This window comes from Onychomys torridus, chromosome 3, assembly GCF_903995425.1.
Source record: "Onychomys torridus chromosome 3, mOncTor1.1, whole genome shotgun sequence".
NCBI lineage: Eukaryota > Metazoa > Chordata > Mammalia > Rodentia > Cricetidae > Onychomys > Onychomys torridus.
In genome coordinates, this window is record NC_050445.1 from 107,433,366 (window position 1) to 107,574,738 (window position 141,373).

General features: G+C 47.8%; 5 protein-coding genes across 7 annotated transcripts; 3 read left to right on the forward strand and 2 right to left on the reverse strand.

The window, feature by feature from the left end:
- Nucleotides 1–54,222: 54,222 nt before the first annotated feature.
- Lsm3 (LSM3 homolog, U6 small nuclear RNA and mRNA degradation associated) lies at nt 54,223–62,858 on the reverse strand. The gene is made up of 4 exons (XM_036182245.1): nt 62,761–62,858; nt 60,166–60,276; nt 57,504–57,599; nt 54,223–54,562 (listed from the first exon to the last, which is right to left on the reverse strand). The coding sequence occupies exons 1-4, from the start codon at nt 62,779–62,781 to the stop codon at nt 54,482–54,484; spliced, it is 309 nt and encodes a 102-aa protein (XP_036038138.1). The 5' UTR covers nt 62,782–62,858; the 3' UTR covers nt 54,223–54,481.
- Nucleotides 62,859–62,934: 76 nt separating this feature from the next.
- On the forward strand, nt 62,935–87,801 carry Xpc (XPC complex subunit, DNA damage recognition and repair factor). 3 transcript variants are annotated; one of them, XM_036180407.1, is made up of 16 exons: nt 62,935–63,125; nt 67,217–67,418; nt 69,519–69,628; nt 70,462–70,582; nt 72,203–72,287; nt 72,910–73,067; nt 73,511–73,631; nt 75,005–75,094; nt 75,920–76,780; nt 78,787–78,947; nt 81,028–81,109; nt 84,258–84,392; nt 84,470–84,639; nt 85,110–85,203; nt 86,044–86,133; nt 86,867–87,801. In XM_036180407.1, exons 1-16 carry the CDS (start codon nt 63,029–63,031, stop codon nt 87,080–87,082), a joined length of 2,793 nt encoding a protein of 930 aa, XP_036036300.1. In that variant the 5' UTR covers nt 62,935–63,028; the 3' UTR covers nt 87,083–87,801. The 3 variants fall into 3 exon arrangements, with proteins under 3 accessions (XP_036036300.1, XP_036036301.1, XP_036036302.1); XM_036180408.1 differs by lacking the exon at nt 84,258–84,392; XM_036180409.1 differs by lacking the exons at nt 86,044–86,133; nt 86,867–87,801 and having other exon boundaries at nt 84,470–84,664; nt 85,110–85,170.
- Nucleotides 87,802–88,317: 516 nt separating this feature from the next.
- Nucleotides 88,318–106,112, reverse strand: Tmem43 (transmembrane protein 43). Its single transcript, XM_036180410.1, has 12 exons — nt 105,893–106,112; nt 102,281–102,430; nt 101,296–101,430; nt 100,807–100,901; nt 99,961–100,010; nt 99,627–99,696; nt 98,357–98,427; nt 97,034–97,155; nt 96,749–96,823; nt 94,684–94,785; nt 91,915–92,032; nt 88,318–90,526 (listed from the first exon to the last, which is right to left on the reverse strand). Exons 1-12 carry the CDS (start codon nt 105,902–105,904, stop codon nt 90,324–90,326), a joined length of 1,203 nt encoding a protein of 400 aa, XP_036036303.1. The 5' UTR covers nt 105,905–106,112; the 3' UTR covers nt 88,318–90,323.
- A 139-nt stretch (nt 106,113–106,251) lies between these two features.
- Chchd4 (coiled-coil-helix-coiled-coil-helix domain containing 4) lies at nt 106,252–115,490 on the forward strand. Its single transcript, XM_036180411.1, has 3 exons — nt 106,252–106,484; nt 111,691–111,789; nt 114,209–115,490. Exons 1-3 carry the CDS (start codon nt 106,463–106,465, stop codon nt 114,502–114,504), a joined length of 417 nt encoding a protein of 138 aa, XP_036036304.1. The 5' UTR covers nt 106,252–106,462; the 3' UTR covers nt 114,505–115,490.
- Nucleotides 115,491–134,778: 19,288 nt separating this feature from the next.
- Nucleotides 134,779–136,057, forward strand: LOC118580098 (sperm motility kinase X-like). The gene is made up of 2 exons (XM_036181896.1): nt 134,779–135,898; nt 136,008–136,057. Exons 1-2 carry the CDS (start codon nt 134,779–134,781, stop codon nt 136,055–136,057), a joined length of 1,170 nt encoding a protein of 389 aa, XP_036037789.1.
- The last annotated feature ends 5,316 nt before the right edge of the window (nt 136,058–141,373 follow it).

Below are 141,373 nucleotides of genomic sequence, written 5' to 3' on the forward strand. Positions count from 1 at the left end.
CTTCATATTTGAAGTTTAAGCTAAATGTCTTTCAACTTAACCTTCTAATGGGCTTGTGGCTTTGAGAGACTCTGAAAGCCTACCAATATGATTTGGTGGGCCCTGGTGACTCCTTCTAAGACCCTTCACCTCTTTCAGAAGCCATTGTTCCAAGAGCCAGCCTCCTACCCTCTTTCTACCCACTCATCTTCTAGTAGGAAGAAGGTCCCTAGGGCAGTTCTCTGGGCACTGAAGTGGGGTCCTGGATGGTTTGCAGGAGGCAGGCTGGTGTTGCAGAGTCCTGCTTCAGTCTCATGGAGCTCCCTGGGGATACTGAGCAACACCGCCATCTAGTGACCGAAAAGCAAGGCACTGAGAGGATCGTCCCAGAGAATGAAGTTTCTAAACTTGGAACGCTTGGAAACAAGACAGAGAATCAAATACTGGAAACTAACCAGGTCCTAAACATGCATCTCAGAAGCAGTTTTAGTGTCCACTCGGGGTAGATTGGTAGGGAAATCGTGGAAGGCCACTGCGTGGAGTGGGGTGCTCTGTTGCCCAGGAGGTTTCAATATGCCATACGTATTGATCACCACATGCGTTATTGATCAGGAAGATGTTCCACTGAATAGGAAAGATAGTTGCTAACCACACCCCGGGAAGCTTATGCAGCCTATGAGCTCAAGTCCATTTCTGCACACGATAGAGAACATATCCTTTGTGCCAGCTCCCACAGTAGTCAGCACAGTCCACACACAAAGCTAGGAACACACAAACCACTCCACCTGGGTCTCCAACCCCCGACTTTACACCGGAGCATTGCCGGTACTGCCAACTATGTCTCTATGAAGCCCCTCAGGTCTGTCCTCTAACTCTCTCTTTTGGCCAAATCAGCATTGCATCTGACCCAGGCAGGACTTGTTGGGCTCCCAAAGGATTAAGGCAATTGTAGCTGGTCACAGTTCTATGAGGGCTTCATTACTGGAATAAACCAGCTATCTCTTTGTGGTCCTCAGGAGGGCACTGATGGCCATCCCTCCCCACTACTCTCCGCCTCTGCTCTTTGAGCTCCTGAGAGTTACATAAACCCACTGGGCTCTTTCCTACCGGGTTCTCCCACCCTGGAAAATAATCCATGCCTGCTGGTTTTTACTCCAACCTTAGGGCTCTGTGGGTAACACAAGACTTTGCCTTGGTGTTTTTTCATTTGTTTGGACACCAAACATTATTTTGACATAATTGAAAGGATTGAATCAGATTTTTCTCATTTAGAAAGAAATGAAAGAATCGGGCATAATAGCACATACATGTAATTCAGCACTTAGGGGGTTGGGGCAGAAGGATCAGGAGTTCAAGGCCAATGTTGGCTACATAGAAAATTAGAGGCCAGCCTGGGCTGCATTGGGATCCTGCCTCTAAAACTATGGCCAATAATGACATACCAAATCAAAATAGAGCATCAAATGTGGAAGATACAAACTGTTCCAGGGAGTTCTAAACCTCTGACAGTGAGACACTATACTCTCATTTACCAAGTTCACTCAAGAACAGCAGAGTTGATTTACAACACCATACATACACACACCTCATAATGTTTTAAGTAAGTTTGCCATTTTATGTTGAGCCGAATTCATAGCTGTGCACAGCCACATATGGCCCATGAGCTGCAGGTTGAACATGCCTGCCCAAGAAGACCATAGGCCAGTGGTGAGTTCAAAGACGGAAGGAGGTATCTGTGAACTGGAAAGCTAGGAAAGACCGGCCTGGCACTGGGGAGAGGCATCAAAGGAAGGAAACCAATAAAAATGGGAGAAAAAAAACACTCTAGAAATGAAATGTGAATAAAGGCAAGGCCAGGGGCAGTGAGGAGAGCTGGGATTTGGAGGTTTTGTTCACCCTACACCCAGAATTCTAAGAGTAGCACCACATTTCCCCCTTAGGGCCCCTCCTTCCCACATTCTCAGAGCCTGTCCTGCCAAGGGGGCTGATGCTCCATGTTGGTGTGTGAACGGAGAATCACAGCATTTCCTGAGAATTCGCCCACTTTCTCTACCATCTCAAAGGGCATGTTTGTGAGAATAAAACAGGGTCAAAGATGGAGGGAGTCACCCTCGTCCTGACAGTCTTTTAGCCGCATGTGCGGCTGATTTTCTATAGACTATTTAGATCTGTGAACCAATGAGTTCACTCCTTTGGGGAGGCTGGGCTACTTCCTCAGTGTCTGCCACTTTAACCCAAAGGCCCCTGGCTTGCCCACTAGTCCGGCTGGAACAGAGACTTGCTAGAGAAGGCCGTGAAGGAGGTTAAAGAAGGAGACAGAGACAACAGCTATTATGGCCAGGTTGTTTGCAGCTAAACTTTTATCCCAGTGAATTGAGGCATCCAGTGTGGGAATTGCAGAGGTTTGAATCTTTGAGCCAAGTCAAAAATCTGAAAGCACCATAGGCCTTCTCCTCTCACTACCCACAAGCCACAATCTCTCTCCATCAAGCCAAAAATCCTCTGAAAGGAGACCCAGGGACAGAAATGGCCCCAAGCAGCCCTGCTCTTGTTCCCAGGGCTTTGGAAGGAAAGTGTCAGAGTCTTCCCAGATCTCGTCGGCAAAGCCAAGAATCCACAAGATGACCAGCCAGGGCTGACTCGGGTGATGAGGCCTCAGGGCTGGAGGGGTCATTGGATTTGTTTTCCACGGCTATTGCCTTGCTTCTGTTCGGGTTGAATGCTTTGGTCCCTGGCAGAGGGGTGCTATGGAGGCAGCAGAGAGGCAGATGGCTGTTTCCAGCCCCGCTCTGGTCCCAACTAAGAGCTGCCCAACAGATGATATGAAGGACAACCAAGAACCTAGAGGTAGTACCTGTGTTGTGTGTACCAACTCAGTGCCTGCTTAGGGTTTTAAAAGAGGCCCTGTTTTCCATTTACAAATCAGATCCCAGGCCCTTGTTGGGAGCAAGCAAAGCAGGAGTACACAGGCCTGAGATCAGTGAGCATGGATCCCTGACTAGTGTCTTTTGGGTGTCTCCCACCCTCCTGCAGCCTTTGCTCATGGCCTAACTTGGGTGTGTCTCCCTCTGCATCCTCTGGACTAAGACCAGCCACAGGCCACTTCTTGCTTTGGAGAGCATCAGGCACAGGTGAAATTAAATCAGAAGATACAGAAAGATGTTTGTTGCTGTCTACCATCCTTCAGGGTCAAAACTATCAGAGGCCTGTAGAGACTGCTCTTAACCTGCTGAAGGGTATGTACTGTACACACATGCACACTCACACACACTGGCAGCTAACATCATCATTGGTGGCACCTTTTCTCCTAAGGTCAGGATCTGGAAACAGTGGTCCATTATCAACTTTTCTAGTGAGATTGCACAGTGGAGGCTGGTCCTTTCATGGGGTGAGATGTAAAAATAGAAAGATTGGAAAGGAAACATTCTGCCATTACTTCAGATATAATATCATGTATGGAAAAATCCCTCATAATCTACAGGATATGAGTATTAATCTTCATAAAAACCCATTACATTTCAACACCCAGAATCATCAAATACAGGGAATAAACCTAATGAAGTCAGTACAGGACCTCAGTGACGGAAACTACAGAGCACCAAGGAGAAAGAAATGGACAAAAGAAACCAAGGTTCTTTGTTCATTGATTAGTCAACTTAATGTTAATTGACTTGCCTGAACAAACCCAACCCAAAGCCCTGGAAGCATTTACAAGAAAGCCGGTCTGCTGACTGCAAGTTTTATGTGGCCGTTTGAAGGACCTTCGAGACACAAGATGATTCCAAAAGAAAACAATGCCCAGAGGACTTTGCCTACCCAACATCACCAGTTTTTATAAGTCCATGGTACTAAAAGCACAGGCAGAGTCAAATGGACTTGTAGACCAGAACAGGAGCCCAGAAACCAACCCATATATAGTCAGTCCTCTGGTTAACAGTGAAGGCAAGAGGGATGCTCCCTGTAATGGTATTTAAGGAGTATAATCCACATGGAGGGAAAATAATCATAGCAAAAATGAACGCTAATTTAAGATAGGTCATAGACTTGAGGTAAAAAATGAAACTCTTCCAGAAAAACAAAAACAAAAACCCTCTGTCTTCTTGACCTTGGTGTAGACACACATTTCTTTAATTAAAAAATATTATAATTAAATGTGCATGTGTGTGATATGTGTAGGTAAGGATGCCATAGCACATGTGCGAAGGTTGGATGACTCTCAAGAGTTGATTCTTTCCTTCCACTTTTTCAGTAGTTCTGGGGATCAAACTCAGGTTGCCAGGCTTGAGTAACAAGAGCCTTTAGGTCTGAACCAGCACCATGGCCCAACAAAGATTAGTCAAAACAGGTTGAGAGAAAATATTATACTACTTCTGTGAGAGATGACTCAGATCTGGCCAGGGATGTGGCTCAGTGGGTGGAATACCTGTTTAGCATACAGGGTGTCCTAGGTTTGAGCCCTAGCACCACAAAAACCAGGTAAGGTGCACACCTTTGATCCTAGCACTTGGGAAGTGGAAAGCACTAGGGTCAGAAGTTCAAGGTTATCCTCGGCTACAAGGTGAGTTCTAGGCCAACCTGGACTACATGAGACAGATAGATCACATAAATATATAAAGAATTTGCATAAATTAATAAGAAAAACATATACTTCCAAATTTTAAAAACAAGCAAAGGGCCACAATTAGGCACTACATTACAAAGCAAATGCACACGGCTAATAACCATACAGCATCATTCACCACCACAGAAATACAGTCACAGTATGCCACCATCCCTCTTCCCATGGAAGGGCAGGTGCAGGTATACTGCCATCAGTGGTGACTTGTGGCTGTCATTCAGCTTGGTTTGCCAAGGCCCACTTGGTGGCTGGCTGGGGAAGAGCTTAGAGGTCTACTCTAGTCGATCTTACTCAGCTGGGCTTCCCGAAGCTTTGACCTGCGTGCATCTCAGCTCCACTCACCACATTCTTTATTCCATTGCATCTCCACAGGGGTTGTTATCCCTCATAAACATCGCAAAACTTAAACCCCCATGTCAGTAGCTGCTGTGGGGAAACAAGCCTGCCCATGCAGGTGACAGGTCTGGAGCACAGAAACCGTGGGTGCTGCTGGGTAAGCCATTGCCTAAAATGGTAGAAGGGTGTTTGACAACATCTCCTCAGCCATCAGCATGTTCCCTCTGGGGAGTAGGGGCCGGTGGTGCCTAGTGTCATCAACTTGACACAGTCTAGAACCACCAGGGAGAAGAGCCTCAGAGATTATCTTGATTACATCAACTGATGTGGGAAGACCCACCCACTGTGGACACCAATCCCTGGCTTTGGAATCCTGAACTGAGAGAGAGTGGAGAAAAGGAGCTGAGCACAGGTGTGCCTGCATCCTCTCTTCCTTTGATGGAGCACAGGAGTGTAACAGGGCCCCAGACCTTAGTAGGTCCCAGACCTTAGCACAGTTGACTCCATGATGGAAGAAGTGCCATTCCAATTGTAAAATTTAGCACATCGACAGCGCCACCTGCCAAAACTAAAACGAAGGCCTAATACATCAAAGTCCATATATGGTGATATTTTATTTGTACTGAAATGTGATTTTATTTGTATGTTAATAAATAAAGTTGCCTGAGGGTCAGAGCTAATAGCAAGCCGTAGCAGAAGCTGGGCGGTGGTGGCGCACACCTTTAATCCCGATCACATGACAGACAGATCTCTGTGTGTTCAAGGATACAGCCAGCATGGAGACACACGCCTTTAATCTCAATACCAACCATAGAAGACCTGGAGGTCTGTATAGACAGGCAGTGAGGAGAAGGTCATGTGGTTGGGTTTACAACCAATGAGAAGGCAGAACAGAAAGTCAATAAAAAGACAGATACACAGGAAGTAAGGCCTCTTTCTGAGGGGAAGGAGGACAGCGGCAGTGAAGGGTAAGAAAGGTTTTTTAGTATCAGCTCTTAGCTACTGCTCTGATCTCTTGGGCTTTTAACTCTACATTTGGCTCTGTGTTTCTTATTTAATAAGACTGTTATAGCTACATCCATATAATTCTGGGAAAGTCTCAAAATGTACTAACCTTGCTTTTTAGCTTCTCTAGTTCTGCTTCTGGCTAACTGTTCTTGTTAACTGAAGTATGCCAACCTGGAACATGTGTTGTCATCCGCCCCCCCCTCGAACCCCCCAGTCAGGGTTTCTCTGTGTAGCTTTGTGCCTTTTCTGGAACTCACTCAGTAGCCCAGGCTGGCCTTGAACTCACAAAGATCCGCCTGCCTCTGCCTCCCGAGTGCTTGGATTAAAGGCGTGTGCCACCACTGCCTGGCTCAGAACATGTTTTTTGTGCTTAAAAGCTCACCCTGGGAAAGGCTCAGTGCTACAGCGGATCCTGAACACCAGTGTGGTTGCCAGCCAGCTAATAAAGACTTTCTATTGGCTTAAACCCATGTCCAAGCACTCTTCTCTGGTGAATACACCATAACAGTGGAGGAGCTAGTACACGTTCCTGTGTCCATGACTTCCTTGCCAGGATGGACTGTAACCTGGAACTGTGAGTTGGGAGCTGAAATAAACTCTTTGTCCCCTAGGTTGGTTTGTCATGGTGTTTTATCACAGCAATAGAAATGAAATGAAGATGGGGTACAGGTCTGTTTTGTTTTGTTTTTTCATAAAAACTTTCTACAGTAGCCTGAACCAGCAACCCAGTAGATGCCTATCAACAGGAGGGCATAAATCCCAGGGGCAAATTCATGCAAGGCAACTAGTGCCACATGATAAATTAAAGAAAAAAGGAGGTGCTGCTCAGGATCCCATATGTTGTTTGGGGGTTTTACTCTTTTGGGGGACCCATCTCCCCCAGCTTCCAAATATAACACACACACACACACACACACACACACACACACACACACACACAGGCTTATTCTTACTTATAAAAGCCTGGCCTTAGCTTGGCTTCTTTCTTGCCAGCTTTCCTTAACTTGAATTATCTCATCGACCTTTTGCTTTTGGGCTTTTCCCATTCTTACTTCTGTAAATCTAAGTCTTACTCCATGGCTTGCTGTGTAGCTGGGTGGCTGGCCTCTGGAGTCCTCCTCCTTCTCTTTATCTTTCTTTTTTGGCTACTCCTTCCTTCTCCCAGATTTCTCCTTTTATGTCTTCTCTCTGCCACCTAGCCGCACCTATCCTTTCTCCTGCCTCACCACTGGCCATTCAGTTCTTTATTAGACCATCAGGTGTTTTAGACAGGCACAGTAACACAGCTTCACAGAGTTAAACAAATGCAACGTAAACAAAAATAATACACTTAAAATTAATATTCTACAACACCCATAGACTCATCTCCTGGGCAATAGGCTCCAAAGAGGACACAAGGCATAGGCTGCACCCTGCACAGGTCCCTGCCCTTCAAAACCAGACATGCTAATCTCTGAAAGAAGTCAGAATGGAGAAACTAAGGCTTGGGGCTAGAAGTATCCAGGATCTTGACTGATCTAGACCACGGCTGTGAGTATATATATTTGCAGAAATCAACAAAATCATTGTGAGAAACTGTACTTCAATGACTCTTACTCCTTGATTGTCTTAAAAAAAGGAAGAAAAGTGAAGAAAATAGATGTCCTAAGCCTTCATAATGACCATATACATTAGAACTCAGTGTGTACAGGCCACTGCTTTGCATAAATTAGTCCATTCACTCACTCCACATGCCCAGGAACACACAGGCAATTCACAGTCCTCCCAGCATGCATCACAGTAATACAGAGACGCTTGAGCATGCAGACACACAGGGATGTATGCAAACACACACACACACACACACACACACACACATATACATAGTATATATACATAGATATACATACAAAGAAACAAACTCTCTCTCTCTCTCTCTCTCTCTCTCACACACACACACACACACACACACACACACACACACACACAATCTCCAAAACACAGTCAAGGGTTAAGCCTCAGGAAGACTAAGCACCTTGGGCATAGCTCTGGAGTCCTGTTGCCTGAACCCTGTCCTTAGCTGTCTGGTGTTGGTCTTTGTCAACTTGACACACACCTAGACACACCTAGAAAGAGGGAACCTCAACTGAGGAGTTGCCTCTGTCACATTCACTGTGGCATGTCTGTTGGGCATTTTCTTAATTGTTGATTGATGTGGAAGGACCCACCCACTGTAGGAGGTGGTGTCACTCCTAGGCTGGCATCATTGGCCTACACCAGAAAGGTAGCTGAGGATCTGGAGAGATGGTTCAGCACTTAAGACCACTTACTGCTCTTGCAGGGGACTACAGGGTTTCCTGTAACTCCAGCCCTCTTCTGGCCTTGACGTGCACACATGACATACACTCAACACACACACACACACACACACACACGCACACACGCACGCACGCACGCACGCACGCACGCACAACTAAGATCTCTGAAAAAAAATTAGAAAGACCAGCATCATTGAGGTGATCTTCTAGGAGTATTTCCTCAGGATCAGCACATAGAATCTGTGGTTCAAGGGAGCTGAGACTGTATATCAAGCTGGCAGCAGAATTTGGCAAATAATATGTAAGAGTCTCCCACATGGTGCTAGTTTCGAAGGTTGTGGGGAGCAGCTAGGGCTTGGCACTCTGTGACAAGAGTCACCAGAGAGAGGCTGGGAGGCCATTGGTGAAGGTGCAACCTCAGTTGAAGTGGAGATCCCAGGATATTAGAGATGTTAGAATAGTGGGATGAGCATCAGAGACAGTAACAGGTGTGGAATAGAGCCAGCCTGAGCCTGTTGGAGGAGCTGTATGTGCTGTGAAAGGCAGAGCTGGAGAAGAAGAGCTGCCAAAGCCCTTTGGAACCCAGAAGATCATGAGTGAGTCTCAGATGCTGGACAATGAGCTATAAGATTTGATTTATGTGGTTCAATGTTGGTTTTGCTTTGATTTGATTGTCAATTCCCTGATCATTCCTTTGTGGAATAAGAAAGTATGTAACTTATTTTTTATTTTATAGGAACCCACAGTTAACAACCACAGTTAAAGAGACTTTGGAATTTGTAAGAGATCTTGGACTTTAAAGTGTTGAAAATTTTAAAGACTGTGGAATTTAAAAGTAGAACTGTTGTTTTGTTTGTTTGTTTGGCTGTTGAGTTGTTTGTTTGTTTGTTTTTTGAGACAGGGTCTTACTATGTACTCCAGGCTGTCTTGGACTTGTAATGTGGACCACTGACCTCAAATTCACAAAGATTCACCTGCATCTGCCTCCCAAGTGCTAGGATTAAAAGCATGCACCATTCATGGCCAGTCTAAACTGTGTTTTATATTGTGATATTAACATGAGATCTTGGGGTCAAGAAATTAAAAGGGTATGGCTAAAGGAGTAAGTGTTTGTGTGTCAAAGTTGTCATGTGGTAGAATATCTTAGTTTTTGTCAACTTGACACAGAAGAGATACTCTCTATTAAGGTATTATTACCTCTATCAGATTGGTCTGTGAGCACATTTTCTTGATTGTTGATTAATGTGTGGTACCACCCCTGGACAGATGTGCCTGGACTGTATAAGAAAGCCAGTTGAATGTAAGCCTGAGAGTTACCAGTAAGCAAGCCAGTAAGTAGTGTTCCTCTATGGTCTCTGCTTCAGTTCCTGCCTTTAGATTCCTTCCCTCTCCCCCCACCTTTTCAAGACAAGACTCTTCTGCATATCCCTGACTGTCCTGGAACTCACCCTGTAGACTGGCCTCAAACTCAGAGATCCACCTGTCTCTGCCTCCCCGACCACTGGGATTAAAAGTGTGTGCCACCACTTCCAGCATCCAGGGTCCTTTTTGCAGGTGAATCTTTGTGAGTTTGAGGTCAGTGGTCCACATTACAAGTCCAAGACATCCTGGAGTACATAGTAAGACTTGTATGACCAGGGAAGGGGAAGGAGTTGATAAAATAAACCCTTTCCTCCCCAAGTTGCTTTAGGTCACGGTGTTTTATCATAGCAATAGAGAGAAACAAATAGCATTTGGGACAGGAGTGATACTGTCCCACATCACAGAGAAGTGATTGACTATCCACAAGGCAATGAGCACAGGGCCGGTTGCTCCTGGATACTCTGAACTCAAAGACTAGCCCTAACAGCTGGAGGACACACTGAGGATGGAGGAGCACCGGGGATGTGGAAGAAGCAGGCAAACAAATGACACCACCCCGCGCGTGGGACAGGGTGAGGACAGGGCAGATGCCGGTGTAAATATTTACACTGGTCATTGCAGTTTGCAAATTCCTCTCGAGCCAGTGATGGCATTTACTCCTTTCTGAAGCCAGGAAGGTGGAGGCGGCCAATCCTGCTAACTCCACCTACCAGCAAAACAAGACTGCACTGGGGGTCTGGAGGACATCAAGGATAGTGCACAGCTCTATCCTTTCCTTTTGGAAAACAAGGGAAGTAGAGGTCTCTTTCAGGGGATTGACAGGTTTGGAGCTCTGAGAAACTTGGGGTCATCAAGCTGGAAGAAGGAACAACTGGTTGAGGAATCTGTGGCACAGAGATGGCAAGTGAGTGGTCCTGGGTCACACAGTAATTCAGCAATGGGACTAGAACCTGCTCAGGTTTGACTTTTTAACCCCACACACTGCAGGCCGATGATGCAGCAATGCAAAAGGAAGGGAGAGAGAGAGAGAGTGAGAGAGAGAAGCCAAGACCAGACTGGCTTCTTCTCAAGTTCTTCAAAGACCAGTCTCCCTTTGGACTCAAACTCTGGATGCGGTTTTCATGGGAACAGAACTAGCCTTAGGGTATCCCAAAGACACAAGCCAGCACCAACCCAAGATGGCTTTCAGCTTTGTGAGGAACAGCAGCTCAGCTGGAGGGACCTGCTTAGTGTCACCCTCAGGACACAGGGTAACAAGATGGTTCTCAACGGTCTAGGGCCCAGACCAGTTCCCACTGGAAACAAAAGATAAGAAGGTCACAGGTCTCCAGGATGGGTTGCCCAGCAAATATCCATCCCCAGAAGAGGCCATGGCGGACCACCGTGTAGGATCCAGGATGCCCCTGCCTTCCTGCATACCAACTGAGGCACAGTCAGTGTGCGGTTGGGCCTGTCCTCAGTTGAAATGAACTTGGTGCTACCCTTTTGCCTTCTGTAATGATGGGTGGCTATCAACCTTACTAAGTCCTGAGCCTCTGGCCACATGGAAGGAAGGTCTTATATCAGACCCTAAGCTCAAGTCCAGTGACCACGGAAACACTGTGTGTCACACCCAGCCCCAAGGGTCCTTCCACAGCCCTCTGTCTTCCCTCGAAGGCTCAGTACCACACCTCATGCTTTCTGAAGCTTCGCTTTGCAAACACCTCTGAGTCTCCCTGTGACTGATGATCTTCACTGATCACGTTTAGGGCCTGCCTCCCTCCACACCCCCATTCCCAAGAGCACACCCGCTTCTGACCTGGTCGGTAGCTTCATCCATTCTGGAGTGAGCTGTGTAACAGCACAGCTCCCCAGCAGGGGTGTCCAGGGCCCTCTGGGGTTCTCCTCAGCGCTAGCAGAGAGGACCAGGGGCTGGAACCATTCATGGTCCTCAGCAGCCAAAGGATGCCAAGAACTTTGCTATGCCCTTGCATGTGTCCTGGTCAGGAAGATAAAGCCACTGCTCAGCTCAGCCGTCTGACCCATGCCCTGCAGGGACAGGTGTGGACAAGGACTGAGCATGGGACGGGACGGGGGTGGGTGGGGGGGCACTGGAGGTTTTGAGAGGACTAAGTGTCCTTCAAGCCAGCATTCCAGCACCCTGGCTACGGAGTGCCTCTGCCTTATCTCAGCCTCTGTCCCTAGTCCCCCACTGCCTCTCCTTCCTCTTTCTCCTTCTGTACCTATCTAACTTTATTATTTAACTTTTTTTTTACTCAGTTTTTTTACTCAGTTCAGCTGCCCTCCACCTCCGCCTGGCAAGCATGCAGTGACAGAGTCTTTGGGTTCCACCCATCTTCCCTTCAAAGAAGCCCCAGAAATGAGGGAGATAGGACCCACCCAGGAATCCTGAACTTGAAAAAATTAGAAATGGCCACAGAGGGAATTTGATACAGATTAACATTTAAGGAATAATTTACATACCATACAACTTGGGCATCCTACGGTGTGGCTCAATGGCTTTGACATTGGAGTCTGTGCCCTTGGCCAGTGTCTCCTACATCCTTAGAAAGTCCCTCTCTTCCCTGACCTATCAGTTCCCACCTCCCTAGAAGTAGCCACCCATTGGAGTCTGTTGCCACAGCGGGCTGCAGCCATTAAAGAGCTTATGGGAGTGGTGTTGTCCTTTGACTGTGACCCATGATGCTCAGCACAGTCCTAGGAGGTTCATCCATATCATTGTGTATATGGGTCTCTTATTGGGAGTAGTGTTTTGGTCTGCTCCAGCAAATTTGGTTTGTGGTTAGGGCTTTGTGTGTGTGTGTGTGTGTGTGTGTGTGTGTGTGTGTGTGTGTGTGTCCTGTGGACAGCCATCTTCTTACTATGCCTTCACACACTCTTCTTCAGTGTGTGTGTGTGTGTGTGTGTGTGTGTGTGTACAGAGGATGGGGGAACAAGAGTGCACCCACTTTCCTGGAGTTTTATAAGAACACAAATCCTGTTGGATTAACGCTCCATCTTCATGACCCATATAACCTTAATCACTTCCACAGAGTCCTCATCTCCAAACTGAGATGCAGTGCGGTTAGCATGTCTGCATGTGACTTCTAGGAGGGACTTGAACATTCAGCCCAGAACAGGTTGTTGGCTTTGGCTCCCCTTGTTGTGGGGTGAGCAGCTTTCCAGTGTAGGGGTTGGTTACATGGGTGTGCTTGCCTATGGTCTTTCTCACCTGTTGATGGGCTTTGAGGTTGTTTCCCACTGGGGCTACTGTGAACAAACCAGGATTTGGGTTAGCCAACAGAGAATACTCTAGTGCACTGACAGCAAGTTCCAGCAGCCTTCTGGAATAGCTTGATCCAGGGGCTCTGAGTCTTGGCACCCTCCACACCATTTTTTCTACTGATGGCATTCATCTTGCTGTTCGAATAAGCTCATTCCCAGGCTGCACCTCTTTACATAGCTCGGCTTTTCTGTCTCTCTTGGGAGCAAATGTAGAGACAGTTCTGTACCATGCCCCAAGCTCTGGGTGGGGGAGTAGTGAGTGTCCTCCTGACACTCACAGCACCATGGAACCTGGGACAGGTGGACACAGATCTGCACAGAACTGTCTACAGGCCTGGATTTTGAATACAGTGAGGGGTTCTGCAGAGTGGATGGAGCCATGTTGTGACCATCCTGCAGGCTCCCAGGTTCCATTCCTCTTTCTCCAGAGTCTCAATTTTACAGCCAGATGAAGTTTTCCAGACAGTCAATGTCCATGCGGGCTGTTTGTTTGCTTCTAATCAGGAGCTTGTTTATGAAACACGGCTTTGGAAAGCATTCCTTATTCAAATAGACGTTCAAGTCCTGCAGGAGAATTCCATGTTCTTGAGGTTGAGGACTTGGTGTTCCACACCAGTGTTATTCCCTCCTTAAGGACTTTCTGCTCAGTCACTGGGCTAGCGAGATGGGTTATTTATTGGCCAGATTAAATGTGTTCTTTGGCCATAAAACTGGTACTAGTGTCCTGGGTGAGACAGATTTCCACAGACAGTGTCTCTGTGGAAAGAGCTCTGATGATCATGTACTCCTATACCATCTGAGGGTGAGAGGTTCTGGGTAGGTGTGGATTTTCTGTCCCAAACGTTTGTGAGATGAGGGCCTTCATGCCTGGTACACACCAGCAATTGGACCAGACTCTGGGGGCACAGCTCCAAGCGAGACAAACCTGGCTGTAACTCTGGTGGAGCTCAGGGTTGGTTCATCCCACAAGCTTTTGCATGTTATCTATGGTATGATTCACGATGTGTGCCACGAAGAGGATATATCTGGGTGACCCAGCCTAGAGAAGGATACAATGATATGGGGGCTGAAGACATGTAGAAGGTGGACATAATATCACAGAAGGAAAGAAAGGCACACCCAGGGTAGGGTGGGGTGGACAGTACATGCAAAGGCGGTGAGTTGGGGACAGTTGAGCAACCAAGAGAAACAGGTGTGGGTGGAGCAGGGTGAAAGGCCAAGTCACACTAGGTCCTGTGTGATTATGGTATCTGTAGTTTATTCTAAAAGCTGTGGGCGCCACCCATGGGAGGTGTGAGCAGGAGGCTGGCCTTGCTGCCTCTCTGGGTCCTTGTTCCAGTCTACCCTCAGCCTATCTCTTCCTCTGACCCTGCCCACAGCCCTGATCACCTCTTATCATTCCTCTCCCAGCCTCAGAACCTGCTAGTGACCTTTCACTTCAGACACCAAATCGAAATCCTTTGCAGGGCTTGAAGTGTTGGTAATTGGTCAAGGCGTGGAAGAACGAGTAAGTGTGTGGGAGGTCACTGGAAACTATTATTGTCTTTCACTGTCGGGCCATAAGCTGATTTACGAAACAACTTTTCAGAACACTTAGCAGAGGTGCGAGCCAGGAACACTGCATGGCGGCTGTCACCATCACCACTGATTGTCTTCATTAAGCCAGGGTTACTGTGCCGAGTCATTTCCACACTGTATTGGCTCTCACCACTGTTATGAACCACAACAGCCCAAAGTTTAGTCACTTAGAGCCGCGAGTGCCAGCTCACAATTCTGTGGACAGCAGTGTAGGCTGGCCTCATCTGGGTGGTTCTGCTGTTGACTGCTCTCTCCAGCGTGTTTGTGGTAACCAACATGCTGCAAGCCAGCTTCTGGGGATGGCCTGAAGTTAAGAGAGCATGTTTTTCAGGGTACCAGGCCTCTTCTTCATCATCATATTTGTTGTTTGTCTATGATATACAGGGACTGCCCATGACTCACACAAATCAATTTGTCTCATGCTTCCCAAAGTCCTAGGAGGGACTGCTGTCCTTAGCACTCAGTACCCATGGGAGGCTCAGGATCTCCACAGGTATTAAATCTGTGGCTGCTCAAGCCCTTGTATAAAATTCAGGGTACAATCTACACATTGTTCCTCCAGTAGAGTCAGTGTGCTGGGTAATGATGTTTCCATCAACCATGCCCCACCTGTGACCATTGTCACATTCAATCATGTTACCTAGTGATCTTGCCATCTACATAAGGTCAAACCATGACACTCACACAACAGAATTGTCTACCAGAACATCCTAAATGTATCCTTGATATTAGAGTGGCTGCACTTTAAGCCAGTAATGCAGTGTGAATGAGGTATGGTGCTGTGACCCTGCATTGCTAGGGAACAATGTGTGTGTGTGTGTGTGTGTGTGTGTGTGTGTGGCTATACATGTCTAGTACTCTTTTTTTTTTTTAAGAGGAGTAAGTACTCTTAACTGCTGAGCCTCCCTCCAGCCCTTGAATTTTTTTAAAATTTATTTATTTATTATGTATACAGCATGTATGACTGCAGGCCAGAAGAAGGCACCCGATCTCATTACAGATGGTTGTGAGCCACCATGTGGTTGCTGGGAATTGAACTCAGGACCTCTGGAAGAGCAGTCGGTGCTCTTAACCTCTGAGCCATCTCTCCAGCCCCACATGTCTAGTACTTAAGCAACATTTTTTTTTCTAGTTGAGAAAGGAGTTCACCCTGTAACCCAGGTTTACCTCAAACTCATACCATAGCCTAGGCTGGTCTCAAACTTGCATGGCTACCCTCCTGCCTCAGTTTCTAGAATGCTGGGATTACCAGTTAGAGCCTGCCATGCTGAGCCTGATGCACTTTCTACAGAACATGTTTGCTTTTCATTTGGTGACTCTACAGGTGCAGACAGGGTGGGCTGGGTGTGTAGATTGACAGTTCTCCCATGGTGAGTCAGGATTTGAAAATTCATGAGAGGCCTTGGGGTGTAGTTCAGTGGTCAACTGCTTGTCTGGCATGCACGAGGCCCCAGGCTTAATCTCAGCAACATGACAACATCAAAGACATCTATGGTGGGGGGACTGCTGTTCTCATTTTGGTTTGCCCCACAATTAGGACAACATCTGGTGTCCTGTTCATATTCTCTCTCTCTCTCTCTCTCTCTCTCTCTCTCTCTCTCTCTCTGTTTTTTTTGAGACATCTCTGTGTAGCTCTGCACCTTTCCTTGAACTCGCTCTGTTGACCAGGCTGGCCTCAAACTCACAGAGATCCACCTGCCTCTGCCTCCAGGGTGCTGGGATCAAAGGTGTGTGCCATCACCACCTGGCTTTAACTGTGTAGCCCAGGCTGGCCTCGAACTCATGATCCTCCTGCCTCTGCCTTCTTCAGCAAATCCTATCAGCATGTGCCACCACAACTGGCCCGTTCATATTCTCTTTCCAAATATGAGCAGACAGAGGCCTGAGTGGAGCACTACTGGCCCAAAGTCACACAAAGTGGGACTAAACTCAGGTCCCCTTTTGCTCCCCATGGTGGCCTGGGACACCTTCATTACAGAGGCTGATAAAAGAATAAACAAATGATTGGGGTGTACACATTTTGTCTTCCTTGAGGTGCCACCAACCAAACCTAGTCCCAGAGTATGGCCCCAAGAGCACTTTGTGACCACTTAGCACATCGGGAGAAGTCTGACCAGGAGCCAAAGGCACAGTATGTAGTCCTTGGTTGATGCATAATCTCGGCTGAGTCAGTGAAGGGAGACCCTGGCTTTCTTCATCTAAAATACTGGGCAGTGAATCCCTACCTGCATCCCTGGCCCAAGTCAAAGGTCAGATTCACCAGAAACTTGAAACAGGGTTCTCTACTAAGCTCACCAAGCCCACTGGCTGTGTAATAATCTGGGCCCCATGTTAGGCGAACCCCAACCTCCCTTCCATCTGTACTTCCTGAACCCCTCCTTGTAATGGCACCTATGTGTCTAAGCTTTATCTGTTGGTCTGTTGGCCAGACAACACAGCTCAGGATAAGAAGAGTTTGAGAACATTGCCAAATTGAAGCCACGCAAGAAACAAAGCAAGAACAGGAACACTGGTGCAGTGCTAGTGGCATGTAAGGTAGACTGGCTACTTTGGAAGGCATGGTTGTTTCTTAGGAGGTTAACCACCCTCATCTTACGGCCTGACCTTTCTCTCCTTAAATGTTTATTCAAGAGAAAACAAGTCTAGCCACGTGTGATGGTGGTACATGCCTGCCGCCCCAGCACTCTGGACCTTGGAGGCTTAGATTAAGAATTCGGTGTTATCTTGAGCTACCTGGCAAGTACAAGACCAGCCTGGCATACACGAGACCCTGTCTTAAAAAGAGAGAAAGAGAGAGAGAGAGAGAGCTGACATCAAACACATTAGACTTGTAGTGACTTTATTTTCAAAATCCCAGAACCCCAAACAACTCAAGCATCTCTCAGCGGGTGAAAGTAAGAGGAACGGCTGGCACACGCTGCATGGAATTGCAGTCAGCAAGAAAAATGAATGAGCCCCATATCCATGGCGTGAGTGAATCCCACAGTGGTTAGACACTTGCAGAATATGACATTTTGGTCAATGACTAACCACGTATATGACAATGGTTTATTCAATCCCTGTGTGCTGCATGGAAAATGCCAGAAGAAGAAACAGCATACTCTTTGGTTCTATTTACATAAAATTCTAAAACATGCAAACTAAAGAGGGATAGGGCTTGGGAGTGCTGAGGTGGAGCAGGGAGGGACAGACCACACGGAGTGTGAGGAACCTGCTGGGGGTGATGGCCACATCTGTCATCATTTGTGGCAGTACCTTAATAAAACACGTCTCCAAGGGGGAGATCAGCGGGCTGGTGAACGAGCCCAAGAGAGTCTGTAGAGAAATGTTGGTTTAACGCTATTTAAAACATCTCAGCTCAGAGAAGAAGAGAAGCTTCCAGATTCCATGCATGAAACCAGCATAACTTGGGCACCAAAACTCTGGCAGGAACATTGCTTTTGTGAGCACGAGGCTCTGTATGCAGCACACACAGGGTTTTTACTAAGTCAACAGCCTGTAGCTGACCTAGATTCCCAGCAGCTGCTGTCTCCTCCTACTTTACAGTGGATGCTCCTGCACAGTTCTTTGGCTAAGTTCAAGACTGACCTGGGCTTCAGAGCAAGACCCTGCCTTAAAATAAGATTGAACAAATAAAAGGGGAGGGGCCTCATTGGTAAAACACTTGCCTAGCCGACTTGACACACTGGGTTAGATCTCTAGCTCATTTGGTCGGGGAGGGCAGGGAGTTTACTGGGGAGATGGCTCAGCAGTTAAAGTACACAGCTCAGCAGTTAAAATATTTGCCATGCACGCAAGAGGACCCACGTAAATATCAGATGGCCCTCTTCAAATTTCAGCCTTGGGGATGGGCTCCCTGGAGCAAACTGGCCAGTGAAACAATCATATCAGCAAGCTCTGATTTAATTGAGAGATTCTACCTCAAAGAATAAGGTGGAAGAGTGATCGAGGAAAATTCCCAACGTCCACTTTGGGGCTCCACATCCATGAGCACATATATGTGAACACACACATTGTATATCACACATACACATGAAAAGAAGAAAATGGGAGAAGGCTGTTGCTTCCATTTTTAAAATTACTATTGTTTGAGACAGGGTCTCACTGTGTAGACCTGGCTCGCCTGAAACTCTCTATGTAGACCAGATTGGGATTAAAGGTGTGCACCACTATACCATGCCTTCCCTCCTGCCTTTAAAATGAAGGTTTACTTTTTATTATACAAATGCCCTTTTGTGCCTTGTAGAGTGACTGTCTTGTCTAAGTATGCAGTTCTTATTGCTCTCTCATGATTTATACCTAAGCCTGATAGCATTCTATAACAGGGGAGGTTTTTCCCCAAAATCTACCTACTGAAAGAAATTTCAGATCACTCAGGTTAAGTGAAGCGGCTATAGAAACCGTTCTGGATACTGACCAATTTCTTAGGAATTTAGTTAAAATTTGACTTTCAAAATTCTGCAATCACATCCTCAGACATCACTTTCCATTGTTGAAGCTTTATAAGAAACCAGTGAGAGAAGATAATTACTCATAACAGTAAATAACAAACAGCTTGGCGAGCCTGGGCAAGTGCTGGGTGAGGTGTCGTCACATGCCTGGCATCCCAGCACTTGAGAGGTGGCGGCAGACAGATCAGTTTGAGGTCATTCTTGACTATATGGTAAGTGTGAGGACAGCCTGGGCTGCGTGGGACTCTGCTTGAAAAAAAAAAAAATGTAAGTTCAGTTGTGAAGATACCCACGGGCACATTTTTATTTTTAATTTTTTGAGACAGGGTTTCTCTGTGTAGCCTTGGCTGTCCTGGAACTCACTCTGTAAATCAGACTGGCCTCGAACTCACAGAGATCTGCCTGCCTCTGCCTCCCGAGTTTGGGATTAAAGGCGTGCGTCACTGCCTCGAGCTCCACAGACACATTTCCAAGACGTCTTGGGTGCATCTGGATCTGGACAGAAGATCACAGGGCATGAATGGGAATTGACAGACTAGTTGTAGTGAGCACTTAGAACATAAATAAGGAAACAAAATGGAGTGCTCCACAAGATGGCGGCTCCTGCTCAGCGTCCTGACATCAGGACACTCTGAAGGCAGAAGCAAGTACTTGGGCATAACCAACAATGCCCTGGGATCAGGCAGCCTACACCAATCATGATCAGGGACCGAAAAGTCTGCAAGGACAAGACAAATCTCAGCACACAGGGGCTATACACTCTAGCAACAAGGAACCCTTCCAGTGACCACATCTCCCACCAGGATCTCCTGCTGCTGACCTGGCTCTGACCTTCACGGCCATTGCACATGGCACCCTGGCTAAGCACAACTGAGACCATGACCAGTTCGCCTCCTTTACTCTCAGAAAACATCTTGCTGCAGATGTTCATTGTCCCTCCTCCACCAGCAGGTGTGGATGTGGTTAGTGGTTTGCTGTGCACTGGGCAATCAGACCTGCAGCCCACTTCATGCCGTTTCAATCCACTAATGAAAAGTGAATTCTACATCCAGAGCTAGATTGTTGGGTTGTTAGATTCATTTGCTGTGAGTTTCATCCCTTTTCTATGTGCAAACAATAAGCCATGCATTCAAAAAAGACCCCTGGTGGTCTGCCTCCCTGTGACACGGAAGTTATGCTCAAGTTGCTAGTCATCCTATCTACCCCGAAAGATGTGGGGAAAATGAGTCAAACCAAGTGGTGGGGAAAAATAAAATGCAGACAATACCACAGACCTGAGAACATTATTTCTTTTTTTCTTTAAAAAAAAAAAAAGGAAGGGGAGGGAGTTGAAGCTGGAGAGATGGTTTAGTGGTTAGGAACACTTGCTGCTCTTGCAGAAGATCCAGTTGTGATTTCCAGTATCACATTAGGCTGCTCACAACTTCCTGTAACTCCAGTTCTGAGGGATCTGATGCCCTCTTCTGGCCTCTTCCGGCACAACATGCATGCTATGCACACACAAGCAAACAGGCACACACACACACACACACACACACACACACACACACACACACATCCAAACATTACTAACATTAAAATGGGGGGGGGAGTTCTGGGGCTGAGCAGATAGCTCAGTAAAATGCTCCCAAAGACCTGAGTTTGCCTTCCCCTACCCAATAGGCACGGTGGCATACATGTGTAGTTGGAAAGGTGGAAACAGACAAATCCCTAGGGCTCAGTGGCCAGCCAGCAGAGCCTACTTAGCAGGTTCCAGGCCAAGGACAGACTCTGTCTCAGAAGAAGAAAAGTAGAGGCCATCTGAAGAGTAACAACTGATGGTTGACCCCTGTTCCACATGAGGGAACACACATGCACATATATGTACCTCACACACATACACATACCCACACACAGGAACATGTATACACACACACACATACACACACACACACACACACACACACACACACACACACACACACTCAGGGCTGGGGAGGGGAGACAAGCCTCCCCTGGAGCATGGAGAGTACTGGTGGGTAACCTTCTGGTCGTCTTCTCAGAGAGGTCTGGGTGCAGTCTGGGCAGCACCCTTGGCTGGCACATTCACTTCAGGGCATTCTAGCTTTAATATGTTTGGCTTTGCCATTAGTTCTGGGGGCGGGAAAGCCATGGTTTCAGCAGACGAGCATTCTGGAATTCCAGTAGCAGCAGCATTAAGGGAAACTCCCTGAGTAGTAGCAAGTAAGCAGAGTCTCTCTTGGGCCTTGTGTCCATCCGTCACTTGTCAGTGTCTCTGAAGCTTCCAGGAAAATACTGTCAGTGATGTGCTGGGTATGGGAGTAACAGTCTTGCTTTTCTGTGGCTGTGATAAAATATGCTGACAGAGGCAACTGAAGTGAGAAAGGGTTTATTCTAGCTCACAGTCCACCATGGCAAGGGAGTCAAGGTGTTGGGGACTTCAAGCCGCTGATCACATTGCATCCGTAACCAGGAAGCAGAGAGCCACAAATGCGTCCAGCAGCTCAGCTCACTTTCTTCCAGTCGCCCTCAATGGGTGGATCTCCCGCCACTATCAGCTCAATCAAAATGATCCACCATAGGCATACCCAGAGGCCCATCACCCAAGTGACTCCACATTCCGTCAAGCTGACAATTACCAGCAACCATCAGGAACAGCTAAAGCCACACCTAGAAATATTTGCCCATCATTGGTTTGCCTATCTCAGAGTGTCAACGGCCCTCATAAACACTCTGCCCTCTCTGAATGGACCAGCTTTCCCAGGCTGCCCCCACCTTTGCAGCATCGTTGGCCTTTAATTGACACTGGCCATGAGTCCAGCAGGAATCGAAAGCAAGTAATGATTCCCAGTAACTATCTATTTTAGCATCCTGCCTCTCAACTAAGCCATTTTTGTAAACATTCAGATTTCCTCTGTGCTTCTCTAGAGAGGCTATTTTCCACTGTAGACAAAACTATAAGAGTTGCAGATCCTAGATAGTCCCAGCCCTACCCCCACCCTCATCCAAGAAAGAAGATTCATGATCTGAGATTGGTTTGCTTATAACGCTTTGGCTTGTAGAAGTAGAAGATAGACCAGGTACAGCAGTGCAGCTGTCCCTTAAATATCACTGCTGAGGGCTAGAGAGATGCTCATGGGTTAAAAGCACTGGCTACTCTTGCAGGGGATCCAAGTCCAGTTCCCAGCACCCATGCTGGGTGGCTCACAACTGCCTGTAATTTCCAAGCCAGGAGATCCTACGCCCTCTTCTGGCCTCACAGGCACCTGCTCTCACGTGCACATATCCATACATAGACATATAATTAAAAATTAATAGTAATAAATCCCTAAAGATATAATCATTGAACATACAATGTTTTCTCAAAAGCCTGAGTGAGTATTTACAAAATTTTCAAACTGCGTAGGTGTACTCCAGCTATCCCTGTCTGTGCTTGCTCTCGTAAACGCCTAAGTGAGATCACCGTGAAGTTGTGAATAGCAGACAGATGCACATGCAGACACCACTCAAGGTGGATTCCTTCACAAGCTGTGGACAAACAAAGCTTTCCTGCCAGAACTTCCATCCCATAAACACACAGATCTACAAGACACAGGATCCTTTCTCCCCAGTCACCACAATGCCTTACCATCACTTTCTGGCCAGATATCCATGACTGATATAATACAACCTGGCTGAGACAGAAAAAAACTGGTCCCTCCATTTTCTCAAGATACGTTCAGACTGGGACCAGACTGGACCAGCTGTTGGTGTGTTTGTTAGCATTAGACTTTCAAAGTTTTGGGGGTCACCTTTGTGTGTGTGTGTGTGTGTGTGTGTGTGTGTGTGTGTGTGTCCTCAGAGACCACTTGTTCAATCCTTTGGAGCTGAAGTTACAGACATCTGTGAACCACCCAGCATGGGTGTTGGGATTTGAAATCATGAAAGAACAACAAGCTCCTTTTATTATTGAGCCGTGTCTCCAGCCTCTCAAAACCTTCTTGCAGTGTTTTATAAAACAGCTTCTTTCAACGGGGTATGGTGGTGTGAACCTTTGATCCCAGCTTTGGGGAGGTAGAGGCAGATGGATCTCTAGAAGAAACTAGCCTGATCTACACAGCAAGTCCCAGGCCAGCCAGGGCTATACATGAGACCTGGTGCTGGGACTGGAGAGATGGCTTAGTAGTTAGGAGTGTGTGTTATGCTTGCAGAGGACTCAAGGTCAGTTCCCAGCAGGCACTGTAGTTCCAGGGTATGTGACATCCTCTTCCGGCCTTCCCTGGCACTGCACTCACGCAACTCCCCCATCCCATAAACAAATCATTAAAAATAAAATGTCAGAGTAAAAGCACCAACAGACTGCATGAAACAGTTGTGTTTCCCAAAAGGGTATTCACATCTTCCTCTCAAGATTTTATGGAATTGTAAGCTTGAGTGTCCTAAATGCCTAGTTGAAGAGGAAAACCCCTGAAGACCAGACATTGGTGGTTCCTGTAATGCACATACCCTTCCTTGTATGTCCTTGGATTCAACATGTGTGTCTGGCCATCCTCTTTCTAATGCAAACAATGGCATGACAAATTAAAGGAACTGGGTCTGTTATTGTTTTGGTACCCACACTGGCCTTGAACTTACTCTGTAGCTAGGCATAATGTTGAATCTTCATCCTTTTGCATCCTGATCCTTCTGCCTCTGCCTCCCAAGTGCTGGGACTACAGCATGTTCCTGGCCTGGTTCATCTAATCTTTTTTTTTTTTTAATTTATTTACTTATTATTATGTATACAGCATGTCTGACTGCAGGCCAGAAGAGGGTGCCAGATCTCATTAGAGATGGTTGTGAGCCACCATGTGGTTGCTGGGAATTGAACTCAGGACCTCTAGGAAGAGCAGTCAGTGCTCTTAACCTCTGAGCCATCTCTCCAGCCCCCCCCCCCTTTTTTTTTTTTGAGCTGAGGCTCAAACCCTGGGCCTTGTGCTTGCTAGGCAAGAGCTCTACCACTGAGCTAAATCCCCAACCCCTAATTTTTTTTTTTTAATGAACTTTCTTTGCATACACAGTTGATACTGTCAGTTGAAGAGCAAGAGCCAGCCCAAGTCACACTGGTGATGGGCAGAGCTAGGATTTGAACACTTGTGCCCAGCATCTGGGTCCCACGCTTGTTCCCTCGTGGTCCTACCATCCTTCAACCTTGGCCATGAAGAACCTATTCCTCCATATCAGCTCTGTCTAATCCAGACCCTTGTAAAGCCAAGAGTTAGTCTCGAACTATTCTCTTCTGGCAGCCTCTCTGTAAGAACAGAAGCCAGTTTGTTCTGGGAACATTGCTTCTGGGGAGCAGGGGAGCCAGGGAGCTAGAGAGCCAAGGAGCTAGCTGGAGCAGGAGAAGCTGGAGAGGGTAGCAGTGCTGGCCTGGCCTTTCCAAACAGCATCTTGTCCAAATGGGCCCCATCCCAGGAGCATGGTTCAGAAACTCAGCATCTATGCACAGCCAGCCCTGGCCTGCCTCGTGGCTGTCATCCTGGTTGAGTCACTGGCCACCCACAACATCTTACCCTCCATTGATTCCTGATCCTGGAGTCCGCCCTGTCTCTATCACAGCTCCTCTTGCTCCAGTTCTGTCCTGAACCAAGCATGGTGACCAGCGGCTGTTTAATCATCCCCCGAAGCCAGTGAGGAAGGTGCGGTGTGGTCCAGTTCACAGATGTGACTCAGAGGATGGTATTTACAGAGCATCTCACAGTGAGTAGCTGGCCAAGCATAAGTACAGATCCCCTTCCTTCCATCATACTGGATCCCATGGACCCCCCATCAATGACTCCAGAGAGCTCAGCCCCTTTGGTTTTGGTCTGATTCATTATATCTTCTTCTTCTTCTTCTTTTTTTTTAATTTTTCTTTATTTATGTGCACTTGTGTTTTGCCTGCACGTATGTCTGTATGAGGGTGTTGGGCACCCTGGAAGTGGAGTTACAGACAGTTGTGAGCTGCCATGTGGGTGCTGGGAATTGAACCTGGATCCTTTGGAAGAACAGCCAGTGCTCCTAACAGCTGAGCCATCCCTCCAGCCCCTCCTTATCTCTTCTTTTACCCACTCCCACATCTCTCCCTCTATTCATTATCCACTCACTCTGTAGTTCAGGAATGTTGGAAAACAATGTAACCCAGGCTGGCCTTGAACCATGGCAATCTTCCTGCCTCAGGCTCCCAGATATTAGAATTGGAGACTTGGTTCATTATTACTGACTTTCTTTCTTTTTTTTTTTTTTAATGTATGTGTAAAAATGTTTTGCCCGCATGTAAGTGTGTGCATCACCTGCACATCTGGTACCCAGGAAGGCCAGAAGAGGTCAACCAATTCCCTAGGATTAGAGTTAAAGATAGTTATGAGCAGCCTCATGGGTGCTGGCAATTAAACCTAGGTCCTTTGCAAGAGCACAAAGTGTTCTTAACCACTGAGCCATCCCTCCAGCAGCCCCTCCCATTTCCCTCAGTTTTTTTTTTTTTTTTTTTTTTTTTTTTTTTTTTTTTTTTGAGCTGAGGCTCAAACCCAGGGCCTTGTGCTTGCTAGGCAAGTGCTCTACCACTGAGCTAAATTCCCAACCCCTCCCTCATATTCTTAAGAGGAGTTTCATATGGGAAACTCAGGTGACAAGGGGGGGGAGAGAGAGAGAGAGAGAGAGAGAGAGAGAGAGAGAGAGAGGGAGAGAGAGCGTGTTTGTGTGTGTGTGTGTGTGTGTGTGTGTGTGTCCCCGTCCATCTGTCCATTTTCTGTATTTGTGACAACATACCTAATGCTGGCTATTTTATAAGCTCACAGTTCTGGAGGCTGAAAATCCAAGACCCAACAGCTACGCCTCTGGTGTCACAATATGGTGGCATTTTGGCTTAGAAAACAGAGAGATCTCGGGGTGAGACAGCAGTCAGAGGGCAAGGAGCAATCAAGTTTGTCCTGGGGCTGAAGCCTACCTGCCTGGAGCTTGCTGGGATGGGATCAGTGGTTCCGCCATCTAAAGATAGATGCATTTGACTTCAAACCTCAATTACTCTTCATGCCTCCGTCGAAAACTGAGAGGACAGTACCCGTGTCGGAAGCCTGACGTGAGCGTGAAGGACCTCTACAGCACTCGCCTTTACTGTCGTGTCCTGGCATCATGATTGTATTTGCTGTTTAACAGATCACGAACCCCAGGGGGCAGGGCCCTTGTTTAACAGCATGCAGCAGTAACACTACATTAATGCTTATGAAAGTAAATTTGACGTACATTCTGACCCCCTCACTCTGGTGAGCTGCTCAGATAGCTGCTGTGTCATCCCAACTCTTTGTGACCCTGCCCTCACCGTTTCTTTACATAACACCAGTGGTTTCCCGCCTACCAAAATAGACTAATTCAATTATTCTGTATTTATCAGTTAGAACCAATGGAATGAAAATAAGCTGCCATAGCACAAAACCCCCAGATGTTTGGGGTTAGTTTTCTAACACAGTGTTCAACTATTCTACTTATTTAATGTTTTTCTTAAGAAACAAAACAAAACCAGTCTGCCCTGGGATTTGGAAACAGGATCCGATTCTCTTGGAGCCTCCTGCTCCCTGCTGGGAGTGGCGTGGGCATGTGGGACAGACAGGTAATGGGAAACAGCTGCTCGGCCCATGTTGGCTCGCAAGCCCCAAATTGGTGATGAGGTGCCACAGACAAAGGGCAGGCAGTGATGGTTTGTTAAACTCTTATCACCAGGCCAATGGAGTGAAGCAGAGGCTGCCCTCTTGGGCAGCCTCTGGCATTAGAAGCAGTGAGTACATACCCAAAGATATGAGCCGGGTAGGCTCAGCCCGCTCTCCAGCCCTCTGATGCTAGGAGAACATCCCCAGTAGGCATTGATGCTCTGGACAGCTTACACCAATGTCTTGTCCTGCAGTGACCTGGTCGCTCTCCTCTGTGATACTGTCATGACCCCAGACAGCAGGCACAGTCAACTTCAGAAGACACCATTTAGATAGGGAACCAAGAGAGTTTCTTACAAAGGGCCAGGAAAAAAGAAAAGACTTGAGGCTTAACAGAGAAGGTGGGTTTTAGTATAAGTGCTCATGGTGCTCTTGTGGTGTGAAAGCAGCCACAGATAACATGTACATGGCTGGACACATCCATTTACAGAAACACTGGGGCTGGATAGGGTCCATGACATGTATTTTTGTTGGCTTCTGGCTTCTCCACTGGCCCTTCTCCTCAAACTCCCTCAGTGTGAAACCGAAACTCCTGAGTGCAGACAGGTTGACTTGTAGGGCTGACCTTGCTGCCTCTTTACCCTTGTTTAGGACTCCCCAGCCCCATGCCTAGTTCATTCCTTCCCCAAGCCCTGTGCACAGGCTGCTTCCTAAGTACAGCAGACCCCTTGTCCCTACCTCCCTTTTCAGACAGTTCATACATTCCCACTCTTTGGGGCTGAGCACAAATGCCATTTCCTCAGAAAGACCATTCCTGCAACAGCTGAGAACTCGTGACCATGCCCCCTGTCTCTGGTCAGGAGTTACCATGGCACCCAGTCTTATTTTCTGCCTGGCACTTACCACTGTAGGGAAAGATCTCCTGTGGTTTTGTTTATAATCTTTACCTCCATCAGCTCCAGGAGGACAGCAGACTGTCTCTGGTGCCTCTGGTTCATAGAGTTGGAGTACAGGAAGGATGTGAGAGTGACCAGCTGTCTCCCTTGGCTTCTCAGTCATGTTGCTGATAGAGATGTCTTTTAATACTGAGGACCCTGATCTTAGCCCATTTCTACACCGAGTGCTCTTAGAGTAACATTAAGACTCCTACCATCGCCCCAGAGATGCTGCAAAAAGGACCCTCTGCCTCCTGCCCCCAGACCATCTCTCCCATCCTGAAGAGGAGTTTGCCTGTACATCTACTGGTGTGACCCCAAAGGACACCACTTGGCAATGGATGTGTTTTTGCATTGATAACAGACAATGGGTGATGTTCCAGGAATTCTCTTCAAACAAAAGAATGAGGTCAGAGACACCTGACTCATGAGTGTCTGGGAAGGTGTCCAGTTTCCTCATCTCACCTCACCCAGGTCAGGCTCTCTCGTGTGACATAGTCAGGGTAGAAATAGAGAACTTGATTGTTGCGCATCGATGTCAAAGACCAACCAGGCTGGAGCTGCACCAACTGTGAGAATCGCAGGGCTGGGAGCTTCTACTGTGCTTTCTGACCTGGCTGAAATTCCTGCAGACAAAGGAGGGGAGAGATGACCCAGGGCTGTCAGTGGTCTAAGTCATGGACTCCTTGTATACTGTGTATCATCTATTGCTTTCTCCGTGATTGAAAAGCCACTTACCATCCTACAGCAGAGGCGACAATTCACATGAGTCTGAGATGCATACTCTTGAGCTATAGAAAGAAGATTTACAAGTGGCTACATTTTGTCTTCATGGCAAAGAAGGCTCAGGAATTGATATCCAGGTGGCTAAAAGCAACACCACACTTCTAAATGACATGACATAAAGTGTGTGTTTGAGATTGCAAGAGAATCCATTTCCCCCCATGGGCATTAACAAAAATATTTTAATTCTATGTGGGAGGGAACACGGGTCATCAGAATTTCTTTCTTTCTTTTTCTTTTCTCTTTTCTTCTTCTTCTTCTTCTTCTTCTTCTTCTTCTTCTTCTTCTTCTTCTTCTTCTTCTTCTTCTTCTTCTTCCTCTTCTTCTCCTCTTCCTCCTCCTCCTCCCCCTCCTCCTCCTCCTCCTCCTTCTTCTTCTCCTCCTCCTCCTCCTCCTCCTCCTCCTCCTCCTCCTCCTCCTCCTCCTCCTCCTCCTCCTCCTCCTTCTTCTTTGAACTGGACTATTATAAAATGTTAACTGCTGAGCCAGGTATGATGGTGCCCACCTTTAATCCTAGCACTTGAGAGGCCAAGGCAGGCAGATCTCTGTGTGAGGTAGATCACGTAGTGAGTTCCAGGACAGCCAGGACTACATAGTGAGACCCTGTCTCAAAAACAAAGCAAAACAAACAAAATCTCCAAACAACAGCAATAAGCTAACTGCTGCTCTGCTGTGCAGTGTTAACAGCAAGTACGGCACATGCACCCCATATCTGGTCATTTTTTTTTTCCTCTTTGAGACAGAGTTTTGCTGTGTAGCTCAGGCTAGCCTTGACTGCAGGGAACTCCTGCCTCTACCTCCCAAGTGCTGAGATTATAGGAGTGTTCCATCAAACCCAGAAATTTGGTCATGTTTAAAGTCAGGCCGAGGAACAAGACATCACACCCTCTCAGACTCATAAAAGAGGATGTTTTGGTACCAGTGTCTTCTCATCCTGGTTGATCTTGACTTGTTTTGCTTTAGCACCTCCTTCTGCTGTTAACTCTTGCCTCTCTGAATTTCTCCATCTTTTGATTATCTTTGGATTCAATTATTCTCTGAATTTCTCCATCTTTTGATTATCTTTGGATTCGATTATTCCCTGACACTCACATGCCTGCACCCCCTCTAAGGCAGTGGTTCTCAACCTTCCTAACACTTCCTCACATTGTGGTGACCCCCAACCACATAATTATTTTCATTGCTACTTCATAACTGTAATTTTGCTACTGTTATGAATTGCAATGTAAATATCTGTTTTCTCATGGTCTTAGGCGACCCCTGTGAAAGGGTCACTTGCTTTCTTTTGCTATTTCCTGAGATCTAACTGATGTTCAAGCAGCGATCAACTCTGACCTTTGACCCTTGGCCCTCTCAAGTAGGGAGCAAACAGCAGTGCCAGGTTACAGTGGCATTGGAGAGATTGGGAACATTATCTCTTCTCTGGGCATATGCGACTTCTTCTACATCCTCTCAGACATCACTCACTGCCTTTCCCGGAGTACTTCCAAGGACAGGAAACTCCCAACTTCTTGGGAACTGTCCTTTCTGTTTTTTTTTTTTTTTTTTTCCTGACAACTTTATCAGAAAGCACAAGTTGTCAACAAGCCTGAGAGCCCTGAAGTCTATTTCCTGCAGAGTGCTGATTTGTGGCGTAAACTCCAAGGCAGCTGTCACCATGCCCTCTCCCCTGTCACTTGCTGAGAGCAGTGCCTCAGCCCTCGACAGAAATTAATCTCTCCCACTTTTCACCACCATAGCTCCTTGTGCTTTTCCAGCCTCTGGTCATTCATGCTCAACAGATAACTGATAGCCATAGCCATGGAACATGGGCAGCTTTCCAGAGTGGCCAGATATAGCCCATTATCACCACACCTACAGTGCATGGGCTCATTGAGAAGTTACTGGACACTTTATCAATGAGGGAGGCAGGCCTAGGGACACTGGTGCTGGGCTTTGTGTGAAGGAATGGAGGTGAAGATGACGTCTCCTGAGATAGCACCGACTGCTTATCTGACAAGCGTCAGTTAGTCAAGCGTCAATGCATGGTCATCCCAGGTGGAGACAAACTATGAATCCCTAGCCTGAAAGATGGTAAAGGATTTATAAGTGGGGAAGAGACCCATGAGAGGTTCAGACTGGACCAAGGTCATGTAGGGAGATCATGGCAGAGTTCATGTAGGGAGACCGTGGCAGAGGCTCTCATGGAGCTTCCTATGGTGTCTCTTTAGCAAGAGAAAGGCCCCATGCCCTTTGCAAGCTGCACTGAGCTTTATGAGGAAAGAAAGGGTGTTTGGGGTTTGTCCTGTTTGACAAAGTCTAGCATCATGTGAGAAGGGAGTCTCAATTGAGGGATTGCCCAAATCAGATTGGCCCATAGGCATGTCTATGGGGAGTTGTCTTGATTCAGTTGATGTACAGTGGCACAGCCCACTGTGGGCGGCACCATTCCTAAGTGGCTGGTCCTGTGTTGTATAAGAAAGCTAGCTGAGCATGAACTAGTGAGCAACAATAAGCAGCATTCCTCCATGGTTTCTGCTTCAAGTTACTGCTTGAGTTCCTGCCATGACTTCCAGCAATGATGGACTGTGATTTGGAAGTACAAGCTAAATAGGAACTCTTGCTTCCTCTAAGTCAGGTGTCTTTTTGTTTGTTTGTTTGTTTGTTTGGGTTTTTTTGGTCAGAGCATTTTATCACAGCATATAGTGATATTTTATTTGTATTGAAATGTGATTTTATTTGTATGTTAATAAAGTTGCCTTGAGGTCAGAGCAAGCCAGAGCAGAAAACCTTACCCTTCACTGCTTCTGTTGGTTTTTTTTTTTTTTTTTTCTTCCAGAGTTAAAAACCACGAGGTCAGAGCAAGAGCAGAAATGTAAGATTGTGTGTTTACTTGGTTGGGTCTGAGCGTCTATGGGCCTGGCGGGTGAGAGAGATTTGTCCTGACTGTGAACCAGGCAGGAAAACTCTAACTACAACAGCAACAGAATGAAACCAGGACAGGGTCTTCACTGATTTGCACAAAAGCACATGAAGCAGCCAGGAAGGATGCAGCAAAACCCCAGTTCAAATCTCCAACCACTGGGTGGAATCGTGAACATACTCCCCAAGGTCCATGTGGATGTGAACACAGACTTCATTCATAAGTTTTCATTGAGCACACCCTCATTGATTTCTTCAGCAGGACTTGTTTCAGACTTAGGAACCCCAGAGGACTTACAGTTAGTTCAACTTTTATGGAACTCTTGTTCTGAATGGGGAGGTAGAGAATGAAAAAGTGACTAGATATATCAGATGAGGGATAGATGCCAGGGTGTTCTGAGGATCCAGGATTGCCCAGGATAAAAGGGCTCAAGAGAGGTGTTGTGAACCAGCTACCTGCCGAAGCTATCTTCAGGAAGTACCACAGGCAGGAAACGCTGCCGTGAAAAGGCCCAAGGGTGCAGAGAGCTTGGTATGTATCGAGAGACCTTCTCAGAAGCCAGCGGAGCTGGAGCTGAGGAGAAATTCTGGAAGAGAGGTGGAGGAGGGGAGGGAAAAGGGGTCCAGGATGGTTATACAGGGTCCTGTGCATCCTTGCTGGGGCCTTGGATTTGCTCAGCATACATGAGGGAAACCGCTAGTGTTTCCTGGGTAGAACTTGAGGTGAACTGTGGTGTCTTTTGCCCACAGATGAAGAGAGAGAGAGAAGTGAGGTGATCTGTGGAGAATTGATTGACCTTTTGAAAGGTCACATGGGCTGTGAGGTTGAGATAAGGAGGGAATTGGCAGAAGCAGACTACAGCCTGCCATGCTGATGGACCAGATATGGGGAGACAAAGGACATTAAGAGTTTTGCCAGAGCTTGTGAACAGAGTTCTCATTTGCTGAGCCAGGGAAAATGGCAGATGGTGGGACGAGAGAGAATCAGAACTTTGGTTTGTGTGATAGCTGGAATATGGAACGTCCCCTCTGGACCATGTATTGAAGGCTTGGCCTCCAGTCTGTGGTGCTGCTGGATGTGGTGGGGAAACTTTAGGATATAGGGCCTGGTTGAAAGAAGGTGGGTCATTGGGGAAGTATCCTTGGAGGAGCTCCTGGGACCCTGGCCCCTTCCTGTCTCTTTTAGCTTTCCAGGAGCCATGCTGTGATCATACAGCTCTTGCTGTGATTTTCTGACTTGTCATAGGCCTGGAGCAGCAACACCAACACATCACAATTCAAAACCCCAGAGACTGTGCAACTTCCTCTTAAGTTGTCTCAGATGTGCGGGCCACAGCAGCCCTTGGGACAGGTTGAACCAGACGGATCTGTGATGCTCCAAGGCAAAAGGTTCAGATGTGGGAGAGATGCTGGTCTGGGAGTAGTCAGACAACAGGAAGTGCCCAGACTTTCTATACCAAAGAGAATGCCCTCCCCATGAGGGGAATGAGTGTGTCAGATGTCAGAGGAGTGGACAAGACTGAGCCTGGAGGCCCCCAGTATTCAGAGATCCAGGCAGTTAGGAGACTCTAATGAAGGGGACAGGCATGCTCAGTGAGGGCCGACCAGTCCAGGAGAGTCATCGTTGGAAAGGCAGACAGTGCTTCAGAAAGGAGGAAGCTGAGAGCTGACAGAACAAGAAACAGCTGGAATCCTGGAGGACATAGCTACCTCCCCGCTTAGCATTCACAAGGCCCCAGTTGAATCTACAGTGCGGTTTAACTTAAAAAGGAAGGAAAAGGAAAGGAGGAATCAGTGAAGAAAGATATCAGTATGATTGAGTCACTTGGGATCACTTGCTGGCCGTTAGGGGAAGCTTTGGCGGTGTGGTAGGTGGGAAAGCCCATGAGACCAGGAAGAGAGCAGGGAGAGGAGGGGAGCAGAGCAGTTCTTTTAAGACTTTTGCCATTAAAGGATCAAAAACCAATCACAAAAACCATAAGGAACAAGCTAGGATTATAAAAAGAAGGCGGCTCCTAGTCCCTGGAAATGCTCCTCCACCCCCATCAGACACTCAAGAGCTGGCCTGAGCTCTGCATGAGCTTGGCAGGGTCCACACCTCCTGCCTTTCAACACCTCCACCCATTGGCCCCAGACACCTTTAGAGCCTGTTTCAACGTTTCTCTGTAGCCTCATTGGCAGAAGGATAATCAGTACACACCAGGAATACACCCAGCAAATGCTGGAGTAGAGAGCCTGCCCTCTGGGGCACAAGGAGGGAGGTGAGAGAAAGATGAAGTCAGGAATCCAGGGAACTACAGACTACAGGAGGAGACATCAGCTGTTTCCCAGAGTGCAGCCCCACAAATGCCCACCCACTATGATTCAAATGGATGGAGATCCCTCAGAGGAAGGGAGGTGAGCGAGACACATCCTGGGCTCCTCAAGAAGTAGACTTCTAGCCGGGGATTTCATTGCATAGTTTATCTTATGCCAAGACATATTTGTAGATGAATGGGGCTCAGATAAAGAAGAGAAGGAACAGAGAAAACGTGTGTGAACACACCAGTTACCTCAGTGAGCTGCAGGAGCCAGTATGGAACACCCTAGTATTCCTCTTGAGGTTGGCACCGGGAGCTGCTGTTGGGATAGGTGTTCACCTGGCACTTTTAGACTGCCATGCTTATTGGAAAAGTAGGTCCCAGCAGCCAGGTGAGGCTGTCTGGCAAGGAGTTACTGGCAGACAGGGTGGGCTGGCTTGCATAGAAATGGTGAGAGAGACCTACCTAGGAGGTATGGGAGGGACACTGGAGACCCCGTGTTAGTTCCTTCCTGCTACCGATTCTTCTAGAAGGTGGCTGCTCACACTTACTATAAAGAAGATAAGCATACTTCTGGAGTGCTGAGGTGGTGGTGCACACTTGTGATCTCAGGATTTAGGAAGCCGAGGCGGAAGATTCGAGGGTGTAAGGCCTGCCTTGGCTATGTGAGACCTAGCCTCAAAACAGGAGTGTTCCTGGACCTGGCTGCTACCCACTGCTGTGTTGGATCTGAGTGCTCGGGCGATTCCGGGTGTTCACTGCTGAACTTCCGTTCCTCATGCTGCTGCTCTGGAGGAATGGCCAGCCTTTGTCTGTGCAGACCTGAGCTCCCAGTCACTACTCTCTGATCGAATGACAGTTATTTTGTTGTTCATAGTTGTCACCACTGGCCAGAGAAACATCTAGATGAGCCCTACCGTGGCCCTTGAGTTGTGAGCGTGCTCTTTTCTGACTCTGTCATCCCACACCAGCTGATTTCCTCATGACGTTAAGATTCCATTGTCTCCACTGATATGTCAGCATAACAGGCCTAGTTTAACAAGCTTGGGCTTAGGTTCTGTATCCATCCCCCCACCCCCAAACACACACACACCAGGAGCTGTGCAGGGACATGGAGACTACACCTCAGAGCCTAAGGTTCCAGGAACTCCTGCCGTGAGTGATGACAGGCCCTCCTCTTTCTCTCTCCTTGCTTCCTCACAGTCCCAGCACCAGCTGTGAAGTGCATACCACATCTTCAACTTTATTAGAACTGGAAAGCTAAAAGGTCATGAGAATGCTTAATCAAGCACAACCGAAAGATGAAAACTATAGAATCTTAACACTGGAACTGAATTCTCGAAGCTGCCAACCACTCACATCCCTGGTGCAGGAGCCCACTGTACAGGGGAGGAAATCCACTGGTCAGAGAACCCTGGTTTTCTGCTCTGACCCACTGTCGATTTCCTCCAGGGACAGGCTCACTATTGAGCTTTCTCAAGGCTGATGCTGAGTCAGCTTCCCAGATGCCTTTCCTTAAAAACAGTGAAAGGCAACCACATGAGCTGCTTCTATAGCGCCAGCAGAAGATGCCTGGAGCAAGCTATAGACAGACCAAACTTCTCAGGGAGAAAAGTGCCCGATTGACCCACACCGAGGGATGAAGGCTCATCCTGAGGATATGGAAACCCATCTGCATTCTCAGGGCTCCAGAAGGCTCAATGAATATTCTCACTTCTGGCTGACCTTGTGGCCCTCCATAAACAGGAAGTGAAAATGAAGGTAGAGTTGTAAAATATCTGGCTAAGAATTAAAGGCATGTCCCAGCATGTATATAGTTCACTTGCAAACACTGGGGATTTATTTTTTTATTTTTTGGTTCCAGGCAGTGTTTAAGTGTGCGTTAATACCATTGGCTGTGGGATGGAGAGATAGCTCAGTGGTTAAAAGCACTGACTGCTCCTGTAGAGGACCCGAGTTTGTAACTCCAGTTCTAGGGGCTCTGATAGCCTCTTCTGACCTCTATGGACACTGTATGTATGTGGTGCACAGACATACATGCATGCAAACATCCACACACACACAAAATTAGATTAACAAAAACTCCAATCACTGGCTGCCTGCCAGGCTAACAGAATGAGTTCCTCAGAGGCTATACATATCAAAGAACACTATGTGCACAAGATTAATTCAGAAAAGGGGACCAACAAAAGAAATAGAATGGTCACAGCAGGCAGCAACAAGCAACCCTGGTGAGGATGGGTGGATATGATTTTCAGAGTTAAATCTTAAAAAAAATTCAACCAGTCATGGTGGCACAACCCTTTAACCCCAGCATCTGGGAGGCAGAGACAGGTGGATCTCTGTGAGTTTCAGGCCAGCCTGGTCTATATAATGAGTTCCAAGCCAATCAGAGCTACATAGAGAGACCTGTACACACACACACACACACACACACACACACACACACACACAAGTGTTTTTAACAAAAAAAAAAAAAAAAAATAGGAGTCTGCAAGGAAGCAAAATACAGCATACACAGAGGAGACATTAATAGTAATGGCCCATGTGGAGCCAAATGAGATAGTGCAGCCCTTTCTAGCATTTGGAGGACTGAGACTGGAAGATCAATGGTTTGAGATTTGAAAATGGTGAGGGTGGTCTACACAGCAAGATGCATCTTAAAAAAATGCAAGTAGGGGAGCTGAAGAGATGGCTCAGGGGTTGAGATATACTGCTCTTGCAGAGGACCAGAATTTGTTCCCCAGCACCCACGTTTGACAGCTCACATACACGGTAACTCCAGTTCTCAGGATCCAGTGTCCTCTTCTGGCCTCTGTGGACATCTGCATTTGTGCACATGTCCACACAGAGACATGCACACATATATACATAATTAAAAATTAAAATAGGTCTTTTTTCCCCATTTTTTTTTTTTGAGGCAGGGTTTCTTTGTGTAACAGCCCTAGCTATCCTGGAACTTGCTTTGTAGACAGATCTGTCTGTCTCTGCCTCTTGAGTGCTGGGATCAAAGGCATATTCTACCATGCCAGGCTAAAATGTGTGTGTGTGTGTGTTTGCTTTTTTTTTTTTAAAGTTGTGAGGAAAGCAAGACATCTCAGCTTAGTAAACAAGACTGTAAGTCAGCTTACATTCAAATGCTGAGGGTGGTATTTCTACAAGGCAGGGATTAGGTGATGAACCAAAGCTAGGTTCAGACATCACAAGGAAACTGCACACTAGTATCTTTATGGGTAAAAATGTAATAACATCTTCCAGAAATTGTTCATGAAGGGATCATAACCAGGGAGGATTTCCTTAGGAATACAAGGATAGTTCAATACACAAAAGTTAGTCAATATAATAGACATGTAAACAGATGAGGTAAACCCTGGTTAGTCTGTATTTTATAGCATTATTGTTAAATCATCTCCACACTTCGATCCACTCACAATTTCCTCCCTGACTCTGGTAATTTCCTTGTCCCTATACTCTGAACTGCCCTATATTACTATAGTCACATCCATTTCAATTAATATTTGAAGATAGATTTAAATTGAACTTTAAAAAACTAAAACTGTGATCATCTCAATTTCTGAGAAAAAGAACTTGACAAAGCATACTCCCTGATAGTAAAAACAAAGCCACTTGACAGACTAGTAAGAAAAGGGAAAGTCTTCAAACGTGATGTGTCATGCATAAGAACAGTCCAGAGTTAGCATGCCATGCAGTGGTGAGAAACTGATCTAAGGTCATGACCCAAGGGTGTTTGCCTTCATTACGTCTATTCAGCATTGTACCACAAATTCCGCCCTGGGAAGTTAGGCAAGAAAAAGAAATTAAGAAGCACCCAAAAGTGGTAGTATTTTCCAAAGTGGTCAAGTACAGTCCCTATCATTGACCTGTTTTTGCAGAAGCAGACAAATGGATCCTAAAATTCCTCTGGAATTACAAGAGACCCTGAGTAGCAAAAGCTTTGTTGAAAAGGATGAGTGAAGCTGGAGGGCTGGCATGTCCAAATATCAAAACTGAATGCAATATTACAGGAATTACAATAGAATGTGACTGGCGTAAGGGCGGGTGCATATGAAAGAGACCAGCAACAAATCCAGACAAGACTTCTGTTTTCTTTAAAGATTGTGTTAATTTTTATTGATATGTATGAACATTTCTCTGTATGTACCACATGCATGCCTGGTGTCTGTGGAGGTAGAAGAAGGTATTGGATCCCTGGAGTTGGAGTTACAGGTGGTTGTGAGCCACTATGTGGGTGCTGGAGATGAACCCAGGTCCTCTGCTCTTAACCATGGAGCCAACTCTCCCACCCAAGTCAGGACTTTTGCACTGAAAGGGAGCAGTCTGTAATAGGCAGTGGGGTGAATCCACGTGAAAGAACGAAGTTGGATCCATGCAGTATTAGGGACTGCACTCAACAGGCACTAGATACCTCAGCCTGAGGGCTGAACTGAAAATCTCACACAACTAAACAAAGGTGCCATCCTGGGTTTGGCCATAGTTTCTGATACCACAACAAAGTGCAGACCGTGAAAAAAAAAATGTAGGCAAGCTGGACTTCATCATTAAAACGTTTATGCATAAAAAAAAAAAAAAAAGGCCAAAGGTACAGAACTAAAACAAAACGGAAAACCAACTCCAACAAATGCGCCAAGAATAAGCTGGGTGTGGTGAATGACTTCAGTCCAAGCACTTGGGAGGTGGAAAGCAGAGGATCAGGAATTCAAGATCCTTTCAGGCTACCCAGGGAGTCCAGAGCCAGCCTTCAATACTTGAGATACTGTCTCAAGAGAACAATGGCATGGTGGTACATGCCTGTAATCCCAGCACTTCGGAGGTGGAGGCAGGAGAATCAGAAGTTATTTCTCAGTTGCATAGCATGTTTGAGACTAACCTAGAGGCTACAAGAGACTTCTGTCTAAAAAAACAAAAACAAAACAAAACAACAAAACAAAAAACAAAGAGTGGGGGGGGGGGTGGGGCCGACTAGAGAGATGGCTCAGTGGTTAAGAGTCCTCTTGTAGAGGACCTGAGATCTGAGTTCCGTTCCCAGGACCCTTGTAGTTGACACTGCTTGTGACTTCATCTCTAGTGGCCCATCAGTCTAGAGCCAGTCAGGGAAAGAGCTGCTGGCTGAGCTGCAGGAGGTCCTGTCAGTGCAGCTACTTTGCCATTAGGGGCAGAAAACCTGCCTCAGGGGTGTCGGCAACAGTGTGAATCCAGTGAGGAAGGAGCAAGGTACCTGGGCACCCTGAAGTGAGAACACGATTTTTCTTTTCGAGACTTTCTCTGTGAAGCTTTGCCCCTTTCCTGGAACTCACTCTGTAGCCCAGGCTGGCCTCGAACTCACAGAGATCCGCCTGCCTCCCGAGTGCTGGGCTTAAAAGTGTGCACCACCACCACCCAGCACGATTTTTCTTTTTAAGCTGGAGGGTCGGAGTGAGGGGTAGTGAATAGTGCACGCCTTGAATCCTAGCACTTGAGAGGCAGGTGGATCTCTATGAGTTCCAGACCAGCTTGGTCAATATAGTGAATTTCAGGACAGTGAGAGCTCCATAGTGAGACTCTGTCTCGATAGATAGATAGATAGATAGATAGATAGATAGATAGATAGATAGATGGTAGGGGAGAGAGAGAGAGAGAGAGAGAGAGAGAGAGAGAGAGAGAGAGAGATTGATTTTGTTGTTGTTGTTTTTGAATGTTAATGAAAAAGTCCTGGTTAAAATAACCTGCTCATCTCTATATACCTGCTCTTGGCTTTAATTCTCATTAAAGCTATGCCTTCCTCAGTGCCCAGAAGACTGAGGCAGGGCAGGAGGAACACACACACACACACACACACACACACACACACACACACACACACACACACACAGCCCTTCATCTTCTCAATGAAACCCCCAGCATCTTGCGACCTGTCTTTGTCCAGGCTATGACCTGCCCTCTCCTCTCTGCTGTGTGCCAATCCACACTGGGCTGCCTGCTCAGACCTGCCCAGGGCTGTGAGAACGAGCCTCACTGCATCACTGCAGCCTCACCACATCACTGGAAAGCTTCTCTCTAAGCCAGACAGCACTGTATTTGCTCCCCAATGTTCCCCATGAGTGGATCATGACATAAAGCTCTTGAAGCATGTGATGCCAGGGGTGTGTGTGTGTGTGTGTGTGTGTGTGTGTGTGTGTGTAATTTATCATCCCTTTTTTCATACACCGCGACAGTGGCATTCTGTGAGATCAAATTTGTTGTCAAGAGCTCATGGTAGGCAAGATTCAAACTTGAGGCTACACCTCAGCTGTGTTCCTCTCACACACCCACCTCTGCTCCCCTCCCTACTCAAAGATGCCTTGTGGGAAAGTAGCCACAGCTGGGCCTTCTCTTTGCCAGCGGATGGGGAAGTTCACTTGGGAGGAACCAGAGTCACCTGCTTCACAGTTATCTCTTCAGTACAATAAACTTCAGAATCAGTTTGCCTAGTACAGTAAAACTGGGTCGTTAGGCACTTTATTGCCTGGCTATCTCTCCAATAGCTCTTTGCCAGCCTTAGTAGGGAGGGGCTGCCGATAAGAACAGTGAACCCAGGGCTCGGAAACACAGAGTTCCAAGCCTGGGTTGGCCATTAACTATGGACAACTTCAGGTCCTCACCTGCCATCTCCGAGTGTCACTCACCACATCTTGGGATGTAGAATCTGAGTAGAGTGGCATTTCCCAACTTATTTTCCATAGGCATATATTTCTTTAGAAAATGTTTTAAAAAGTGACTCCCTACAGGTGGTGGTGGTGGTGGTGGCCGCGGCGGCGGCGGCGGCGTGCACCTTTAATCCCAGCACTCCGGAGGCAGAGGCAGGCGGATCTTTGTGAGTTCAAGGCCAGCCTGGTCTACCGAGCGAGATCCAGGAAAGGCTCAAAGCTACACAGAGAAACCCTGTCTCCAAAACCAAAAAACAAACAAACAAAAAAGTGACTCCCTCCTACACCCACCAATGCAGTGAACACGGGTTCCTCATTGTTGGCCTTGGATCCTTAGTTTCTGTGGGCATAACTCAAGCAGGAAGTCACAGCACACTGCAGTTCCCACACTTCCATGACAAAGGAAACTTGATGGTTATTGTGTCTTGGGAAATGTTTCTAAAATAGGCTTTGGGGAACATTGGGTTCAGGATCTATGGGTCCTTATCAACTTGGAAGTTCCTTCTTTCATGTGTGTATATGTATGCATGGTGTGTGTGTGTGTGTGTGTGTGTGTGTGTGTGTGTGTGTCCTCAGAGGCCAGAAGAGGGCATTAGATCACCTGGAACTCGAATTGCAGGTCGTTATGAGGTTCTGGGAATCAAACTTGGGTCCTCTGAAAGAGCAATAAGTGTTCTTAACCATTGAGCCATCTTTCTAGCCTATGAGAAATTTTCATTCACAATATGCTGGCTTTTATTGTTGTTGTTTGTTCATATTTATTTTCTTTTAGTTTATGTGCATGAGTGTTTGTATGCAGGTGTGTATGGGTATCATGTACATTCAAGAACAGAAGAAAGTCTTGGGCCCCCTGGAACTGATATTACAGACAGTTGTGAGCCTCCACATGGGTGCTGGGAACTGAACCTGGATCCTCTGCAAGAACAGCCAGTGCTGTTAACCACCAAGCCATCGCTCCAACTCCGAGAGAGTATTGCTTTGACTGTGACAGTCAAACAGTACATCCAGGATTCTGAGCAATAGAGTAGTCACGCTCAATAAAGTTTAGATGGAGTTCAGTTGCAATTTACAGATGGCCTCTTGCTGGAAAGGAGAGTCTGACAAGACAGCTTCAGTCAACGAGCCAGTCAGTGAACCTGAGCCATCCTGGGTAGTCCTGCACTGCAACAGGCCTGCCCTGGCCTGGTTGTGCAGTGTGTGGGCTGGCTGTGACTCCCCCCACCCCTTCTAAAGAACTCTGTAGGTTTCCTGTCTGGAAGCACCAAAGTGCTAATAGCCTGTAACCAAGTGCCTCAGACACTGTGTTACAATGTCAGAAAGGCCCTGAACTCAGGGAGAAGCAGACACAGAAAACTGATGCTTGTTGGTGTGGTGCATACTGTCCCTGGGAAAGGCAAAGAGCAAAGTGAACTAACAGTCATCTCCTGCATGTGCCAGGAAAACGAATTCCTCAGTGACTCTCATGACTAATCATAAAAAAATGTGATTGACGTCCATGCAGGGCACCTTCTGCATTGTCTTATTTTGGTGACTATTAGAAATGCCCACAGACAAAGAATTAATAAATTAATTCACCTCTCTTTCTCTCTCTCTCTCTCTCTCTCTCTCTCTCTCTCTCTCTCTCTCTCTCCAGGATCTTACTCTATAGCCCAGGCTAGCCTCATACTCATGGCAACCTCCTGTCTCAGCAACCTCCTGAGTGCTGGGATTACAGATGTTACTACACCCAGCTCACCGTCCCCAGCATCTACCACTGTGCTCACCCTCTTGGGGTTTCTCACTCTGGGTTCATCCATTGCTCATCTGTGGTGGAGCCTCCTGTGGCTGAAAGCTATAGCCAGAGTTCCTTGCAGATTCTGGAGTCATTGGTACACACAGCCCTGCCTAATTAGAGATGTTTGCTCAGATACATAGAGGGTACCCTTCTGCTGTGGTCTGAGTTTCTACCGAAAACTCACTCATGGTAACAGTTACTAGCCGCCATAAGAGGATTGAGAACCAGGACCTTTAAAAAGTGAGGGGCTGATGATGAGTGGGTTAGTTCTCACAGGGTGGTGGGCCTGTTAGAGGTGGATTTTCTTGCTCTTCCATCTCAGGCACACTCCCTGTCAGTCCACCTTGTGATAATGCAGCAAGAAGCCCCTTGCCAGATTCTGCCTCCATGATCTGGAATTTTCCAGTTTGGAACCTGGAGATAAAGTTCTGGTTTATAAATTACCTGGTCTGTGGCATTCTGTAATACAACAGAAACTGGACTGAAACATCTCTGTGCTCCTCAGTCCAGTTCGTGAGTTGAATCCCAAAGTCTGTGAATTTCCAGCCACCCAAGTCCTTTGTCCTCATGCAGAATGGTGCGTCTTTCTGTAGAGTGTGTGGCATCAAGAGATCAGGATCTCTGAGCCAAGGTTGAAGGATCTTACCTACTTACACTTTGTAGCATCTCCTGCCAGCTTACTCCTTCAAGGTCTCAGGTCGGGGAAACTCAGTAGAAGGCAGGTCTTCCTGTTGGCCATCCTCCTGGCTCACATGGAAAACACTGGCATTCCATACCACCAGAAAAAGCAGCTGTGGGGAGCCATCTGTGAGCAGTACTTCCAGCAAAAATGCTGTGCTCTTCTCTCCCCCTGCTCAGCTCTGTGGCCATTAAAAAAAAAAATGGAGTTATGGCATTTTTTTCCTCTAGAATAACAAAACTTTGTTAATGTGTCTCTTATTCACACACCCACTGCCACACATTCCTGTAAAGACTGTCCTTCAGATGCCCACAGAGAATGCATTTTCAACTCTTAACATAATTAGCTGGCTTCCAGAAGGAGGGAGAGAAGCATTTATGGGCATAGATAAATCATATCCTTGGCCGAGTACCCTCTTCGACTTTCTAGCGGGGAAACTCAGGGCAATCTCAGGACATGGCTCCTTGTGCAGTCTCAGACACCCCGGTACAGAGAACCGAAGGTCACCCAGCAAGTCCAAGGCAAGGCATGCACTAAACCCCAGGCATCTCAGACCTCCCAGTGCGGTAATTGATCTTCCAAGACAAACATTTGTCTTGCTAACTTGTGGTCCTTTCTTTGGAGGCTGACGATCATAACAAGGGTGGGGGCTGGTAATGAGTGTAGCGATTAATTGGCAGAGAAAGCTTTCAAACTTCCAGTGAGGGACAGGATCAATGAGCTGCAGAGAAATAAAACATCTTTTAAAGAAATGTCCTGTTCCCTGACGTCGTTTCAATTCCTCATGCTCAGTGTCTTCAGGAGGTGTTTTTTGAAGTGGGTTTTTGTTTTGTTACTTTGTTTTTCTTTGTTGTTTTCCTGACAAGGTTATTTGATCGCAGCTCCAACTTAGATTAGTTCTTGAGTTGAACTTGACCTCTGCCCACTGAAGCAGAGCAGCCCCTGGTTTATCTAAAGGAAGTGGGACGTAGAGGCTATGGAATAATGAGGAAGACAATCAGAAAGGGCTGAGATCCGGCACATTCTGTCTCTCTGCCGGAAGGGTAGGTGGAGGATGCAGGCTGAGGTTGTGAGACACTGGTGGGTGTGGAAGCTCTGAAGAGCAACCTGGAACCGGAGCAGTCTAGTCTTTGGGGTCCCACATCACTTGCAGTGCAGAGAACTGGGGAGCTTCCCAGTTCAACTGTGTATTTGCTGTGTGACATAGGCCAGGGAGGCAGCTATTGTAAGTTCTAGTTTTTCTCAGCCAAACTCCTGCTAACCTGGCAAGCTCCTTAGGGGCCAGACACTGGGTTCTCAGTGGCCAACAGATAACAGGTGCTCAGTAGTTACCAGCTCATCAAATAAACACAATTCAATGTTGTCAGCAGGGTTGTAGGATCAGGGAGAGAATTATACAAGAAAGGAAGAACTAAAGCTGAGGCCCAAGCCAGGCCTGGTGACATGTGCCTACATGTACTTGGAGGCTGAGGCAGGATGATCAAGTGAGTTCAGAAGTCAGGTCTGGGCAGCATCCCTGTGGCTCCCCAGAAGCACTCACGTCCTGGATTCCTCACTTCATCATCAGACCAGGAAGGAGTCTGTTGGACCTGGAGCTGTTTGTCTGCAGATGGGGAAGCACGTTCTTCATTCATCCGTTTCGCATGTACCCACGAGGCGCCTGCGGTCTGAAGGACACATCAGACAGAAACATTCTCCACACTTAGGAAGTTTACATTCTGGCAGGAGGAGACCCTAAACAAGGAGACAGATATATATAAACAGGAATGGTTTACAACACAGAGTGCTGGGAGAATACAAAAATAGGTGATGTGGGCTGACAACATGGCTCAGTGGTAAAGGTGCTTGCCGCCAAGCCTGAGGACCTGGCCTTGATCCCTGGAACACACATGGTAGAAAGAGAAGACTGACTTCTGTGAGTTGTATACACACACACACACACACACACACACACACACACACACACACACAGAGAGAGAGAGAGAGAGAGAGAGAGAGAGAGAGAGAGAGAGAGAGAGAGAGAGAGAAATTCATGTGAAAAGAAAACAGGTGATGAGGCCTGGGAGTGGGGTGCTGGTTTAGCTGAGTGACCAGGTAGGACCTCTCTGTGGAGGTGACACAGAGTAGGGACCCGAACGGTTGCAAACAGAGCCAGACAAAAGTTGAAAGCTAGCACACGGAGCCTCTGTTTCTCCAAGGTCTGTCTTTGGTATTTGTTCTCTTTTGTTTTGCCAAGGAGAAGAGAATGCATGTTGATATAATTACAAACTCATAGAACAAGGTGATGGTTCTTCTCAATTGTCAACTCAACATCTAGAATCACCTGGGAAGCAGGTCTCTAGGCATGCTGCAAGAGATTATCTTGATTAGGTTCATCCAAGTGGGAAGACCTGCCCACTGTGGGTGACACTATTCCCTGGTCTGAGATCCTAGGCTGTATAAAATGGAGAAAGTGAACTGCTTCCTGATTGTGGATATGGTGTGACCAGCTGCCTCCTGCTGCTGTGACTTCCCTGGAGTGATGGACTGGAACCTGATACTGGAAGCCAGAATCAACCAGAGCAATGGGGAAAGTAAGCCAGGCATCTCCTCGTCTAGAATCACCAGGGGTTTGTGTTTTGCCTTATTCTTGTTCCTCTCTCTCATGTACATTATGCGTGGTATATGTACACCCCTTTTCTCAGAACCCCATAAGTACATAGTGCAAACATACTGCCCTGCCCCCATACTTCACTGTGTGCCTCCTGGGAATAAGAACCTTCCCTCTCATAACCACGGTCCATATCTAATCTCCACTCTATGCCCACCTTTTGTCACTTGCCTCAACAATAGCTTTTTAAAGTTACACCCTTTTCCAGGTCCAGCATCGCACAGCACATTCACCCCTCTCATGTGAAGCCTTCTCGCTTGGGCTTGACTAGCGGTTCCTGAGGGTTCAGCTGAGATTATGCCCTTTTTGCAAGGAAGACCACCAAAGTGACATGGCCTTTCAGTGTGAGGTGGTAGGAGTCGCATGGTGATAACTTTGTGTGGTTAGGGAGGACTCTCCCTGGCTGATCACTATGAACTCGATGTTTCCTTCTGGTAATGACTATGCCATTTATTGGGAGAAGAGGTGGCATTTTTACCGTACACATATTTGGGCCCTAATTCACTTTACCATTCATGGACAATTGCCTTTATCTTTGCTTCTCCTTACCACTTGTAGGTCAGCTTTCTGTCCTGTGACAAAATATCTGAGAAGAAAGGTTAATTTTAGCTCATGGCTTCAGAAGTAATGATCCATGGCCACTTGGCCCCATTGCTATCATAAGATATGATCTCAAGGAAGAAGCATGCGGCACAGACCACCTGTTTGCCTCATGGTGGAAGAAAAGCAGAGGGATGGGCCAGATCCCGACATCATGCCCTCGATTTACTAGGTTCTTTCCATTGGGCCTTGCCTCCTGAAGGTCCCATGACTGCCCAGTGGGACCACAGTCTGAGGACCAAGCCTTCACACACACTGGTTTTGGGGGCTCTAAAGCTCACTGAATCAAATCTGCACTGTAGAAACTGGTGTTTTACTTTGGGAAGATGCTTTTCTTCCAGTCACACTTATTTCTATAATCATCACATAACTAGAAAATCACAGACTTATACCTTATTAATAGTTTATATCACTACAATCAGATTCATCTAAAATCAGATCAATGAGAACGCTTTAAACTAGCTTCTGGGGCTGGAAAGATGGCTCAGCAGTTAAGAGTACTGGCTGCTTTTTTAGAGGACCAGGGTTTGGTTCCCAGCACCCCCATGGCAGCTCACAAACATCTGTAACTCCAGTTCCAGGGTGCCCAAATGTCCTCTTCTGGCCTCTGTGGATACTGTACCTACAAATGCATACACACATATATGCATAATTAAAAATAAAATAAAAATTTAATTGGTTTCTGTGTCTCTACAACATCACCCTTATTCTTAAAGTATTGCCTTGCTCTGTGTGTGCATGGGTACAGGTACACGTGTGGGTGGATATGGAGAGGCCAGAGGACAGCCTCAGGTGGTATCCTCAGGCACCACCTGCCCACCTGTTTTTGAGGCATTCTCTCACAGGCCAGTAACTCTCTAAACAGGTTATTGTGGCTCACCAGTGAGCCCTAGGAATCCACCTGTCACTAGGATTACAAGCTCATGCCACCATGCCCAACTTTTAGAGTGGGTATGGAGGACCAAATTTTTTTGTTTTTGTTTTTGTTTTTTGAGACAGGGTTTCTCCATGTAGTTTTGGTGCCTGTCCTGGATCTCACTCTGAAGAACAGGCTGACCTCGAACTCACAAAGATCCTCCTGCCTCTGCCTCCCGAGTGCTGGGATTAAATGCGTGTGCCACCAACACCTGGCTAGGAGGACCAAATTTAGTTTTAGCGCTTGCAGGGGTGCACACTTTACTTACTGAGCTACACCCCAGGCCCGTTTCCCTGCAATCTGACACAGTAAGATGTCTCAGAATCCACTGGTTCTTTCTGTGCCTCAGCCTTGGCCTGAGCCTTTTTCTGATCCTTTCTGTGTGCAAAGATAATTAAGATGCGAGACCCAGGCAGGTCAGGCTTTGCTCCCAGTTTTTCATGGTTCTGAGACTCTCTGGACAGGCCTGGAGGCTTCTTGATTCCTAGCACGTGTGAGTCACTGAGGACTGTTGGAGTGCAGCTTCTGATCTGACAGGTCATGTTTACGAGCTGGGATGGCACTGGGGAATCTGCACTCTGAGAAGGTTAGGGGAATTCTGACACTCCTGTTCCCCAAGACATCCTGGGCACCAAGAATGGAAGCCAGCACTTCTCAGAACCTGGTGTGCATGTCACCCCATGGCTTGTCCATACGCATACTCCTGGCCCTATACCCAAAGTTGCTCATTTGGTAACTTTGGAATAGGGAAAACTTGATTTGCTATTGTTCCAAGGGCCTTATGCGTGCTAGTTCTCTACCACCTAGTCAATAATGTGTGTTTCTAACACATCTCCAGGTACTGCTGCTGCTGCTGACCTGGGATTGCATTTTGAGAAACATTCATTCAGGACGTTAGTGGCTACATATTAGATGTCTTAGGGGGAGATGTTTTACTTGGTTTGTGTTTAAACATCAACCCAGAAGGCTCCAGAAACTATGATCTAGTTGGTGTAGGATATTCTGGCCATTAAGAGTTTTATGAGCCTGGCAAGTGGTGCTGTTGCTCAGCATGACTGAAGATGATTTTAGAAGGAGATGGATCCCGTGGAAAGGGCTTTACGAGGGACTGAACCTGGTCTTTGGGAAGCCAGTGCATTTGGAGAGGAGAGTGAACAAGGCAGGTGGGGTAGGAGAGGTGGGTGAGGTGGGTCATGAATCTGGATGTCACCAGTGAGATGGGGAGCCTGGGGGTAGCTTGTGAGCTGGAGCACTTGACTGGAGTGTCTACACTGCAGTCAATCCAAGGCCACTCTTGTTTCCACCTACCAATCTTAGCACTTCTCTCCAAAGGTTTGTGGATGTGATGAAAGATGAAAGAGCTCCACAGCCTTCCTCTCGTATTTTGAGTATTGTTCGTGGATATGAAACCTTTGAGAAAGAAGCCTAGGCAGAATAATACAGTACTGTGTTATGAAGCAGGGACTTGGCAGGTAGGAGACATCTTCAGTCATTCACCACAGTATGAATGTTTGCTGTGACCAAACTGTGCAGTAAGATGGCATATTTTCCTTATGTTTGTGTGTGTGTGTGTGAGTGTGTGTGTGTGTGTGTGTGTGTGTGTGTGAGCGTGTGTGCGTGTGTGTGTGTGTGTGTGTGTGTGTGTGTGTGTGTGTGTGTGTGTGTGTTACATTCACATGAGTACGGGGGTGCATGCCACTACAGCACATAGAATAAAGTTTGGAACAACCATTTGCTTTAATAGAACGATTCCTTACATGAGGTTCTGCATTTGGCACACCTATAAAGCAGGGCATCTGGGCTCTAAGACATGATTGTTTGTCATGCAGCATGGCAGAAACATCAGCCCAGGGAGAAAAGCCACTGGCTTGAGGCCTCCTGCAATGGCCGTTCCAACACAGTGACAATAACCTGAAAGTTTTGCTCCTCAGCTGTCCTCCACAGGGCACCGGGCAATCGAGTGTGCTTGAACTAAACATGAGTCTTGCCACACCATTCTATTCATATCTATTTTGATTCTGGCAGTTGCTAACTTTTCTTCCAGGAAAAGGTGGGGGTGGGGATTCTTGTTGGTGAGACTCTACTGTTCCGAGCTTGTGAGGCTGAGCAGAGGCAGGTATGAGCAGCTCCTGGGTAACTTTCAGCAACACTCCCAGGCCCTGATAGTTGGCAGAGGCCTGGCACCAGCTCTGTGAGGATGACCTGCCCTTTCCCTTGGTTATTTGAGCTCTGGGTTTTTGCTGGGCCAGAGCTGACGGTGATGTCATCGTCTTGTGATGCTGTTGGGTGACCTTGTTCATGAAGCTGCTTCTGCTCTTTTGTCTCACACCTGAGAGCTGAGCTGAGCAAACCATTGTTATGAACCAAGGAGTGAAGAATGGGAAACCCAGCAAAGGAAAACCCCACCCACCCACCCACCCACCCACCCACCCACTCATTCAATCCCTAAACCCTAAGCACAACTACCTTTGATCCAACCTAGATTCTAGTAGTTCTCAGCCTGGAAAAGCCATAAAGGAAGAAGAACAGAAGATATCAATGAGGGCTGGAGTGCAGTTCAATGGCAGAGTACTTGGTTAGCTCCTATCTTATGGAGAAAGAAATAGGATCAGAGTGACTGAGTCTAGTGTTCGGCTAGTTGCAAAAGCAAGGCTTCTTGACTCCTCTGTGCCCTTACCTTGTAACACATAAATGATGGCTCTCAAGTACCTTTCAATCTCTCCAAACTTGTTGAATCAATAACAGAGTACTCTCAGGCTGGGAGGACACAGCCCAAATGAGGACACAAAGGCTGAGAGCAGGAACAAGGATCTGCTCAATGCGGTGGCAGAGTGTGGCGTTGAACTCTGACAAAAGTTCAGTTCAACCACCCGGCTACATTCAGGACCAGTGTGCTGGTGAAACCCATCTTGCCTAGATTGTGTGTGTTCTTGTGGATGGTTCCAGCTCAGCATTGCAGGAGCCAGTGTTGGGATATTTTGCCTGAAAACTGTCTCCTGGGGCCTGTGGTGCATGGGATGTTGTCTGCCCTGTGCTTCTGGAAGTGTGGTTGGAGTTTCACATACTGTTTGGATTTAAGAAAAATAAATGGCAATGTTTGCAGTCTATTACAGCAAATAAGACAGTTGGAGCTGAATAGGTAAGAGTGTAGCACCCCCTGGTGTCGAAACATGCTCTGTGCACTTGGCTGGTCCTGGGGAACTTAGAGCTGGATAGGAGCGACAGAAGTGGTAGGCTATGGGACAGGAAGACAAGAAACCAGGAAGAGACTCACCAAAATCCACAGAGCACGTTGGTAACAGAGCAAAGACTGGTGAGTTTGCTGCCCACCTCTGCTTGCTCCATAGGCATTGTTCATTTACTCCATAGTGAGCATGGATGGAAGCCCAGGTCATGTCAGCCTGAACTGCAACTGCTCACTCAGAATCCATCTTCCAAAGGGGAACAGGAGGTGAGATGGTGGCACGTGATCTGAAGGGACCACAGTCCTCTACTGACTTCAGGGGCTGCTCAGCTGTGTGAACAGCTATGCTGGAGCTGAGCCACAGGGTGCCCTGATTCCATTTCAGAATTCCATTAATTGGGTGCCATGACCTAGGCAGGTCTCTTTTTCACTCCCGAGGTCTTTGTATTCCCCTGTGTGGTGAGAGTACTGAGTGACAGGAGGCTTTCTCACTCCACCTCAGAGTGCTCAACCTCAGAGTTCTCCATTGGATTGGCTTCTGCTGACCTTTAGCCAGGAAAAAACCCATTCTCACTGCTCTGCCAAACCCTACAGAGCTTACACGCCTCCAAGACAGACCCCCAGAGGATGCTCTGTCTTCTCCCACCTCATCCCCTCCCTCCCTTCATAGCACTTCCCTTAGGCCTTTAGGTGGTCCTGTTGGTCCTCTGACAGATCTGGCAAATGGTAGACATTTCCTTTCCTGTTGTGGAGTATGTGTCCATGTGTGTCCGTGTGTGTCCGTGTGTGTCCGTGTCCGTGTGTGTGTGTGTATGCTTGGGGAGGCCAGAGATTGAAATTTTATCATTCTCCACCTTATTTTTGAGACAAGGTCTGCCACTGAACCCGGGGCTTACTGATTCAGCAAGACTAGCTGGCCAGCAAGCTCTGGGGACCTTCCCAGGGCTGCCTTTGCAGGCATGCGCCACCATCCTTTTCACATGGGTGCTGGTATCTGACCTTGGATCCTCATGTGCACTTGGGAAGTGCTGAGCCACTTTCTCAGCCCTTGCAAAGTAAGTTTTAATTGAATGAATCAACTTATTTCAAAGCAGGATTCTCCTGAAAACTGCCCAGGGAGACAAAAGTGGAGAGCAGACAGACTAAGGCAGATAAAGGAGTGACCTCAGCCCACTGTGACTCAGTGCTGCTTCCAACCTGGGGACGATGTCTGACCTGTGAAATTCCAGGGTTGTCCTGAGCTGCTCATGCAGCTGCTTTTCAGTCCTTACAACCAACATTAGGGTACTCCAGCTGCCCGGCTGGCAACGTGGCACAGCCATGCATTGAAGCTCAGTTATCTGACTCCACAACACTGTAAGATCCTCTATGGGAACCTTCTAAACCCATGAAGGACAACTGTGGGTGCCTCTCAACACCTCACCCTGGATCTCCATGGCAGAGTAAGTGGGTGGGAAGAACAACAAGAAAAGAATCCCTCAGGGGTAATCAATATCAGAAACCACAGTGGGGCATGCTGTGTCCACACCCATGAAACTTAAGCATCAGCCAAGAAAATAAGAATCGACATGCTCTGTGAGCGGAGTAACAGGCCTACAGGAGTTGAAAACACGGGGCCTTGTAGTCCTCATTCTTGGTGTTTTCCATGTAAACTGATGCCTGGCTGGGTGCCTGCAGCTGGCGCCTGCTGGTAGTCCCAGGCACGTGGGAGCTGAAGATGGCTGAGGGGTGAAAGGGAAGTAAGCCTTGCTGAGCTGTGGAGACCCCAGTATTGGGGGATGGTGTGCACAGCTTGTCTCTCCAAAGTACCAGTGGCCCTTTCTTCTCTGTCTGCAGTACCAGTCACATAGCACTGCTGGCCTGGTGTCATTTAATCTTCCCCCATTCAACATTGCTGGAGGACAAGTAGTTGGCCAGGCCTCAAGCCCGGGGTTATGAATACAAGCAGTAACTTGTCTGGTGGGACTGTGTTCAACTCTTAAGTATCCTATCCTTCCCAGAGCAGAGGAAGCCAATACCCACCCCCAGCTTAGCAACCCCACCCAGTGCTACAGCAGGACTCTACAGGCACTCCACCCAACCCCCACATGGGGTCCCGCTGCTGCCATGGGCCCAGTCCTTTACTGAACAAGCCTAAGCTCTGCCCACCTCCATTCCCTGAGAGGTTCCAGGGCTCCAATGAGCTTCCACAGCAATAGCTTAACACCATGGTGCCTGAGGTGTGTTTAAGAAATCTGTCACTACTAATAAAGTACCCAATTATTTTTCAGTAACTCACAACTAAGCGTTGTCTACAAAAACGGGCCTTCTTTGCCTCTAGCAATGTCATCCTTTTGGTTTCCAATGACAGCTCTATATTTTCTTTCTTTGTGAGAAGCAATCACCACTCTTAACAAAATGACCAACCCAGGAATGGAAGTGTGGCCTCTGCTGTGCCCACATATTTGACAAGAAGCAAATTCCATGAGGATGCTGTTCATATCTGGGTGGTTCAGGAAGCAGGGCTGGACTATAAAACCTTAATGCCACCTCTCAATCCATTACTCTGTAAAGGTTCTCACCTCCCCGAACAGCAGCACCATCAGGGAACCAAGAACTCAAATACCCGAGCCTGTGGAGGACAGTACAAATCGTTAACTATGACAGACACTGTTAGAGAAGCAAGCACGGGATATCCAGCTCTCTGGCCTTAAGTCTAAGGCATAGTTGTTAGCTCTTTGCCATTCAGCTGTACTACTGCAGATCAGTAGAGGTAGCTCTGGTATGGGCCAGAGTGGTGGGGCTCTGCTTGAGTTGTCAAGGTAGAGGACTGAGTCCCAGATCTAAAGGGGCTGCCAACCTCACACTGCCTCTCATTCCTCAACTCGGTAGTGCAGGCAGTTACTCTATAGTTAGTTCTTGCCGTTATCTCAGCAGCTAGATGGAATGATGGTTGTGTTGGGTGTGGAGTCAATCAAACTTTAGCATTCCCAGGTTTCAGAAACGTGTAAAATGCATCTTCACAGCCTAAAGTTCTAGTGCAGTCTATCAGGGAACTGGCAAGCAGAGAACGGATGTAACACACACAACCCTGCATGCCTGAGGCAGAACAAGAGGCCAGGAGGGCAGACATACCACAGCTGCAGTGGACACTGGACACACTGGTTTACTACCTACAGCTGGGGCCTCCGCCATCTACCCACATGTTCAGCTGATGTCAGATGAAGTCTCCCACTGCCAAAAACCAGCACCAGGGTGACCTGAGGGCTTCAGTTTGCTCCTTTTAAGGCTGCAGGGCTTGAGAGGACTATAACAGAGTGACTGCCCAAGGCATATTGCTCAGCAAATTACTTATGGCCAGTGCTGCCAGCATTTGGTTAAGCTGTCTACTCCAGAAGGGGGATTCCAAGGAACAACCACTTAACACAGCCCCAATCCCAAGTCCTGTGTTTCCCAGTGAACAGGACACCACCTAGCACAGCTAAGGCCTAAGGACAGTGTGGGAGTGGTGGGAGTCGGGGTGTCGTCAGGAGGGTTCTGCCCTGCCTACTCACTGAAAATCAAACTGCCATCGGCTCAGCCACACTTGTTTTTCTCTTCTCTAACTTGTAGAGACAGGTACAATAAATAATGGAAACAAAGCTTCTTCAACATGACTTTGGCTCAGAGCACATGAGCAAACTGCATTTGACAGGAGATTAACAGACTCGCTGAGCACATTTTCAGACATGTCCTCCACAGTGCAGACTGTCTACCTTTCTTTTTGTGGTGCTGGAGACTAAGGCCCTAATGCATACAGGACAGGTAGCCAACCCCTGAGAACCACAGCCCCAGCTCAACTGTCTACATTTCACAACAGGGCAACTACTTAGTGGAAAGTGTTGGTTCTAAGTGTTCTTGTGATTCCACGTGAAAAGGGGCTGGCTGAAGCCAGAATGGAGGTAGCTTTGCTTTCAGCCTCATTCTGCTCAGACTCTTCCCTGTCACTGGCAGCCTGTGAACCATGAGTGGAAGGTAATTTCACAGAAGTCATACTTGGTGTCCTCCTGGCAGACTTGAGGTTACTCACCACCTCCCCTCTGGCCTGGTTCTCACTGGGTGCTCATCTGAGCTCTTGGGGCCCCTGAGACAGGAGAGACCATGACCTCCCTGCCCTGGACCTGCTGGTACAGCTCTTCCTCAGATGACAGGAGGGAACAGAATGGCCACTCTCCTTCCTCACACTCAGCTTGGTGCCCTAGACATGGGAGAGAACACTGCACATACCAAGTAAAAGCTTGAGAATCCACAAGACACATTAAAAAAAAATAAAAAAGGGACATCAACTTTAATTTAAAGAAAAACCACCAGAAAGTAACTGCAAGAACAATAGGCAAACCAGCTCCCGCACAGAGCAAGGTGGTTACCCTGGCAGGAGGCTGGAGAAAAAGAACATGACATCTAGCTGGAGGGACCCTTGGGTCATTTCTGACCATCAGAATGCACGTGAGCTTCCTTCTCTCTGAGTGCTCTGGACATCCAAGAGGCAGTCTCCACTTCTTACCCAGGACCACCTTCCATCTCAGCCGACTCTCAGTGGAGGGGCGACCAGGACAACACCGTCTCCTCGGACGAAGAGCATGGGGATGTTCCGCTTTGTTGACTGGAAGAGAGCACGCCGGAAAGCATAGTAAGGTCCAACAGTCTGAGCACTCCTGTTCCCTGCATGACTGCAGCAGACACCACTGCTGCACTCAGACCCACGCTCCTCTTCCATGCACTGCTACAAGGTATTTCCAAGGTTCCTTTGTATCCAGACCTGGACACAAGGTTTTGGTGTTATTTTTTTGAGATGTGGTCTCACTGTATGGCCCATGTTAGTCTGAAACTTCTAATCCCCACACTTTAGCCTTGAGTGCTGGGATTATTACTTTTTTAAAAAAGATTTATTTTACGTGTGTGGGTGTGTAAGTGCCCTCTTCTGGCATCTTCAGGCTCCTGTATGTACATGACACACATGAACTCACACAGATGGACACATACACATAACACTTAGTAAATAGATAAATAAATGTAAAATAAAAACAAGTAGACATCGTGGCTCATGACTGTTAATACTAGGATGGAGAAGGGTGAGGCAGGCAGGTCACCAAGGTCTCAAGTACAACTCCACTACACGGTCAAGTTCTAAGACAGCCTGTGTTACAGAGAAAGACTGTATCAAAAAAAGTACTAAAAGGGAAAAGGGGAAGAAGCAGATGCTCTCGGCCTCTAAGGCATCTCTCCAGCCCAGGTGCTGAAAGTGCAGGAGGATGCCACTATGTCTGGTTCAAATTGCTTTGGGCAGAGGGGGAGCCGGGGACTGAACTCTCGCACATACTTAGTTGTTTTTTTTTTTTTTTTTCAAGACAAGGTTTCTCTGTGTAGCTCTGGCTGTCCTGGAACTCAATTTGTAGACCAGGCTGGCCTCAAACTCAGAGCTCTGCCTGCCTCTGCCTCCTGGGTGCTGGGATTAAAGGCGTGCGCCACTACACCTGGCTACTCCTGCGCATTCTAAGCAAATGCTTTACTACTGAGTTACATCCTCAGCTACAACTGGATTTTAGCCATGGGTTTCAAGGGTACTTCTTCTGAATGCCAATGGGCAGTCATTGTTTTACCAATGAATGGACCCTGAACACTGAGATCTCAAGAGCAGGAAGGCAGAAGTCTATGCCCCCAGCTTAGCACCCGAAAGAAAGCCATTGTGTCAAGACTCCAGTGTGCCCAGCCATCACACCTGCTTCTACATACTCCTGGTAAGCACACATGGGGAATGCAAGGCTTCAGCTTGGTGATCAATCAGGCTTTGGGCAGTCAGCAAACATGGCACAACCTGGAGTTAACATTATGCCTTGGCAAATGTTAGGCAGAACTTGGAAACAGCCAAAAGACTTCCCAAACCTACAGACTCTGGGGACAAAGGCTGGAAAAAGCCAAACGTTAGTAAGTGCTGTAGTGTAACAGATGCATTCAGCAGGGAAGGTACAAGGATGAGATCAGGCAAGAACTGGTTAGTTATCAGGCAGACAAAAAGAAGCAATGCCAGGTGCTTTTAAGCCCAACTATGTAAGACCAAAAAAATTAAAATAAATAAATAAATAAATAAAAACAACCAAAAACCCAAAAAACTAAAGACAGACAAGGCCTGGTAAAACTTCAGTTAAAAAACTTTGTTCTGAGGCAGATCATGCAGCCTGCTGAAGCCCAGGGGAGGGTTCATCAGGGTGGTCTGAGAGAGACACTGTCTCCTCAGTTTTCAGCAGGTCTGTAATTACATGAGGACTGGTGCTTCAGGATGAGGAGCAAGGAGGTTCTGCTACAAAGAGCACAGTATCACCATGAGAGGCCAGGCAGTGAGGCACACTGTGGGCTGCTCGGTGACAGAAAGTGGTAAACATGATGGCTAGCAGGAAAGTGGGCTGGAGCCAAATAACAGAACGTTAGCAAAAGCAATACTCTGTGGTGGATGAGAACCAAAGACAGGGCTAACTGCTTTCTGCTTTCCTATTGGCCAGTTGGTATCAATCCAGTCACTCAGGAGTTAATTATGTACACTGTGGGGAAAAGCTCAGGGAATCTCAGTGGTCTGTGGTCCTTCCTGTTTTGGGAATGTTACTATTCATTAGTTATGTCAACTGAGAGAGGGCAAAACATACAATGGGCCAAGGGGAGGCTGCTGTTTGGTTTCCCATTTCAAAGGTAATGAGATAATACAAGACAGCAAGGCACCGTTCTCCACTGCTGCATGAAATGACTGTAGATACTATCCACAACATCACAGTCTGTCTTGCCTGTGTCTGTAGTAAACATACACATGACACACTACAGTAACTATTGTAGGGGATGAAGAGATGACTCAATAGTTAGTTTAGAGGACTGGCTGCTCTTCCAGAGAACCCAGGCTCAATTCCCAGCACTCGCAAGGTGGCTCACAACCGTTTGTAACTCCAGTTCCAAGGGATCTGATGCCCTCTTCTGGCCTCCTCAGACCCCAGCATGCACACAGCACACAGATATAGATGCAGACAACTATATACATATACAAAATCACTCCTCCCAGGGTTTCTCTGTGTAGTCCTGGCTGTCCTAGAATTTGCTCTGTAGACCAGGCTGTCCTCGAACTCACAGAAATCTGCCTGCCTCTCCCTCCCAAGTGTTGACATTAAAGGTGTGCGCTACCACCACCTGGCATCATAAAATAATTTTAAAAAACAAAGAAAAGAAACTATTTTATTCAAGGGCTGGGTATGGTGGCACAAGGTTTTAATCCCAGTACTCTGAGGCAAGGCTCAGACCAACTCAGTTGACTGGAAAGGACACTCTGCAATGTGCTCCAGGTTCCCAGCTTTGTGAGCTGTCACCCATCTTGGGGTGAGCTTTGGTGATAAAGCTGTCTTTAAAATCAGTTTTTAAAAAAAGGGTGGGTGACTCCAAAATCCTTGCATTTAATTACTACACTGTATCAATAGTCCCTAAGTAGGTGCCAAAGCATAGTAAGGTTCCCACAAATGTGTTGCTACATGAGGTCTGACTCTGTCAGAGAGAAGAGCTGCAGGACTTACTTTATATATCTCTTCATAGGTCTCTTCATCAATCTCTATCGTTGTCACAGTTTCTTCTACGTCGCCCAGGATCATATTTAAATGCTGATCATAAGCCTGGAGTGGGAGGGTGAGATGTGAGAAACAAGGAACAGGGCTCCAAAGATGCGAGTGGATTATAAGCAGCATGTTCAATACTTACACCCCAAACTTTTACACGCAAGTAGTAAACACGTCCTCTGTGCTAGTCTATTGTGTCTTCACAAGCCTTTCTCAGTGACAATACCGCTTATGATCAAAAATGAATTTACTCAAAAGAATCTGAAATTACTTCTTAAGTACTTACTTTACTTGTTACCCAAGGAAGTCCCACCATTCACAACAGTTCATTATGAAAAACAGCAAATTTTTGTTTTTCAGACTTCTTTCAAGGACAGTTAGCAACATAAGGTCCTGTCACTGTGTGATGGCACCTGGTTCTCAAGCAAGGACAATGTCATTTGACCCTCACAAAAATGACACAGGTAGAGCAAAACCTGGTCCACTTTTGTGGACATACAAACAGATGCCAGAGGCTGACACTGAATACCTTCCTCAGTTGCTCTCCACTTTATGTATTCTCACTTGATCACAGAGCTTGCTGACTTGTCTCACTAACCAGCTTGCTCAGGGATCCTATCTTTCCTCCAGAGGCTGGGGTTACAGGGAAGCCACCACACCCACCTGGTGTTTCCACGGGTGTTGAGGACCACACTTTACCCAGTGACCATCTCTCCCACCTCCACTTTGCTCATTTATAACTGTCCACAGCTTAACATACGTTGGCCTCAGTTGGATGTCAGGAAGGACTGAGACCAAGTATTCAGTGCAACCTCCAAAGTTCATTCCTTTTACTAAATGGGAAACCTCCTGGGGCCTGCTCAGAACCCACTCATGTGTTCTTCTAACAAAGTGCTAAGTGGTTTGCCTGCTCATATCAAGATAAAAATAGCATAACAGCCACATTGGGAAGGAACTGCTTGGCAGCTACACAAATGAGCAAAATATTCAGCTCGAGAGCAGGAAGCAAACAGAAAGGTGGGCCACTTGGTAGAGGTTAAGAGCTGAAGATGCCTCCAAGTTAAAGGTCTAGACTTGGGTGTCATTGCATGTGCCAAGGGCCCATGCAATTTAGCTCCACCCCACTTCTCTTGACAAACAGACACTGCTGTTTCTGAAGGCTAGCTTGTAGATTAGTGACCCGATTTCCTCCCCAGTTCCAGAGGTTCTTTGTCCTCAGGTTTCAAGGAAGGAACTATCACAGTTTCTGAGAGTGAGACTGAAGTACAACTGCCTAGTGGCTCCGTCACTGACAAGACGGCCTATTTCTAAGCCTGAACTAAGAAGACTTGTTCAATTCCATGTCGCAAACCAACAGCCCTAAGGAAAGTAACAAGTTAAGAAGAGACAAAACCTTAAGTACACAGTGATGTCACTTAACAGGACCAATTCCACAGAAACTGTAAGTGTGCACTGCATAAGCAATAGTATATAAATAAAGTGCTTAATGCAGATTTCCAGCTGGGGGAAAAAAAAAGAAAAATGTGATTCCTGCTTTATATAGAATCCTGTGCAGTAACCAGCTGTGTAATCATCCCCCCCCACCCCCAAAAAAAAGCACATGGAAAAGGTACTAGAAATATGTATATAAAGCCTCCCCTGCCTTTCTCGACAGGGTTTCACTGTGTAGCCCAGACTGGCTTCAAACACATGCTCTTCCTGCCTCAGTCATCTAAGTACTGGACTCACAGGCACATGCCACCACACCTAAGTAGGGTCCCCTTTAAACACAGACAGTACACACACACACGTAGAAAAGATCTGGAAGACTAAGTATCCAACGTTGAACAGTGGTCATCCATAGTGAATGGGATTTCACTTTTAATTCTACAGATTTCTACGCTGTTTAACACTTTCTGTAGTGCTCAGGCTTTGCCACATGCTAGGCAATCACTCTTACCAGTGAACTATATCTGTAACTTGTTATAATATTTTTTTTCATAACAAAGCGGTTTTAGATGTCAATAACTAAAAAAGATAAATAACACTTTGTCCAATAACCTTTAAGAATAGAGGACAAAGCCAAGAATGGTAGTGCACATCTATAATCCCAGCTCTAGGGAGGTGGAGGCAGGAGGATCTCGAGTTTAAAGCTAGCTGGCCTGCATGGCAAGACCTTGTATAAAACAAAGAGGACAAATAAGTTTATTCATAAGTAAGCAGAAGATAAAATTGAAGGAGATAAAATGTTCTATAGGGTTGGAGAGATGCTCAGGTTAAGAGCACTGACTATTCTTGAGAGGATCCAAGTTTGGCTCTCATATCACCCACATCATGTCTGTAACTGAGCTTCAGGGGATCTGATGTCCAGTTCTGGTCTCTGTAAGCATGGGTGTACACACACACACACACACACACACACACACACACACACACACACACACATTCTCTCATAAACATTCTGGTTAAGGGAAAATATTTTAAAAATGAGTAAAGGATATTCATATTGTCTAAGATTTTCCAACTCCCAAAAGAAACTGCAAAATTCAAAACAGCATGTTTATGCTACAGTTCTTAAATCTGAAAGGAGATAGGAAGGGATGACAGGGGAACATCTGGTTTTAAGACAATTTAACAGACTTACATGTAACCTGCCTCGAAGCTCTCGGTCGTTTCTCATCTTCACATAAATTCGCTCATCCAAACTGAGCCTGATGAGATCCAGGGGCTCCTCTACGGTATTGGTAGTCTGTTGCTGATGAAAGAAGCAGACTTAAGCAATGGACTATCAGAGGCAGCATGGTGTTTCAATCACTGTTAAGGAGTGCAACCAAGAGCAAGTCACTTAACCTGTCTATATGCCTTAGTCTAATTTGCCAAGTGCAGAAAACAGTGTCTCCCTAATACTCTTATCAGGCTTAAATGACATATGAAAGCTTAGAATTGTGCCTTGATGCTATGTAAAAGAGGGCTAAGACATGACTGAACGTCCACAAAGTCCAAGATGTTAGAGTACCACTCAGGAACCTTAGCTTTGTATTTTATACAATTTAATCATTTGAAAAAAGACACCTGCCACACCTATTTACACATACTAATTAAAAGATCTGACAGTCTGAAGTTAGTACAGGGCAGGTTGAGTTTAGGGTGCTAACTAGCTAGCAAGATGAACCTATCTAGCGAGCAGAATAGGGCAGAGGCTGAAAGAACTGACTTGGAGTCAGCCACCCGTGTTCAACTCCAGGTTCTGACCTGGCTCTTCTGAACTGGGATTAAAAATCATGTCATCTCTTGTTTTAGACTTCTCATTTGCAAACTGGGGAGGCAACATCTTTCCCTTGGAGATCTTATGAGGACTGCAGGGTCTATCTAAGTAAAAAGGAAATACCAATGATTACTATCATTACTGTTTTTTTGTTTTTGTTTTTGTTTTTTTGTTTGTTTTTAAAGAGACATGCCCATGACAGCCTTTGACATGCAGCAAACTTCCTGTATCATTCTCCCAAATGTTGGGATTATAGGTGTGAGCCACTTCTGGATCTTTTAAGTGTGTGTGTGTGTGTGTGTGTGTGTGTGTGTGTGTGTGTGTGTGTTATGGCATTTAAGTGGAGGTCAGAAAACAACTTTTCTAAAGTTCTCTCCTTCCTCTGTGGGTTCCAGGGATTGAACTCAGGTTGTCAGGCTTGCAAACTGCAAGCGCTTTTACCTGCTACCTTACCAGGCCCACTTCCAGCACCTATAATTCTCATATTTAATATAATATCTTGCTTGCTTCAAGATTTAAGAATGCCCTTTTTCTTGGTCAGTCAGAATTACTCTTCAAGAACTGTTGGGACAGGTTTCAAAGGTTAGAGCTAGGGTGACTTGGAGTCAGCTACATGGAAGAGATGGTTCTAGCCATCGAGAGTTGGTAAAAATATTCAATAGGCTTCTCCAGTGAGTACCTGGAGTCAGTCAAAGTTGACTGAAAATTGTTGGCGGTGTAGACATAAGAATGACAGGAAACAATACCCCACTCCTCACTCCCTTGACCTTCCCACTTTAGTTCTGCTAGCAGGCTTTTGTTAAGAAACAGACAACCAACCACTGGATTACGATACACAAGTCACACCCCCCTCAGTGAAGCACATCCTAGTATGGAGAAGGGCATATAAACACATAGCTGTAAAACAATGAAAACATCCCCATGACAGCTCTCTTCAGTCTAGGACACCCACTGTCAATTGTTTTCACCCTGTAGCTCTAAATACTGACTTTTCAAAGAAGCTTCCCCTGAACACGGGGTTTATTCCCTCAAATAAATACCTGTCTAGTGCTTCCAGCACTGTCCTAAATCTAAGGAAAGAAAATAAAAAAAACCTTTTTGAAGGTTTATTTTTAGCTTACATGTGAGCGTTTTGCCTGTATGTATGTGCACCACATGCACATAGTGCTCTGTAGCAGAGGCCAGAAGGGGGCACTGGATCCTCTGCAACTGGAGTTAAGATGCATTGTGGATGCTGGTAAGCCATCATGTGGGTGTTGGTACCCAAACAGGTTCTACAGAAGCAACAAATGCTCTTAACCCCTATACCATCTCTCTAGCCTCCCCAAATCCCTATTAAGGAACTTACATTCTAGTTGTGGAAAAACACATTAAATAAAGAAACGCGTATTTAAAATAACATGCTCTGAAAACAAACAGTAGGGTAGTCCGTGTGTGTGTGTGTGTGTGTGTGTGTGTGTGTGTGTGTGTGTGTGTAACTCCACAGATACCTAAGGAACAGGAAAGAGCAGGTGAAGAGGCCTCTAGGCCCTTCTGTTATTCTGTGTACCCGATCTTGGCTTGTTTTCTCCATACTACATCTCTTACCAGTTTCTCTACCTCGTATAACTGCACTTTTTATCTGACCTCCCTCATAACACACTCAAAGCGAGCCACTGCCTGTGCACCAGGTATTTACACGTATTACTAAGCTGGTGTCCACTACTACATCACTCTTCCTGTCGGGCATCGACAGCCGTCTGCATTTTACAGATAAAAGCCGACGACGACGAGCGTGATGGGTTCGAGCGAGATGGGAGCGAGGCGGGTCGAGAAAACTCTGGGCCTGCGGAAGTTTTAGGAGCTGGCGCAGCTACGGAAGGCCGTGGTTACCCGGAGAAAAGAAACGGGCCACTGCTCGGTGAGCGTGGAAAAAAGCGAACGGGGCCGGGAAGCGCAAGCGTTCCCTCTACGAGCGCCTCAGGACAAACTTACCTGATCTACGTCGTCCGCCATGTTTCAAACGCTGCGCCCTTTCCACCTCTCGCGAGAACAGACTCTTAGAAACACAAGGCTGGAAGTAAACCTATATTATTTTTGTCCCTTTGCGCCCCTGTAGTTTACATGGGGGCGGGGCTTCCTCGGAGGGCGTGGTCCAACTCTGGCCAGGGGGCGCGGCCAGGCATGGCCCGCCTCGGGGCGGAGTGACACAGAGACAAGCTGTGGCCCAAGGCGGTAGTCAGGAGTGACGCTCCGGGGCAGCATGGCTCGAAAGCACCCTGCAAGCAGGAGGCGGCGGGGGCGCGGCCCGAAAGCCAAGGACAACAAAGCAGCAGCCCAGCTTGAGCAGAGCGAGGCAGGTGAGAGCCGAGTCTGCGGTGTGCTAGGCGATGGTGGCAGAGGCTGGAGCGGGCGGTCAGGCGGATCTGCGTCTGCGGCGAGGTCTCCACGGCCGGATGCGCGGCGTCCGGAGGGCCTCCACCGTCAGCCCTGACCCCCCCGTAACCCCTAGGGCCAAGTCCAGCCTCTTGGCAGGAGTTGAAGGCCGACCAGGAGAAAGTTTCGCAGTTGCCTGATGTCTCAGGGAGACACCAAAACTAGGACAGAGGGAGACCTTGTAGTGCGAGATCTCTCTCCAAGTCCTGTAACTCCCGCTCCAGGTTTGGGATGCGCTTCTTACCTTGATCTTAGCAAAAGCTCCAGTTTCTCCTTTAAACACCCTTTCCCCACTTGTCCCATCTTAATAAATTACCCCTTCACCCACCTGTTAAAACACGCCTTTTCTTTTTTCTTTCTTTCTTTTTTTTTTTTTTAAGACTTATTTATTATGTATACAGTGTTCTGCCTGCGTGCCAGAAGAGGGCACCAAATCTCATAGGTAGTTGTGAACCACCATGTGGTTGCTGGGAATTGAACTCAGGACCTCTGGAGTTCTCTTAACCTCTGAGCCATCTCGCCAGCCCCTAAAACACACCTTTTCTTTCTTTCTTTCTTTTTTTTTTTTTTAATGTGGAGCTGAGGATCGAACCCAGGGCCTTGTGCTTGCTAGGCAAGCGCTCTACTACTGAGCTAAATCCCCAACCCAACACACCTTTTCTTAACTGCCAGTTAGTCAGCAATTCCAGTTCAGCTTCAGAGTCATGGAAATCTGTGCCTAATTCTCTTGATATTCTGCCCATGTCGTCTTTTAGTTGAGTGAGTGAAGTTGCCTCTCTTCTGACTTCCTCTCTGCATCAGATCTCCATCCGGCAGCCAGATGATGTAGAACAACCACAAAACCTCATATACCTCTGTCTTCTTACTTAAAGCCTTCTTAGACTTATGCCCTCCATGCATAGCATCTACCTCACTTAGCATGTCTCCTTTCCAGATATTCTTATTCTGACTTCCTCCCGTTTATTTTAAACAGCAGCCTGGCCTGGAGTTCTGGATCTTCCCGTCTCATCCTCTTGATCACAAGAATTACAGATGCCACCATGCCTGGCTCTTAGTGACCACCTTTCTGTTTATTTATCTGGAAGCTTTGCCTTTGGTATTTCTTTGGCTTAGAATGTTCATGGCTGTTGCTGGGGCTAATTTCTTCTCCCTTGAGGTCTAAGATACTCCATGATCATCTTAAAGTAGTCATCCCTAGGTACCCTCTACCACCGAATCACACTTACTGTCCTGTCAGCCTCATTCTACAGTGATCTTCATTTCTGATCGCTTGAGTAAGATGTAAGGGTCATAAAAACAAGGCTCATTTCCCTCCATTTCCCATTCCGTTCTTCCTCTTGTTTTCATCCCTGAAAAAAAGAACATTTTACTATTTTTTTATTTTATGCTTATTTATGTGTGTTTGCCTGCCTGCACGTCTGTGCAGCATGTGTGGGCCATGTCTGCAGAGGCTAGATAGATGAGGGTTGGATCTCCCAGAACTGTAGTTACAAAAAGTTGTGAGCTGTCATTTGGGTGTTGGGAATTGAACCTGGGTTCTCTTGGAGGGGCAGCAAGTGCTCTTAACTGCTGGGCCATCTTTTGTCCTGCAGAAACATTTTTAAATATGCAAAATGCATGCTGCTAGAGAAGGGAATGCTTGACCTTCTAAAATAACTAGATGGAAAACTTGACTAGTTTAGTGCCCCTCACACCCACCCTGCGGCTCCTGCTACACTGGAATCGGATTGTGTGCAGATTATAAAGTCATTGTCTACTAGGAAATAGTAATAGTTCCTAAACTTCAGAGGAGTTAGCTTACTTCACACATATTCATTTACTCCTGGAAGACATTTTTTGAGTGTCTTTTGTGTGCTGGTGTATGCCAGTTAGGTAGTTTCTGCACAACAGATTTGAAGAGCACCGCTGTGCATGCAAATGAAGATGAGGCTCAGCTCCTTTTGATAGTTGGGAATAAAGAACATCATCGCTCACCATGTTGCCGAGCAGGCTCCTCTTCACGTCTGTTTTCCTCCCCTGGCACCCCCCCCCCCTCCATGTTAGTATCTACATTGGGGAATTTCATTAGTTTCTCTATTTGTTCAGTGATTTCCAGCCACTGCTCTAAGTACTGGGAGTATACTAGTAAATGAAGCAGGCGAGGTTCCCGCTATTAGGACCCTGATATTCTTTGGGGAGGCAAATAAGGTCAACATAACAAGATTTAAAAAGAGAGAAAGAAAAAAAAGCAAATTTGCATGGTGATGAGTAAGTACAGTTGCTCTAACTGCCACAAGTTTAGGGAAGAGGCAGGATTAGTGTCCAGGTACTGTAGCAGTTACTGTGTGATTTTTGAGCTCTTCTTAGGAAGTTCGGTGGTGAGTGCAAGGGGAAGGGGGGGGCTGGGAGGGGTCCCTGTGCAAAGAAAACAGGATGCTTAAAGACTCTTGGCTAGACACAGTATGAAGTGAGTAGTGGAAATTGAGGTCACCGAAAGGGCAGGGACCTCAGTCTGAAGATCAAGCTAAGGAATTTGAATTCATCCTAAGTGCCTTGGGGAGTTCTGAGAAAGTGCGCGCACATGCCCTTAAGTCCCAGTAGCTGGATGAGGAAGCCACAGTGGTGATTCTTGAACTGCTGAAATGACATTGAGCTCAAGAACACCTGAGTAGGTATGCTAGATAGCTCTTAATTTTTGGAAACTATTCTGGAGATGTGTTGAGAGGCTTCCCTACTCCCCTGCATCCTGCAAAAAATAAACAGCAAAGATTACCAAGAAGCCACCTGTTTCTGTCATCTGGAGTTTACCACTGCAGAGTGCTGGTCCATTTCCTTGCCGTCTGTGACTTTTCACACTCAGCCAAAACAACAGTTCATGCTAAACACATATTATGTCATTTTTCTTCTGTCTGAAAAATTATTTAATTAAACCAGGCATGACGGTGCTCCTTTAATCCAGCACTCAGGAGGCAGAGACAGGCAGATCTCTGTGAGCTTGAGGCCAGCCTGGTCTTCAGAGTGAGATCCAGGACAGCCAGGGCTATATATCGAGACCCTGCCTTAGCAACAACAACAAGTTATATTTCATAGGGTGATTTAATCATGTCATGGGAGGATATTCAGGGTGTTTTGGTTTGGTTTGGTTGGTTTATTTTTTGAGACAGGGTCTTGCTTTGTAGCCCAGGCTAGCCTATGACTTTTGTAGTCATCCTTCCTCGTTCTAGTGCTTGGATCACAGGTAAAACTACCCTGCTCCCCTGGACATTCGGAGTTGGGGGAGATTTGATACTGTAAATGTGCTGGCTAGTTTTATGTCAGATTGACACAAGCTAAATTCATCAGAGAGGAGGGAACCTCCATTAGATCCAGTTGTAGGCAGACCTGTAAGGCATTTCTTTAATTAGTGATTGATGTGAGAGGGCCCAGCCCATTGTGGGTGGTGCCACCCCTGGGCCAGCAGTCCTTCCATAAGAAAGCAGGCTGATCAAGCCATGGGGAGCAAGCCCGTAAGTAGCACACCTTCCCCCTCCCCCCATGGCCTCTGCATCGGCTCCTGCCTTCAGGTATGTGCTTTTCTAGAATATGGCAGAAACAGAATAGCAAAAATAAGGTGCAAAGAGGTTTGTGAACTGCAAGTGTCTCTCACCTGAGAGCAGTCGATTCTAGTAGGTCTTGGCAGGTGGTCGGTGAGCAAGGTGTCGTGAGTGGATTTGAGTATTTTCCCTTACATTTCCTTTGAGATTGGAATTTAGAGTTTTAGTCATAGGGTGGTTTCTGTTTTAGAAGTAGAATAAGAGTCTTCTGGTAGTGTAGCTTGGTGGTAGCACCTCCCTACCGTACATGGGGCTCTGCCTTTGCTCTGTGGTTTTTATTGTGACCATAGAGAAAGCTTCAGGTGAAAGGCTGAGCGTTGTGTGCTGTCTAGACACAGGATGGGTGACAGAGATGTGGTTGTGGGGACCCTTGCCTGTAAGTCACACTGCCTCCACCTTCCCGACTGACTCCCCGTCACCTCTTGCTCTGTGCTGTTGCCTAGATGACTTTGAAGATGAGAACCAGAAACCCCCAAAGGAGTGCTTACCCTCCAGAGTGTCCCACGGGAAGAGGAAGAGAGGCGGCAGTGATGCAGGAGACCCCACAGATGGTGCAGCAAAAAAGAAAGTAGCCAAAGCCTCTGCCAAATCTAAGCATCTGAAGGCTCCGAAGGAGGAAGCTCTCAGCGATGGGGACGATTTCAGGTGAGCTGACCAATGTGACATCTGTGACAGATGTTCCCCTCGGAGAATCGAGGATAATGGCAGTCATGGGGGATGTGGGAAGACGGAGGGTCTTTAAGCATTTCTAGATAGAGACAGGCCAGCAGGAGCTAGAGACCTCAGCGTTTTCTGATGAGTTCATTGGCAGCTCACAGATAGTGATTTATTCCTGGTTACACAGCTAGCTAGTAGCTCGCACACTCAAGAGCAGAATCCCAGGTTCCTGATTTTTGGTCCAGTGTGCTTTCAACTTCACAGATACTCAACAGAGAGGCAAGAGACTTCCTGCCACCCCAGTGTTTGGCACTGGCAGCTGCTGCCCAGCTGGACTTTGAACTTTCGCTGGGCACATTCTTGTCCCCTGCTGCCCTTCTCAGTTTTATTTATTTATTTTCCCTAGTTTGGGGGCTCAAACCCAAGCCCTCACTGAGCTCCACCTCCAGGCCCTCCCCCATGTGCACTCTTGTTGCCCTTCCACCTGGAGCCCTTCTGCCCTTCCGACGCTTGTCTGAAGCCATCAGCTCTAGTTTTCACAAGGCTTGGTCTTTTCTGCTCCCGTGTCCCGCTGCTGCTGAAGAGTGTGCTGTGTGTGCCAGATGACAGTAACTTACGACAATGCAGTGTACTCAGGTTCGCTACCCTCGAGGGTGACCACACCTCTCTCGTCTCGGCTAGAACTGTGAGCTTCATTTGTGTTCACAGGGCCTGTGGCATCTAGGCCTGGGCCTGTAGTTTGCCAGATGCTGAATGCCTTTAGTAGATGAGTATTCTTATTTCAGTATGAGGGACAGTGAACATGAATGAGCCAGCCTAAGCAAGCTGGAGGGTGGATGAATAGAGGAAAATTGGTAAGGGTTCGAAATAAATCCAGCCGGCTGTCTGTGATGGGAGAATAGTCCAGCAGAGGGCAGTGCTGGGTCAGGGGAAAGAGCCAGGGGAAGCAGGCACTTTCTCCACCATGGTTCATAGGCTTCCTGGTTACCCCCCTCAGTTGTTGAATTCCATGTCTGGGGATATCCACCCAAAGACAGGTCAAGAGCTGCCGAGGAAGACTCTGGATCCCCTTTCCTCTCACCGGAGGGTTGACTGGTTCAGCCTGTAGTTTAGAACTTTAGTAGTTTGCTACCTTTTCTTGTTGTGGCAACAAAATTACCCCCCCCCCCCCTGTCAAATAGTAGAAAACAAAACCAAAAATGTTACTGGAGCTCAAGACAGAGACCATTTTAAATGTCTATGCTAAAATCTTGACTGTTTCCTCTTGATACCAAGTATCATAATGTTTATATGAGCCAAAAGTAACCCAGAACTGTAGCCGGGATTGATATATGCATTTGCAGAAATATGTCAGCATTCTGGCAACTGTTTACCTGGCACGCACTGTCTAGCCAGCTGCTTCTCTGTATGGTTTCCCTACTAGCAGCTGCCTAGCCGGGTCCTGGTTGTGGTCCATGGGTGACCACACCGTACTTGTCCTGTTGGAGTTGTGCCAGCCTCCGTGTCCTTGGGCTACATTTCTCCCTAACGGGAGAAAAGCATTCTCTGAGTTGTTCACAGGTGGCTGGGCTGATGTGAAACTCTTCTGGCCTCTAGCTATGTGCATGTGTGCACAGTTACCTTGGCTTTCTGAGACTCCTACGACTATGTGGCTTCTTTCATTTTGCCCTCACCATTTCAAAAGGCACAGCATTTTCTTTCCTACGTGGATTGTGAGTTAATAAGTTCGGGTTTGTTTTAAGAACCAAAGGTAAGCCGGGCGGTGGTGGCGCACACCTTTAATCCCAGCACTCCGGGAGGCAGAGGCAGGCGGATCTCTGTGAGTTCGAGGCCATCCTGGTCTATAGAGTGAGTTCCAGGAAAGGCACAAAGCTACACAGAGAAGCCACAGGTCTGGCTTTGTAGCAGGGTAGCCTTATACTTGAGCTCTTCCCACTTTTTGTCTTTAGATGTTGAGAGCCGGCTGTCTGTCATCTTCATGGGTATGATGGCAGCAGTCAACAGGAGAAGAAATCTTGTGGGTTCTGCTTAGCCCGAGTGTGACACTAGAGTATGTGAGCCTCCTGCATCTTTTTGCTCTGTACACAGGGACTCTCCAGGTGACTGCAAGAAGGCAAAGAAACATCCAAAGACAGAGGTGGTGGACAAAGGCAGTGATGAAGATGAGGACAGTGGGGATGACTGGGAGGAGGTGGAAGGTAATGTGTCTGTCTTGTTTTCCAAACCCTTTGATTCTCTGTTTGCCCCGCCACATGCTGCAGTCTTGTTATTTTTCTTTGAAACAAAGACAAGAAATACAGTTGCAGTGGGGACCTCTTTTAAGTGACAGAATCCCATTGGTTCCGGAGAAGCTTGTATGTGTTTCTCCTCCAGTGACTTTGGTGAGGAAACTGTAAACAGGCAGTGCTGGGGGACCTGCAGAGTCCTGACTGCAGCCCAGCACTCTCCCACATAGCGGTGTGAGCACGTTCTCTGCTTGTCTGAGGCGGGTTCCTCGCTCGCAGCATTCTGTAAACTATGGGACTGTGAACCCCGTCAGGCTGCAGGTGCAGTAGACCTGAGCCCCAAGTCCACACCATGAGAGTGGTAGCTAATGTTCATTCCTGATTCCTTCTGTGGGGCATGCCCACCCCCTCAGTGTTTTATTTTGACAAGGTTCAAATCTACCAAGAAATGAGAGTAGTCTGTATTCCTGGTCCTTTATATTTAATGTGTCTTTCTCTCTGTAGCTACTTGAAAATGAGTTTTAGCAGTCCAACAGCATTCTTTTCCTAAGAAAATAGCACTGTCTTATCTGGCAGAGCCACCTCATCACACCCAAAAATGTGAAAAACAACCTTCAGTTATTTACTTTAATTTATGTGTATAAGTATTTTGCCTGTATATATGTCTGTGTACCATGCACCTGCTGCCTGTGGAGGCCAGAAGAGAGTATTGAATCTTGTCTTCTACAGTCAGTGTTCTAAACCACTGAGCCATCTCTCTAGCCCCAATCATTATTATTATTAACTTTTAAAATTACTGTTGATAGAACTTACCGAGCCTATGCTGGACGTGGGAGAAGATTCTACCACCTCACAGTCTGTCCTGCCTGTGAAGGCTGTGGAAATAGAAATTGAAACACCAGAGCAGGCGAAGGCACGAAAGAGAAGGTAGGCGGGGCCCTGCTTCTGTGCTCCTGTCCTGGAAATAGGCAGCAGATACATGGAGAAAAGCCTTTGTATGTCAAGAGTGGTCTAAAGCCCCAGGGGAGAGCCTGGGTTTGCCTGTAGAACTGAAGGGAGACACCTAGTGTCCTGTCTGGGTGGGAGATAGAGGTGTGTGCCAAGGACTGAGCACTTTGTTCATCTCTTAGTTTACCTGCACCTTAGAGCAGGATTATAAATGAGAGGCCCAGAGAGCTTAAGTGACAATCCAGGAGCCGCTTCGCCAGTGAGTGGAGGACCCAAGACCTGAATCCTCTTATTGGCTGACATGGCACTCTGCACCTTAGAGCAGGATTATAAATGAGAGGCCCAGAGAGCTTAAGTGACAATCCAGGAGCCGCTTCGCCAGTGAGTGGAGGACCCAAGACCTGAATCCTCTTATTGGCTGACATGGCACTCATACTTTCCCTCCCACGTATCACTGCAAGACTTGAGATGGTTCCCACTGTAGAAGGAGCACCCACCCTTCCTAGGGTGCCAGTTCCTCTGTAGCCTCTGATGACCTAGGAAAATGGAGCGCACAAGCTAGCTAATGAGGTCCACTCTGATGGAGTAGACCTCATGTTATTAGGTAGGGAGGAGGGGGGGCATTGTGTCTTTCAGGAAGTGCAAGGTTTTCCTGCAGGTTGATGGGCCATGGGTGAAAGATTTTGCAGAACATGTAAATGCCTTCTTTAATTTAGTATCAGCGTGGTGGTTTGAGGAGGAAGTCAGGATTCTGGAAGAAGGGAACTTGAGGCTGGTGGGTGAGGCATAGAATGCTGGGAGGGCTGCACGGTGTCTAAGAGTGGGTTTGCAGATGGGAAATGCTGTGTTCAGGGGCTGCACAGTGTCTAAGAGTGGGTTTATAGATGGGAAATGCTGTGTCCAGGGGCTGCACTGTGTCCTGTGAGCAATTTGCAGGTGGGAAGTGTTGCATCCAGCATGGCTCCAGGGACAGACCAGACTGGGGCAAAGACAGACATGTAGACAGTAAGCTGTTCAGGTGGTCTAGGATCTTGGACAGAGAAACCTCAATCCTCCAGAAGCTCAGTGTGTTTATTATGTAGAGGTGAACAGGGAGACAGGGCTATTACATAGAGATAAACAAGGAGGCAGGGTTTATAGTGTACAGCTGGATTAAGGGAGCAGGTTTAGGTCATCTCAGTAGGAGATGTCTCTGTAGAGGAGCAGTCTTCAGGCTATAAACATGGTAGGAAGCTAGGTGGACATTTCCTGCATACACTATTAACATCCAAAGGAAGACGGATGTTATATAATACCCTGAGGAAGGTAAAGCCTTTGCCATTTCTTTGAGTCTCATGGGCAAGGGGTGGCTTTGCCATTTTCCCATGAGTCCAAGGCTCTGGGACCCTTGACATGGCCATGCCCATATCAACAACACACATTCACTCAGGACAGCACTCACTTAGGGCTTCCTCTTCTCCCCATAGAGAAGGAGCAGATGGTGGCCACTTGCTGATTTGACTGAGTGGGACAGTATAGGAAACGGGGCAAGTGACTCCCATGCCACGGTGAGGAGTTGTGGTTTCCTGTTTCATTCTTGGGTCTCTCTCTGTGTTTCAGTGAGAAGATAAAGATGGAGCTTGAGACGTACCTCCGGAGGATGATGAAGCGCTTCAATAAAGAAGTTCAGGAGAACATGCACAAGGTGATGGCGGGGAGAGCTAGGAAGAGCGGGCCCAGAGGTGACAGGCCCGCATGAAGTTAGGTGCCATCCTGGAGGCCGGGCTTACAGGTGGATAAGTGGAGCTCCTTTCACCTTGGTGTGGAGAAGAAAGATGTGCTGAGGGAAGGAGGTGGGAGAGAGTGGACAGACTGCCTTGGTGTCATTGCAGTAGGTTGGTGAAGGGCGCAGTTGAGGCTGGAGGGCAAGAGTTAAGGTGGGGTGCCTAGCAGTGGAGGGTGGCTTCAGATGATCAGGATGAGTGGAAAAGAGTCAGAGAGATTCTTGCCTGGTCTCCACTCGGTGCTCTGAGCCTGTGTCTCCGACACTTTCCCTGCTGACCTCACAGGAACAGATCCAGGTAGTTGACGCTGCACCTGAAAATCCTGTAGTGTGTCTGTAAAAGGGATTGCTGCTGACAGGAAAGGTTATTATTTTGAACTGATGAATTCTTTGAGGGAGTGAGAAGAGAGTGAGACACAAAGCCTTGGCATATGACTGATGCAGCCTTTGTACTTGCATAGCCAAGGTTTCCTGTCCACCAAACATAATATCCCTGCTGTCTTCAGCTCTCCCTCCATGCTGGCTTCTTCCTCCCCCTCCACAGGTTCACCTGCTGTGCCTGCTGGCCAGTGGCTTCTATCAAAACAGCATCTGCCGCCAGCCAGATCTGCTGGCCATTGGCCTCTCCATCATCCCTACTCGCTTTACCAAGGTGCCACTTCAAAACAGGGACATCTGCTTCCTTTCAAACTTGGTGAAGTGGTAAGGCCATCTTCTGTCCTCCAGAGCTGGGATATAGGGTTGGGTTTCTCTTGGGCTGGTTTAGGCCAGTTCTGTAGTGGTCAGTTGACATCAGGAAGGGGCATGGCATTGAGGAGAGGAAGCATTGGGATGATCCTGGCCCTAGAAGAGAGCCTGGGCTGACAGGAGTCCCATGTGCACTGCATACTTAGTCTAGTTCTAAGACAAAGGAATGCAGGAAACAGGGTGCTTCCCTCAGGTGGGCAGTCTGGAAAGGGTGCCCAAGGAGGTGGCAGCTGAGTTGGGTCTTCAGTGATGGTCAGCGTTAGCTAGCTGGGCTGAGAAGAGCCAATGCAGGTAGGTGAATCTAAGAGTCACTTGCTGTTGGTTTTATTGGCTGTAAAAGACCAGAACTTCTCCTTCACCTTGACCACTATGTATAGGAGTACCTGGTCTCTCCCCAGGTTCATTGGAACTTTCACGGTCAATGCAGACCTTTCAGCCAGTGAGCAGGACAGCCTGCAGACAACGTTGGAGAGGAGAATCGCCATTTACTCTGCAAGGGATGATGAGGAGTTGGTCCATGTAAGTGGTTCCTCTAGTGGTACTGCTCATTAACAGGAATGAAATATGTTGTCATCTTTGGAGGATGCCTGATACCTGCACAGAGACCGGACTTTGCATTTGCATGTCTGGCCAAATGCCTGGCTTCTTTAGACTTCCTGAGCTTTGGCTCTGAAGAATGTAATATGTCAGGTACTGTCAAAGTCATTATCTTCTCTCATCAGCTCATTAGAGCTGTGGGGAAGGAGAAGCAGGGCTTGCCTCAAGTGAAAAAGCCTGTGTGGGGACGACACTCAGCTAGTGGCAGGTGTTACTTCATTTCAGCCCTTTCTAAGGAACTAAGAAGCTACCTCTGGTGCAGTGCCACCAACCAGACTACAGACTACAGCCTTTTCCTGTTCCAGGACAACATGCTGCACTGAGTTGTTGAGTCCCTTAATTTCTTCTAGATTGTGATGGTTTCCTGGTTTTTCTCTGTCCTTGGTGAGCGTCACAATTTTGCAAGGGGATGCCAGGGATCAGAGCCAGGGACTTGAGGGTGGCAAGCATGCTCTACCGTTGAGCTGCTTCCCTTGGCTCTTGCTTAGTTCAGACAGGGTCTCTTAGGTAGCTCAAGCTAGCCCAGAATCATGACTTCTGCCTTGGCCTCCTGGGTGCTGGGATTAGGGATGTGCCACCACATCTGACTGCTGCTTTACTTGTTGCTTTCTAAACATCCAGATAAAGGAAGTCACAGGTAACAGCTTTTCCATGGTCACATGGCTTCTGAGATGGCCTACCTTCCTATGTTTGCTCTTCACCTCTGGCTTTCTCTCCAGGGTGTTGTAGTAACTGATGAGAGTGGTCAGGAGCTAGTGTGGGGGCCTGGGGGAGACCTTGCTGCAATATGTTATTGCTATCACCATGAGGCTTATCCCTAAGGGAGCAGTTCTCATCTTCACAGGTCAGTAACTCAGAGCTGTGGCCTCCAGGTAAAAGGTTCAGTGTGGGGAGTGGAAAATGGAAAGCAGATGTGTGACCTGGCGACATCTGTATTTCCACGTTTTCTTCCCTGACTATTTCATTTTATTTTCTTTTAATCACACACAAAATACTTGTTGACTACAAGGCCAATCAAAGGATAGGTAAGCGGGAAGAGACTCTTGACAACCTGTAGCTAGTGGTAAGTGTTATTAACTAAGCAGATAGTCTTTACATTTATGTGTCATCCTTCTTAGGAACACATGGTGACTTTCCCCATGAGTTGAGTCTCTGCAGTGTCATTTACAGCAGTGTCTGGAGGGCTGGTGTCCTGCGCTGGGGTGGATTCCACCCTCTCCTGTCTAAGTAGCAGCGTACATTGGGTTAGCTTCCTCATACTGTCCAGCTAAATATATCCCCTCTTGTCATCGTAGATATTTCTTCTGATTCTTCGGGCTCTGCAGCTCCTCACCCGACTGGTGTTGTCTCTACAGCCCATTCCACTGAAGTCATCTGTGACAAAGGTGAAGTCCTTGGGACTCTAGAGAAAAGGAATTGCCACCAGAGAAGAGTGAGGAAATTGCACATTTAAAAGAAAATTGGCCACTATCATTTTTTATTATATTTATCTTACATTTGTGTGTGTATATATCATGATAGCTGTGGAGATCAGAGGACAGCTTGCAGAAGCTGGCTTTTTTCTTCTGTCTGCCATGTTGAGTCCCAGGGATTGAACTCAGGTTGTCAAAGCAGGTGCCTTTCCTCACTGAACTATTTTGCCAGGCTAACAATGTCATATTTCTAAGAGTTGGTGTTCTTGAAGACTGGGCTCCTCTGAGCCTGCTTCGCACATACCCTGTGTTAAAGGAGATGGACACACAAGTGGGTGTTTAGCACCCTGAGCCTGGTGTGCACTGAGTCATCTGAGAGAGGGCTGGTTTCCAAGTGGTTGTTTCTAGCCTGTGAGCCAAGTAGAGAGTCATGAAGTTAGCATGGTGGAGGGCTGATGGGTAAAGGACCCTGCGTTTTTAACTATGTGAGGAAGGATGTCAGTGCTGCCCAACTGGGCTGTCATGTCACCTGGTGCCTGCAATAATTGACGTTGATTATCATAAGTTAGCTAAACTATGGAACAAATAAGACAGAACAGCAAAATTAATATATCTTTCCCTTCTCTCTTCCCGCTCTGCTTTTTGAGAGAAAGTTTCATATGGCTCAGCTTTGCCTTAGATTCACTGGAGTTGAGGATGACCTTGAACTTCTGATTATCCTGCCTCCACCTCCCAAGTATTGAAATTACAGTCATACAGCATGACACCCAAGAGTACCAAAATTTCTTACTGTTTCAGGGGAAGAAGTCTTCCACGGGGACATCCTTAGAGAGTCCTGGAGGCTCTTCAGATCCTTCCAGTAATGTTCCAGAAAGCCGCAAGAGGCCCAAGACCAGCAAAAGAATCAAAGAAGAGGAAGACTCTTCTGAGTGCAGTGAAAAGGCAGATGCCCGAGGGAAGAGAAGCAAGGCCACTGCGGGCAGTGGGCAGCGGAGAAAGCCCTCCTGCAGTGAGGGAGAGGAAGCCAAGCAGAAAACCCAGAGCCATGCACGCGCCCGCCAGCGGCGGGTGGCTGCCAAGGTGTCTTACAAAGAGGAGAGTGGGAGCGATGAGTCAGGCAGTGGCTCTGACTTTGAACTTTCCAGTGGAGAAGGCTGGAATTCCTCTGATGAGGATTGTGAGCCCAGCCCTCGAAAGCAGAAGAGGACTCCAGATCCTCAGAGGACAAAGACCAGGTCTAAGAGTGCCACCAAGACTCAGTGTGAGCCACCAAGCTTTCCAGCAGCATCTTCTAGGTCTTCAGGCAGTAAGAGAGGCAGGAAGGTTTCTAGTGGTGGTGAAGAAAGAGGAGATAGGAAAGCTGCTGGTGTAGACCAGTGGTTGGAAGTGTTCTGTGAGTCGCAGGCAAAGTGGGTGTGTGTGGACTTAGTGCATGGTGTGGTGGGCCAGCCTTTGACCTGTTACAAATATGCCACCAAACCCATGACCTATGTCGTAGGCATTGACAATGATGGCTGGGTCCGGGATGTCACTCAGAGGTATGACCCAGTCTGGATGACCACAACCCGCAAGTGCCGGGTTGACGCTGAGTGGTGGGCTGAGACCTTGAGACCCTATCAGAGCCCGCTTACAGAGAGGGAGAAGAAGGAAGACCAGGAGGTAAGATGCTGACCACCCAGGCTCAACACTGGGCAGCAATTAAACTGTCCTTTTCTGCTCACGACTATGCCCAGTGGTATGTTGATATTTTAGTGTGGCTTAATTATGTATTTCTGAAGATACTTATTCTCGCCATAGAAATGATGCTTTTCTATGTGTTTGACTATATTTAATTATCACACCAACATTTGGCTTACACATCCCCATCATAGTCTATCCTTGAGGGCAGGAACTCAAGCAGGCATAGAGACAGGAACCATGGAGGAAGCTGCTCACTGACTTGCTCTCCACTCACACTGTGATGTTGCTGCCACAGTCTTATTGGTGAAAGGCTTCAAGAGCCAAGTAATCAAGTGGCTAGGTTTTGAACTCAGGGCTGTGTGAAGTCTGCATTCTTTAGTTATTACCCTTAGTATTTTGGAGCTTGAAGGTACTTTACAAGCTCTGTGATCCCACCAAGGGAGAAAGGATAACTCATCTGTGTGTGGCCACCTCTCTTCCACGTGCATGGACAGCTCAAATACACCTCACACCTGTAGAACATGTCTCCTGGGAAGGGAGGGACTTAGAACACAGAACTCTCTTTAAGAAGTCAGGCAAAGTAGATTCTTCCAGAAGCAGGGATTTTTACAATGTAACACAGCTGTGTCAAGAATGAACCCTGGCAGCAAGGAACAGGTCCAAGGTGCTTGTGTACAGCAGCCCTGTGTTGGGTGGAACTCTGCATGAGAACTTGCCTACTTTGGCCAGAGGTTGCTTTGCATCCCCTCAGGATAGGAAAGGCGTGGGGTTGTGTAGCATCGCCCTAGGAGTATGCTGCAGCCCTGTGGAGTTGCCTGTTTGGTGCCGACAGGCTCGATGGGAATCCTGCAGGTAGCTAGCGCTGTACCCAACTGAAGCATCAGGATGCCCAGTCAGCAGACTCTCTACCTTAGTTGCTCTGTGGTTGGTCTAGTTTGCTTTCTGTTGCTATGATAAAACACTGACCAAAACCAATGTAGGGGAGAAAGGGTTTCTTTGGCTTACATGCTCCCTTATCACAGTCCACCCTTGAGGGCAGGAACTTAAGCAGGAACAGAGACAGGAATCGTGGAGGAAGCTGCTTACTGACTTGCTCCATGCTCACATTCAGCTAGCTTTGTACCTTCCAGGACCACCTGCTCAGGGGTGGCACTTCCCACAGTGGGCTGGGCCTCCTCCATCAATCAGCAATCAAAAAAATGTCCCATAGACATGCCCATAGGCCAATCTGATAGAGGCAGTTCCTCAATTGAGATCCCTCTTCCCAGATATGTCTAGGTTTGTGTCAAGTTGACAAACACAAACAAATAAAAACAAACAAACAAACAAACAAAAAAAAAAAACAACCAACAAACCAAAAACAACTTCACATGGGCTGCAGCATACTCCTAGGGTGATGCTACACAACCCCATGCCTTTCCTATCCTGAGGGAATGCAAAGCAACCTCTGGCCAGGCTGTAGGAGTTCCATGGTATTTTGAAGGGATGCCAAGAGAGAGCTTAAGCCAGTTTGAGAAATAGCATTTGATTCATAGCAGTGGGATTTCCTACTAATAACCAGAATTCTTAGTGAAGTACAAGACTTGTGTGGATCCTAGAAAAGCTGCAGGGTAGTTGCTGTAAACCTGTTGAGCCTGCTTTTGCTATAAGGTGACAGTATCACTGAGGTCAGGCCTTACGGTAGAGAAATTGGCATCTTCTCCCATGAAGACATGTAGCGGAGTGGGCTAAGGCTCAGGGTATCTAAAGATCAGAGGCAGGTGCCTTTCTGATGCTGGTGCACACACATCCCAGCTACTAGTGCTTCCTGGCTTTGGGTTGACCCTTGGTGTACCTCAAGGCCACAGTGACTGGCAATGTCACCAAGTCACTAATAGGTCTGGACTCCACAGTTTGTTGTCAGAACACGTTCATGTATAGCAGCCCACTCATACTCCCTTCCTCGTCTAGGTGCATGCTCACCACTCTCTGTCCGGCCTTTGCAGTTTCAGGCGAAGCACCTGGACGAGCCTTTGCCCACCTCCATCGGGACATATAAGAACCACCCTCTATATGCCTTGAAGCGCCACCTCTTGAAATTCCAGGCCATCTACCCTGAGACAGCTGCCGTCCTTGGATACTGCCGTGGAGAAGCTGTCTACTCCAGGTGTGTGAAGCATCCTCCTTGTCCTCCTGGTGGCCTAGGACTAGCACCTGGTGCATAGGCACCTCTGTTAACAGTATTCTCAGCAGAGTGGAGCCACAGTATGTGTGTACTGTGAAGAAGAGATCAAAACATGTATAAAACACCAAGAGCAAAAAGCTACAGGGAAAATTATGTAAACATGGGACAGTTGAAATATAAGACCATAAGAAGTGTTCCTTTTACCTAATGCACATGAAAGCCGAGAAAGGAAGTTGTCGAGGGTACACTCACAGGTGTGCCAAACCCTGTCTGTAATAAACAAGTTGGGAAATGGATACTGGCGGTGGCCACCCAACAGTAAGTGTGCCTGGAGTTGCTGAACTGTGTCATCAAGAGTGGCTGAAATGTGCTCTGTGTATGCTCATGCACTGTGGGCAAAAGAAGTCACCAAAAAAGTACTATAAATAAAAAACAAATGTACGATGTTTACAGAGGGAAAACAGAAGAAAGCTGATAGCATTTAGAGCTGAGAGAGAAACCAGACACAGAGATTTTGAGCAGTATCTGTAGAAAACAGGTAAAAGAAGGGATTTTTAAAAACATGGATGTGTAAGGACCAAGGCCTAAGGGCTGCTTTAAATAAATAGGGAGCGAGAGGGACAGAAAAGAACTGTCGAGTCCCAGCGTAAGGGTGAGTGTAGGAACAGGTCCTGCTTTGAACCCTGGTGGGGAGTCCCACCAGACCCTTACCCTTGAGTCACCTTGCTGGCCTCTCCGTCCTTAAAACTGAGTGTACCCCCTGCCTGAGAGGCCACGTTTTGCTTACTCATGTGAGTGGATGCTCAGGCCCCTCCTTTTGGCTGTTGGGAGAGCTGCTGCTGTGTGTGTTAGTTGAGTTCATGCTTTGCATACTACAGAAAATTTGGGGGCTGTGGCTGAACTGTTCCTCAGTGGCCACACCTTTTACCTTCCCCCTAGCCGTGCACAATGGTGCCAGTCACTGTCCTCACCAGAAGTTACAATAGCCTTTCCAGTGGTTGGGAGCTGCAGTTCATTCTGAGAGTGCCGTGTACACTTGCTGGCTGTGTTTCCTAGGAGTATCCATGGGATGCCTACCCATCAGTCTCTCTGCCTGCTGCCTTGTTTGTTCCTGTCTGAAGTCCTGTGAGCGGTCAAAGATGATCTGGCTCCAGCCGGAGTGCAGGGTGGAGCCTCTGTCCTAATAGAGAAGTGCTACCTCAGCAGCAGCCATGTGAGGCAGAGGATGAGCTGCTTATCCTGGCTGATGGACAAGGCTGCTGAGGCTTAGGCAGATGTAAAGGGACTGGTGCAGGTCTGCTAGCTTTCAGTTGAGTCCCCGTGCTGGGCTGGGCTGCATGGTGTGTGTCTGCAGGTTTGTAAACAGCAGTAGAGAGCATGTGAACAAAGCTCAGGCTGACCACAGACCCGATGCCCTGCTTGTAGGAGCCCCATTCTCAACAGGCTAGGGGTGCAAGCTGAAGAGGTGCTGGGCATGTCTGTTGAAGGCCTGTGGTACGGCTCTGAGCTCGGGGACGGTGAACCAGAGCACCTCCGCCCTAAGCACAGGCCCTGAGTCTTTTGTTGCTTGTGTGTGCGTCTTCCTCCACCACAGTCTGTTTGCTTCTTCAGGTGTTTCCCAAAGTCCTCTTCTGAGTTTACCACACAGTCACATGGCCCCATGTGGTTGAGCAGTGGTCGGACTCAGCAGTTACTCCTTGGGGAGTGTGGCCACTTGCTCGTTCTGGCTTTCACATCATCCCACAGGCCACAGAGAAAGCTCAAAACCTAGGCTCTTCATGACAGTCCTGGGAAAGGGCAGCCAACGCTAGGTACAAAGCCTCGGGAAGAAAGCTCTAGCTGGGTAAGGGTCGCAGCTGGGCACAGGCAGTCTGAGGGTGAGGCTGTTTGCACTGTGTGGTGCAGGAAGGACCAAGAGCAGGGCCTGCTCCAGGTGTGAGGGAAAGCCTGGGAGGAGAATTAGCAGGGCTGTGCCCACATCAGCTACATACAAGCTCGGATGCGGCCCGGCGGTCCTGCATCCTTACAGTGTGCACTGAGTGTGTCCTTTGTCTCTCCTTAGGGATTGTGTGCATACTCTGCACTCCAGGGACACATGGCTGAAGCAGGCAAGAGTGGTACGGCTTGGAGAAGTGCCCTACAAGGTAACAGTGAGCCGCCCACAGGACCAGGAGAGAGCTTGCTGGCAGCCAGAAATAGCCTTTTCTTTGAGCAGAGTTTGAGGAGCTAAGCATTTAAATTATGTATTAGTAAGGCATGTATAGGAAACAGGCTTTCCAAGTAAGAACTGTAGGCCAGAAAGTAGCCCAGAGACTCATGCTGTGAGCTTGAAGGCCAGCAGGTTAGAGCTGGGTTCATGGGTTATTCTGAGGTCCAAGCCCTGCTTCATGGAGAGACCTACTAGCTGGTTGCCCTGCATGTCAGTTTACCAAGCATTTTGCTTATATGTGATCTGTTGCATTCCAGTGACCTTAGGGAATCATGTGTGATTTGTTGCATTCCAGTGACCCTAGGGATCACATGTGATCTGATACATTCCAGCGACCCTTAGGGATCAATACTGCAATGTCAATTTTACAGATGAGAAAATCGGAGTTCGGACAGGCTATGACTTGCCAGTGGACCTTGCAATTAGTAACACCCTGGGCTCAGCAGGACTCACAGGCCTGCTCTTAGCACTTGTCTCTGGCTCTGTGACAGCTTTAGGTCAGTTTCCTGTGAGGGCATGAACTCATGAGGGTTACAGACATTTCTCCAGACATTGGCTCAATCACAATAGCAGAGCACAGTGGTCATTAAATGCCCATTTACAGATGACAGCAGAGCCCTGGTGGAGCTGTAAGTGTGGAGCTGTTGGTGGTGGGCCCTCAGCTTGGTGGGAAGAGGTGGCAGGTTTCAGTAGTGGCTGCGGCCAGCAGTGGCTTAAGTGCCTGCTGGACCCAGAGGCCTGCTGGGATCTCTTTCAACCTTCCCCTCCCAGACTAGTGCTGTCCAGTGAATTACAGTAAAGTCACATATTTACAATTTTTAGTAGTCAAAGCCGGCTGTGGTGGCCCATGACTTTAACCCCAGCACCTGGGAGGCAGAGGCAGGCAGGTCTCTATGAGTTTGAGGCCAGCCTGCTCTACAAAGTGAGTTCCAGGACAGCCAGGGCTGTTACATAGAGAAAACCTGTCTAAAAAAACAACCCCCCTCAATTTTTAGTAGCCATATGAAAACCACAAAAAACATTTAAATATATTCAAAGTAGCATTTCAGTATGTTATTAGCATGTCAAAAGTATGTTATAATGTCAAAATATCTGAGATATTTAAATTTCATATAGTCCTTTGTAATTCTGTGTGTCACTTTCAGTATCTCAGTTCAGACTGGTCCCATCATTAGTCATCTAACAGATAGTAATTTCTAGAATGACCCCAGATTTCTCCCTTTGTTCTGACCTCCATTATCCTGGCTCCTGCCTCAGAGTCTCTTTCTTGAGTAGCAGTCAAGTCTCCTTCCTAGATCAAATGCATTGCCTGTGTTACAGTTCTGTGGGTCTCTGGAACACAGTGCCCTGTGTGGGCAAACCTGCCTAGCTGCCCATCATTTCAGTCAGTGGCCTCACGTGGTGCATGATTGATGTTGGGGTCCTAAATGTCCGCTTTCCAGCTGTGTTCTATCAGCTTTTCTTGTTCCATTTCTCTCAACTTTGCTGTGGCCTGCTCCTGTTGTACCCAGCATTCCTTACACCTCCCATACTGCCTGAGCTCTGTCAGCAAGCATTGCTTCTTCCCCATCTGTGCCCATGAGTGCTGTCATGGCATGTAAGAGATGCTCAGTGACCTCACTGAACACTGCTGGATGAACAGTGACCTAGTTTGTTTTCTAATGTTGTGGTAAATACCATGACAAAAAGCAGGTTGCAGGAGGGAAGGGCTTATTTGACCTACACTTCCATATCACAACCTATCATCAAGGGAATTCAAGGCAGGAACCGCGGAGGAACTCTGCTTGCTCAGCCAGCTTTCTTACATAGCCCAGACCCACCTGCCTGGGTATGGTGCCACACGCAGTAGGCTGGGCCCTCTCACGTCAGTCATCAATCCAGACAATCTCTTTCAGATGGCCGAAGGCAAGTCTGATGAAGGTAATTCTAAAGTTGAGGGCCCTCTTCCTAGATGACTTTAGGTTGTGTCAAGTTCAAGTAAAAACCTAACCAGAACAAACAGCTACTTTAGGAGACTGGCAGAACCATAAGTCCACGGGGGTGGCTGAGAGCTTATGCCTAGAGAATTAGACTTACACATGGGTGGACAAGACGTAGCCCAGACCATACCAAGCCTAGCCCCTTTGGTGCTTTGGTGGGCTCTTCATCTAAAGAGTGGTTTTCTCAAAGGTTTGTTTTTGTTTTTGTTTTTCTCCCTCCTGAGACAGGGTTTCTCTGTGTAGCCTTGGATGTCTTGGAGCTCTCTCTGTAGACAAGGCTGACCTCGAACTCAGAGATCCACTTGCCTCTGCCTCCTGAGTGCTGGGATTAAAGGCATGGGCTACCACTGCCTGGCTGCTTTTCTCAAAAGTTTTCAAAAGGAAAAGAGTTAAAGGATGAGGGAGGCCCATGTAACCCTGACCGGCAAAGCTCGCTCACCCGACCCTGCACTAGAACAGTCTGTGCACCAGGCCCAGGCACCAAGCCGTAGCCCATTGCCTGTGCTGCCCTTGTCTGTGTTACACAGCTTCAGTTTACAATTCCTCTCCTTTCACCCCTTAGCTCCCTAGGAAGAGTCTAGCCTTGGCTGCTAGGCATTTGTTGTGCACTGGAGGTCTGCAGAGAGATGGGGAGTTGTCTGAGTTACATTGTCACCTGTAAGTCAGTCACTTCATCTCTAACCCACTTTTCATTGTAATGGAGGACAGGATGGAAAAGCCTTTGTGTGGCTTTAGGCATATCACTTGCGCCTGTGTTGCACATCTGGAAAACTGAGAGAATAGTGAGTGGGCTGTACCCCTTGAGCTCATTGAGATTAGTAATCTGAAGCACCGAGGTCAGGCATGATGGCACACCTGTAATCCCAGATTCAGTCTGAGGCAGGAGGATCGGGAGTTGGAGACCAGCCTGAGCTGCAGAATGAAGTTCTGTTTCAGCCTCCCCTCCCTAAAGGAAAGAGTCAGCACTGAGAACATGTAGTGGCCTGCAGGAGCTGGCTAGTGAAGGCCCACTAGTGTCAGATTTACAGCACCCAGTGCCTGGTGTGGCCTGAGTACCCAGAGCAGGAAGCCTTTCTTACAACCTGGCCATTTCCTCTGGAGTAGATGGTGAAAGGTTTCTCCAACCGTGCCCGGAAAGCCCGGCTTTCGGAGCCCCAGCTGCATGACTACAATGACTTGGCTCTCTATGGCCGCTGGCAGACAGAGGAGTATCAGCCCCCTGTGGCTGTAGATGGGAAGGTAAGGACAGCTCTGGGGGTCAGAGTCAGCTCCCCTGTTTTCCATCCAGCTACTCCCTGGCATGCCCATCTCTGCAGGTACCTCGGAATGAGTTTGGGAACGTGTATCTCTTCCTGCCCAGCATGATGCCTATCGGTTGTGTCCAGATGCACCTGCCCAACCTGCACCGTGTGGCCCGCAAGCTGGGCATCGACTGTGTACAAGCCATCACTGGCTTCGATTTCCATGGAGGCTACTGCCATCCAGTGTGCGTGAGGGGCCTTCGGTGGCAGGTGGGGAGGCCGAGGCTGGTGGGCTTCTTTTCCAGATTTGACTCTGGGTTTAAAGTCAGCTGTGCCCCTGATCAGTCCCAGGTTCTAACAAGAAGCCGCGGACCCAGTGCAATGAGTGTCCTGGTTCTTCTAGGCTGAAGCACTGCCCCCTAGTGCTGGTCACAGGCTGGGGACTAAACCATGATCAGTGCCCTTGGTTCCTGAGCACTCCTGTGTGAAGTGGGGATTCTTACTCTAGCACTCAGGCAGGGCCTGTGGAGGAAGAGGCACGGGTTCCCACAAGCCTGTCTCCTGCATGAGTGGCATCTGTCACTGGCTTGCCAGGAATGCCCATCAGGGCCCCAAGTACTCAGAAAAGGCCACTGGCTTCTGAACAAGGAAGGATGAGGGGTGGAGTAGGTGACCAGCTAGCTCAGGGAGCTCATCTGTGTTACTGTCCCCACAGAACTGACGGCTACATTGTCTGTGAGGAATTCAGAGACGTGCTGCTGACTGCTTGGGAGAATGAACAGGCCATCATTGAAAAGAAGGAGAAGGAGGTGAGTAGTGGCAGTGGGGCCTTGGAGCAACAAGTTCAGCTGGGGGCTCTGCCCAGGCCACTCCTGCATCATGGAAGACTGGGGAAGTCCATGTGCTAGCCCTTCCGGTGCTCTGACGTGATGGAGGGTATCCTGGTGGTGAGTGCTGGGTGAAACAACTCCCTTCCACACTCCATGTCCACTGTCCGGTCACCTGCTTGCCTGCATGCAAGCTCAGGAACTGCTGACTTGGAAAGCCCAGGTCCTAGACTGATTGCTGCCTTCCAGTCAGTGATGGTTCTGAAAGACTTGGTTACTCGTGGCTTTTACATATGTCACTTACTAAATCTGACTTGTGGTTTAGAAGCAAGGCTTGGTGTGATAGGAGACCCTATCTGTTTTCTTTTTCCAGTGTGTGTGTGTGTGTGTGTGTGTGTGTGTGTGTGTGTGTGTGTGTGTGTGTTATGCATATGTGTATATTCATGCTTGTGGGGTGGGGGAACTGATGCATGTGGAGGCCCAAGGTTAATATCTGGAATCTCCATTCTACCCCCTTATTCGTTGAGGAAGTTAGCTCACTGATAACTAGCCAGCTTGCTCTGGGGATCCTGTCTGCACCCTCTGAGGCTCTATTACAGGCAGGCCTGCCACCCACACAGAGCTTTATGTGAGTTCTCAGGGCCCAGACTCTGGTCCTTACACTTGTGCAGCAAAGCGCTTTAACCAGTGGGCGTGTCCTCAGGCAGGAAGACTCTCCCCACCTGAACTGCATAGACAGATGTCAGAACACCAGGCTCTCTGCCTTATGTCTCTCCGATGATGCCATGGCTGCACCTTTCTTCCCTTTATTTCTGCCTGCAGAAAAAGGAGAAGCGGGCGCTGGGGAACTGGAAGCTGCTGGTCAGAGGATTGCTCATCAGAGAGAGGCTGCAGCTCCGATACGGGGCCAAGGTCAGTGTGGGGCCTTCGTACACAAAACAAGCCTGGTTGCCACTCAGTCCCTGGCCAGATTCTAGGACATCAGTAGAGTGGTTCTATATTAGGAGCCTGCCCGTTGGCCTCAGCTAGCTGCTCCTGCCCTGTCCTGTGTCACTCCTGACCTGGACATCTACACTGGGTCTAGTTGGCTGCAAAGTTCCATGTAGGCAGTTCAGGTGTGTTGGGCCCTCTGTGTCTGCACCTCTTGGCTTCCAGGATTCACTTGAATCCTGTCAGGGACCCCTACATCAGGCTTGTTCTCACCGGCTCCTGGCTACCCATACAGTCTTCCTTTCCATCTAGGACCCCTCCCCCCAGCTAACCTAGCCAGCTTCACCTCAGATCCTCCAGGGGTACCACCCCAGTGCTGAAGATTGGTCCTAAGCACTAAGCAGTTGAAATACCATGCATGTGTGTCCCAGTGAAGCGACATGTACAGCGGTAGCTGTTTGTCCCTGGACTTGACTGAGCCGCTGCCTTGGCACCCTCTTTCCACCGGCAGTTCTCACTTAGGTGCCTGCTTGACTGAGCTCCTCGCCTGGGGAAGGCCAGTAAGGCAGCCTGGGCTCTCCCAGCACCGCCCAGAACCCTTGTCTTCCAAGGGGCCCAGTCCCAAGACTCGGTTCTTCTGGGAACTTTGCTGCCCTTTAAAGTCAATTCTCTGCAGCTAGTCATTAACTGTGGCTCCTCCACTGTCTTCTCCCAGAGCGAGGCAGTAGCTCCCCATGCAGATGCAGGAGGCGGACTCTCTTCTGACGAAGAGGAAGGGACCAGCTCACAAGCAGAAACAGCCAGAGTCCTGGCTGCCTCCTGGCCACAAAACCGGGAGGCTAAAGAAGGACAGAAGCCCGAGTACCCTAAGATGACCCGGAAGAGGCGGGCCGCTGAGACTTCACATCTCTTCCCATTTGAGAAGCTGTGAAGCGAGTGTCCACCAGGCCAGGTGGCAGTTCTTGTCTGGGGACCACAGGCCAAATGGAAGTTGTGCTGCAGTTCGGTCTGACCCATGGGGTCATGCTGGAGCTACCCAGAACCCACTCTGGGGTTTGGAACACTTTCCTGGGAGATACCTTCTGGTTCATTTCCCATCTTTGGAAATGTGAGGTTTTTTTTAGAGGTTTTATATATTGCCTGAGCTGGTTTCAAATTCAAAATCCCCTGCCTTAAAATGAGGGCGTATGCCACCATGCCTTGTCTGGTTTTTCCTTTTTAAATAGAAATCCCTGGGAAATTCTGGGTATTGGAGCATTGAGGACACACCCTTCTTTAGTGCTGTGCACACCTGGGATGCTCTCCTCTCCTGCAGGCCCGGGGCATTTGCTTTTCAGACCTTCCTTTGCCTGAGTCAGGTTTTCAACACTGCCCAGTGCTCTTTTGTCAGAGACCCAGGCCATCTCTTGTCAAGGCACTTTTGAGATTGATTTTACAGTTGGCAGAAGACTAGAACAAAGAGCTAAATCAAGAAAGGGTAAACAAATTGAGAATTATGAAAATGTTAGTAAAAGATTAGTTAGACTTTTATTCAGTTCTGGATACATTTACTCTGTACTGATACATTTACTTAGCTGCTATATGCCAGCTACTCAGGAGAAAGCCCTTTTATAAAATCTTGACAGGAAATAAAGCATTCACCTAAAAGCACTTGGCTGCACGTTTTCTTTCAGGTCTTAAACCAGCTAAGAGGGTCCAGGTAATAGAGACTTTGTGTGCACTGAGATTTGGAGGAAGCTCAAGATTGTTTTCATAGAGGCCAGGAACCCCTTACACACCAAGGAAGCTTTTTGTGTGTGACTATATTCGATATTACTTGATCTTTGTGTCTTTAAAATGTTGAGTCATTCTTACCAAGGCAAACAAACAAAACACTTGGGGTATGACTCATATTGGACACTCTGGTAGAGAAACAAACTAGGGTCACCATGGAAACCATATTCGCACACTTCCTGCACCAGAGCCTGACAGGCTTCCTAAACACGATTTCATTTTGGGGGTTTTAGTTAGGCATGGCCATGTCTCTGGAGATGTAACCGATTCTGGCAGGTGTCAGCTATGAGAAGGCATGATGGGAATAACATGTTAGGTTTGGAAAGTTTGCCTGCTAGGTAACAGCATGGCAGTGCCTCAGACAAGAAGGAAACAATGAAGAGGTGCAGTGCATTAGGTACTTAGGCATCAGCTCATTTATTAATTACAGCCATGTGTGGTGACAGGCTCTGTTCCCATTTTACATATGCAACCGACTGGCCCAACACCATGAGCTAATAAGACAGACTTGATCTGTGTGACACTCAAAGCCAGTGCTCTCAGCAGTGCATCATACTTCTAGCACATTCTCAAGGTTTGTAAAGCATGAGTCATTCACTTTGAATAGAGCCAAGACAAAGTAGGCTCAAAGGCGAGGAACATTAAGCTGCCCTTTTGGAAAGAATTGAAACCACTTACAGCAACAGAGAGCTGAGTTGGTTGAAAAGAGTCTGATGGCTGATTTCCCTAAAAAATGCAACAACCCCACCCTCCCCACCAAAAAAGCCCAACAAGATCCTATACCAAAAGATAATAGAAATTTATTTTGAATTTTAATACAAAGAATACAAACCCCAGTTTCTCAAAGACATCAAATTATTTTTCCATAACTTTTTCTTGAGAACACTTAAGCTGGCAGGTAAAACTCATATAAAAAAAAGTTATGCAGACTGAATCCTGAGGATTGTGTATGTGGCTATCACTAATTGTACCATGTTTTCCCAAACCATCTTTTGGAGTTTAGAAGAGATTGTACCAGCATGCACTGAGCAGTAGTGACTGTTCCATCCTAAATCCAGTAAGCCATCTCTGGCTGCACTTTTACCAAGGACCCCAGCTGAAAGCACAGATACCACAGTACGTGAAAGGTACTGTTACATATCACTAGGGTCAGGGGTTCTGAAATCTTACCTACCAAACTCACTGTTGTTGCTACAGCAACCACTAGGGCAATTTGCAAATAGAATCGAGTACAGGATAAACCAAGGGTCTGTGATACAGGCTAAGCATCCCTTCAAAGGTGTAATAGTAAAGAGGAAACTTAGAAACTACGTCCATTAGTATGGGTGACAGGAAAGTGATGGGCATTAAATGCAAAAAGAACCACTGTGCTGCAGCTACTTGAGGCTGAAGTGTCAAGGTCAAAAGCATTCCCAGGGGAAAAGTCTGGGCCAGACCAGATGTGGGTCTCCTCCAGCAAGCCTTGGTTCTCTGATTCTTGGCTTCAGTTGAGTGGAGGTCACAGTGAATGAGCCCTCTTAGTAGGAAAGCTTCCAGCCCTTTGCTGTAACACTGACTACAAACTCAAAATCACCTACAAGTGAACAGGTGGTCTGTAATGGCAGAGGATAAAGGGGATGCTTCTGCCACAGTCCCAACCCAGCATGAAAGAATCCGCTAACACTGCATGTTCAAAAGCACCGCAAAGCTAAAGCTTCCCCATAGCCTCAGGAACTAAAACCGGTCAAGCCACACTCACTGAAACACCATTCCTGCTGAGTTAATCTCAGTAACAGCAACTGTCAAGTGAGCCATTCATGGGGCCTTTAAGTCTCAACCCCTTGGGATAGAAAGAACATATGAAGAAGTGGAGTAACCGAACCAAAACACTGTCCAGCCACAGTGACAGTGACCTTTGGGATAAGAGCTTCAGTGTTTCTTTAGGCCACATCAGGTTCTACCCAGAAACTTGGTTTGGGGTACACCTTCTTCCCCAGGTCTGGGTATGGTGTGTCCTACTGATGAGATGTGGCCAGAAGTAGTGGATGATGGCTGCTTTCTGGGGTTACAGTTGTAGCTGGAGGTTGTGGCAGTCCCAGTACTTGGTTTCAGTGATGAGGGATGAGCAGTGAGAAGGCTGAGTCCCTCACCAGCAGGTCAGCTGATAGCTGAATGGAGTAAAGCCCTGAGAGGGGAAGGCATTAAGCAGGGTCGCCATCCTCAGGCTGCTTCTGCCCATCAAAGCCTGTGTTCTGGCCACAAAAGCTGCATTCTGGCAAGAAGTGGGGTGAAGATGTGAGCTGGTGAACACCAAGCTCTACATGCAGGTATAGACACTGGCCCCTTGAAGAGTGGGGTGTGCAGATGCCTGTTTCAGCTGGAGCTGGGCAGAGGTGACAGGGGACCTGGCCTCTGAGGCTTCATTCCAGCTTTTTGGTTGGCACCCGGGTCCGTGCGATGATTATGGGCACCAGAGCCAGGCAGCCGATGAGAGCAGCCCACAGCGGTCGGTAGAAGAGCCAGCCAGCAGCCACAGTCAACAGGGTCAGCGAGGTGGCTACGCAGAAGGCAAAGGCTTTCAGGCCAATGTTGACCAGGTCTCGGAAGACTGGAAACCAGTCCACTGTGGGCAAAGAAAAGGCCATGAGTCCCTCAGGACATGGTGCTCCCTGCCCTAGACTGCTCCTCTCAGCTGTTCCAGGGAGGAAAGGATCAACACGGTGCCCAACAGCCTCACTGGCCTAGGATGTCCAGAGGACGAGAAGGTCAGCAAGCTGGTATCCACAACTATTTCTGCTCAGCCCAGTCCCAAGCGTGGGTGTCTTGGCCCTTCAAAGTCCATGCTGAGGCCACTGAAAAGACACCCAGAATACCCTCCCTCCAATGCTAACGCTCTACACTGCTCAGTCAGAGCTGGAGCTCTAAGCCACTGTGCCAAGCCTGCAGAGGAAGCACGTGGCGTGCAGCAGGTCACTCTGACTGATGGACAGGGAGGACCACACAGGCTCTGCCGGAGCTCCCCTTATCCCTCCACAACGCATCTGCCCTACCTGCCAGCATGCCTTCAATGGAAGAATTAGGATCACAGATAGGGCTTCTCAAAAATGGTGGGGACCGAGACACAGGGATTGCCCTGTCCTCAGTCCTCAGTCACATGGCCAAGATAGTTCTGCTTAAATTCTGATACTTCTCTGTCATGCCCACAATGTGGCTGGAATTTATGAGCATACCTCAGTTGTCTAGGGCCATCTGTAAATGAGGAAATCACCCTCAACCCCCAACACTTGCTGCCAATCTGGGATGTGCTCCAGCCACACCTCTCCCCAGTCCATAGACCTAAGTCGGGGAAGGGTTTCTGCTGGCACCACAAGAAGGCTGGATGGGGACACACTGGGGCAAAGGCTTGGGTACTGAGTCTCCCTGAGCAGGCTTTTATTCTGCATGGACAATATCAGCCTGGCACTCTAGGTCCTGAACCAAATTGGGACACTTAAACTTAGGTTCCCTGATGCCAGACTTAGGGCAAGTGAGCAGCCCCTCCCCAGGCTCCAGATGTACTAGCTACTACAAACCTGACCTGGCTTTGGAGGGTGTTTCCAAACAGGAAACTCCAGAGCAAGGGCAAGAAAAGGAAGCCCAGGCATGGGTATCCATGACTCTGACTTGAGGGATTTCAGGTGTAGATCAGTTCATAGCACAGGCTGGCAAGCCTCCTCCCCAGAGCTGTCCAGTTATGGAGTAAGAGATGAGCAGAGCTGGCCAAATCATGGAAACTGGACCAGCCTCCCACCCCTCAGCAGGTGTGAACATCCTGTCCCTCACACCTGCCTTTCTCTGCTATTTGTCTTAAAGCTACTGGGAGAGGTGGGGCTTGGGGAGGCGGCACATAGAGACAGGCCAGATGTTGGTATCTTTCTCAAGGATCCCATCAGGCTGAAAGGCTAACCAGTGCAGTCTGATGAACACAGGGCCTCAAGAGGAAAGAATGGCTTCTGCATGTTCCTCACTTACCCAGGGTATAGAGGATCCGTGTCATGAGGTTGAGGCCCATAAACATGGCCATCCATCCAGCCGCCCGCAGGCCCCATGTCTTCATGGAATTGCTCTTCTGTTCTCTACGAAATACCTCCTGTAGGACAAGGTGGCACGGTGTCAGGACCCAGTCACCAACCAGCAGCGTGGGTCCTGGCGGTGCAGATTGTTAGTCATTTCCTTACAGAGCACATGGAGACAGGCAAACCTCTCACCTGTGGCTAAGTCTCTGCCTGTCTGGCTCAAGAACATGGAATAAGATCTATGGCCTTAGCACATGGTCTCACCTGGAAGAGGGTCACTGTCCTTCCCACTGCATCTGTCCATATGGGGGCACCTCCCACCCTTCAAGTGGACAGTTTGAAAGTGCATGCTGGTCCTGGGTGAAGCATCAGCCCCCAACCCCAGGTCACTGCTTGCAGCTTCAGGACCCTTGGCCCTGACTCTCCCTCCTACTCTGTAGGCTGTGCCTTCTGACCCCATTGCTGTCTCTGGATTTCTTCCTGGCCTGTAAATGCTGATATTCTTTGGCTGCTTCATTCACTCTGCCCAGGACCCCCATGCACCCCATGGTCCCATGTGCTGAACTTAAACATAACACTACACGCCCAGCACTGCTTTAGGGCTGCACTGCCTCCTAGACATTGTCCCAGCCTCCTGGCATGCTGAGCATTGATTCAGAGCCCCACCCCAGCCTAATTCTCTGTCTTCTCCAAGGCAGCACACGGTCCCACTGCCCACCCACCTACACAAGCCAAAACCTGTCAGTGTGGTCTGTCCGCCCCTCACCATACAAACAAGCTCCGTCAGCTGTTTCTCCACGGCTACCATGATCCACACCATCACTGTTCCTCATGGGGCCCTTACATTAGCCTCTGCCTCGCTGGCCTCCCTGCTTCCTCACCCCACCTTCAATCTCACACAGAACTGCCATGGCCCACAACCTCTGACCCTCCACCTGGGCCTGAGCCACCTATGGTGAGGCCAGGTCAAGTGCACAGTCGTGTGCAGACTGTCTGCCCACAGCTGCCCAGCAGCTCTGCACCTTCTTCCAGTCTTGGCTAAGAGGCAGTTTCTTCTGAGAGCCTTTCCCAGGCTCTGACTGAACAGTATGCCTGTCTAATCTTTAACACAACACACAAAGATGGACATCTGTCTCAGCATTCAGCTGTCACTGCCCTGTGGTTTACAAGCACACTGACCTGACTTAAAATAACCTAATCAAAATCTTTTCTGTTTTACCAAGACAGGAAGCTGAGTGAGGCTCTGAGAGGTTGTGACACAACCCATGGCTTCACCATAGGCCGTTAACTAGAAAGCCATTCTGATATGTCTGTGCTCAGTGAGCAAGTGTGGACTTCATGAACAGCTACCACATGAGATGGGGATGATGATGGTGGTGTTCTTTCAATGTTTCATTTCACAGATGAGGAAATGGGCTCAGAGAGGGTAAGACTTGCTCAAGGCTGGTGAGAGGCAGAGCCAGAACTAGGCAGGAGCTTGACAGGGACCTGTGAGCAGTGCCGTGGTCTGGGCCCCTGAACTTCCAGACACTAGAGTCCCAGCATCCTGACTTTGGGGCCCAGCGCTCTTCTCAATTCTGTGAGTCTGTCTACTTGCCTACATTAGCCAAACCTTTCTTCCTGGGCCTCCTCAGCCACACATCCCACCCACGACCCTCTACAGTTCCAAAGACCTGAGACTGCCTGAGAAGGCTGGAAACCAGGGGCTGGGCAAAGCCCTGGGAGAAAAGGGTTTCCTAATTTTAGAGCAGTTCCTAGGATGACTCACAGCCTAGGCTGGGAGGTGGTAGCCCCACCCTGAGCCTGTAAACCAGGCTCCCCAACAACGGATCGACCACACCCTAACTTGGCCAGGTAAAAGGAGCAGGTAGGGCCCAAACACTATGACCCACTGTGGCTGAAAGGGAGGACAGAGGGCAGCTGAGGTCCCAGTAATAGCAGAAGGGGCGTAACTATGCTCTGAGGCCAGCTGTGCCCTCGGCCTTTTCTGGCTGTTCTGGATTGAAATCCACAAATATACTTAAGATATACAGGGAGGCTCCAGCAGTGATCCCCTGGGTTCACCAGCAAGAGCTAGAATTGACACTTCTCTATTCTAAAGGGGCAGACCTGAGCAATCGCCAGTGCTCCTTTTCAGCACTGGGAAAGGCATGGCCCTTCCCAAATACAGATGGCAAAGGCACACCCAGTGGACTGTGGGACCTGTGTGTAGGTGACTGCCTCATTCACATGGCCCTGATACTACAGCTCTAAAACCTCCACTGATGCCCCGGAAAGAAGAAAAGTTACCTCAGAGTGGTCTCTGTCTTACGGCAATCTTGCTGCCACACTGTCTCCTCTTCTCCTGGTACCCACTGGCAAAGTGAACCCTTTCCTGCCTGACTTGATTATTCTAGGGTGACCTGTTCATTTTGAGGACCTCTACAAAAATGACTTGTCATAGAAGCCCTGGCCATAGAAACTGACCATCTATTAGAAATCCATCATGCTGGATCCTCACTTCCTGGCCTCTTTCTCACTAGTCTCCTCCTCACAAGACTGACAGCCTGAGAGGGCAGTGCCAGTGTCCTCAGTGCCCTGTCACACAGGAGGCTGTTGTCCTGTTTCCTTTTCTTGCCATACTGCATTAGCCTGGACCTCTAGTGGTGAGGCTTCTTAAATAGCACTGAGCAGAAGGGCAGCATGTGCCTGCCCCCAACACACAGGCAGCGCAGCAGCAACTCACCTCAGCTGAGAAGTCTCCATGGTGCAGGAGCAGCAATGTGTCCCCAGACTTGGTGGAGTATGGAATTAGCTGGTCACCCCGCTGCCGGGCAATCACAGTAACCTGATCAGAAAAGTCAATATTGTTAATATTCTGATCCGCCCCTTGAAATCCCACCCCTTGGTGCCGCCCTGCATCCTGACATAAAAGCCTTGGTCTAAGGAAAAACTCCCATCCCTTCCTTTCTCTGTTCCATTTTTCCTCCCACAAGGTGTGCACGCTCCACCTATTTCTCTCTTTCTTTCTGTCTCTCTCTTTCCTATCTTTCTCTTCACCTCTCTATTATAATAAATTCTCCACATGGAAGTGACATCTAGGTTGTGAATTACTGGCTGCCGCCACCATGGCCGCATGTCGCGCATCTGCCCAACAGGTTTCCCTGCACACAAGGGATACCCTCGGGAGTCCCCCCACCATGCAATAATTCATAACATGTCTTAGAGCTGAGTGGGGTGCTCTGAGGGACAGAGGCACAGGGTGAGACCACAGCCCACCCCTCAGACTCCACACCAGCTAGGTGAGACCTGCGCCTTCTCTCCTTGTTTCTACAGGGTACAGTCCCTGGTGCTTCCTGCCAAGCTGCTTCAGGCCAAGTCCCAGGGAGGCACTTAGGATGCAGCCCATGTTGGGGCAGAGCAGAGGTTGGGGCAGACATACACAGGGAAATGGCGTGGACCACATGGCGGCCAGTGTTGCTTGACAAAGTTCCAGCATTTCAAAACTGCAGACCACACTTCTCCCGCACCTTTTACTTTCAATTTTAATGATTCTCCCTATTAATGCCTTTCCCTTTGGGAAATTTTGGGTGAGTTTTGGTAAAAGGTGAAAATGTATACAATGGTAGCCTCTCTAAACAAAATAATTCTTTGGGGAAAAAAAATCTCAACTACTGCAGAACCAGGAATTGCATTGTGCACTCCTAATTATACCAAGAACAGGAAAGTTAGAGATTTATTTACTAGACACACCTGATCCCAAGGATGAAATGCTTACAATTCAGATCCATAGCCTAGGGCCATTAAGGTCAATACGTGTAGAGAAATCAGAATGGCGGGGTGAAATGGGACAAGAATCAGGACTTTCCCTTTGGGAGCTATGAGAGGAACAGGTCCGCAGAGTAAGACCAGGACACAAAGAGACACTATTAGGGAGCAGCTCAGGGCTCCCCGAGGGATGAAAATTGCTCTAATTGTGGTGCAGTGTCTGGTCCCAGAAGGCCTTCTCCCAAGGTCAGGCATTTGGTGTAAGGGTCCCCACTCCCTCAGGAGCTTGAAGAAAGTTCCCGCTTGCTAAAAGGAAGTCACTCTTCTTATCTCTGGCAAGAGGAACTTGTGGCCCTTCCATTAATGTAAAGCTGGTGCCTACTGTCAAGGTCAATGTTAGACTCCTCAACTCCTGCTCTCAAGTCCAACTCACATGCCCAATTTCTCCCATATATGTGCAACTATAGAGTATAAAAGGGGTATTCTTTTTTTCAGTAAATGCCGCTGGCAGCCATCCTGACTGTGTCCGGCCTCTACCCCCAGCCTCCACACATCCTCTTTGGGACCTGAATCCCTGCCACAGCAGGTCTCCAGCAGGAACAGGCCCTGCTGTCCTGGACTGAGGGCTACTTATGGATAGGACTGGTGGTCACAGTGGGCACCAGATGAATGACAACAGATATGTATACCAAGCAACCAGACCAGGCCTGGATCATCTGTACTTTCTCCACCATGGCTGACTGAGCCCTAAGAGTCTTCTGTCTGCCTCCTAGGTCAGGCCCTGGGGTGGCGTTCTGACAGTGTACTATAAAGAATCAAGACCAAGAGCTGTGGCTGGTGAAGGGGCTGCCATGATTGGACTAGCACCACTAGGGCTGTGGCTCCAAGCTTGGGGTCCAAGGGCCACTATGGAGAACACAGACCTCTAAAACTGCCTAAGAGCATGCCTGCTGCTTGTGCACATGAGGCACAAAGCGGTCAGGACATATCCCAAGGTGTGTGGGCCCAGGGAATCAAGACTGGGAAGCAGGTTAGTTACCTACCACATGAGCTGGGCCCAGGTCAGGGTCATCGCTGCTCAGTCCCGCATAAGAAAAGGAGACGCGAACGTCACCAACCTGAGGGTGGAAGAGAGGCGGGAGAGATCAGTGAGGTGATCCAGCACCTGGTTGTTTTGACTCTTTCACAGAGACTGTCCGTCCCTAGGAGGCCTGCCCATCTCTAGTCTCACTGGCCCAGTGTAGCCTGGGTTCAGCTGCTGAACACTACCCCCAGTGCTACTCAGACCCCTGGCCTCTGCTAGCTGAGCTGCCCTTGTGTCCATGTACCTCCGGATACTTAGGGTTTTCACTGTGGTAGAAAAAGTCTCCTCGGCGAATGATGTCCACGTGGGGATCCTCTAGCTTGGACAGGCTCAGGGGCTTGAAGTTGTCAATCTTGTCAATGAGGCCTGAGAGAAGCAGAATGCTCAGAAACCATGGACTCCAGTGAGAACCCCTGCTCTGCTAACCCTGTAGCCTGACACTGTCCTTGATGCCCTCAGACAGCAGGGCCATGTACTACCAACCAGCCTACACCCTCTGGCTTTTGCCTATCTTACCAACCAGCCTACACCCTCTGGCTTTTGCCTATCTCCCAAATGCTGTGGACTTAGTTTTTAGGTAGTGGGTCTCTTACTCACTAAGAGCTGAAGGTGACCTTGACCTTTAGATCATCCTGCCTTCACTCCTCAAGTACTGGATTCTTTCTGGTTCTATGACAGGGTTTCATTATGCACCTCAAGTTAGCCTCCAACTTGTGATACTCCTGCCTCAGTTCTCTGGGTGCTGTGATGACAGGCATGTGCCACCACACCAGCTGCAATGCCCCCTTTTCCAAGTCCATCTCCAGAACTTCCCTGTGTCCAACTCAATCACTAACTCTTCTGGGAAGGCTTTCCCATGCCCTGTCCTGCTAAGCCAGCCTGGCCACAGTTCTGAGAGTGGCCTTGCTTTCTACCATCCCTCTTCGGAACATACTCATCCACGACAAGCCGAGCTCCCTCCACCACAGGCACTAGTTGAGTGGCAGAGCTGCTAGGACAGCTCAGGCTAAGCTTGGCTATCAGGGTCTTAAGCGTCTCCTCTGTCACCTTCCCAGGTTAGGCCCAGAGATGGAACCCAAGCATTACTATGACTCATGGTGCCACCTTAAACCTTGAGGGTTTCTTCTTTCAGTCACAGAGGAGGCTGTGATGTACCTCCTCGTGGGAGAGCTAGATGCCAGGTAGGGCTCACAGGTGGAACCAGAGGTCAGAGGGAGGGAGGGCCTTGTGTGCACTCTTGACTAAGGGCTGCCTGAGGCGGATCTCTGGTGCAATGTCTGCTCAGAACATACATGCACAGAAATATGACAAGGGTGTAGCACCTGAGGTAATTTCTAGAACAATCCAGGCTTCAGAGGAACTGCCTAGAGTGGGGGTTCTACCCCTTAAGGACTCACCTTCCTCTGACCCCAATCCAGAGTATGATTCCAAGATGGGGGCCACCTGACCCTGATACTGACCACCATAGGCTATGGGCCTGCTTGGTATTGGGGTCCTAGGCCTGGAAGAGGCCAAGGGGATGGAAAGGCCTTTGGATGGGCACCTCCCTAGAAGGCCAAAGACTCACCTGCTGAGAGGAAAAACCTCCCAATTTGGACAAAGGGGGCCGTTGCTGTGAAAGACTCCACTGCCATGGCACTGTAGGAGAGAGGAGGGACAGTCAACAATGGGGCACCAGGGTGGGAGCTGTCTGGTCACCTTTGGGTTGTCATGTGCTGGGGACAGTCCCCACCCAGGAAGTGGGCCTGCAAATAGGCACAGTATGACCCCCACGGCTCCTGTTTTCCTCTCTGGCTGAGCACCCCATTCTGTCACCCAGAGCTTCATACTCTCTTACCTGCCCCATCCTATTAGCTGTTGTGGAGTATTACTTTAACTAGGTAAAGATGTGTTACATGTGTTTACATGCAGACTATTACTTTAACATGTAAAGGTGTGTTACATTTATGCTGCATTGTTTAACTATGTTTAAAGATGTGTTGCTGTTTCACCTTACCTGCCTAAGACACCTGATTGGGCTGATAAAAAGCTGAATGACCAATAGCTAAGCAGAAGAGGGATAGGCGGGGCTGGCAGGCAGAGAGAATAAGTAGGAGAAGGACTCTAGGAGAGAAGAAGGCAAGGAGAGAGGGAAGGAGAGAGAGAGGAAGAGAAAGAGGGAGAGAAAGAGGGAGAAGAGGAGAGGGGAGAGGGAGGGGGAGAAGAAAAGAGAACAAAGGGGGAAGAGAGGCCAACAGCTAGCCAGACACAGAGGAAGCAGGGAAGTAGGTCATACAGAAGGAAAGAAAGGTGAAGAGCCTCGAGGCAAAATGTAGATGAAGAGAAACAGGCTAAATTAAGTTATAAGAGCTAGTGGGACAAGCACAAGATAAAGCCAAGCATTCATAACTAAGTCTCCATGTCATGATTTGAGGGCTGGTGGTCTGAGAAAGCCTGCTACAATCAGCCATGAAATGGAAGCTTTCTGGTCCACATACCACTCCCAGCCTGGGCAGTCTCCAAGTACTGACCTTCCTGGCTCAACCTGGACCATGATCTAGCCAGGCCCAAGTGCTACATCACCATCCTCACCCCATGCCTGGCTAACAGGAACAAGGCATTTGGCTGCACTGGACCTCTCAGTCTTTCACCAAACCTGTGTTAACTTGAGGGTCAGCAAAGACCAGGTGTTGATCTGTGCTCTTGACGCCAACACGAGTGTGGTGTTAACACTATATCTCGTGTGTTTACCAACCTGTGGGGCAGAGCTAACTCAACCTATTACTCAGGTTATAAGAAACTGAGGCTGGACCTGCAAGGGTGGCAAGACTGGACTTGGGCCCAGGCCAAGCTCTCACCTGGGGTTTTTGTGGCCAATCTCTCTGTCAAAGTTTTTGCTGTTGACAATTTCTGACCTCCACTCTGTGTCTGCATGAAGAGAAAGAAGGGGCAATTCGGACCAGTTAAGAGCAGTCTCAGCATCCTCTTACTAACAGCCATGACCCTTGGGGAACGGGGTGGCTGCTCAGGCCTCCCTGGATGGTGGGCATGTGGGACTCTGAGGACTGGCACCCAGGAACTGTGCCTGGTGCTTCCACACTTGCTCACAACCCCATTGTGCTGCCCATCACTGCTAGGGTGGAAGTCCCATGTCCTGGGGACTGGCAGAGGCCTGGAGGGTCCGGGACTCACTGTAGGAGTACTTGGTCTCTTTCTTCACCTGTCCATCCTCCGTGTACTCACTGCAGAAAAAGCATAGGCAGCAGGAGTCAGTGCAGGCACCCAGGGCCCTCTGCTCCCGAAGTGTCTGAAGTAGCCTCAAGGCCCAGCTCCCCACATGGAATGGAAGCCTGGTGGGCTCAGGAACAGACACTCCCCAGCCACCATGGAACAGGCACTCTCTCTGAAGGCCTGCCTGGAGGGACATGCTTTCTCAGCTTAGCTGACACACTTCAGCTGGTTCACCCAAAGGCATCTAGCCTTGGGCTCAAAGAGATATCCACCTGCAGCCTCTGGGAGAACCCAGGGTGGCAGGGGATCTGCTCTAGTATTTCTTGATTACTTCCACCCCTTATGGGCCATGTAGTTCAGGTGGGGTTGTGTCAGATTCGGGTTCCAGGTGACCCCCTCTGGCCATTGAGAGCCTGCCCTGGACCTTCGGATAAGCTGTGAGTTAATTGGGAAGTGACCTGTGTCCTCTGTGAGAGGATGGCCTAATGCAGGAAAAGTGTTGGGAGGCCACACTAACCCTAGTGACACCATTTGAGCCTAGACTGTCATGCCTTGGGCTGTGCACCCTGGAATGTCCAGGTAAGTAAGCTGAGCAGCTCCCTTCCTGCTTTGGCCCACTCTGCACTAGATTATTGTCACCTCCAAATAGAAGGTCACCATGCACTAATGCTGGGGTTTGACACTTTTCTGATAGGCAGACACTATGCTCTGAATTTGGTTAAATGGCATCTACATGAAAGTCACTCCCCTTTATCTTAACACCTGAGCCCTTCGTGCCCTCCAATCCCTCAATACCTGGCTCCTTACCTGGACTCTTCTGTCTCCACCCACTGATACATCTCCACATGCCGCCGCAATTTCACAGCTGGAAGATGGACCCCATAGTTTGGGTCAGACAAGAGCTTCAAAAAGAATCAAACAAACAAGAGTAAAGGCCAGACTCAGCAGTCCAGAGTCCCCAGCCCAGAGCAGCCCAACTGCAAGAGAGATCAAGATGGGCAGGACTGGAAGTGAAGGAGACTAGCATGAAGCTGCCAGACTCAGCTCTCAACACAACGCCCATGACCCTGAGCTCAGACAACAGCCAAGCTCCGATCATCAGACTGTGTGCTAACTATAATTTGATATGCTCTCACCACATGACTGTGAGACTGTTGTCATTAGCACAGGGGACACTGTGACTGGGAAGTGACTTGACCACACAGCCACAGAGGGTACAATCACACCCATGTGGGTCTCTGAGGCCCAACTCAAAGCCATCATAATTGGGAACTGCCACACAATCACCCAGCCTACCTTGGAAGTCCGCAGGGCCCCGATGATGTGTACCAGCCTCCCTTCATTCTCCGGAGCTACACTGTGGATGCTGTCTGGGGACACCACAAGTGACAGCCCCTCTGCAAGAGAGGTGGCTGTCTTCAGTGCGCGGCCCTGTCAGAGGGTAGAAAAAGGGATTTCAACAGCTCGGGCACTGCTTGACACCTTGCTGTGGGCACAGAGAGGGATGGGCCTCAGCAAGCAGAGATGGTGAGGTCTAGCAACTGCAGAGTCAAGCCTGGAACCCAGGATTCCTGCTTCCCCAGGCAGACCCCGCCAATCTCAGACTGCCCTAAGTTGGGAACAGCTCTGTGTCTCCCTGTCCTGTACTAGTCCTGTGCCTCCACTTGCTCTGCCTTCCACTCTCCAAGCTCCCAATCCATGTGGCTTACAAAGGCCAACTGGAACCACTGTCCAAGTCATGTGATCCAGGACTGGCCAACCAGGTGTGTTCTTAGCTTAGCTGCCACTTCAGCTGTCTCACCCAAAGGTGCCTGGAGCCTCTGGGAGAACCCTGGGTGGCAGATGCTTTTCCAGCATCTCCTGATTACTCCCTTCCCCTCACAGGCCATGTGGGGATGAGTCTGGTCCTGGTTCAAAGAACTGAGTTGAGACCTAAGCCAAGAACCTGAGAGAAAGTGTACCTTCTGCTAAACTGACTTAAAAAGGCATGGTTCCTCTATTATCTCAGAGTCTAAGCTGCTTGGATATGAGACTGAAATTGCCCCAAGGGAAGGGGCTGCCCCCCAAAAATGTCACAACAAAGAGGCAGAATCCAGCATGAGTGCCCGAACACAACCATGCCTGAAGCAGGTTTTCAGGTGTGTGAACTGACTCACTGGCCCTCTGGCTTACACTGAGGTGTGTCACAGTAGAAAGAATTCTGAATTCAGCACCTTGCCCTCCTGTAAGAGCTAGGCCTTCTGCTTTGGAGCCCAGCCACTGGGCTCCGCACCTTCCTTACCTCATTGGTGAAAATTAAGTAGAAGGAGAGTAAGAAGGTCATGAGTCCCACGAACATCCCACCGGAAGTCTCACTCAGCCGCTCCAGGAAGCCTGGCTGGGGGTCAGAGGTCACTTTGACATGTTCTTTCCTACTGCCGATACTGGAATACTGAGGAGGAAATTGATAGTTTGATGAGTTTTGAGAAATGATTTTGGCTTCCCTGAAGGACCCCTATTCCCCAGACACTGGGGGACAGTTCTACTTTGGCAAAGAATTTCTGGGCCATAAGTCCAGCATATGTTAAAGACACCAACAAGGTATTTTAGAAATGTACTTTTAATTAAATCTGAGAAGTAATGGCTGGGTTTCCTGAGGACTGTGCTGTTCTGTGAGGTTGGAAGAGTGGTAGGTGGCCTTTTGGGCAGTGAGGTCACAGCTCTAAGAACTACCAGGAGGCTGTGCTGAGTGTCTAGTGAGAGGTGGGCACAGTGCTGGGTGCACCTTCCAGCTAGGGCATTGAGACAGGCTACTTGGAGGAGGGGCATAGAGGCAGACCTCAGGACAAGGGTTCCCTCAGCAGGGGACTGTGGAGCAATGGTGTGGAGTGGCATCCTGTCTGCTCTGGCTGTGGAGGGCTGGTAGAGAGACAGAGCAGATGGGCATGCCCGGGCAACATCCAGTAGGCCACAAGCCACAGGACAGTGGAGCAGGCTTTGCCCAGCTTGCTGTTGCCAGAAGTATGTCTAGAGCTTGTCACCAAAAGCAGAGACTGAGCCTGAATCCTGGCTCTGCCACCCACTAGCTGTGGGCCCTCCATTTCTTCACGGGTAAAGTGGAGGTGAACATTCAATGTTTGGGGTGGTGGCTCAGTGCCTGAGCCTCACAGGCACCTGTGGGAGTTACAGCGAATAGGAACATTATCAGATTTCTCCATAACTGAAACTGGGGCTGCCACCCAGACTGTGGGTGTGGATGAAAGTCACAGTAATACAAAGTGGTCACCAGGCAGGCACCTCAGAGAGCCAGGTCCCTTCCTGCCCAGGGTCAGAGGATGGATTTGAGTTGGAGTCTGTGAGGACAGCGGATGTCACTTCTAGCTCCTCTCCACTGCTGGCTCAGGCCTGCTGAGGACACCCACTGAACCCAGAATGATACCATCCGAAACTCAGTGGAGACAATCACTGCAGACAAGAAGGCGACCATCAGCCAGGCCAGCCATGAGCCAGCTCAAGGCGGAAGAGGCTACCACTGCCCCATTTCACAGATGAGGAAATCAAGACTCATTGCTTAGGATATCGGCCCAGATCAATTCCTTATATGAGTGGGTGTTCAAACCCAGGCAGATCTCTCTGCCCTAGACTGTCTTCCTCATCACTTAGCTGTAATGTGAGCTTAGCTGTGATGTAAACTGAACAATTAGAGGCAGAAAAAGGAGACCTGTGTTCCCCCTGCTCTTCCTAAAGCCCAGGAGAAAAGGAAGAGAGGTCAGGAGGATTTCCCTCCAGCTGGGGGAGGGTTGAGATGGAAGATACACCATAGTATGTATGTGTATGTGTCTAATTACACTTCTAGCACACTGGGCTCAGAATCAACAAGCAATGAAGCAATAGGTGGAAATTGGCACACCAGGGTTGGGATTCCAGCTCTGTTGCTGTGTGAGCCTGGTAACATGCTGTACCTCTCTGGTCCTGGTTCTCACGTGCTGGTAATACCTACGTGATGGGACAGTCATTATGCTGAATTCAGGAGTCTCTGCTCCAACCTCTGTCTTAAGATTTCTTGCTTACCCTGCCTAGTGGCTCAGCTATAATATGGATGCTCTGGTACTCTGTCCCCCAGGCATGACACAGCCACTGCCATCTTGAAATAAGAAGGGCTTTGATTATCCACATGAGCCCCTCACATGATCAGGCATGTTCCCTGGAAGAGTGGATGAGGGTCTTTATACCCTCAGCTGAGATTCCAGCCACTCACCTCCTCCTGTGTCTCTCACCCCCAGCAATATGGAGTACTGCTAGAGTACACAGGAGGCAGAAGGCTAACTGAAGGGGGGTTGGGAACTAAGGGGACAACACTCCATCTATGCAGCTTTCCAGGGGTGATCACCCATGTTGATGTGGGACTTCAGTGATGTAGCTCTTTGGGGGTTACCTATGCTCCTGCAAGTACACCCAATAACCTCCTTGGTTCACCAAGATGGAGTTGGTGGAATTGTTCCTTTGGTTCACGGTTATCCTGTCTGACTGACTGAATGTTTGTTCAAGTCTTCCCAAGAAAGCAATGTAACAAAGGATGGACAAAGGCATGGCTACTGAAGATATCCCATTGTGTCTATATTTATTGGAGTGAGAGTCAGACCCCAACACACCCAAGATGGTCTCTGCCTACCAGGACTGTGTGTACGAGCCTGTAAGTGTGCCTTTTTCATGGGTTAAGTACTTCCCATGTGCCAGGTTCTGTGCCTAGCCATCTCCCTCAAATTTCAAAGTAACTGATCCCATGAAAGAGTGAACCCAGAGAAGTTAGAGTGGAAGAGTTTGGATTTGCCTCTAGGCTTGACTCCAAAGCCTACCCTCATCACCTTCCCAGGCTGGTGCTGTAGCATAAGCTGGCTTAGAGCCCCCGGGCAGGTGTCTTCTGCTGGGGCACTGCAGTACATCATGATGATGATGCCAGGTGCCAGCGGGAGTCCACCTGCTCCTGTTAGGCTGGTCTACAGGTTGCCTTCTCCTCTGGTTCCAGTGCAGCTTTCCTGACCTCTGGTTCTCCTCCCCTTCCAGGGCCTGTCAATGTGCCAAACAGCCATTGCTTGGGCAGTGGGTGACACACACTCTGGCCTTTTGGGAGATGCAGGAGGCCAAGAATAGGTTTGCCGGACAGAGGAGAGGCCGGGGGAGAGGGTGTAACAGGTCAGAGGAGGGTGGCGATGACACTCTACCAAGGAGGGAGAGGGGATGTGCCTAGGGTTGGCAGCATTCCTGAGCTGGCTTCAGAGGCGCTTTCGCCAGAGGCAGTGGTGAGTCACCAGCTTCTCCCACACCCAGTCCCCAAGTAAGTGGTGCTGCTCCGCTTGTTGAATGAATGCTAGGATTCACTAGTAAAGTTCTTAAGGACTAGTTGCAGTAGGAAGAAGCCAGAGACCTGCGGGGTGCATGCGGGGAGACTATTCTCAGCAGGGTTCTTTTATCAAATAAGAGCACCAGGGACCAGGCGGTAGAGAAAAGCCTCCTTCTCCTGGTCATGCAGCCAGGCTCCTCTGGCTACAGTAGCATCACAGCCTAGGAGTACACACCCCCTAGGGCACGGAGGCCAGAGCAGCCTTTGCTGGACAGCTCCACCTGGGTGGGATCGCCTCTCCAATCTGCCCACCGACGGACACTTTCCCCGCGTTTCATAACCCCAGGGGCCCAGGCAGAAACTAGGACTGGAAGGAGCAGCCACGCACTAGCGGACTCGACTAAGGGGAGCGTCCGACAAACGCGAGGCCTGATGGTGAAAGGACAGACGGGAGAAAGCGGGGAGGTCAGGGCCGCCGCACCCACTAGAGTGGCATCGACGAAGGACCCAGCGTGAACCCGGGGAAGAAGCGGCCCGGATGATGGTGTGGCCCGGGGACCAGGAGAAACTCACGTTCGCGGCCATGGTGGGCCAGGCTCGCCTCCGCAGTCTCGCACTGCTCTGCTAGGAATTGGGCTGACGACCGGAATGCAGAATGCGGTGACCTCCTGTCTGCCACAGAGCTGCAAGACTCCGCGTGGAATCTGGGACCTGGCGGTACTCAGGACAAGAGTTACCGCCCCACGGGTAGTAGTCTGCGCCCCCGCAAGTTGTCTGCGCGTGCGCATCTCGAAGCCTGCTGGGAAATGTAGTCCGCTGTGGGACACTTTCGCCACAAAATTGCAACACACCCATTACTTCACTGATGCGCGTGCGTGCTGCAAGATTTCTGGGAATTGTAGTACCCGCCTCGGTGGAGGGGCGCAGGGACTGCTGGGCAACGTAGTTTTCGGCTGAGGAGCGGCGCTGGTGCTTAGTAGGCTTGGAGGCAGGCGCGCGGCGGGCAGGCCTGGAGGGGGCGGGTCCGCGCGGGCCTCAGTGCCTCCCGCCAGGCTTGAGGAGAGAAGGGAGGTCACGGCGTGAAGGTGTATCCGCTACGGCCGCCCCGGCTGTCTTCGAGAGCTGCGAGCGTCGGGAGCAACCATGTCCTACTGCCGGCAGGAAGGTGGGTCGGGCGCTGCCATGGAGACCGGTCGGGCGCGGGCCTGCCAGAGACACGCGGTGGCGTGGTTTCCACAGGGCGGCCGTGGGCCCATCGTGGGCCTCACGCGGCGGTTTCCAGATGAGAAAGTAGAGGCTCCGAGAGGAACGAGGCTGGTCCAAGGTCACCGTGAAACTCAAACCCTGGCCTCCGAGGCCTCACGTGGGCCCCGCGAGTGCGGAGCGCGGTGTATCTGGCTGGAAATGGGGGACTGTTAGGATCAGTCCCCATCGTCCCTAGCACGCCCCACGTGTTTGTACCCCGCACAGGCTTTTTGACTATCCCGGAAAATTCCTGCTTGGGCAGGAGTGGGCTGTGCTGCGTGGTGAAGTGCCACTGGCCCGAGTATTTATTGAGCTCCTCCTGTATACCAGGCACTCTTTAAACTTCACGTAGCGACCTTTGTAAGTCGGGTTCTGTTCTTGTGCACGTTTTCTCAGACAGTAAACTGAGACGGGTCACGGTCAAGAAGCCCTAGTACCAGTGGGGAGCCCTCTGTTAAAAGCCTTCCTTTCTTCCGCCTCTAGCCACGTTGAGGACCACTCACTTCCTCTCCCTGTTACCTGTAGGCAGCAGCCCTAGTCTGCGCCATGGTGTGTTTTATTTTGTGTTCTGACAAATAAAGCTTGCCTGGAGGAGATCAGAGGGCAGAGCCAGCCACTAGTTAACCGTAGAGGCCAGGCAGTGGTGGCGCACACCTTTAATCCCAGCACTTGGGAGAGGGAGGAAACGGGAAGATCAGGAGTTCAAGGCCACCCTGGGCTACAGGAGATTGAACTAGTCTAAAATAGAAACAGACAGACCGTTAATCCCTGCACTAGATGGGTGAGCTGAGCCGAGTGGTGGTGCTGGTGCTGGTGCTGGTGGTGGTGCTGCCCGCCTTTAATCCCAGCACTAGGTGGATAGAGACAAGATCTCGCCCCATTTGGCCCCCCATTCTGGATGGAGGTGCCTGCTGCTCTGATCTTTCAGCTTTCACCCTCGATATCAGACTCCCGGTTTTTATTGTTAAAACTAATTAGGATTGTGGGCTTCACCATGGCCTCCCGGCACTAACTGGCTCCTTGTGTCTAAGCGGCCAGCCAACCCCTCCAGGCCCTAGTTCCCAGTCTTGTAAATTCAGAGAGAGGTTGGCCCTCATTTATTGTGGTATTCACACAGCATGTGCCCAGGGCAGGAATGGGTTGGAGGACTCCTGGGAATACAGAGCTACAGAGAGACTTGGGTCATCTAGAATTTTAGGATGAGTAGGCCAGCTTCTTCACTGTAAGTCTAGGGAATCTGAAGGGTAAAGGAGGAACTAATCCACCCAAGGCCATACATCGAGTTAGAAGGCCCAGGCTACATGGCACAGCCCTTTTCCTCCTACTCTAGAACCCCCCTTCCCAGCATCATAGTTGACTGACATCTCTCCTGAGGACTATGTCTGTTGGTTAGCACTTGGTGTCCCTTATACAAAAGCCATCTCCCAGCACTGTTAGGCAGGAGATTCTTGTCATGATTTTTGTTTCCTTCAAGTCTAGTGTCTGAAAACAAACGAGTCCGAGTCTAGTTCATCAGTTGGCAGGTTGATGTTGAGTCTTTGGGAAAAAGAGGCTGTGCAGGTAAACACTGCCTGCCTCTTGAAGGGTTTACAGGCCTCAGCTTCTCCAGGAAGGAGGTTGGGTCCATTCGCTGCTACTACAGCATTGAACCTGTCTTTGTGGTTTGAAAGATAACCATTGTGTGTGTGTGTGTGTGTGTGTGTGTGTGTGTGTGAGAGAGAGAGAGAGAGAGAGATTAGTTTTTTGTTTGTTTGAAATAGTCTCACTATGTGCTGCAAACTCAGAGATCTTCTTCCTCTCAAATACTGGGATTAAAGGTATAGTCCCTTACCTCTGAGCTTTGAGTTCAAGGCCAGCCAGGGTTACATAGTGAGATCCTGTCTCAAAAACAAACAACAACAAAAATAAATAAATAAAAAGAAATACTATGTAAGGCCTTAGGTGACCATGCTACGTTATTCTTCCAGCCTCATGTTTTCCCACTTGCTCCTCAGCTGCTCTGGCTATGCCTTTGTCGGGTGCTTTCTCCCTCCAGGTCTTCCCTGATACTTTGTGTCTTCATAAACTCTGAAATTATTGTTGGCAGGAGGACAGGTATACAGTGGGTGCTCAGGATTTAGTAGAATGACCCCAGGTCCATGCCTATTCTCTGTTCTAAGCAAATGGTTGTCTGGACACATGTATGTCAAAGGTCCATAGGTCTCAGGTTGACTGACATTCAGGGAGTCCCATAGAGTGGGTGAAGCCTCACTTGGCCTTGTGCTGCCAGTGTTTCTCTGTCAGTACCTGCCCTCTTCTGTTTCTATTGCAGACATTTTGATGCCAGCCATTGGGCATGTAGTAATGAGTAAGTGACACTCTGTGTCTGCAGAGTAAGAAGAGGTGGCATTAAAGCACTCCCAGATGGAAGGATGGATAATTACTGTCTGCTAAGCACTAGGGACAGTGCTGAGACAGTGTACTGAAGACTGGGAGGTTGCCAGGGCCTTGAAAACCATTTCAGATGCAGTTTCCTTGAAACTTTCCCAGTCTTTAGACCTCGGGAGAATGGACACTGAATTCCTAGGGCCACCTTTTGCCTTCACGCTTCACTTGGCCTTGAGTTCCTGATCCTGCCTCTACCTCTGTTGGGACTGTAAGTTTGGGCTACTCTGCCTCGTTATTTAGTTCGGGGGATCAATCTGGTTTTTGTGCACACACTCAGCAAGCATTCTACCACCTTGGGGATGGTCCCAGTCCTTTTAAACTCTATCCTAGCCCCAGATGGAATCCAGACCCAAGAATCGTTTGTTTTTCTTTCTGAAGACAGCCCCTGTCCCGGTCAGTTTTCTTACGTGTGTCATAGTCAGTGCTGACATCCCAAGTCCTAATATCAAGCAGAAAGTATTGAAGGTTTATGGACATAGTTCCTTTCCTTTTTAAAAACTTTTTCTTTTTTGCATGGAAATGTTTTGCCTGCTTCGCCTTTCAGGAGAGGAGAGGACACCTGCCTCTGCCTTGATAGGAGGGCTAACAACTCAGAAGTGTGGAAGAATCATCCCAACCTGACTGGCTGTCCGTGTCGGGGAGCCTAGGGCCGCATTGATGTGCCAGAGAGTTGGTCTGGGGTGTGTGTGTGTGTGTGTGTGTGTGTGTGTGTGTGTGTGATCCCAGGTGGTTCAGGGACTTGTCCAAGTTTGTCCCCTTCCCTCTGGCTTATTCTCAGTAGAGGTCACAACTGTCAGAGCTGAGCTGAGAGCTTTATGTCAGGTGCTTTTGCTTAGCACTCAGCAGTTATGCAAATGGCTTTTGGGGGTTCTGGAGCCTGGCCAGAGTCTCCAGGGTCACTAGGCACTCGAACATGGCCCAGTGGCCTTGTTTAGATGCTTTCTCCAGCAGTGGGAAGAGCAACTGTGGTAGGTGCTAAGGCCAAGACTGCCTCTGGGCAGAGAGACCAGGTGGGCAGGGGGACCAGCCCTGTGTGCGAAGACCTGCTCATTGCTACTGTCGGCCAGTGTGTGAGACCTGTCCCTAAACTGTCCTTTTTGCTAAGGTAGCCTCTGATGTTCGCCTTCACTTGCCTCCTCCAGGCCTCTTCCTTGGGTATTCCAGCTCAAGCATGGGCCCAACCCTTTGCCTTACTTTTCCTTCACATGCCTGGACCTGAACTTTCCAAAATATAGGGGGAAAGTGGACACAGCCTTCAGAGAGCCGCCTGTCTGCAGCCTGGCCTCAGCTTTCATAGTAGCTATCTCCCTCAGGGCTACTCACGAAGGGCAGGGTTATTCATACCTGGAAAAGTCTTCCAGTGTGCTCTCTGGGTGAGAGTCTTGAGACCCTAGGTCTCCTGGGCTGACCAGGGTGGGCTGTCAGAAGACTCAGGATTGTCCTTGCACTTTTCCTGGGAGGGTTAGAGATTTCAGACTTTGACCTTTCCCTCCTCAGTTTGGGGCTGGGACTGGGTGGGTCTCAGTTGCCCTTATTGTTATGCTCAGTGCTCAGGTCAGAGGTCAGTAATGTGTGCTGGGGAAAACAGTGTGGGTGCTGGAAAGGCTTGGGTGGGAGGGACTTTGGAGGTTCCAGCCCATGTAAGTCACCACTATGAACAGAAGGCACTGCTGCTCTCCTCAGGAGTGGTGGGTGGGTCAAGGGCTAGCTGTTACCCAGGATCCAGAATTGAACCAGTCCAAGTCTGCCCCCAAGGGACCACCATGGAAACAGATGACACCCTGTGCATTGTGGGTACTGAGAAAGGTTCCACCACAATGGAAATGCCTGATATGTGGCTGCTGTGAATGGGGGGCCAGACAATGGATAGCCAAAATTTGTCAGAGGGTAAGCCACAGGTTGTTCAGGAGAGCTATCCTAGCCCATTGTTTTCTTTCCTTTTTAAAAATTTACTTATTTTTTGCTTTTTGAAACAGGATTTCTCTATGTAGCCCAGGCTAGTCTTGAACTCACTATCCTGCTTCAGCGTCTGAGTAGCTGGGATCATCAGGATTCCTCACAGGGTCACTATAAGGTTTCTGTCAAAGAGGCATGTCTTGTCCCCATACCATTGGGAGGAACTCTAATGTCTAACAGGCCTGCTCCTTGTGTTTTTCCCTGAGGCCTCAGGAGCTTAGCCAGGCCTAAGTAAAAGGGGGGCAGGGGACTGGGAAGGTTGAATTCTGTCCTCTTAGGGGCTGTTTGGGAAGAGGGAAGGAGACCCACTCTGAGGAGTGCTTCATATCTGCCCTTCCCAGGCTCCTTCTCACCATGTCTGACCCTGGATATGCTCTGTCTTTCAGAGGCGGGTGCCTGGTGTCTTTCCCCAGGCTGGCTCTAGAGCCTCACAGCTACATCAGCTGTGGGCTAGGGTCCGCAGGTCACAGTGCTCCAGTTTCCTCCTGGTTGGGAGTTGCCCTCTGGCTCTTCACAAGGGGAGGGTGGGAATGCACTCCTCTTCCCCCTCAGCTTAGAGAGCCAGACATTATACAGTCTTCTCACCCACCACCTGAGTGGAATTCTTGTTCCAGCTGGCTCTCATCAGAAATGACTACTGGGCTGTCTTGTCAGTGATGGGGGACAGATACAGGGGACCGTCTTCAGATTGGCTGTTCTGTGTTTCAGTTCCCTCCAATGAATCCATCTTCTCCAAACCCTAGGGAAGGATCGGATCATATTTGTGACCAAAGAAGACCATGAAACTCCTAGCAGTGCAGAGCTGGTGGCTGATGACCCCAATGATCCCTATGAGGAGCATGGTGAGAGATGGGGGACCCACAGGCACACCCCAGGGGGGGGGGCTTGGTATTGAGCCCTGCTTTCCCACTCTGTCTCCCTTGGCTGTGGACAGATGTCCAGCTCTGCAGTTGCTGTGTCTCCCTCCCAGGGGTTGGGACTGTGCCAAGCCAGCAGGCAGCCGTTTCTTCTTCCTAAAACATTGTCTCTGTTCTATGTATTTGTCCTGACAAGATTAAGAGTGACGGAGTTATAACCGAGGGATGCCCTGTCAGGTTACTGCGATGAGCCCCGCCGTGTGTACCGGCTATTTTGCAGGCAAGAAAGCAGCAACCAGGCAAGCTGCTCCTTCTCCCCTGTTAAATCAGAACTGTCACACACTTCTGGGCTCATCTCCGAATGTAACAGTAGCCCCTTGGACACATGATGTCACTCTCTAGGCTTTGGGCTAGATGTGTAGGTTCTCCAGTCTGTGGGGTAGGTGTATGCAGCCATTCCCAGCCCATATAGTGTCAACAGAACTCAGTTCAGCACAGGAACAAGCGCTTCAGGTGAGACTTGCTGGTGAGTAAGATTGAGCTTAAAGCAGGCAGCCCTGGAGGGCAGGCTTGTGGGCAGGACTTTCAGACCCGATCTAAAGCAGATGCGTGTTCTGGGCAGGACCTTCACCTGTAAGCCAGCTGCCAGGTAAAGGTGAATACCTAGCACCGTGCTGGGCCTATTGGCAAGAGAGTGATAGCTGTGGCTGACCTCAGGCAGCCTTTCTTAATGAAGAAGTGTGAACTCATGGCAGTTCTGGTCCTTTGTTTACCTTGAGTCCACATTAGCTGCACATATGTCAGCTCTGGAGGAGGTGTGAGCAGACCTGTGTCTGCTTGTGTTTAAATGTACTTCTGCACTATGACTGCTAAAGCTGCCATCTTGTGGGAGTGTGTTGTGTGTCCCAGTTCACATTGCACCCTGTCCTATCTGAGGCTCTGAGGACTAAAACAAGGACTTCTGCAGACCTGAGTTGTACTTTTATTTTTGTTTTTAACTGTTTATCATTTTATATATATGGGTACTGCAAATGGAACCTAGGTCCTCTACAAGAACACTTGGGAGTTCAAGGCCCACCAGTCTGCTCTACAAAGCAGACTTCAGTGCAGCTAGGACCCTATCTCAAAACAATAGCTTAAGCTGAGGTCACAGGTATGTGCCACCACAGATAGCATCTGGGGTACAGTTTTTAAATGTCAATCTTCTTTCTTTTGAGAGGTGTTCTGTGGGTTAGCACGTTGGAACCTGCAGTGCCAGCATTATATTCAGCATTGGGAGACCCTCAGAGGTTGCAGGTAGAGGAGTGGGGTTGGGAATCTGATGGGCCTTGCTACTGTCCTGATTTGGCTCTGAAGCCCAGAAACCTGCATTGTCAGAGGGAACACTTCAGTTACCACACAGCTTCATGCACAGGAACTTACTCTGCAGCTGTGGCATTGCTGATGATGAGCTGCCTGCTGACGGGCACCAGCGACGTTTCCCAATGTCCCAAACAGTTGGGGCAGATCAGTGAAGCTTTCAGAGCTGGCATTGAGAGGCAGGATTCAGCCTAGGACTTTGGACACTAGCTCTGCAGCCACGGCTGGGCATGCTGCTGGAGTAAAGGATCACGTGGTATTTCAGTTTGTATAGGCCTTCCTTTCTTCCTTCTTTTCCTGTTTTTGCAGGGCAAGGGTCCTCAACACTAGAGGCACGTGCTCAACTGTTAGCATACTCTGTTTCAGTGGGCTCACAGGAGAACTAACTGCCTTCTGTGTCCATCACGAAGCTGAAAGTAGAACTGTCATCTTGAACCTTTTGGAAAACTAGAGAATTCTGTTTAGATGTGAACAAATTCATAGAAAAAGCCAAAATCAAAAGGAAGAAGCCAGTGTAGTAGCATTTACTAAAAACCCATCTGTAGCCTGACTTTCCAGCTCATTCATAATAAATCACTTAACTTAAAAGTTTGATTTATTTTTTACAGGTTGGGGATCAAACCCAGGGTCTTGTGAATTGCAAGCCTTGCTCTACCTCTGTGCTATACCCCCCACTAGAATCCAGCCCCACTAGTCGAAAAGCTCTTGTTTTGTGTTGTACAACAGGTTTGAAGATCTTTGCTCATCCATCCATTTGCACCACTCCGTAGACTGCGCTGAGCAGAGAGAGGCATGGTGCGGGGCTGTGGGAGGGAGCAGGGCCTAGAGGGTCAGTCAGTACTTGCTCTGGCTAAGGAGATTCCTGGTATTTAAGTCTCAGAGTTCTGATTCTAGTTCTGGGAGGTGGCTAGACAGTAGACCAGAATGCACATAGAGAGGTCATGGGGGATGCCTTCCACACAATAAGGACCAAACAAACATACTCTGCATGTGCAAGATCATAGAGAAGATCCTCACCTTTCCCTTGTCCATCTTCCCGTTCTAGGATTGATACTGCCCAACGGAGATATTAACTGGAATTGCCCATGTCTTGGGGGAATGGCCAGTGGCCCCTGTGGGGAACAGTTCAAGTCTGCCTTTTCCTGCTTCCACTACAGCAAAGAAGAAATCAAGGGATCAGACTGTATAGACCAGTTCCGGGCCATGCAGGAGTGCATGCAGAAGTACCCGGACCTCTATCCCCAAGACGAGGAAGAGGAAGAGGAGGCAAAGCCAGAGGAGCAGGTGGAGGAAACAGCTGCTACAGCCTCTGCAGCCAAAGAACAGGGGTCAAGCTCCTGAAGGCCACAGGACTTGTGCACAATGCCTTTTGGTCACCTCTGTGAAAGCTCTTTCCCTCTATGCACTGTAATGTACAAAATAACTTATTTTAATGATCAAGGGTCTTGGCTACTTGCCATATACACTGAAGAAAAGCGGGGTATATGCACCTATGTCTTGCATAAATCTGTCCTTGAGCATTAAGCTACTGCTGGATATACTCCGTTGTTTGCCCTGGATTTGGCCACTTTGAAATACTTTGCTGAGGCTTCTCAGCAACCAAAAGTTGTTACTCAGGAAAGTTTATCGTGAGAGAGCTGATTTATTCTGACCCATTTTATCCCTTTTGGTAGATTTTACACCTCTTTGGGAAATTAAGTAGATGCCAGAACTCCTTCAAGAGTGTCCATTCCTATTGGAAGAGGTTGGTGGTCATATCCTTGAACTGGAGTGCATGGGGCTGCTGCCTTGGTCCAGGCACCCAAGTTTCTGTGTTAGCTGTCCAGACTCCAAGGTGTCTACAGTCGCTGGCTGGGATTTGACCCTGTGACTCCCAGTCCCTCCTAAGGGAAAGGAGAGGCTTGGTTTTCAGTTTATTGTTTTGCTGTTCTGAAAGCCCTGGTTTGGAGCCCATGTTCACTCAATCCAGTCAGTTGTGATATTGAGGTGGGGACCTAGTTGCTTCCAGAGCAGAAGCCAACAGAGGAAATGTCTGAATGAAGTACTCAATTAAAAAGAAACAATTTCTGTCTGATTTTGAATGTGGCTTTTTACTAGTTAGAAAGTTGTTAGCGCTCTTGGGATGGTGGAGACTGAACATGTGTGAGGATTTATGTGCCAGGCAAGAAGTTTGCTGGGAAGCCACATTCCCAGCCCTGTGTAATTTTGAGACAAGGTCTCACTAAGTTGGCCAAGATGACCTTGATCTTCCTGCATTAGCTTCCCATACATCGTGCTGAGCTACAGATATTTTTCTGTGAAGAAAATAATAAATTAGGAAAAATTAACTAAATTGAAAGTGTTCTTCAGAGGTACTAGTAAACCAGTTTGATGGTGGCACATGCCTTAATTTCAGGGGAGTCAGAGATAGGTGGTTCTCCGAGAATTTGTGGTCAGCCTGATACACAGTGAGTTTCAGGACAGCCAAGGCTACTTAGTGATACCATGTCTCCAATAAAGTCAAACCAGGCTAAGTCTTTGGAGCCTGGCCTGGACTAGCTTTGTAGATCAGGCTGGCCTCGAACTCACAGAGATCCACCTGCCTCTGCCTCCCAAGTGCTGGGATTAAAGGCATGCGCCACTACCGCCTGGCCCTAGGCTGACTTTAACATATTCAGTGTTGAGTGCAGAGCAAGCTCCTCGTTCTTCTGAAGACTTGTTCTGCAGACAAGGCAGTTGAACATGGAACGGAGCAGGGCATATTGTTCACTTCAGGGGGGCTCTTAGCTTGAGGTAACAGCGTCCATCTCTGTGATGGAGCCTCAGATGTTTTGAGTGCATTAGTTACTGTTGTGTAAGGGTAAGCAATAAGGATTTCCTTACAAGCTCTGCTGCTGTGGGGCCCAGGCATGGCTTTCTTAGGTCCTCCCTTCACTGGAGTTACTCCAGCTTTGGCCAGCTCCTCACAAACTCACTTTTGGCAGGACTCAGGTTCTTTGCCATGTGGACCTTATCTTAGAGTAAGGTAGAAGGTACAGCCTTTTTGTAATTTAATCTCGGAAAACCGAGGGCTCCCCAAGCTACCCCACAGAACCCCCAGTCAGTGGTATTGCTTCCCCCACTGCCACGGCTTTTTGTGAGAAGTGGCCCAGGCTATACTCCACCCTGAGTATCAGGATGCTGCCATGCCACACTGGGACAGGTGCTGCCACTGTAAAGCTTGAGAACAGTACTTTGAGCAGTTGGGGCTGGAGAGATGACTCAGTGGTTAAGAGCACTTGCTGCTCTTCTAGAGGACCAAGGTCCAGTTCTTAGCACCTACATGGTAGCTCACAACCCTCTGTTGCTCCAATCCCAGGAGATCCAACACCTACTTCTAACCTGTGTAAGTACTGCACTCATGTGGTATACAGACATATATGCAAGTAAAACACCTGTCTTAGGGTTGCTGTTGTGATGAAACACCATGACCAAAGCAACTTGGGGAGGAAAGGTTTATTGGGGGCTTAGGCTTCCACATCACAGTTCATCAAAGGAAGCTAGGACAGGAACTCAGGCAGGGCAGGAACCTGGAAGGCAGGAGCTGATACAGAGATCATAGAGGAATACTTACCGGCTTGCTCACAGCATGCTTAGCTTGCTTTGTTATAGAACCCAGGACTACCAGTTCAGGGATGGTACCACCCTTAATGGGCTGTGCCTTCTTTCATCAATCACTAAGAAAATGTCCTACAGGCTTGCTTACAACCTGATCTTATGGGGGCATTTGCTCAATTCAGGCTCTCTCCTGATACTCTAACATGTCAAGTTGACCTAAAACTATCAGTATAACACCCATACACAAAGTTGAGATGTGGAGAGGAAGAGAGCTGTGAATCTTAGAGCCAAAAACAGCTGCTGAGATGGCCCAGTGGTTAAGAGCACTTGCTCTTTCAAAGACCTGAGGGTTCCCAGCACCCATGTCTGTAACTCTAGTTTTAAGGGATCTGATGCCCTTTTCAGATGCTATGTGCATATAGCACACATACATGCAGATACTCATACATAAAAAATTTTAAGTGTGTGTTTTGCCTGCATGTATGACTGTGTACCACATGTATGCCTGGTGCCCACAAAGGCCAGAAAAAGATGTCAGATCCCATGGGACTGGAGTTAAGACAGTTGTGAGCTGCCATGGGAGTTCTAGAAATCAAACCTGGGGATTCTGGAAGAGCAGCCAGTGCTCTTAACTACTGAGCCTTCTCTCCAGCCCCCAAAAGAATAATTTTAAATTACTTAAATGTTCAAAAAGAGCCCAAGCCATGGAGCTGGCCAAATTTGAGAGGTGTGACAGTGTTGAAGATTTCACTGGGTGCAACTTCACACACACACACACACACACACACACACACACACACACACACACACCATGGTTTCAGGTAAAATTTCAATCATAAGATATTACTGATGTACAAACTTGTCTGGCATTACTCATGAATGGGTTCAAGAAACCCAAATACCTGTATAGAGCATGACACATGGCATCTCTCAGGGCAACTGGGCAGGAATGGTGCACATACACATAAAGCAGAAAAGAATGATGGGTATTACACAGTACTGCTAGACTCTCTACAAATAATAATTATTATTTATATCTGTAATTATATGTCTGTGTATGGTCATGTACCTGTGGAGGCCAGAAGAGGGTGTTGGAACTGGCGTTAGCAATGATTGTTTTGTTTTTTCTCTATATAGCCCTGGCTGTCATGGGACTCACTCTTTAGACCAGGCTGGCCTTGAACTCAGAGATCGTTCTGCCTCTGGGGTGCTAGGTTTGAAGGCCTGTGCCACCATCACCTGGCTGACAAGTGATTGTAAGCCGTCTGACGTGGGTGCTAGGAATGGAACGCTAGTCTACTGGAAAAACAGTTCATACAGTACATGATCTTAACCTCTAAGCCAGCTCTCCAGCCCAATAGTTCCCATTTAAACTGATATGTGTCTCCATAAGCAAAAACAATAGATGAGAACTAATGACAGATAAGTGGAGAGTTAATTATCTATAAGGAGAGTTGAATTGATCCTAGCCTATACCTCTGGTGGAAGCCTCCTACCCCCCAGAGGCCAGGCCTGTCTCGAAGTGTTGTGGCACAGGTTTGTGGGTTCATGTAGATCCATGGAAAGAAAACTCAGAGGTACCTTAAGAATGAATCTAGCCTTTTGTGGATGCAGGGGGATCCAATCTCTTAAGGGCTGGAAGACTTTCCCTTCACTCAGGGCGTTTTTTATTTTTCTCTATATTTATAGTTCAGCCAGTTTATTTCCATATGTTCAAAATAAACTGAAAGAAGCTCCCAAAAATACAATGTCAAGTGTATTCCTCAATTTCTCAGGTACCACGGTTTTCTGGTTTCCTGAACCAAGTTCTGCATAGGCCTTTGTATCCTTGGGAGACTCTAGACAAGACTCACATTGAGGGCAACAAGGGAAACAAAAAGTGTCAGCTAAACAAAAGATGGATCAGGGCCAGGCACCACTCTCTGGAGCCAGGCCAGGAGTAGCCCAGCAGGAATGCAGCCACACAGGCCAATGTCCTCACACCCTTATACACGCACACATTGGTGCCTAACCCAATAGTCATCAGAGAGGTTTCATCTGGCAACTGCTGGAAACATGCAGAGACCCACAGTCAACCAAGCCAAGCTCAGGGAATTCTGCTAAAGAGAGGGAGGAAGGATTGTAGGAGCCGGAGTGGCCAAGGACATCACAAGAAAACCCACAGAATCAATTAACCTGGGCGCAACACAAGAGACTGAACCAAACAACAGTGAGCCTGCATGGGACTGACCTAGGCCCTCTACATATAAATATTGGGAAGCCCAACTCAGACTATGAGGAAATTTTTGTAATTTGTGCATCTATTAAAGGATATGGCCTTGGGAGTCAGAGGAAGAGAGTTGAGTCAAGGGTAGCTCACTGTGAGATGCAGCTGCTTAAAGTGTTCTATTATTTAACAATGATGGCCAGTATGGGTTTTGTTTTATTTGTTTGTTTTGTTTTGAAATGGGGCCTTTCTATGTAGCCCAGGCTGACCTGAGCTCAGTAGGTAGTCCACAGGATGTCCTCAAACTTGCTGCAATTCCCCCTCAAGAGCTGGGATTATAGGTGTGCACTGCTGTGCCTAGAAAGACTTCTTAACACTGGAGGCAGGTGGAGATTGTTTGGGCTTACAGTTTGAAGGGGAACAGTCCATGGTGGCATTATGATAGGGGCATGAGCCAGAGTCACGCTTCCTCCAGACTCTACCTCCTAGGGCTCTACATCCTTATAAAATAGCACCATTGGCTGGTAACCAAAGTTCAAACCCATGAGCCTATGGGGACATGTCACATTCAAACCACAAACTGGAATGTCTTATCTAATGTAAGCAGAAAGCTTTAAAGAAAACAGGTCAGGGGGTGGCCCTGGAAAACTGTCCTTGTTCCTTATATGGGGTTCTTGGTCTTGTAAAGAAAGACATGTCCCAACAGCCTATAGGAGTCTCCTGTCATGAGGGCCTCAGAAAACTCACCCAAGTTTCTACAAGTCAACTCTGAGCCAGATGTTTTTTTAAGCCTAGGTTGGGGCTGGACAGATGCTCAGTGGTTAAAATATATACTGCTCTTGCAGAGGACTTGAGTTCGGTTTCCAGCACCCATGACAGGCAGCTGGAAATCACTTGTAACTCCAGCCCCAGCTCCAGGAGATCTGACATCCTCTTCTGGCCACAGTGAGCAAGTGCACAACATGGCATACACTCACACACATATACACATAATTAAAATTAGGTCATAAATTTCTTTTATTTTTTTAAGGCAGGGTCTCATTATGTAGCCCTGTCTGTCATGGAACCCTCTATGTAGACCAGGCTGGCCTGGAATTTATGAAGAACTGCCTCTGCCTCCTGAGTGCTAGGATTAAAGGTATGTGCCAATACACCCCAAGGTGGTGGTGGTGGGAAATAAGTCTTGCAAAAAATAAAGCCTGTGTGGCTAGTGACCATTCTTACTATACTTTACTCAAGATTTTACAGATGGGGAACAGAAGAGAGAAGAAAAGTACAGTGCATGAATATCCTAGCTTACTGCCTTTCGATTTTTAATAATTACTTGCAGTTTTGACTTGATCCTGGATTCTTGGGATTTCCTACATTATTCAGCTACAAAAGTCTAAGCCATGCCAGATCTTTCCCAGTTTTATGGCTGGAATCCCTGGCTGTGAGCTGCCTTTCTTGCAGCCTCACCTGCTGAAGCTATTGGGTGTGCCGTCATCTTCAGAGAAACCACCTGGCAGCTTTGAGCTACTAGCTGGAAAAAATCTTCCAGATGGCCTCTGCCTGCCTCCACTTCAATCTGAAAAGACCTCTCACCTAAATCTCCTCTGGACTGTAGGGACAGCTTATAGGCCATTCCAGACATTAGCCTATGCTTTTCCTCTGAGTCCAGAAATACTTGAGGTCCTTGCATGTGGAAGCCAGAACTCTTTCATCTTGGTGGTGACTGTTTTTTTTGTTTGTTTGTTTGTTTTTTTGTTTTTGTTTTTTTTGCTAGAGCTGAGGATTGAACCCAGTCGCTCTACCACTGAGCTAAATCCCCAGCCCTCCTATGGTGACTGGTTTTTGTTGTTGTTTTTTGTTTGTTTGTTTTTGTTTTGTTTTTTCCTGTTGACTACTAAAAGGTCTTGAAGGGGAGAGGTTATCCAGGATAAACAGAATTGGAAAGTGGGAAATGAAGCAAGGTAGACATGACCAGAAAAAGTAAGTCTCAGAGGAGGCAGTTTGGGGTGATCCCAAAAGGCAGGTAAAGTTTTATATGATCCTTAGCAAAGTCAGGCCAACAAGGAAGGAAGTGGTAGAGGGTCAGAATGTTGTCAGTTCCATGAGAACTGAACTCTGGTCCTTTGGAAGAACAGCAAGTGCTCTTAACCTCTAAGCCATCTCTCCAGCCCCCAGAGAGTTTTTGTTTGTTTTTTTTTGTTTTATTTATTTATAATGTATACAACATTCTGCCTCCATGTAACCTTGCACGCCAGAAGAGGGCACCAGATCTCATTATAGATGGTTGTGAGCCACCATGTGGTTGCTGGGAATTGAACTCAGGACCTCTAGGCAAAGCAGTCAGTGCTCTTAACCTCTGAGCCATCTCTCCAGCCCTTGTTTGTTTGTTTTTAAGAACATAATAAATTTGTGAACTAAAAATTATTTCTAGGGGCTAGAGGGATGGCTTAGGAATTAAGAGCAGGCATTGCTCTTGCAGAGGACCCAAGTTCGGTTCCCATACTTAAGTCTAGTGGTTCACAACTGCCTATAACTCCAGCTCCAGGGAATCTAATGTCTCTGGCTTCCACGGGCACCTGCACATATATGGCATACACTCACACATAATTAAAAACAATCTAAAGACAAGTTATTCATCAGGGTGCCTATGGAGGTCAGAGGACAACCTTGGGGGAATTGGTTCCAGGGGTAGAACTGTGTAGTCACACTTGGCAGCAGGCACTTTCCCTGCTGAGCCATCTCATTGGCCCATGGTGAGAGTATTAATTGGAATCAGATCCCCAGATAATGCCAAGGCAGTGCTGATCTGAAAGACCAACTTCTCTGGAGGTCATAGTGCTGGGCTGCTCAGGTCTGTGGTTCATGCTGTAGGAATACAGTATGGTATAAATCTTTCTTTGGACCACCAGCTCCCAAATAATGACACAGAGACTTCTTATTAAGTATGAAAGTTTAACTTTAGCTTAGGTGTGTTCTTAAATTATATTAATTTTATTATTAATTATATAATTAAATGATAATTTAATATAAATATAATTATAAAGTATAATTAAATTATATCAAACTGTGTTCTGCCATGTGACTTACTACCTCTTCTCAATACCATAAGTCTGACTTCCTTCACATCTTTCTGGCAAATCCCCCACCTCAGATTCTTCCCAGAGTTCCTATCTCTGCCTGGAAGATCTGCCTATCCTTTCCTGCCTAACTATTGGCTGTTCAACTCTTGATTAAACCAATCACAAGGTACCTTAGGCAAGCAAGGATAGACACATCTTCACAGAGTGTGAACAAATATCCAAGCCATGTGGCAAAGTATAGACTAATAGAAATGGGTTAATTTAAGATAGAAGAAGCAGATAACAAGAAGCCTGCCACGGCCATACAGTTTATAAGCAATATAAGTTTCTGTGTGCTTTCTTGGTTGGGTCTGAGCGACTGTGGGACTGGCGGGTAAGAGAGATTTGTCCTGACTGTGAGCCAGGCAGGAAAACTCTAACTACAAATGGCGCCCAATGTATTGGCAAGAATTTCCACCTAAAACCTGAGAAAAAAGATTCTAAGACGGAGCTAAAAACAGCTTCCTAGTTGTCTTTCTCAAGTTAGTGGCAGCCTGCCGGTTTGAGCTACTATGGCGGGTTCCTGGCGTGTGCGTCTGACCTGCAGTGTGGCGGGAATGAGGAATCTACAAGCGACACTTTACTCTGCTGCATGGTGGATTTAGCCTTTGGTAGTTTAAAAAAAAAAAAAAAAGTTTCTGGGCTATGCACTGCTTTGATAGAACTGCTTCTGATAGTTGGTGGTACACATGGCTCCAGACCCAGAGCTGGCAGTAAACTGTACCATTGCCATGTTGGGAAGCTGAGGTGGGTGGAGCCAGCAGCCACAGTGGTGTTTCAGTCTTACAAAGATGGATATTACACAGAGAATCTGGTTTATATTGTCTTTGGGATTTTTAACTACAAAAAACGATTTGATCATAAAAGCTGTTGAGTTAAACAAATATGTAAATTTTAAAGACACCTTGACTTCAAAATTTGGATATAAGGATATGTTGCTTTGGAAAGGAGTCTCTGCTTTTGTTTCCACAGAAAGCCAGAGGCTGTGGATTTGTTCCAGATTAAGATACATCAGGTTTGATCAGCCAAGACCACCTGAAAGGTCTCTGATGACACCATGGCCCAGATGATCCAACATCCAGAATGGTTTCAAGGCAACTGGCTCAGAGGTTCACCCTCACGGACTACTCTATAATCCTAAAATTTTCTTTGTGTCCCCATAAGATACAGCTCCCCCCTGCAGCAGGAAGTAGTAAGAAAAACTACGCCCACATTCCCAAAATTATCAAGCTGGCTTTGGAGATGGAATTGGCTCACTCCTTCTCTAAACCCAGACATATTGCTAAAAGAAAAGGTTAAGAGATTTTTGTGTCCCAAATCAGAAGAGCCCTCTGGTGTGGGACAGAAAACAAAACCAATATTTTTATTTAAAGCAGGTTGATTATAAATGTGATCTCTTTCTAAAGAAGAAAAGGGGGTATGATATAGATATAATAGGATGAAAGGGTAGATTAAGAAAGGAACTTACTTCTAAAGAGCAACAACTTGTTTAAAATGTTTTACATTGGTATAGATTTTAGTCTACTGATACAAACTTAAAGTTAATTTTGTTATACTATGTATATATTTCTACTCATGTTTAAGGTATTATGTTTGTATAGCTCATTTAAAATTGTAATGGATAATTAAAAATAGATTAATAATTAATCATCTGTGATAATCATACTCACGGCCATGTTAGTTAAGTCTTCTGGGTATACATAGAGATATTTCAGATAGATAGGTAATCTTCAAACACTTCAAAGACCTTCAGAATATGGCATTTAAAATATTTTTAAAATTTAGACTTTCTGGACAGTGAGACATGTCTGCTCCTGGCAGCACCGATTTACTTCAGAGAGGAGGATGGGCATTAAAGACACTTCATATGGAGTTTATCTTCACCTTGGCAAAAATAGCCATTTGGGCAAGAAACTGTTCTTGCCTGGACTGCTCGATCACCTGGACATGCAGGACCTATAGACAGGTGACCACTGAACTTTGCTTTCAAAATGGTCCTTCGGGTTCCTGCTTCACAAAGGAAACTGCCAGACATTCTACAGGACACTGAGAGAAGTGACCGAGAGACTCTAGCCCTATGGGCTGAAGACAAATGCCCCAATTTACAGAGGAACATTAGGTGACTGTTCAGGCTGCCAGCTGTCTCTGTCCACCCTGCAAGACTCCCGAAAGCTGCTTGCATCCTTCTCCCGGTTCTCAGGTAATATTATATCCTTCTGAGGTCTTTGATGTGGTTGAAGACTAGATAGTTACAATTTCCTCAATTATGATAAAAGATAAGTAAGATATAAAACCTTAGACTCACAAATATAAGATAGATAGGATATCTTCTTTAATATTGTAACTGTAATTCTTGCTTGATAATTGTTTTGTTATATGTAATTGTACTATGTAAAAGTTAAAACCTTCCTTAAAAAAAAAGAAAAGGGGAATTGCTGTGGATATTGCTCTGTGTAAATAAAGTTCTGATTGACCAGTGACCAGGCAGGAAGTATAGGCAGGACAAGAGAGTAGAGAATTCTGGGAAGTAGAAGACTGGGGGGAGACACCGCCAGCCGCCGCCATGAGAAGCAACATGTAAAGACACTGGTAAGCCACAAGCCATGTGGCAAAGTATAGACTAATAGAAATGGGTTAATTTAAGATAGAAGAAGTAGATAACAAGAAGCCTGCCACGGCCATACAGTTTATAAGCAATATAAGTTTCTGTGTGCTTTCTTGGTTGGGTCTGAGCGACTGTGGGACTGGCGGGTAAGAGAGATTTGTCCTGACTGTGAGCCAGGCAGGAAAACTCTAACTACACCAAAACACTGTGGGGATTCATTTAGGGACTCTTCAAAAACTGTTCCTTGAAGCAATATTCTACTTATTCTTTATCAATAAATGTTCAGGAGTCAGATATGGGGTAAGAACCTGAAGGATAAGAGAAGCAGAGAAGTCACCAGTCCTCTCCTACCTGCTCCATTCCTTCCTCCAAAAGGTGGGAGATCTCTCTCTGCCCCACATTACTACTTCCTGTCCTACCTGTCTACAGTCCTCCAAAACCTCTGTGGTTAATTTCACTTGGCTAGTGGCTAGCTCTGCCCTCTGACTCCAAGCAAGCTTTACTTGTCAGACATGACCAAAATATCACACAACTGTTCCTATACTTCGGTGTTAGGAAGTCATCAAGGAAGTGAGACTCAATCATGCATGAAGGTGTGCTGTGCTGTTATTTATGGCTGGTGTCCAGTGTCTGCTAACAGGAGAGAGTGAGCCTTCAAGGCTTGTTCTTGTAAGTGTGGTTTGAAGGGGTTTTTCAGCAAATATAGTGTCAGTGTTACCCAGGAAGCAGAGATCTCTTTTTGGACCTCTCATGAATAAAATATTTTAAAATGGAAGTGGAAGGAATGCCCCAGACAATTTTATTAAAGGTTGAGAGAAAACAGGAGGAGGAGCAAGGGGCAAGTCCTGATAGCTACCAAGAGGAGTAGAGGTACAGAAAAGTCAGGCCTTTTTTAGATGTGGGTCAGAGAATCAGAGGGAGCCCAGGACAGTGGGGGAAGTATGCACAGTTTCTTGGCTGGTATCTGAAAAGGAGAAAAGGGAAAGCATGCCTAGTGCAGGCCTGAAAGTTGAGTTCAGAGGCACCCTATCCCAGGCTCCTGAGTCATGTTGCAAAATAAAAGATTTTACTAGGGACACAGGGTTAGAAACAGAAATAGAGACAGTTTATTAAGAAAATGGAACTTTCCAGGATAGAAGTGGGCTAGTAAACTGAGAAGGGAGCCCAAAGAGTGTTGGGCCTCCAGAGGCATGGCCTTCACAGGACATTTACAAACCACCTTGCCCATTTGTTTTTCCTGGGCTTTTCTCGATCATGTTCTGTTCATTAGATGAAGCCTGGGTAAAGAAGGCCCTTCACTCTTCCTCTGTAAACTGGCTTCTTTCAGAGGTTAACCTTGATGTTTCAGCCTCCAGTCCCTAGTCACAAGGAGAGTGCTTCTTACCACGCTGCCAGTCTACCGGGAATACACAATATGTAGACGGACAAAACCACTGTGAAGCATAAAGGAACGGTCAGCCTCTCTAAGTCAGTGAATCATAAGGGTAACTCCGGGACCCAGCAAGAAAACAACAAATGAAAACTGAGAGCTGCCCAGGACCAACCTCAGAAGTCTGAGAAAGGTGTACCCTCCAGGAAGTTCCCTTCCCTTGTGTAATAAGACCCTGACCCAGAAGCAACCCTTTGAGCCACATGCTTGCTGCGCTCCCACCAGTATTCTCTTTTCTAGTCTCTCTCCCTCTCTGTATGTGAGAGGAGAGTTCAGAGGACAGCATCAGGTATCATTTTCCCTTAGGTGCCAACACTCTGGTTTGTGTCCACCACCACCACCACCACCCACCCCCACCCCCCACCTCCGTCGAGACAGGGTTTCTCTGTGTAGCTTTGAGCCTTTCCTGGAACTCACTTGGTAGCCCAGGCTGGCCTCAAACTCATTGAGATCCGCCTGACTCTGCCTCCTGAGTGCTGATTAAAGGTGTGCACCACCACCACCTAGGCAACACTGTTTTTTTAAACAGTCAGGGTCTCCTATTGGCCTGGTGGTTGCACATTAGAGCTAGCCCCTGAGAGCTGTCTCCACCTCCCTATCATGAGGTTATCAAGGTTTCCTTTTGTGGGTTCTTTGTCTCTTTGATGAGAACATTTAACAACAAACTCAGAAGATAGCTTCAGGACCATTTTATTAGATTTTGAGATAAAAACAACAGGGCAATCAAGCTGAAAATCCTGGCAGCCACCAGGAGGTGGGAGACTGAGAACAGAGAAAGTCATGCATTTTTTACCAGGCACGGAGATCAGCAAGCTGCTGTAGGAAGCAGGAGGGGACATGTAGAGAAAGGGAAAAAACCCAGGACAACAGGAAATGCATACTTAAGCTTTTGGCTAGTATCAGAAAAAGAGATATACTAAGAAGAAAGAATTATGCTTGCAGGCAGGCTTAGCAGTGAAGATCTGTGAACAACTGCATGGGAGAGGGCCTTCTGGGATATATAAGTAGATTTTCCCATAAAAGGATCATTATTCCTTTCATCTGAGCATGTCTTCAGATAAATCTGCATTTCTGGGGAGTGGCCCCGCCAGGTGATTGACAGGTCCACTTGTGTAAATGGACGGTTCCTGTCCCAACTGCCCATACCCAAATAATCACACAGAGGCTTATATTAATTACAAATGCTTGGCCAATCTCTCAGAATTATTACTAACCAGCTCTTACATTTAAATTAACCCATTTCTATTAATCTATGTATTGCCACATGACTCGTGGCTTTACCTGTCCTCTAGAATGTCTTGTTTCCTGGACGACTGGTTGGCGTCTCTTGTGAGTCCGCCCTCCTTCTTTCCATCATTCTCAGTTTGGCTTTTACACCTAACTTCCTGCCCAGCTACCAGCTTGTCAGCTTTTTTTAACCAGTGAGAGTAATACATATTCATAGTATAGAAAAGGATTGTTCCACAGCATTTCCCCCTTTTTGTCTAATTAAAAAGGAAGGTTTTTAACTTTAATATAGTAAAACTATATATAACAAAAAGTTGTTAAGTAAGAATTATGATAACAATATCCAGTCCATTTGCATTTGGCAAAATTAGAGAAAATACTTAATTATCTATCTTGGTGAATCTAAAGTTTTGTTTCTAATTTACTTTCTATTATAACTAAGAAAAACTATAATTATAACTATTATATATAAAAACTCCATTAAAGACCCCAGAAGAATGAAATATTACCAATGACAGGGACATCAGGCTGCTTGGACAGTCACCCAAAGTTCTTCTGTAACATTGGGGCATCCAACTCTGGCCTACAGGCCTAGCATATCTGACAGACTTTCCTGTGAAGCAGGAAATTTGAAGGACTATCCTACCTTGTCTTGGCAAAGTTCAGCAGTCGCCTGTTTTGCATCCTGTTGGTCCAGTTTGAACAGTAACTGTCAGCAGTTGAAGCAAGGACAGTTTCTTTGCCCATATGGCTAGCTTTTGCCACAAAGAAAACAAACTCCATATGAAGTTTCTTCAGTGCCCATCATCTTCTCTAAAGTAGATTGGTGCTGCCAGCAGCAGACATGTCTCACTGTCATAAAAGGTCTGTTATTAAAACATTTTAAATGCCATATTCTGTAGGTCTTTGAAGTGTTTGAAGATTATCTATATATCTGAAATATTTCTCTGTATACCTAGAAACCCAACTAACATAACTGTAAGTTTGATAGATATATGTGACTATTATAGATGACTATTAACCTGTATTTTTAACTATATACTGTATTGTTAAATGAGATGCTTAAGCACTATTTCCCAAACGAGTAAAAACACACATACAGCATAACAAAAATAACCTCAAATTTGTATCAATATACAAAAATCTATATTAATATAAAATATCTGAGACTAGTAGTTGGGTTTTTTGTTTAAAAGTACATTCAATAATCTATTATTTTATCTTATTTCTATATCCCTCTTTTTCTTTTTAGAATGAGATCCCTGAATCGAATCTCCTTTGTTCAACTTTTTTACCTGACTATTACCAATAACAACTTGTAACAACCCCACTAAATGATGACAAAAATTTATAATTTATTTTTGGGAATGTGGGCGTAGTTCTCTAGACGATTCCCTGCTGATTGGAGGTGCTGGATTCTTTGGGGACCCTGAGAAAATTTAGGATTATGGTCAAGTCCTGAATGGAGCAGTCTGTAAGGCTGGATCATCTTAGCTAGGAGCATTGAAGCTGTTCTGGATGTAGAGCTCAGAAGAAACTGCTACAGAGGCGCTCTGCAACATTGGATCATCTGAGCCATCCATTCCCATTGTGGATTTTTCAGAGTCTTCCTCAATCAAACCTGATTTTTCTTAACCCAGAATTAATCCAGAGCCTCTCATTTCTCATGGAAATAACAGCAGAACCTCTTTCCCAAAGTAACATCTTCTAACTTAAATTTTGAAATCAAGATATTTTAAAATAAATAGGTTGGTTTAACCTAGCAGCTTCCATAATCAAATGTCTCTTTGCAGTTATCATTTGTTCATTAGTAGTCACAAAGTTTAAAACCAAGACAATAACATACAGCATCCAGATGCTGTGTATTTCCATCTTTATGTGTGGCTTATTTTTTTTTATTACTCTATTCCTTTTTAAGGATTTTACTAATTTAAAACTATATTTTTAAATATAAGTTTGTAGATATATTTTATCCTCTCCCAAGCCCACACATATTTTTTTTAAACATGTTGTGACCCGTTTATAGGCTCTTTTGTCTCAATCTGTCCTTACTGCTCATCTGTAATCTTTTCTGTCTGCATGAGCAAGAAAACCTGCTGTGTAACTTAGATCATGGTGTGCTGGTGCTGCCTCCTCCTGCTTGGTTCTCTGAGAGTTTAGTCTCATGGTGGAGGTGCATTGACCACCAGCTCTGGGAGCCATGTTTACCATCCCAACTCTGGAAAGTTCCTAGGTCTATACTGCCAGTGAACAGCTGTGCCACCGGCTGCTCATAAACACCATATAAATGTTTGGTAGTAGGCCTTTTTTTTTTTTTTTTTTTTTTTTTTTTTTTTTAGCTAAGGATCGAACCCAGGGCCTTACACTTGCTAGGCAAGTGCTCTACCACTGAGCTAAATCCCCAACACTTGGTAGTAGGACTTCTTAAACCTCATTTGTTGAACTGCCCATTTTTGCTGCTAGCTCCGAGCCAGAAAGGCGTCTCTTAAAGGAGCTCCTCTGCTCACCGCCAGCAAATACAGCTCATGGGAGATAAAGGCAGCTACCAAGAAGCTGTGCCCATCTCTGGTTTTGTGTGTCTAGAACCCTTTTTTAAGCTTTGTCAGGTTTTATGTGGAAATTTTGGCCCTACATTGAACACCATATGTAAACAGACATTTCTTGTCTTGATCGCCCAGTCTCAAATAATCACACGAAGGCTTATATTAATTACAAATGCTTAGCCAATAGCTCAGGCTTATTACTAATTAGTTCTTACATTTAAATTAACCCATTTCTATGGGTTTTGTCATGTGGCTCATGGCTTTACTGAGCCTCTAGCATGTCTTGCTTCCTGAGCAGCTGGCTGGCGTCTCTTGTGACTCTGCCCTCCTTCTTCCCATCATTCTCAGTTTGGCTTTCTTGCCTAGGTACCAGCCTGTCAGCTTTTTATTAACCAGTGAGAGTAATATATATATATTCATATTGTAGAAAAGGATTGTTCCACAGCACACTTGAATTAACTTTTAAGGGAGAGACAATAGTGTGCAATGTGAAACTTAAAATGTCTTGTCTCCTCTTGGCCAGGGGTAGAACTTAAAATTTATTCTTTTGCCTTGGACAAAGTAGCCTTCTCTTGATGGGCCTCAACAAAGCCCTTATACCTCCATTTCCATTTATTTATTATGTATACAGTATTCTGTCTGCACGTATCCCTGCAGTCCAGAAGAGGGCACCAGATTTCATTACAGATGGTTGTGAGCCACCATGTAGTTGCTAGGAATTGAACTCAGGACCTCTGGAAGAGCAGCTAGTGCTCTTAACCTCTGAGCCATCCCTTCAGCTCTACCTCTTCTTTTATGCATGTCATTTTAAGGCCTAAGGTGGGGCAATTGTGATGTTTCTCTTCTAGTATTACCAAGGAAACACAGGGTTGAATCCAAAATATAGGATAAGAGTGGAGTCCCTCTTCAACGACCTCTAAGTCTATCTAGATATCATAATGTCCCAGCCTTGGGTTACAAGCACATGACATAGCAGTACTTATCACATGAGTTCTGGTTCTCATCCTTGTGTGACAAATGCTTCAGTGAATGAGCCACCTCTCTAGCCTTTACTTTCTTTTAATATATCCATTCTTTCACTGTTACTGTTCTGTCTTGCTCAATTCTTTTGAGACACAAAGGATTTTAAATTTCATGGGACAACCTTGAGTCCTACTCTGGCAGCTTATCTGGTGAGCTAGCCAGGAGGTCAGACTTCTCTCTCTAGTCTCTTAACTAATTTCTCTCTTCCTTAACAAGCTCCTGTCAACCCATCCCTTTCTCTCTCATTTCTTCTCTGACTTCATGTTACCCATGGCCAATGGGCCAATGGCATAACTGACCCTCTCTCATCCTAGTGGGATCATGGCTGAGCTTATTCCTGGGCTAAAATGTGCATGCTTCAACTGTGCCTGCTCCAGGGTATGGTCTTGCCTTGAGAGTGTTACTCAGGGTTCTCTAGAGGAACAGCATGGTAGAATGGTTATATACTGCAAAGGACATGTGCTAGACTGGCTTGAACAGCAACTGATGGATACTCCCACAATGGCTGTCCACACACTGGAGAGTCTGGGAATTCCATAGCTGCTTAGTCCTCAACACTAGTCCTTAAGGCCTGGAGGAATCCGAGAGAGCCACTGGCAGTCAGTCATGCCGGAAAGCTGTAGAAGCTGAGCTCTGTCAGAAGAGGATGGCAGAGGCAGCAGCAGAGGGGCAAAGAGCAGGCCAGAAGCAACAGATTTCCTTCAGGTCTCAAGTGTCTGGGCCACCACCTGAAGGTGCCACATGCTTTGGGAGTGGGTTGTCCCCACTCAGTTAACCATTTTGGGAAATACCCTCAGAGACCTTCCCAGAGGCAAGTCTCTTACTTGATTCCAGCTCCAGTCAAGTTGAACCAAGATAACCCAGGCACTGAAGACAGTTCTGGAGCTCTGCTGCCCCCCAAGAATGCAAACCATTGGCCAGCAACATGGCTCAGCATGCAAAAGCACTTTTTTGTGACTTCAGTCCCAAGAACTTAGAGTGGTTAGAGAGGACCAATTCTTACCTCTACACCTGAGCCATGATACACACACACACACACACACACACACACACACACACACACACACACACGCATACACACTGATAATAAAATTATTTATTATATTATTACATAGTATAGAATATAACATTATATAATATATACTATTATAAAAATAATAAAATAACAATCTAAAATAGCTGCAAGTTCAAAATAATGACTTAACTCTCTGCTTTGAGCTTTCCTTGAGTAACAAATGTGCTCACCTGGAAGCAGCCCACTCCAAGGAAAGGAAACACAAGGTAACAGTGGCAATGCCAGGCTTCTCTTCACACCGTTTGTTGAACCCAGATGAGAAATGAATGCATTTTAACAAAAGGCTTCTAAACCTGCTATAAAAGGACTTAAATTTCTAACAGATTGGTTAATTGGTTAGTAGGTTAATATGTTCCAACCAACCCAGCAGTGAGTGCAAACCTCCCCCACAAGTGATTGTGGGTTTTCTCACCTTCCACCACTCTTGCCATCCATACATCAGAGGTACCCTCCTCTCTGGAGGGGCTGGCATTCTGGCAGACACAGGTAGGTGGGAAAGTCTCTGTGATGGGTTGGATTTGAAATGTCTTCTGTGTTTGAACAGTTGACCCCATCAGGTGGTGCTTGGGGACATTATAGAAGCCTAGAGAGCTAGACTCAGAGAAGTGGACGGTCACTGGGGTGGGGGATGGAACATAGTATGACTAGCCACCTCAAGCAACCACAGCTTCTGCCTTAAGTACTAGTGGTTCCTACCACCATGTCTCCACTGCTCCCTCAAAGGATGAGTTCAAAGAATCCCTTCCTCCTCTAAATTTCAGGTCTTTGCTCACAATGATGAAAAACCTAATATAGTCTGGGTGAAGGAAAAGTGTGAAACCCACTATGGGGTGTACCCTCTGTGAGGTGTGCCTGACTGGGATTGGTCTGTTTCTTGTTCTGACATCACATGGAGTCATTGTGAGCAATGCAAGGTCCCTGTCCATAAGAAGCATGGGCTGCAACTGGGTTTTACAGTTTGGACAGCTGTTGGCTGGTGGGTTGTGGTCTTGGATGTTGGTGGTGTGTTGGATCTGACACTGGTGATCTGCTGGGCTTGTTGGTTTGGGCTTAGGAGTTTAGGGTTCAGTAGATAGGTAGGTTTTTTGTTGCTTTTTTCACATTTGTTTACTTTTGTGTCTGTTTGTGCATATACCCCAACACACATGTGGAGGTAGAGGGCAACTTTTAGAAGTCAGTTGTCTCCTCCCACTGTGGGTTCCAGGGATGGAACTCCGGTCAGGCTTGGCGGCAGGCACCTTTACTGCCTGAGCCACCTGGGCAGCCCTGTGTAGGTTTTAGATCAAGATCTCACATAACACATGATCTCTAGTTCCACCCATTTTCTTGTGTAGGTTTTAGATCAGGATCTCACATAACACATGATCTCTAGTTCCACCCATTTTCCTGAAAATGATGGTCACTCTTCATGGCCAGGTGTGTCATTCTTGTCCTTCATTCTATTGTCTCCCTCTCTCTATGTCTGTCTGTCTGTGTGCCTCTGTCTCTGTCTGTCTGTCTCTGTGCGTGTGTGTGAGTGTGTGTGAGTGTGTGTGTGTGTGTGTGTGTGTGTGTGTGTGTGTGTGAACAATTCGTGTATGTTGCAACATCCTTATCCTTGGGTTACTTGGTGATCTCATCTTGGTCATGAAGTCTGGCCTTCTTAATGTGTCATTGAATTTGGTGTAGAGTATTAAGTGTTCTTACAAAGGATTTTCAAATATACATTTGTCCTGGAAATAGGCTTATAATTTCCCTTTTGCTTGTGTCTCTAACCAGCTCTGATGTCAGGATCATCTTTGCTGTGTAGGGTGAGCTCTTTCCATTTCTGCTTTAGGGAATGGTTAGATGTTGGTATGGTCCTTCTGTAAAAGGTCTTCAGAGCCTCAGTGAATCCATCTGCACCTGGGGTTTTCTTTGCTGGGAGATTATTTAATCACTACTTTGATCTTGTTACTTGTACTCAATATGGTGTTTTCCTCTTCTTGGTTTGATGCTGATGGGCCATGTGTGTCTAGAAGCTTAGCCTTTTCTTCCAGATTTTTCCAGTTCTCTGGAATGTTGGTTTTCAAAATATTCCTTCATGCTCTGGATGTCAGTGGTATCGTCTATAACACTGTAGCCTTTCTTGTCCCTTATTCACGTTCTCTGGGAGCTGGGTTCAGGCTTTCAGCTCAGCTCTGCTCTCAGTTAACTCTCCTTCTCTACAAGCTTTCATATTCTTTTATATCCCATTTCCTTCATTTTTGCTCTGGTTTTTTTCTTTCAGTCTACTGCTTTAGTGCTTGGCTTGTTTTGGTTTTCTGTGGCCTCAAGAAGCATCATTGAATTGTCAATTTGAGATGTGTTTATTTTAGGACTTGTTTGCTGGGCACACAGCAGGTGCGGCAGGCTGGGCAGTAAGTAGCAAGAGCATGGCCCATTCTGACTTTCTTTCTTCGTTCCTTTCTTTCTTTCTTTCACCTTTCCTTCCTTCCTTCTTTCCTTCTTTCCTTCCTTCCTTCCTTCCTTTCTTCCTTCCTTCCTTTCTCTCTCTCTCTTTCTGTCTTTCTTTCTTTCTCTCTCTTTCTTTCTTTCTTTCTGTTGTTGTTTGTTTTGTTTTTCGAGACAGGGTTTCTCTGTAGCTTTGGAGCCTGTCCTGGACTAGCTTTGTAGACCAGGCTGGCCTTGAACTCTCAGAGATCCACCTGCCTCTGCCTCTGGAGTGCTGGGATTATAGGTGTGCGCTACCACTGCCCAGCCCAGTCTGTCTTTCTAATGTGGGAATTAGAGTCACATTTCCCTCTGAGAACTGATTTCCATTATTTTAATTTTTAACCCAGCACAGTTAACTGGCACAATAATGGTGGTGTTGGATCTCAAGGTCACAGCCTCGGATGAGCCATCCCTCAGAAATAATTACAAGATCTTGAACACCATCTGCCAAAGCAGCTTTGGTGAAGTGAAGCTCGCCTGCCATCTCCTCACCCAGACCCAGGTGGCATTGAAAATCCTGCCAAGGAACTCCTCTATTGTCACATCAGAAACCGATATCATGAAATCCCTCAGCCATCCCAATGTCATCCAGCTTTATCAGGTAATCAACACCACTGTCAACACCTACCTTGTAATGGAGCATGCGAGTCGGGGAAGGCTGCTGGACTGGATCCAGGAGGATGGACATCTGCAGGAGGAGGAGGCCCGTCCAATTTTCCAGCAGATTGGGAGTGCTGTGCGTTACTGTCATTCAAAAGGTGTCGTGCATGGAGACCTGAGGCCAGAAAATATCCTGGTGGATGGTGAGGGCAACATCAAGCTCAGTGACTTTGGGCTGGGCGTGCAGGTGAGCCCTGGGCAGAAGCTGCACTCATTCTTCTGCAGCCTCCCATTTTGTGCCCCAGAGCTCCTGCAGGGAAAAGACTATGATGGACCCGCAGCTGATATGTGGAGCCTGGGAGTCCTCCTCTACTTTATGACCATGGGGTGCCTCCCTTTTCAAGCACCTACCCATCCTGGGATAAAGCAGAAGATCCTGTGTGCAAAATACTACAGCCCGTCTTATCTTTCTGCAAATGTACTAAATGTAATTGGTCAGTTACTCACCCTGGACCCCAGCAAGAGGGCTACTGTAGACTGCATCATGCACCACCCGTGGCTCACGCAAGGTGAGGTGCCTTCTCTTGAGTTTTCCGTGGAGGAGTTCCCCAGTCTCCCAAACCCCATTATTATAACCATCATGGCTGATTTGGGGTATGACCCTTATGAGGTCCTGGAATCTTTAAAAGCACAAACCTTCAATGGAACAATGGCTACGTATCTGATATTACAACACAAGAGCCCCTGGGAGAACAGCCAGGAGAACCAAGTGAAGCCTGTGCAGCCAGTTGTTACACCTTGTATGACCCCTGCCGATCTTTCCACCTTCCCTCTTCCCCTGAACCAGACAGCCAGCAAACCTGCCCTTCACACCTCCCCCTGCAAATGTCAGCTTCCCAACAATGAGAAACATTTAAGGATGGAGGGAGGCAAGAGGGCCATCTTGTCTGCTGCTCCCCAGTGCTCCCTTCTGAAGAGGACCATCTCTTATTTCAGGGCAGCCTGCCATCAAGGTGATGATGCTGCCCTTTGTACCCACTCCATGAGTAGCTATGGTGCTGAGCCAGGGAGCCATGTGGGTCCTCAGGACACACTTCCAAAAAACAACTCACTTCCCAGGGAGGAACTGTGGACCCTGACCACCAGGGATGCCCGTACAACAGAGAGCAGCTCATCCTCTGGGGATCTATCACCAGAACCAGTGTCCTTGTCCAGTGACCAGCCTGACAGTGTGATGATAGCCTGTACTCACACACACTGCTCAGGCTGGAAGAGAGTGATGAGGAGAGTGGTGAGCTGTGTAGCAAAACCGTGCTGCTGCGTGACAGTCCAGAGGAAAGTCCAGGTCTCCAGGAACAAAGAGGTACCAATCAGAGGGCGATGGCCAGACCCCCAACACCAGGAGGTGAGGCACTGAGATGTATGTGTGCACTGACCTCACCTGCACTGTGCTTTTCAACTGACATCATTATGCACCTGCGTGGGGCGTGTGGTTTAATGTGTCTATCATCTCAAGAGGACAAATCCACAGAACTTACTTATGTAGACCTTGGAGTGTATGTGGACAGCAGAGGGTAGAAACCAGGGCGGGGTGGGAGAAGAAGTGCTGGTATATGGAGACAAAGGTCAAGACCCAAGGCATCAGATCAGGCAGCTATCACATGGTGAGGAGTAAGTTCTGTGGGTCTCAAAGTCACTAAGGGATTCTCTCTCATGTTCGTCTGCTTTTAAGTGGCAAGAGGGCAGCCCTCCAGCCTTGAGGATGGTGAACCATGGGGTGAGTTCCAACTGGCAAGGACTGAGGCCACCACAGCAGCGAGCCAGGCTGGAAGTGTAGGCTGCTGTGTGCCCATGTGCACAACCCTGAGGTCTTTGGGCAGGTGTGGACACTGAGGCAGGTCTTTGAAGGTAAGCCCCAGTTAGTTATGGGAAGTATGACCCCACTCTGGCCTTTCACAGCACTCAGGGTGGGACACTGAGCTAAAAGGATGCCCAGAGCTTCCTGAGGCCAAGGTGGGCTCCTCCTGGTAGAAGGTCAGACAGCCTTTCCCTGCCTTGCCCTGCTTGTCTGTCCTTTTCACGTTTCTCCACTGGGGAAGTGGTCTTCAGTAAAGGATGAGACAGCTGTCACCTCCAGATAATTACAGGTCAGGCTAGCCCATGTGTATCAAGGTTGAGGTCACAAGAATGAGAATGCACCCAGCAGCAGCCCTGTGGGATACCTCTGTAGACCAGCCCCTGCTGTCCTGTCCACAAAAACAGAGAGTGGTGCATGTGTGTGACTCCTGGGAACCAATGTAACACAAAGCTTGGGAAACCCTCATCTGGGCACTGGCGTGTTATGTTTCTTCTCCCAGTGCTGCCCTCTGACCATCTAGCTTCCTGCTTCTATGTTTTTGATCTATTTGGATCCATTTTGATCCATCCACCAACCTGACCACATTGGAAGCTCAGCTTCCATGGCTGGTACCAACAGCTGCAGCATCTCACAGTGACCAAGCAACAGGTGTTTGGGGCTAATGCCCTACTTATGGTGGCTGTTCTGGCTCAGCATGGCTGTGGGGGACTGCTGCAAGACCTTTTTACAATGAGAAGCTGAGGGACAAGAGCCTACCCAAGGCTCTGCTGAGATCTTAGGCCTAGCCTCAAGCTATCTCCAAAATTCAGGGCACCTCCGTGGGGACAGGCTGACCTCAGATACTGGTCACCTGAGGTAGTAGAAAAAGCTCAGTATTGAAGGTGGGGCAGAGGTTGTGGACAAGCCTGAGAAGAGTGAAGACCCTGGAAGATCAGAGCCTGGAGGAGTTTGGGGTACGGCCAGCCAGTGCAGAGAAGAAAATGTTGCTGGTGGAGGCCCAGCTGTGCTTGGGAATCTGCTCCGGGTGCAGAGGAGCAGCTTGTGGAGGGAAGAGGAGGAAAGACGGATGGGCTCATCCTGGTGTGGAGTCTCCCAGCCTCCTCCAGTTCCTCCCTGAGCCACCTCCGGCCACTCTGCCTCCATCTGTGTCTTTGTATCTCACAGCCTGCTTCCTCCAGACCCGAGTGGTGTCCTCTCTTCCCATCCTGTGTGCCTGTCACTGCTCAGGGTCACAGGTAGATTTTTGTCCTTGATGTGACTGTCACACCAACAGCTCTAGTGGTAGAATATCTATGAAGGTTCTGAAAAAGTAAAGTTGCAATAAAAACTAAGCATGGCCTCAGTGAGGCTGTGGTGTTATTTGCTCTCAGGATCCTGGGAAAAGCCCAGAGAAATGTAGGTTCTGGAGAGAGGGTGCCAGTTGGAGAATAATATCTGACGTTGGTGACTTAACATCCAAGTGATCTGCTCTGACATTCCTTTCTTTGGTCCCCCTTCTGTCCCATTTTCGAGCCTCCTTCTGCTCTGGGCCCAGTGTCTTCCCACACAAGGTGTAGAGGTCATGGATGTATTACAACACTGCCAGATGAGGCTGGAGGGGGCTGGGGGTTGAGGAGGGCTTCATGCAGGTGGTTATCTCTGGTGAGTTGGATCTCCAGGGTTTGTTTTACCTTCCAGGGCCTGTGCTAAGCATACATGATGAACACAGACCGGGAACACCCATCTCCCCAGCAAAGTGGAGGGGATCCCACCCAGGCTAAGGCATAGAAAATGAGGCACACAGGAATGATATGAGTGGCCCTAGTGAATGCTTGCATTGCCTCTCAATGGCTATGTGAACCAACCATAGCTTGTGTTCGATTCCTCAGTCTTGTCTATCTTCTGCTCTTCCTCCCCAAACAGTCTCTGTAATTGTTACACTCACCCTACCCTACACTTGTGTGTGGGGAGAGGGATGGGGTGGTATGTGTAACGGGATTGATGCCAGGGTCTGGCCTATGGGAGGCATAACTCTACCCCTGTGCTGCATCCCTAGCCCTTGAGGGTTTTTTTTTTTTTTTTTTTTTTTTAATCAGAGTCTCTCTCTAGCCCAGGCTGCACTTGAACTCAAGACCTGTCTACCTGATCCCAGGGCCTCCTGATGGATTGAGGAGGTGCCAAGAATTTTAGACACACACACACCCGTGTCTGGTATAATCTGTAGCTGGAGTTTTTCTCTCTGGTTCCCGCCAAGCCCTGGCAGTCTTGTAGCCCACTTATAAAATAAACACACAGATGCTTATATTATTTAAACTGCTTGGCAAATAGCTCAGGCCTACCACTGTCTAGCTCTTACTCTTATATTCAGCCCATCTCTGTTAATCTATATGTTGGCACGTGTTCTGTGGCTTTACTGTTGCCTTTACATGAAAGGCAGCCTGGCGTGTGTCCCCGTCTCATCGTGCCCCCACCTCCACCTCCCAGCCTCTCTTCTCTGTCACGCCTATCCTATACCTATACTTCCTTTCTGGCTACTGGCTAATCAGTGTTTTATTTATCAATCAATCATAGCAACATATATTCACAACATACAAGACATCCCTAGCTACAATAATTTTGACATTGTGATAGACTTCATATACATATGTATTGGATTACATCATAGCTCCTGGGATGCCTGTGGGCCCTGGATCACACGCCAGATACACCTGTTAAGGATGATATTCCTGATGGTTATTGGTAAGTGGCAGAACTACTAAAGTTCTGGAAGTGCTGGAAGTAAGTCAACAGGGTGTGACTTTTGATCCTGGTCCCTTCCCTTTTCTCCTCTCTGCTTCCTGGCCACCTTAAGATGAGCCACTCTGCTCACCATACCTGCCACCACGATGTTCTGCTTCATCACAGGGAGCTGGAGGCCTTGGACAGAAACCTGAATCATGAACCCTGGTGTGACTGTGGGGACTTTGCAAAGATTGACTGTGGATGTACATCCAGAGACAGTGAGGCACCCAGATGCTCCCCATGAAAGGAGAAGGATCTAGCAGAGATAGGGCTCCTGAGTCGGACAGGTTGTGAGCTGTCCTTGCTCAACAGTCATGGGCCCAAAGCCACATCTCTGTGCCAGTAAATGAAAGGGTGGCTGGAGCCCATCAGGTCACAGGGACTCAGGGCACATGTGACTCCTTACAGTTGACCACAGCTTGGGACAGACTGGAAGCCACATCATTCTAATAACATCCAGGCCACGAGTGTGGACAAGCACTCATGTAGAATCTCATCGAAACAGTGGCTTCGTGTTCCAGGACCTTCCTGACCCTTTCGGCTGCGTCCTGAGATGAACAGGAACATGTGATATACAAAAGACGGAGCACAGAGATGTGTGGACTACCCACACCACACCTGTAAGGACTGCCCACCCAGGGTGAACTCAAGTTGGTCTGGTATCCCATGGGCCTGCTCCCCACAGGCAGGACAGCTCCTCCCCTCCTGCCCGACAGTAGAAATAGCCGCTGCAGGGCACGGTTGTGGCGATCAGGGAGCTCTTATCGGCACTCACACGGTGACTGGCATTGTTTTCCATTTTAGTACACTCCCATAGTCATCTCAGAACAGCACCTGTAGTAAAGGTGCCCTAAGCCCTATGAGAAAAGGGAAGAGCTGATGATGAATCTGCGGATAGCCTCGGGATTAGAAACAAGCAGCAAGGGCTAGACCTGCCAGCGTATTTGAGTCCCACCACGTGCTACTGTTAAGGAAACCGAAGACCCAGAACCAAGCCTCCTGAACCGGAAGGAAGATAAACACGGGGAACCTGTTTCTGAAGCCTAGTGAGGGCTGCTTCTGCCACGGCAGAAACATGCCTGCGAGCTTTCCCTTTTCGTTTGATATCTATTACCATGATGTGAGGTGCTTGGAAGTTACTTTTCACATACATGCATTTGTAGGCCGTTTCCCTTCTCCAGATCTTGAGCGGACTTCGGTGACGCTTTCCTGGGGGCAGAGCGGAGGGAAGGATCTGAAAGGAAGGGGGGCGGCTCCGAAGGCGTTGCTCAGGGACCATGGCCTGGCAGGGACGCAGCCTGGTGACGCCACGACTCGCGCCTCTGGTTGACGTCAAGGGGCTGCGCCGCCGTCGCTCTTGCCAGACCCATCGCTCTCACCCCTGTGCGTGCGCCTCCCTTGCCATAAGGGGTACTTCTACCCAGGCGCCCTAGAGAGAGGTTCGCGTCTGGCTCAGGTGTCTCTGGTTCCAGGAGTTGGTGCTACGGGGCCTCTTGCAGAGTCTGAGGGCGGAGACTGAGGGCTGGAGGGTCGTCAGAGGTTGGGCGCCCTGGGAGGGCGCGTTTGGAGAGCGGTGGAGCAGGACACTACAGAACCTTGTGCTAACTGAACATGACAGGATTAATGTCGAGAATATACAGAGACCCATAAAATGAATAACTAGAAGCCAAGTGATGGGCTACAGAGTTGAGAATACAGTTTTCAAGAGGTGGGATTCAAATGCCCAGTAAACACGGTAAAAAAT

What these genes read in the sequence shown, in the direction of transcription:
- Lsm3 (XM_036182245.1), bottom strand. Translation starts at nt 62,781, where the DNA reads ATGGCGGACGACGTAGATCAG. An exon ending in TGGCGGACGACGTAGATCAG is followed by an intron (nt 60,277 to 62,760) that starts GTAAGTTTGTCC and finishes TTCTTTCATCAG; the next exon opens with CAACAGACTACCAATACCGT. An exon ending in CCTATGAAGAGATATATAAA is followed by an intron (nt 54,563 to 57,503) that starts GTAAGTCCTGCA and finishes GCTCTCTTCCAG; the next exon opens with TCAACAAAGCGGAACATCCC.
- Xpc (XM_036180407.1), top strand. Translation starts at nt 63,029, where the DNA reads ATGGCTCGAAAGCACCCTGCAAGCAGGAGGCGGCGGGGGCGCGGCCCG. An exon ending in CTGTGGCTGTAGATGGGAAG is followed by an intron (nt 84,393 to 84,469) that starts GTAAGGACAGCT and finishes CCATCTCTGCAG; the next exon opens with GTACCTCGGAATGAGTTTGG. An exon ending in TTGAAAAGAAGGAGAAGGAG is followed by an intron (nt 85,204 to 86,043) that starts GTGAGTAGTGGC and finishes TTCTGCCTGCAG; the next exon opens with AAAAAGGAGAAGCGGGCGCT.
- Tmem43 (XM_036180410.1), bottom strand. An exon ending in ATTGGCCACAAAAACCCCAG is followed by an intron (nt 98,428 to 99,626) that starts GTGAGAGCTTGG and finishes TCTCTCCTACAG; the next exon opens with TGCCATGGCAGTGGAGTCTT. An exon ending in GAGGTTTTTCCTCTCAGCAG is followed by an intron (nt 97,156 to 98,356) that starts GTGAGTCTTTGG and finishes TGCTTCTCTCAG; the next exon opens with GCCTCATTGACAAGATTGAC.
- Chchd4 (XM_036180411.1), top strand. Translation starts at nt 106,463, where the DNA reads ATGTCCTACTGCCGGCAGGAAG. An exon ending in GTCCTACTGCCGGCAGGAAG is followed by an intron (nt 106,485 to 111,690) that starts GTGGGTCGGGCG and finishes TCCAAACCCTAG; the next exon opens with GGAAGGATCGGATCATATTT. An exon ending in TGATCCCTATGAGGAGCATG is followed by an intron (nt 111,790 to 114,208) that starts GTGAGAGATGGG and finishes TTCCCGTTCTAG; the next exon opens with GATTGATACTGCCCAACGGA.
- LOC118580098 (XM_036181896.1), top strand. Translation starts at nt 134,779, where the DNA reads ATGGTGGTGTTGGATCTCAAGGTCACAGCCTCGGATGAGCCATCCCTC. An exon ending in TCACACCTCCCCCTGCAAAT is followed by an intron (nt 135,899 to 136,007) that starts GTCAGCTTCCCA and finishes CTCTTATTTCAG; the next exon opens with GGCAGCCTGCCATCAAGGTG.